The sequence below is a fragment of the Pleuronectes platessa genome, chromosome 13 (assembly GCF_947347685.1).
Source record: "Pleuronectes platessa chromosome 13, fPlePla1.1, whole genome shotgun sequence".
Taxonomy (NCBI): Eukaryota; Metazoa; Chordata; class Actinopteri; order Pleuronectiformes; family Pleuronectidae; genus Pleuronectes; species Pleuronectes platessa.
In genome coordinates, this window is record NC_070638.1 from 5,910,121 (window position 1) to 6,049,051 (window position 138,931).

Here is a 138,931-nt window from a genome sequence, read left to right on the forward strand (position 1 = left end):
AAATGAAAATTTAGAGATAGTTGATGCGAATAGCCGCAGAAAGTTAAATGGAAAAGGGAAGATAAGAGAAAGCCTTTTGTAACTGAATTTAACATACAAATAATACATATTTGACTATATTCAAAACCATGCAGGTCTTGATTTCTAGATAAGATTAATTAAAACAAGATGTCTGCTCACTGTTCTATTTTTAAATACTGGCACACGTTTGCAGAACTTACATATTTTACATTTTTGGCACCTCAGCCAAGTCATCTTCTCACGAGATGATCATTTTAAGACTCTCTAGGATTTTCAGGACACTCTGCTGTTATTACACATTTATTATTCTCACATGTGTGAAGGACGATGAGGAGGCTGGAAGTTTTGCTGAGTTGTGATTTCAACATCAGTGTTCATAAAATCTCAGGCTGATCTAAAATCCATAATCAATCCTCCAGTATTAGAAAGTTCTAGCGTCTGTTTGATATTTGAGACACGGCAGCTTTTTCACATAGCAGCTCCCCCTTGTGGAATTAAACGAGAATGGAAAAAATAGGGTGTAAGCTATAAACAAATGAACACAGATGACAAATTAAAGATGAATGATAAATAAACAGAATATATATATATATCGCACACACTGTATATGGGGTGTTTCTAGCGTCTGACTCAGATAATAGTGTGGAACCATATCTGACTATTGAGTAATGTATTTATTTACGTTACGTGAAGACTTTTTAACTCAAATCCACGTCATGCTGCTCGTGCATTCCGGGTAGTGATCGCACTTTATTTGTCCAACATTTCCATCCTGGAGGAGGAGGATGCTTCTCGTAAATTCCTCACAGCCGACAGTCGTGTGCAGTGATTCTCATTTTCCCATCCCTCTCAGGACGGACTCGATTCCTTGTAAGGAAACAAGTGACACAAATAAAGAATTCTTTATGGGATCATATAAATGTTGCTCTAGTTTTGATGGTGTTTTCTCTTTTATGTGGCCCCTGTTGTTTTCCCAGGCTGCTCGGAGAGAAGAATACTGTATAATATAGCTGTGATATATATTTTCCTCACTTCATTGTGACACAACACATCCACTCCCTCTGCTCCTTCTGAGCATCCCACATATTCTCGTACTTTCATCACAGTCTTTTATCAGCTTCTCCTTCTGAAGCTAATCCCCTCTGACATGGTCTTCTCAAAGCGTCGCCAAACCCTTTGCAACTTGACTAAAGCGGCATGACTCATTTACGGATGGGCCTATTGTAAACATGCTCCAGCTCACGGGTGATAACAGATCTTGAGAAATGTGGCATCCGCGGCTGTAATTTGAATTTCTCGCTCCCTTTTAACTCCGTGTGAGTTATAGCACTGAGCCAACTGTGCAAAGAAGAGCGATGAGTGGACGGTTAGCAGGTGGGATTCGTCCTCGGCGCAGAAGGAATTCTTAAAAGAGGCTGTTTGCGTAATGACACCAGGGATAAAGCTCTGGCCTTTTACATGTTTAACAATGTATATGAGCTGCTTCTCATTCTGACATCACGACGGGTCACGACCTGAAGTCGACTGAAATTCAGGAGCCGCTGCAGCACAGACGTATCATCTTACAACAACTTCCACCTGGTCTGAAGTCATGCATCTCCACGCTGCGTCATTTGCATTTAATGGGCAGAGATCTGAATATTCATTGGATCTAAAAACCTTACAAATGAACTCCCTGCAGGGATGAAGGAGGACGTCTCATTCAGAGCAGCATCAACATTAAATAAGAGACAAGAGCCTTTCACAGACATATCAGCAATTGTTTGTTTGCTGATTTACATCGATAGGAACACTTTTTTACAGAATCAACTAGAACTTGTGAAATCATATTTAAATGGACTAGATCCAGATTTTTAGGAGGGATCTGCACCAAATTGCACAAACCCATGAACATCAATCTACTACATATTTCTGCTTTGATATTATTCTGTGAGAAATCCACGAAAATGTGGCAAAACATCTTATCTCACAAAAAAAACATCCTAGAACAAAGCCCCTGATCCAGATCTGCTTCAAAACCTCTTTCTTCTGCCAAGCTTTGTGATAATCAGTCCAGTGGTTTTGCGTAATCCTGCAAACACACAGACACACACAGACACACACAGACACACACAGAGAAAAAAGAAACAGACAAAAACACTGGAGAACAGGAGTTTGTGTTTACTTTCCACATAAGTATATGTTCATTATCTTAGTTAAAGGTCTATATATTTTTTATTGAATTAGTGTTTTCTTCTTTTTCTATCTTTAACATTATTTATGATAAAGTTTATGATTAAGTTTATCATTGCAACGTTGACCACACTTTAAAGGTTCAGTGTGTAGAATTTAGTGACATCTAGTGGTGACATAGCATGTTGCAGCTGAACACCCCCTCACCTCACCCTCCCCTTCCAAACATGAAAGAGAACCTGAGGAAACCATCAGTGGTGATAAAAAAACTCAAAAGCTATTAAGTTTGTCCAGTTTGGGCTACTGTAAAAAAAAAAAAGGCAGCCTCCATAGTGCGTCCCTATGCAAATATACAGTATTTAAATATAAGGGCCAATCCTAGGGTCAAGAAAACAACAACTCAAACAATTTAGATGAAACACACAAGTGAAAACATCAATAGGATTATTTTATGTTAAATTTCAACTAAAATATTCCTTTAGCTGAAATCGTACACACTTTAAGTGCCTTCAGATAGAGTATTAAATTGAGCTCTGGGGGGGGGGGGGGGTTGACTGTTGTTGTGCTGTGATCTAAATGCTTACATCATCGTGCTAACATGTTCATTGTGGCAGCTCTAATACAAACACTACTTTTCTTATTGCCACATTCAGTAGCTGGGGCTGTGAGTGTTTTTAGTTCTGCAGATATTTGGTCAGTAGCAAAAGAAATGGAAAGATAACGTTATCGAGCTCTTGGCAGCACGAGGTGACAAATCAGAGGATCAGTTATTCTGAGCGTCCGTGTCGTCCAAACAGACCTTCAGCTGTACGTCCTGCAGATTCTCTCCAAACCACAACTGTGAACCTCTCGGTGAGGAAAGCTGGTGATTTAGGGAAGAAGTTTTCACCAGTGAAGTGACCTGTGTTTAGTCCCGTGGTCATGTGGTCGTATATATATATTTATGCGCGTCCACACTGAAGTCCTGACATCTGCTCCCAGGTAGCCACTGCTGCATTTTCAAGGGGTTATAAAATTGTGTTTTCATTCACTATTTATAATCCTTTCATTAGAGCTCAAGAACCACTGCTGTGCATCGTAAAGAATTCGACCATAAAACGCTGCTTATCCTTGAATATGTTTTACACAACACATGGTGATCATGCTGTTACTATGATGATTATTATCCTCACACGACCACCACGCCTAAAGCAAACAATTAAAGGGAAGGCACGATTCAGAAAAAACTGTTATGTTACCATGCAACACGCTGCTGCTGCTGAACAGGTAGGACCAGCCTTCACCATTGAATTAACTCTATATGACAAATGTACCTGTTAAACTCAGAGTGAACCCCACGTGTGACAGACATACTGGCAAACTCTGTACAATTGGGGCTTCTGAAAATATAAATGCGTGGTTTTACTTAAGATAATAAACCCTAATGGAGTCCACTGGTACATTAAGCCGGTGTGCTACCTTAATGAGGCATTAAAGGAAGAAACATTGTCTTACTGAACAACAGCAGCTTATAAAACCAGCTCGTAAAAAAAGGAGGAGTGCCCTGCTCGAGTCAATATAAATAACAGAAGTTACAATCCTCACTCCTTCCCTGCCTGAAGCCAGTGGCCCGAGCAGCAGATCTCTCAATCTACATGCATACATCCTCAGACCGCAGCGCCCCCTAGTGGAGAGCACTCCTCCGGCTCTGCACTCTGCTCTCAGTGGGCCTGTGTTTGTTTATTTTGCTGCAGAGTTCCTTGCGCAACTATTTTTTTCTTTTGAGGAGAGAATGGCCCTAATCCTCATAAATCAACAAAGGCTACGAGAGAGGAGGAGTGGAGGGTTTTTTATTACTCCACAGGCAACTCCATACCATGAATGAGGGAGAAAATGACTTTGATGCTGACATAACACAGAGGAAAACAATGGCTGAAGACTCAATACAAATTATCGTCATAGCCAGTCGCTCGTTAGGAGTGACTTTCATTTAAAAGCCTTAAAATAACAAAAGATCATACAAATGAGGGCATGGAGAGAAATAATTACAGAATAACAAAGGAACATGCTGGGAAAGAGAATTGTATCTGGCGATGATGGGGAACATAATAGCAATATAAAATAAAATAATAAATGTTTATAGCAACAAACTAAGACAAACAATATAAGATCCAGTAATAACTCTAGTGGACATATTTAGACAAATAAGCTTAATAAGCCACCAGGGACAGAACCGATGCTGGAACATATTAGTTTGACTTTTATTATTTGCAACTCTTCAAACAATTAATAAACTACTACATTCTGGTGGTCCCAGCATTTACTGCCTTGTTATTTTTCATATGATCATACATTGAACTTCTTTTAGACTGTCGGTCAGATACATTACGATATTTAGAGATATGATTGTGAATTGGAGGATGTATACGTTTCTTGGGAGTTTTGTATTTTATTTTGTGACTTTCTACAGACAAATGATTTTCAAACATTCTCCAGCAGAGTAAATTATAGTCAATCGTCATATTTTACAATGTAATAACAGTGTACACATGTACTAATGTTGTAATAACTGCTGAGCATTCATGTGATAATGTAATAATAACTACTGAATATTAATTTAGTAATAACTACTGAGTACTAAGGTAATAATGCAGCAGTAACTACTGAAGGCTAATTGAATAATGTAGTAAAGACTGAGTACTGATGTTATCATGTCGTGATAACTGCTGAGCACTCAGATAATTGAGTGGTTTGAATACTGCATACTGAATGAATACTGAGGGTTGTATATTTAATTTAGCTTTTTATATTGTCTATACGGTCCCTTTGCCCCCTTGATTTTTAAAGCACTTTGTAAATATTCTTTTAAAGATCTGCACAAAGTTCACTTGCCTTTTTCTAATGTACTTTCTAAATAAAGTGTTGATTTGAACATTAAGTTTGTGAAATTAGTCAGGTGAGGTTCTTTACCGATACTTATTTTATATATAATCGTGACCAAAGCAGTATTCTGTACTGTATGCAAGTACTTTTCAAAGACATGACATTTTGTGAAACTGAAGGAGAACACATGTGTTGGATTGTACTGCCCCAACATCTGAAGTCAGACTTTGCTTCAACATTTCCATTTCCAGGAGACACTAGAAATCTACTTTCACAGCAAGTCACTCCAGGAAGGCAGATAGGGAGGAGAGGTTTGGGGCAGCGGCAGTTGTTCCTACTTTAAAATGTACAGATTGTGTTGGACTGCTACGATAGATACATGCATCAAATATTCATAACCTTGTGCACACAGTGTTTATAAGCTAGGTTTGGTCAGATTCCTGCTCGGGGCAGTCGGGGCACTGCATTCATCAAACTGTGGGCGAGATCCAACACATACAAAACAGATGAATCACTCATTCCAAGTATTTTCCGTATGTGCAAGGTTAAAATCCGTTATCTTTGGTTTTTACTCCTCATCGAGTGTTTTGATTTACCACAGCTACCTGATGATAAGTGCATCATACTCAGTTAATGTCTCAATCATCAGGATCTCGAGATTGTAATCAAATTTAAATCAGGAAAAGAAAAGTATCACAGATGTCAGTCCAAAATGGTTTATTTTGTAAAGGGGGCAGTTGGAGGAGATGAGAAAACATGGTGCGCTACTAAATGATGATATATTCAAATGTACATGACATTCAAAGGGTATTACATTTTCACTCAATTTTCCACACATGTAGTTAAGTCTTCGTTCCAACATGTTCTCCAAGTGTAAATGGATAAAAAGTTTGTATATTTTCAAAATAAAAAATATAAACACAATAAATTCTCAGAATGTTGAAAAACAGAAGTAACAGTTACATGCAGAATGTAGACTGATGAGTTAATTTTCTTGATCGAAAAAAATCATAAGAAATAAAAAATAAACCCTCGAGGTGAATAACTTGCACATCCTGTCAATTTGGAGAAAATTTTGAGGTGAATCCTTCTTCTGCCCGTTTGTCCTCACATTTCACTCACATTAGCAGAAACCGCATTGTTTCAGTCTTGTATCACTAGAATGTAGGTCAATGGGAAATTTAAGAAACTTCTATTTATCACAACTTGAGTGGTCTTGGCTAGCCATTACAAACAGCACACGTGTTGAGATGCTTCATGAAAATGACGGCCCAAAATAAATTACATTTTCCAAAAACCTAACGCACAGACGGGTCGGGATGGGGGAGGAGGAAGGATGGGACTGGATGTAGGAACAAAAGACTGGATGACTAGTCAAATACACTGTGAATGAAGCTCCTCTGGATGTGTGGTGTCCAGGGGCACGGCTGTAGAGTGAGTAAAAAGGTCCCAAAGTAGAAACTGCAGTCTTAACATGTGCCATACTTTAAAATGTAGAGGAAAACACCCTTACGCTCATCAATATGATGAGCAGAAAAGTCCCAAACCAAAGCTTTGAAGTCTTTATTTTTGCTATAGGGGAGAGGGAAAAAAAATAAAAAAAATACTCGAAAACAAAAATAAAAACACAAAAAACAGGAGAGGGAGGGGGAAAAAAAACGGCTCCAGATATTACGCTGACTGCAGAGAAGATGAACTGCACAAGTTGGGTGAGACACTCCGGCACAGGGGGTTATTTCCTGGAGCTAGACTTCTAATATCCAAAAGTACTGGTCTGGAGGACCCATGTTGGTCAAGGGGTGTCCATGGAGATGCCTACAGCAAAAAAGCTTTAACAGCAGCATCTTGGCAGGCTGTCCACGAGTGACGCTATGTGCTTCCTGCTGCCTGGCTCTCTTCTCCCTCTGAATTACCTGCAGGAAGAGGAGTGACAGCAGGTTGGCAAATGATTTGTCAGCGAGTTGGTCTGGATATGTGTCCCTTCAGCTGGCAGTTCATTATTAGGCAGCTACAGCTAATAAACAATATATCCTTCCTTCATGATGTCCAGTTTGTATTTAAATTGTGTTAAGGCAGCATTGATTCCCCCTAATGAGCACGTTGGAGGATGTAGTTTGTGAGGAGTCTGTTATTTAGCCTTCCTGCCATAATGAATGGGATGGACCAAATAATGGAAACCCTGTCACTGTATAATGCAACATCACCACAGAACTGCAGCCTCCAAAACAGGAAGTTTAATCAGCACCTCTCGAAAACAGCTTAAACACTAAACTGAACTTTAAAACCTTCAAGAGACTTATTATAGAATAGTTGTATAACACTGCATTCGCTTATGCTAAGTGTTCCTAATAAACTGCCAACTGAGTCCATATCACAACTGCTGTGGCACAAAAAAAAGCAAAAAGGTAACAACAAAATAAACACTGAAAATCAAGACATTACATTTGATTCAAAGCAAACCAGAGAAAATCCAAACACACACTTGAACCAAGACATTAAGATCACGTACTTGTAGCAGGAGCGGAGGCTAGGGCTGAGGCCGAGGCAGAGGCATTGTCATCCTCGTCGCTGTCGTCCTCGTTGGACTGTGGTACATCGGTATCAGGGATGGTTGTTGTCGGTGTCTCAGGCTCCTGCTCCACCCTGCTCTTCAGGGCCAAGATACGGTGATGTAACGCTGCAGCCAGCTGACCTACGTCCTTAGAGCTACCCTAAAGGAGAGGGACACGGGTACAGACAAGTCAGTCTCACTGAAGAAGAAAGACGAACCAACAAGGCCAAGCAACACATCCCTCTTGCTCCTGGAAATAAAGACAATTACAGGATTTGTCCGTTTCACTGGATCTGCAATTCAATGTATTACTAAAATAAAATAAAAAGTCTGTTTGAAATAAAGCCCCCATTCAAATATGGACACGCAAACATTTCGGATAAATGCCATCAATTGTCCGAGCTTAACGATGACGGACATACCGATATTAGGAAGACCTTGACCCCCTGGTCCTCTGTGTCCATGGCAGTGATTCGCACACTCTTCTCGCTGGCTTTGTCCACCTGCATCTGGGGCCAAAGTTTAGTGTTGAGAATCAACCGGAGGCTGCCCTGGGTCCTCATCACTGGAAAAATGGAACCACAGACAGCAGCAATGAATTACAGACGCAATCGGCCACATGATTCACTGTCCTTTCAGTCCATATCATTCTATCTCACTATGACCTCAGTAGCAATAGGTATACAAATAATAGTAATAACTATAAGACTTTAGTGTGGATGTTATAAGTGACTATGTTTTTTGCCCTTTAGCATAAATACAGGAGTAAGAAATGTTACTGACAATGGACTCATAAACTGTGATATAGTAAAACATGCACTAAATAGCTCAATACTTTTTTAAATGAAGCAAAATCTCAACTTTTGTTTTGCTTACTTGATGGAATAAAATGTTTTACATATCATGGTTCATTTACAGTGTGTATAAGTTTGTTGTGATGTCTTGTCTCCACTAAAGGGCTCCCCCTTGTGTTCAATGTCTTGTAATATATATATATATATATATATATATATATATATATATATATATATATATATATATATAGCAATTGTTATGAACTATCTAATCCCAGCTCTTTCTTGCAAACAGACCCAACCAACCAGATAATACATGCATTTAAACACTGATCACCAAACTTTAGTCAAATTCAGCTGTACACAAGTTGTTAAATCCATTCTTTTTCACTTGCAGGTGTGTTTACCTAGACGGGACTGTAGCGAGCCGTCGTCCGTCGATGCCATATCATTGAGCCTCAGCAAACCCCGACCTCGCTCTATCCACGACTGAGCGGTTTTCTCAAAAACATACAACTTACACTGCATCTGTAGAACAAGTGCAGACAAACAAGGACTGTAGCACTTCCTGACACGTGTATTTAGTGCAATGTCATGGATCAAGAGAGCCCACCCTCTACCTGTAAAACATTGCTTTCTGATTCCTCTCCAGTCTTGACGTCGACTTTCTCTAAGACGCACTTCTTGGCTGTGGCTTTGGTGTACGCTGCGGCAGACTCCTCCAAAGACTCCGAGACGCTGTTCACTGCTGAGATGAAAAACGTCAGGGAGATATTAGCATCCTACTCAGAATGTTTGATCCCTTCACTTTTCATCAATTCATAGGCATGTGTGAAGTGTGCTCCTTCTTCCAGGATATTATATTGGGACACAACAACAATACTTTCTGCACAGCTGTGGACGAGACAGTGCTGTAACTGTGAAGGACACGTGGAGGCACTCTATCACTTACACCAGAGCTGCAAAGGCCGCTGCTGATCATTCACAGAAAAGAACCACTTGTCTGTTCCCACATTGACGAATGTCTGAGCAGCAGCAGCTTTGAAATGCTGGATTTCTTTTCATTGTCACTGAACAAAGTGGACAGTCGCTCTCAAGGTCCAAAACTCTATGTACAGCATCGTCTCAGCAAATCAGAGACCCCCCCCCCCCCCCCCCCCCCAAATATAACATACATGAAATATTGGCTGAAATGTATATGTTCATGACTGGTTGAATATAAAACTAAATAAAAACTTCATATTTAAAAACAAACATAAAATTGCACCCTCCATCAAACCAAATCTTGCAGGTTTCTTACATTTGTAATCTGTTATTTCTTCCCTATAAATAAGCAGGAGATATTTGAATTCACTTCACACTCACACAAATGTGACACAATTCTCTGCGGCACCTTATCCCTCTTTAGCAGTAATTTGTCTGCACTGTGAATAAACTGCGAGTCTGATGGGAAAGAAAGGGGACAGTTAAATACCCTCTTTAGTGGGAAAACGTAAATCAATTCAGTCAATGATATCAACACAGAAACCGGCATTAATGTTTAATTGTTGGGATGCATCACTGGTCGTATGCGCATCTCAGATTGAGTATTTACCACAGAAACAGGTCTTTAGGCTGAAATGATCTAACAGACAATTACTAAACTATTCAATATGATGCTGAAATCAAAAGACTTGAAGTAACATTTTTCAATGACTATTGCTGGACGGATTACAACACATGTTGGATGTCTGATAAGCTGCTTGTTTAAACAATGCAAGGTCTTTTTGTGGTTTATGATTGTGTGAAGCCAGGTGTCTAATCAAACACAGAAGCATTGTTTGAGTAATCAGTGCGGTTGTGTTTTTACCCTTCTCTGGGGTGGTTTCCTGTGATGAGGGCTCTGAAGCTGGTGTAGCCAAAACCTCTTTATATTCCTCATTTGCAGACTCACCCTTGGGAGGGCTCTGGAAATACAACAAACCGTGTCACTGGAACTCGTTCAAAGCCGAATAATAAGGCGTGATGCCGATTTTGGGAAAATGCAGAGTGACTATGCAACAGGCGGTTTGGACTCACCAGAACTCTTTCAGACATGTTCTGCCCAAAAACGAATTTTGCTGCATTGTCTGTACTGTTTGTGTCATTTTTTGAACTGGAAAAGGGAAGAAACAAAAAAACAGTAGTGAGTTTATGGAAGTTAATCATAAATGAAGATGAGTTTCTAAAAATACTCAAAGGAGGACACACTCTCATTACCTGGGGGTAGAGACATATTGTAAGAAATAATTAGTGCCCTCTGATTGAGGGTCCAGTGGCAGACCATCCTTTGACTTGCCTTCTGTACTGTTTTCCTCCACCTAGAAAAAACCCGGACATGTTAGATATGGAATCGTGCAAAATCCCAGATGAAAACTCACAAATCTGTATTCAATGCAATCCTGACTCACATGTTGCATAGTAAATCACAAACGGGTGTGAACAGTTGGAAAAAAACTTACTTTTGCTCTGTCTTTAATATTCTGACCAAACACAAAAGATGTTGCTTCATCTGTCTCCTTCATCTCTCTCCCACCTCCATCGCTGTTACCACTTGCTCCATCTTCCTCATTTTCATGTTTCTGAGACAAGAAAAACAAAGCAAAAAAAATAAATCTATTGTCCATTTTCACAGGTGTATTTTAGCACGCGACAGTTTTTCAACCAGTAGCCTCTCCTCACCATTGACTTGCTGGCCGAGTGCTCTGTGTTGTTCAGGAAGAGGGACGGGGGCCCATCTGAGGACTTTTTCACACCATTGGTTCCACAACTGGAATCTTTAACGGACAGAGAAAAAGAAGACTGATCATTTACATCACTGTTTGTTTACCATCCTTAAGGAAATTCATCCTGTGACCCACATGCAAAAAAAACCACACAAGTCATCAGTATTGACAGTTCAAGAATTATCATACTAAGAAGATTTTAATGAGGAGTAAAAGTTTTTAATCAACTAATGCGGGCAGGTGACTCCAAGCTAACTCACTGGACTCTATATGTGATTTAGAGGGTGGTGCCTGGAGAACTGCAGGGCGGAGGACACTGCGTTGTTGCTCCTTGGGTTTCTGACTTGGGACACCTGCAAAAGACAAAACTTGTCTCATACTTTTTTTTTAAAGCACAATAAGATGTTTTAAGGTCTATTAGTTCAAGTCTAGATGTACCTTTTCCACTTGTGAGAGGGGTCATATAAATGAGTGCAAGTCTGGGCTCAGGTTCATGAATTTATTTTCCATTTCAGTAAACTCTGTGTGAGACATGCTTATGAATGAAACTACCAACCTGAACTTGGGGCCTGTCCATGTATGAGAGTTGGTGGCTTTAACCGGAATCCCACCGGCTTCTCCTCTGGCGAGATAGAGCACACGAGGAGACAGACATCAAAAAACAGATTCCAAGAGTTGCACAGAAACACACAAAGGGCACATTCCCTTTGTCTTTGCACTTTCAAAACCACAACAGCAGTTACCACAACAACCCTTGTATAGCCTCAATAGTTGTCAAGCGCTCCGACTCCTGTGCCATAACATGACGGGCTCTAGGGCCTCTGATCTATTTCTACCTCTGTGTATCTCCATCTCAGCAGCTTGATTAGCCTGGCATGACCTGGACTAAACCAGGGCTTAAGTACAAAACCTAAACACTTGTAAAAAAAAAAAGCACTGCAACCCGCTCTCCCTCAACATTTATGAGCTTATCCCCATGTCGAGCAAACATTCATGTTTAATTAAATGTCATATTGTGTTTCCTCAGCCCAGACCTTATTTTCATTTCCCTAGCCAACCCGATTCATAGGACACAGAGGAGCCACACAGTTGTACAATGATTCAAAAATACCCACAACCACATAGCAATCTTCACAAGTCTGTTTTAAATTAAGAAGGCCGATTGCTTGGGAGTGAAATTTAAGAAATCATTATATCTGGTACTTTGCGTTTCTGCCTGCTTTTGGAGTAGTTGTACCAATAATCTGTGTTTCAATTTAATGTGTGCCTATACACATTGTACTTTAATTAATTCACACAATCATAAACAGTCCAACTGCCGTTAGAATTTCTGTATATCTTTCTTTTCCAAATTAATCAGTTTCATCTCGGCTCTCCTTCCTAACAGAAATCTCATCCTGTTCAGAGTAATTCCACCACGGTTGAATTAAAATAGTAATGATGGAAATGCCTCATCATATGACAGTGACTCCAGTCAAATACATGTGATGAACCATAACCAACATGGGGTCAAACAGAACATTATCAGCTGTTACGTGATAAATGTGATTGATTGAGTTTGACCCAAATCACATTCAAAGGACGGCACTGGCATGGAGCTGAGACCCAAACGCGGTCTGTACCAACATCCAATTAAAAATTCAACTGACTGCTGCTAAATTGGAGTCCTGAACCCACTGCTATATGATTTTCTTTTTTTTTATTCTTTAAAAAAAGAGACAGAAATTGAGAGATTTCCCCACCAATTTCAAATAACTTGTAGGGAAACTGTGACTATATGCTCACCAGCAAAAAACACAACTACCTTATAATCCCTGATAAGCCATTCCTCTGACATGTACAGGAGTACTATACACACACTGCAACCAAATACCAGCACATGACATGGAGGAATCTCATAACAACAAACCCTGTGCCTTGACCAATATCCAGGTAAACTTCGCCTCTTTACAATACTGGCATCATAACATGTGGCTGATAAACTCTGACCTTCCTAAACTCACTTGGCAGTTAAGACGAAGTTAATTTAGAACCGCTACAACATTATGTACGGGCATCCTCCTGAGTCACACAAGGTCGTAGTGTTCCCACAGTGAATAAGCTACTTTTTTTTAGGGATGTCCCGATCCGATATTGATATCGGAAATCAGTCCGATATCAGCCAAAAAAGTGAATATCGGATTTTATCGGACTGAATCTAAAAACTCCGATATAAGCGCTCCGATATAAGCTGTCCATTTACCGCTACAGGACTTCTATAATAGGTGACTCTGGTTTGATCACACTCAAACACAGTAGGTGGTAATGCCCCTTAATTAACGTTGGTGCCGGCCGCGGAAGAAGAGCGTCTCTGATCCAGCATGCACAGCCCACGTGATCACAACAACGACAACGTGTGTGCCTGCAGCAAGGTGTAGTGATGTCGGCTGTGTGGAAGTATTTCGCTCAATTGGATAGACCTACAACCAATCAGAGCAACGTAGTATGTGACGTATGCTAAGCAACGCATTGTGAGTTATTTACTAACCCGGGTTCACACCGGACGCTTCAGCGCAGCGCCAAGCCTTAAATAACAGCTGGCTCCCATCCACTCCCATGTTAAAACTTTGTGCCGGTCACACCGGAGGCTGAAGCACCGCGAGGCAGCCTTGGCGCAGCGCGGTGCTTCAGCCTCCGGTGTGACCGGCACAAAGCCGTGCAGCGATCTACTGGATCAACGGGTGATATTATTAGCGCTGCCCGGCGGTTCAGCGTCGCTTCAGTGTCCGTTGTGAACAGCCAAGCGCCGGGGCGATAGGGATTAGCGCGGTGCTCTGGCGTCGCCTCCACGTTCTGTGTTCCTCTTTCAAAATGAATGCGCTGTCGATGTCTTCTAAAACAGACTCAATGGCAGCATCTACACATCTCAGCTCGCCAGCGGCAGGCATGTTTGTTGAAAACGAATTCAACCCGAGGGCACTTTGGTGACGTGGTTGATTACGTCACCGTTGATCATCTGTCAATCATCGTATAAAGCCCGCCCTGACAATCTGATTGGCCCAGTCCGGCCATAATTTTTTCCCAATGGAGCGACCCCAGACCGAACTGCCCGACCAAATCTGTTGTGGGCGGGGCTAAATTCGTCTGGCATCCAGGCTATGACAAACTACCACGGGACAGCAAAAAGGCAATGGCCATAACAGAAAAGATAGCCCAGTTTATTGTGCTTGATGACCAGCCCCTGTCGGTGGTGAGTAATGTCGGGTTTAAACGCTTAATGGAGCACCTCGAACCTCGCTACATTATTCCTATAGTTTTTGTTGTTTTTGTCCCTGCCCACAGTTGTTTCCAACATATGCTGACAGTAGAAAAATAACTGAAGTGAACTTGAATTGTTTGCACTTTAAAATTTAATTTATTCTATTCAATTGTATAATGATGTTGGTAACCAGTGGTTATTTTGCACTTTAAATATAACATTTTGTTTTCATTGGATTTGTTGAGGTAATACTCTTATGTTGAAGGTTAAAATTTATGTAACCAATTGGTTAATAATACATGGGTCAGTTTTTCCTATACCTACTGTTGCTGACTATTGTTTTCTGTTATATCACTACAACATCAGTAACAGTAACATCACTTTATCAAGCCTTTTCTAACATTCCACACAACAAAATAAGGAATAAATATATGTATGATTTGTGCCTATATCGTATCGTATTGATATCGGTATCGGCCAATACTCAAGGCTACAATATCGGTATCGTATCGGAAGTGAAAAAGTTGTATCGGGACATCCCTACTTTTTTTACCAAGTTCAATTTGATCTAATACTGAAAATTAGTTTACCAGGCTAATAAGAATTGATATGATTCTCCTCTCTATGGTTGTTATATTCCACTCTCTATTTGCAACACATGACACTAACGGAGAAAGAAAGGACAGGGGACCAAATTCCTTTCAAACAACCAAATCTCAACCAGACCTTAACACAAGGAATGAGCCTAGTCGACAGATATCCAACTTGACTGTGAATTCTCTAATCTGGAACAGCAAGTTTCCTGAGATAAGAAAACGTATTCAAACTAATACATGCAAAAGGGAACAATTAAGTTAATTTTTTAACCTAACTGCGCTCACTGATCTTCAATATACATTTATTAATGTTTCCATTACCTAGAACTTATTAATACATTTCTCATGATAACATAAAAGATGTCTAATGTTGTGCTTTGACTTGAAACATCCATTTTACCAACGTGACCAATAATAAATCTGCAGGAGTACCAAAGAATTCCTCCTCTGAGGTAACATGCGAGTTAACCAGAGCTGGTTGGATTTGAAAGGGGAACATTGGCAGACAGGGAATACACAAGGGTTATTTGACATCTTATTTGAAACCACTGCCGTTACGACTTTAACCAACAAACATCTTCAAGAATGGCTTTTGGTTTATAATCCATGGACATGTGGCCTTTAACTTGCAAAGAGAAACTAGAAATGATCTAGATGTCTCACCTGGCTCAGAGTCAGAGTTCCCAGTCGGAGACTGGCAGAAACTCGAGGGCATGAATACATTGTTCTTGGGAGCTGCAAAGTAGGACAGGCATTGCACTCAGCATACAAATCATTGTGTACACCACAGGCAATCAAGAAAAAACAAAACAAATGCTCTTGGTTTGGTTGCCATTGGCCCTCACCAGAATGTGGGGGTGGAAACGAAGAGGTCCTTTCCCTTTTCACTGGGGGGCAATAGCTTCCTTCGTCTTTGTCTGAATCTGAAGGCGGTAATAAAATATTAGTTTGAATAAATTCATGAGAAACTATTAGTAAAGACAGTGGCAGTTTGGACATTAGATCATCACCTTCTCCATCCTCTGCACTTGAGCCATCTGCAGATCGCTGAAAGAAAAACGCAATAAGTCGTTTAGTTCTTGTTTGTCCCAAAAGAAGAGTCCTTATCCTTTGAAATCATTAAAAAAGTTTAGAACTCATATAAAAAATAAAAGGTTGAATCCCAACCAGTAACAATGGATAAAGGTGAGAACTTGTATTCATTTTAGCAAGATATGGATGACTGGACGTCAACATACACTTAATCCGCAGTTTACTTGGTACAGAGAGCTTAAATGCAGCCTAATACAGCAGTTATGCCATTTATCCTACGTTTATAAAGGTTAAAATGTGCAGCTTATGTACAAACTGTTGAGGTTTGCATTCAAGTTTATGATCATTTTGGAGGCTGAGTTACACAGAAAGGATTATTTTCAGCCTTTTCATACCAATGACCGGCAAATAACAACAACTCATCACTGTGTAACAAAATTACAATTTAACAGCAACAAAGAAACATATACTGCAAATTAGAATGTCACTATTCAGTAACATTCTTTTCCTGAATGAATCCAGACTTAATGCACTTGTTTAAAATGTGCTCAATCATAACATTGGTTTTCAGTCTTGATAAACACTTGACATTTAGAGAAACTTACCTTCTGTGCTTTTTCTTTTTGGAAAACAAACACAGGAGGCGCTATGGCAGGCTTGTCTGTTAAGAGAAGATGAAGGTTTGTCATCCAGGCACCAAATTGGGTGGGAAGTTATCACATTCATACTGTAGGGTTGAAAAAGTAGTTAAGGCAATCGACTTGTATGGTCTTAACCCCCCCCCCCCTTGAAAGCAGGGACCACATTGATGTTGTTCAGGCCTTTGACGATAATCAGCAATAAAGAAATGCACAGAAATTAAAACATGATGCAAAAAGTCATCCACAACATTCCACATTAGACAGATCATATGACAAGTTAAAATGTTGTTGCTTTAATTTACAGCTTATTGAAGTGTCAGGCTTGTACTGGGCCAAAAAAAGAAACGGTAAAAAGGGAAGCGTGAGAACAATGTGACGAAGGTGGCGGTGGAGATAAAAACAAAACATGACTTGACTTTCCGGAAAGTAATCCCACGCTACCATGCGGTTCTTAGAACAAGTACCAATAAGAAAGAGATCATAGTGTATAGACCTCAACTAAATCCTCCTAAAACACCAAAAACAAGGGGATGAAATGAGAAAATATGAAAGGGCGATATTGTAATAGCCACGTTTTAAAAGAACCATCCAACTTTGTCACTCCACATCGCCAGGGTGCTCTGGTAATCAAATGGGAGAATTGTGTCACACCAATGTTGTGTTGCCCGTGTTGTTGTGCTTATAGCTCCTGTCACAAGCAACAAGGACAACACACAAAACCCAGTGCAGGTGATCAGCTGAACTCACATCAGGCCACTTGATGAATCTCCCTCTCCACAGTGTAACTTCTCTAAAGAGATGTGTGTGTAATCCTGTAACGTTACCAGACAAAGGTTTCCCTCCGTCTGGACTGGGCCTGTGACACCGAGCAGGTGTAGCATCGTTCGGGAGAAATAATCCCAAATACACGACAACACGCAGGCAGCCACGGTAGCGGTGGCAAACCCCTGCCTCTCTGGCACAGCCCCTCATGGCCGAACACTGGCTGTTTGTGTAGGCTACACGTTTAAGGGGCAGAAAAACATGACAATAACGTGTGACCTACATTTCCCTGCTAATCGCCCAGCTTTGTGTTCACCTCCGCCTCTGCGTTGCTCAGCTGTCCTGTTGTAATGGTTGTTAGGAAATGCAGCATGCAACCCTGATGTTCACTTCTGGAACTCGGGCAGCGGGAGACGTTCCCGGCTTATGTTAACCAGCTAGCATCTTGCTACACATCTGAGCCGCTCCAGCAAATAGTCGGCACCGCCGGTTGCTCGCTAACGGGGCAGAGTTGTAGCTTAGCTGGCCGGCTACAGCTAGCTTGCTAATGCGCTCCATCCCGCGTGAGTCATCTCAGCCGGGCAAGGACACCGAGATGCTCACTCGATTCCGCCACACACTTAGCAAATCAACACGATAACAAGTGGAGGGGACCGGGGGAACTTAACAAATGTCCACAAAGAAGTGATCCCACTGAAGCATTAGCTCCGGCTTGACGTTTGTGTTTCTACGCGCCTAAATGAACCCAGACAAAACTAGACTGCATTAACAGACAAGGATGTGAAACTGTAAACGTTTAATAGCAGCTGCAGTTGAGATAACACATTAGCCTCGTTAGCTCCACAATGTTCCACCCGAGGGCCCCCCGTCATGCTTTGATTTAAACCCACAAAAAGATCGCGTAGCTCGCCGCAAATGGCAAAACACACCGCCTATAAATAGCCGGGTGCTAGCATCGGGGAGCTAAGCCCAGCTAGCGGCATGCGACGTTCGAGGGCGTTCCGAAGGCGCTCCAGGAATTACCCGCAGCCGGGCCAGTTAGCATCGTTAGCCCCGCTCGCTACCGCCGTGGTCTTGCAAACGCCGCAGAGCTCGTAATTCCCCGGGACTCGGCGCACAACTCGCCGCCACGCAGCCCCGCTCCGGTGACCGACCACTCGGAAGGTGTGCGGGCTCCGGTCGTAACGCCGCGGCGGCCGTATTGTTTTTCTCTCACTGCCACTCACTCACCTTCGTTTGCCAAGTCCGCCATTTTACTTCGACGCTCAACACACCCACAACCCACCGCGCAGATAACACACACGGGTCCACGCAGGGATGTGTTGTCGGCGGCGGGGCAGCAGCACGTTGGGCCCGTTTCCTGGAGATGGTCCTCGACCCCTGACCGCGTCCGAGACCCTCGACCCACCTCGCAAACACCGCCTGTCGTCGCCCTGGCCCCGCGAGAGTGTTGTTGTTGTTTTTTTATCTAAAGCTTTTTTTTAATGAATTCCAAGAAACTGATCCAAGATCCGCTGCAGCTCGCCAGGACCTCGGAGAAATGTGATGAGCTGCGGCGCGAGGATGACACAGAGTTTTAAAAATAAAGTTATTACATCACGAGGAGTCGCTTGCAACAGACTTTACTGATCTTAAGAGAATAGTTTATCAACTTAGGAGTCTTTTACTGACCCTTTGATGAACTGTTAATCACAGTCTTCCTCAGTATCATCATCATCATTGTCCTTATCTCTGACATCTTTTCTAATTTCTCCAACTCTTATCTTCAGATTGAATTCAATAGGTTCTAAACCTTTGCTTTTGAACTGTTATACAAGGCAAGTTTATTAGCATTAACAGTATCATCTATTACAGTTATGATAACAGTAACAACAACAACAGAAATACATGTGATGAATACATCTCATTTCATATATAAAATGCAGCTCCACTGATTTACAATAAAATCAAAGACATTAGATATAAGGTATAAGATAGATCGAATCAAAAAATATACACATGGTGTCACAAAAAAGGATAAAATGAATTAAAAGCAAGATCCAAGAAATAGATCTTCCGTTGTTCTTACAAGTATCAATGGAATTATAACGATAATGATTATTATGTTCAATAACAGTTATAATAACATCAATAACAACAACTACTACAATAATAATAATGATGATTTTTTTAGACAAATTGACAGGAGGATGACTTGCAGTATGAACATGACATTCTGCATAAAGTGCACAAGAAAAAAGAAACAATATGAGGAATCTCCCATTCAGCAGGAGCTCCTGAGGAATACCAGTCATGTGTGACAGGCATGAGTGGGATTCATAAGAAAAGATGAGTAAATTGTGAAAATAACAAAACACGTTCACTTTTTAATCAATTTCTTTCTTGACACACTTTCTACTGCTCCCTCTTGTTTATGTAGCTCTCCAGTTTCTCCCCTAGAGGTGTCCTTGCACAGGAGGTGAATGTGATCTAAAACAAACAAGGCATAGTTGACATTTCACTGATTCAGATCCCCCCCCCCCCCCCCCCACTCCTCCAGTAATCACCATGTCGAGGTTTCTACACGCGGTGGCGCAGTGCTGCCTCAGAGTGAGAGGGTTAGAATACAGCAGACAGAGAAAGACTCGACATGACAGGGACAAAACAGGCCTGATCGATGAGAGGAAATAGAATCCAATCAAAGAGAACCAACTCATTCTGTAGCAGGTCAGTAATGTTATCTACCAGGCCCACGATGATAAGTCTCAATCGTTGGGGTCAGTCTTAGATGATTAGTCATTTTACTGTCAGTGTCCCAGAAACATGTTGAACTCATTTCCTTCCTCATAAAATATGTACACAGAGTTTTTGGATGTTTTGAAATCTTTTTTTTTAGCACCAGCTTCTCTTTTTTGTGTTGCCTTTGTACCTTTAAACAGCTACTTTCACTTCACTGGGAATCAAACATGATAATTTGTTCCTTTAACTGTGAACACAAAGCAGCATCAAAGTGACTGGACCCTGGATTGGCTCTTGTGCAGAGATCTGGTGACTCTAGGCAGCTTTAAATCCTATTCTAAGTGAACATCTTTTCATTTTGAGCATTAATATCTGACATTTGTGTTTGATCAAACTACTTTCATTTGATTTGTGCTGGGTACAGACTGTGTTGTGCTCTTCTGCTGCTCTGCATGGGTAAATGCCCGTCGTACAGAGAATGTAGGTCAACGCACCTTCCACCAGAGGGCAAATTAACATTTAAATCATGAGATTAACTTTCAGACATCAAGATCGTTATCAGGGTGAGTAAAACATCTCACCCCAAGGTATTTTTAAAACCACTGATTTTCCTTTTACGCTCTATCAACACAACACAACATAAGATAACACTAGGGTGGCCCCTTAGCACATACCTCGACCAAGGCCAGACAGTCTGCACAAAGTTTCACACACTTATGAATATCAAATGTTCCTGATTTCCTGTGTTCACATTAAATCAAGGGGGGCATGTAAAACCGTCTTCTTTGTCCCCCAGTAACCTGAGATAAGCTTCATGAAGTTCAGCACCGGTATGTTGTAAACATCAGACTGGGTTCATAGGGACAAAAACGGTTTAATTCCAACTTTTAATTGTGACAGATGCATATCTTAATTTTTGTAATTTCCAGACCATCTAAAAGCAAAAAAAAAAAAATCTAAATTAACTTCTTATCGTTAGAAAATGGAACTGCAATCATAAGATCATCTTGTTATGACCTTGCGGTAAAGATATTGAATCAGTGATAACAATTGTAGCTTCTCTGTTGAAGAGTAAAAAACCTTTTCTCCTGCTCTGACCTTCTCCCTCAGTCTCATAATGAAACCGGGCTTGGGCAGAATTTACTGAACAAGTACAGCACACAGAAATAAACATGAACTGCCTGTTTGTTTTTTCGGTTCAAATTATGGTGAAGGAAAAGTGAAAAGAGAACATTTCTTAAGAGGCTGTATTGCTCAACAGTGACCCAAAGTTTTCAGAAAGACAATTTTTTGCTTCAGGCAGGACTCAGTTTGCAGACAAGCTGCTGCATGTGTTTCTGCTGTTTGCCACTGAAGGCCCTCATCTGTCAGAAGAGCACGGCTTGTACTTCGAGCTATAACAGTTTTCCTTTCATTTCTTTTTTTTTATGAACCCATCATCACCGTATGATACGTCCAATGTCCACTGTTTATCAGTTACTTACTTTATATCAATTGGTAGCAGGCCAAGGACGTTAATTCCTACTGAACTCTGATTATTATAAAGCTAAATGTTCATTGCACATTTTTTCATGTATAATCCAGGGGAATTTAACTGAAAGCGATATGGGGATAATTATGACGCAGACATTCTTTCTTTTAACCTCAAAACCATCTTCGGTGATATTATTAAATAAAGCTGATCTTATCTTCTGAGCAGTGTCATGTGTGAACACAGCTGCTGGATACTACGCAGAACAGCTGAGTGACGGCTAAATCTGAATGAAAAGCTAATGTATTAGTTTGAAAACTGCCCCCAGGATAGTGCAGAGTAACAGCTAGACAATTAGCAATTTAGCCACAAATAAAAAGTTCAAATTAAAAACTTTAAAACTGATTTTTTTTTGTCAAAGGTGATATGATGCAATGCCAATGTCATAATCAAACCTAACCGAAGCTAACATGATCTAAGCTAACCCAACCTATGCTAACCCAACCCAAACTAACCCAGCCCTGACATAACCTAGCCTAACCTAACCTAAACTAATCTAATCTAATCTAATCTTATCTAATCTTATTTAATCTTATCTAACCTAACCTAACCCTGAACTTAACTAACTATTCCGGTGTACACTAGTCACATCCTATCTACCTTGTGCCTTCTGACTGTATACTATGTTGTGCTCTTATGTCACTTGTTTACTTATATGTTTTCTCTACTTTTATGTTCAAACTGGGGATTAGAAAGAAACAGAATTTAAATCCCTTCTATATCCTGTGCATTTGGCAGAATTGAAAATAAAGTCGACTTTTTCTTCTCATCAATAAAGTACAAAACATTAGAAAGTTTGGAAATTGAATACTTTTGATGATTGCTTCCCTTGTTGACACATGCTGTTTACAAACGTCTGGTTCAAACAGTAGTAAATATTAAATATTCAGGCAGCTCTGTCCTCATGTACACTGGAGTTGTTTTCTACCAGGTGCAAAAGTAATGTTTCTTACACGATGATAAATGGCTTCATGGACGTCTTCCTTCACATGCACTCAAAACAACAGCAACCACAGAGAGATGAAACAACACATCATTGTATGAAAGGAATGCTGAAGGCAGCGCAGTGTATCACGGCACGGCCTCGGTACCTTAGGCAGTGGACCATCATCTCTCTCGACAGCTCAGTGCCAAATTTCACAATCACAACCAGGAACAGAGATAATCACAGCCAACTATCATTTTTTTTCTCTTGTCAAAGTCACAGGTTGCTTTGCCAAGAAACAGTCAGATCTCTTTCAAGTAGCTCGAACCCATGAGGCATAAAACACTGAGGTAATTCTGCAATAAAACACATTAAGTTAAATGTATTTGCACCGCCTTAGAGCCTGGGTGGCAAGTGAGAAGAAACAGGAAATTTGCAGATTCCTTGTATACGTCATGATGCCCAGTCGTAGGGTTCTGCAGCAGCAGTGTAGTAAACAACTGGAGCGAGCAGAAGTTTCCTGCAGGCTAAGGAAACGAGGAGGGAAGGTCCATGAAATGCTTCATTGGGCCCCAGCAGTGTGGGTGTGAGCGCTGGTGAGAGTATAAACAGTGAAGGTGCTATCCGATGACCACTCAGGCACACAGGGCTCATTAGTATCTGTCACTAAGTGTTCAACAAAGAGAGCACAGCAGTTTTATTTTCAGGAATGAAAAGGGAAAGCTGTGCAGGATACGCACCATGACAATGCTGACAAGTCGTTTTTTAAGTTTCTCAACTGACAGAACACAACACGACTCAGGGGAGGAAAGTTCAAATAGCTGCGCTTCTGAAGTTTCACACATCAGAGTTACATAACAGCATAACGGAGTCAGTCAACAAGCTTTTGTTGTTGAACTAGTTTATTTTTTCCAACAGAATGGTTCTCAGTAGAGCACAGTCAACCACCGAGGCCCCAACGGCCCATTAAAGTCAATCAAGCTGCAGATTACATTGACATAAGTTTCAAACACACGGCAATTAAGTAGATTTAAGAATATAAACTTCCTCATATCACTGATGTTGACATGTCTGACTCCGATCTTTAGTATATTTTCATTAATATGCAGTGATGATGACTTATTGACTTATCATTTCTGGTTTCCTGTCACCACCGAGGATCAGAATGGGTCTACCACACGTTCTTTTGATTTATTCTTTTATTTGGACTCACTTACTCTATACAGTCATCCTCAGCCATGCACCTTTTACAGAGTGATCCATTTATCTTAGTTTTAACATAAAGATATGTAACATATGTTTATAAGTTTGGAAAAGCTTAAATAATAATAATAATAATCCATAAAGAAATAGTAGTATGATAATAATGATGATGATAATAAATAATAATATTAATACTATTAAATAAACAAAAACGATATATGCATATTGCCATCATGCATACATACATAGTTCTTTAGTGCATCAAAAAATTGTTTAGACAAAAGAAGGATGTTTTTGCGAAATATAACTTCTCCATTTCTCCCAAGTTTCCTCAAACTAGGTTTCCTGAAGCTTCATGGAGGAAGTGATTTGTGTCATAAAACAATGATCATAGATCATATCATACCAGTCTCCATCTGATGGGGGGGGAATGCCATATGTTCAACTGCCAGGTGACCTGTGTTGCTCCTAAGAACAATAGATAAAGCTTTAGTTTATGGCCTGATACAACTTGTGGGGACTTCCACACACAATTAGAAGTAAATGTGTAACAGTGACACTTTCACCTGTAACTAGCAATCTGCTGCACACAACACAACATTGTTGACTTGAGTTGTGTCGAAGAAATAAAGACAGAGGTAGGATGTCAGCTGAGAACTCATCGAAAATTCAAAATAGAAATATTTATGTTTTTAACATTATAGAAGCTAATATCACATGTTATTGTATTACCAGTCATTATTTATCCTTTTGGTTGGATACAAACAACAACAACAACAACCCAGGAATTCACTTTTAATAATGTTGTTTTTATAGGAAATTTGTTCACTGTCTTTTCAAAAGCTTTTAGAAGTACAGTGTACAAAGCCAATGAGTTCTGCAGGATCAGATTTAACAGGTACATCTTTTCACAAAAGGAAAATTGTCTGTTATCCCATCCCCCTTTTTGTTCAAAGCTGTTTTCAGGAGCGAGGACTGGACAAGCACAACTTCTTGGATGAGGTTTGAGAACATGTTGCGTAAGACAGAGTGCACTTAACAACTTTATTCAATAGGCTTTATGTGAGGCGGAATATTCCTGTGTGAGGTTACTTTCAACCCCTGTGAGTGGTTAACAGGCCGGGCTCCAATTACAACGACCTGAGGCAACACAGGAGTTAATGTCATGGTAAAAAATGTATAATTATACAAATGTTCACTTTCATGCCCAAAAATGAATCTGTTAATGTTTGATTCATTTAATTAAATCATAAACATGTCCAGCTCTGCTTTTATGAATCCACTATTTAAACGTATAGGTATACTTGGTAAAATTGTAATATATGTATTCAGCAACACATCAAAGTCTTCAACAGTCTGTCATGAGCTCCGGGGGGGAGGGGGGGAGAAAAAGGGGAAAATGAAAAATGAGCTGAGGTGCAAAGGTGAGGTAATTTATGGAAATATGATATCCGGCTCAGAGCCACATAAGAGCGCCTCGCCTGCACAAGTTGATAGATGCAAGAGGAGAGCGCTGCAGACGACACCTGGAGCGATAGAGGTGAGTGAATGTGAAGCTATGACATGAAGCGAGAAAGAAATCTGAACTAATCAGGACGTCGCTCAACGATATTAATATTTGTAATAATTATGGAATATAGGTCTGCTAATTTTATTTTCTGTTTTATTTGTATCGAGAACTTTTGTAAAATATGTTTATTTTCTTTTGACTTCATTTATTTCTTCTGTATTTGTTTACATACTGATAAAAGCACAATTTAATGCACTTTATCACAATCTAAATATGCAACATTTGACCTTTGTTAAATCTAAAGTATTTTTTTTTAACTGAGTGACTTAAACAAATCTAAATACAGGGAACATTTGCACACAATGGACGTGAAAAATACAAATGTGTTTATGAATTGTTCAGTAAAATCCTGGCTGAAGTAGGGTTAAGAAATATTCAGAAGTGAAAGGACAGCGAGATTAAACAGATTGAAGTTGACACAAAGTTCAAGGTTCATTGTTTTAGATGTGGGCTCAAGAGGAGTGGCAGGAGCCATAAAGTAAATATTATAATTCTCTTCCTCTCAGAGCTGAAGCTACCGACGGCACCATGCGGTTCTACGTGATGATCCTCCTGCTGGGACTGTCCTGTGTCTGTCTCACGCTGGCACAAGGTAAGAGGCTGTGGACGGACAGTGGGGTCACATTGACAGGAAGCAATAGAGAGCTGTGGACAAACAGACTAATAAAATGTAGGACCAGTGAGATTTTGTTGTACCTGCGTGGGTTGATGTGCCCTCACTTCTCTTTATTGCACCTTCAGCTCTTCCTGATTGTGCAAACGGCCTTTTGATCAATCGACTCATGTACTTTATCTATGTCGTATAATACATATTATACTGTGATTACGTGGAACTGGATTGTACCAGACTCCTGACCTGGGGATTTCTGATCCCTCAGTGTCCTATGAAGACTGCTGTCTGAGGTATGTGAAAAGCATAAGCCAGAGACATGCAGTGGGTTACAGAGTGCAGGAGCAGGACGGCGGCTGCAACATCCCGGCTGTGATGTGAGTACACATGCACCTCCAAGAGTGTGCAGCTCACACAACTTTAGGACATATAGAAAAAATGTTAGGCATTCCAGAGTTTGTCTGTTACCAGCTCCATGATCTCCTGACACTTACTTTTATGACTAAGTGTGTGTGTCTGTATAGAATGTATGGGTGGATGCATGTGCGAGTATGTGTGAGCATGTTAGTTATATGAGGACGTATGAGGTGTGTAGATATTTTGCGTCCTTGATTCCGTCGCTGATTCCTATTAATCACATTTGTGTATATTCTTCTTCAAGTTCAATAAAAATATGTTTAAAAAGATTTTCCAGCCTTTTTGTGATTCTTCTTGTTTCTAATTTGACTTGTTGTGTCTGTTTCAATGATTGTGTAGCTTCATCATGAAGAGGGGGCGTGTGTTTTGCACCAACCCCAAAGATCCATGGGTCCAGACTCTGATGGATAAGATCGACCAAAGGGGAAGAAATGCTAAAAGACCCGGGAGACGGGTGAGTTTACAGTGACGATAGTTGTAGCACTCCATTAGGATCTTCTTATTTTCAGTGTGAATCTTTGTATTGAGATCTGTTTTTTAAAGTTAGATTACAGTTAGTTGCTCCACTAGAAAGTACTTTGAAATACTTTGACTGCACTGACAGATTTGTTCTCTTATTCTGAGACTTAACCTTCAAATAGAAGAAAGGGATTTGTGCAGATCGACCCCCACATGTGATATTTAATTTTAAAATGAACTTTGGATGTGTTTACCCTTCACAGCCCTATCGACTGCAGAAGAACAGAGGCTGAGGGCGTCGGCCTGCTGCCCCGCGTGTGTCCCTCCGCCCCCTCTGGCAAAATCTTAACATTGAGCAACAGTGGTGGTTTTATGGCATCTGACTGGCAGGCAGCTGAGGAGCTCTGCCAAATCCTGGAGCATCATATCTTTAGTTTCACTCTCCAGAAGGACGAGGGGCAAAAGCTTGTGTGAATAAAAAAAACTTTGTTCTCCGGGGGTTGAACGGCGGATGTGACTGAGTGGTCTCCAGATGATGCTTTCAAATACATAGATGCATTCAACAGCTGCTTCAGTGAGAGCCTGTTCTCGCCTTTTAAGACATCCGATTTTCAATAAGCTGCTTAATCACACAAATGGTGATGGAATCTAAACACTGGTAATTAATAAAATATTTCTTGTGTGACGTACCCGTGCTTCTATCAAATATGTGTGTGTATGAAAACACTAATTGCTTAAATAGTTTCTGCAAAGTGTGTCATAATAAAAGAGAAGCTCCTGTCTTCATTCCTAAATGTCTATATTTTCATATATTTTGTATTCAGGTTTTGTTGTATTTTGCAGTGTGTGTTCAAATAAAAGCATTTATTACACTAAACAAGCTCAAAGTATTTTCATGTCTTTATGTTATTTGTGTTATTTGAATTAATTTCTACACTTTATTGTACACTTTAGAATATTCAGAGTTTGGATTGTAAGTTTCCTATAATCATATTGTGTAAGAAGCTTTTAAGAAGCACCACTGAATTCACTCTGTCTTCATGGGGCCTCAAACAAAAACAGGTCGTCCGCAAACCAGAAAGTCGGTGGTTCGATGCCTTACACCTTCGCTCCACGTGCTGTTGTGTGATGGAGGAATTGCTGCACATAGCTGCACTGTATTAATGTGCATGTGAACAGAGCTTAGAGTCGTTTTCAGGACTGGAAAAGCACAAAGACAAACCATCTACCAGCTTTATTTATCTCATACATCACCTGATACTATCAAAATTGAACACTGTCATTGTTAAACGTGATTACACTGAGAGATGTGTCCAAGTGACACTTTAAATACAACACAATACAAATAACAGATATGTAAATACACTCACCTCAAGAAACCCACTGCTTTTCTGCTGATCACTGCGACATAACACAATTCTATCATTTAGAAGAAAGTGTTAAAATCACACATGCACCACTTTTCACATATCAGTACAAGTTTTCTTGGCACAGTGTCACACGTTTGAATCTCCTATTCTTGAGTTTGAGCTTCTCCAGATTCTGTGATCTCAGGAAATTATAAATGTCATACTCTGACATTGTGGTTTGCATTAGTATTTAAAATGTCTTTTGTTGTCCTGCTTGATGTCTGGTGGCATCTCGCACTGTGACCCTGGACAGAGGCAATGGATCTCAAAAATGAACGGGTGCATATTTCTCATAGTTGTTATTTGAGTGTGTGTCCCACTTTAAATCTTATCAGACGTGTGGCCATTGCAGTTGTTTTGCTTTGCAGGGGTTGTAGGCTACAGCTCATTAACTCAGTAAAATGATTCCAACCTCTGCAGAGAGACAACAGGTAGCACATGTGAAGACTTCTGGTGTGTTGATTTACAGCCAACATGAGCGTTACCCTGTCCTCTCCAAGAGCATTCAGAAGAACTGCAGGGACATGCAGCTGATACAATCTCTCTGTGAGCAACACACTGTTTGTATATGTGCACATTGATGATTTCCACCCATTGGGGCCATGCAGAGGCTTCATCTTGCAATTTGCTATCATACAATCCTGCACGTTCATGTATCGATGTCTATTTATCAGACAGGTATTAACACAACTCACCAGATCTGGACCTGCACATGAGTACGAGGTAAGAGTTTAAATTTTTTAAGTTGTGTTTTTTAAGTATTTGTTTTATGCTGCCTAGGCAAAGGCGATATATAATCATTTTACTGACATTTCTGGTATACACTTCATATACATCAAACAGTTTGACTAGTAGACTCACCACCTCCGGGAATCTGGCTGCAGCTTGGGAAAGCTATATGAGCTGAGACCCAGTTTCTTCTTGTGTTTATCAAAACAACACGTCAACGCTCGAATGCATGGAGAGAAAGAAAGAAATGGCTGATTGGCATCATAAGCAGAAATCTGGGCAGTCTTTCATAAAGAGGAGAAAAAAACGTGAAAGGAAAGTATGAGACGGGAAAACAATATATGGGAAAATCACTTTAGGCTGCAACAAATGTGATGAATTACAGGGAATGGGATGTTTGAACACGTATAAATCAGACGAAGAGAAAGTGAGGCTGTTACATGTCCCAGCAGGCTTTAAAAAGTGAAATAAAACCAATAGAAGTCACGGCACAGACTTGTTTCCTATTGTTTCATCTCTTTCACCTTAATGGCGAAAAAAAGCTTTGGAAATTAGAGTGAACATAAATCCAAAGACTGACCTGTCATCTTGACTCCTATGAGTCTAGAAAGGGCAATAAAAAAGGGAAAGCTGCCATAAATCACAGCACATCACAAAGTGAAATCACATTACGTTTATTATCATTTCTCTGTCATCATGTCATAGCTGCTACTTTAGCTCATACGCAAAGTATATATATATATATATATTCATGTAATTTTGCAGACATCTGTTAAATGCATGTACTTTTAAAGACATCTCCTGAGTTGTATAAATATACAATATTAATAAATATAAACTATTAATAATGCATATAAACATAGGTATTTACATTTAATCAAATTATAATGACTCTATATAAAATATAATAAAATACATTATTTTTTAATCACAAAGACCAAATTTGTTATGTAAACTCCACATCCCAATTTAAAGAGATTGTCAGTAAGAAAATTCTGGGACAGATTTTTTTCATGTCTTTGCTTTAAAAGAAGGAGCTAAATTAAATGTATTCTACTTAATTATTTATAAAAACGTTACAACTAGAAGAAACAAAAAAATATGTTGCCCCTGCTAATTTGTTTTTTTGTTAACTGTATCTTCTATAAATATTCATAGATGTTTAGCATTTATGAGAATTCATTAATCATTAAGAATTGCATTCACTAGTTATGGATGAGTGGAAAAAATGATCAAACCTTTTACCACGGATTCATCTACAAAGTCTGGACCAATAGTATTGAAAATGTCAGAACCCTATTCAGAAGCATTGTTGTTGATCTTTGACCTGATTGACATTTCCCTGATCCTTTATCATTTCAAAAAATGTAACAAAGAAACTTGTGGTTTTTATTTCCACATTCCTGAGAACCTGAGCCTCGAGGGCTTTGAGTTTCCTTTCATACTCGGTTGTTTCAAATGAACTCACAACTTGTTGGACGTTGACACAGAATGTGTCATCGGGCTGAACTTTCATTCACAGTGAATCAGCGTGAGAGCAGCGACACCTCCTCACAGCCAGAATCAAAAGTGAAACCATGTTCTGTCCTTTTAACTTCACCAAGAAACTGATGAAATCTGCTAAAGGATTCATTCAGTATCCAGTACGGTTGTTTTGCTCCCTGTTTCCAAGAGTAAGACTAAAAAAACCGTATCATGAACGTGTGTTAAATAAGGAGTTTGTGTATCTTTTTGTGTAACATCTACAGTGGTGTCATATCATGTGAAGGCAAGACGAGGAAGTGAAATCGACAGGTCCACCTTAAAAAATAAATGTATGTGTGCTGCTGTTCACATTTTCACCAAATCTATACAGCTGTATTTGTATATCTATATTTATATTACATTAATGATTGCCACTGTAATATATGTTTGCCTATTGCCATATAATGATTGCTCTGATAATGATGTTTGCACAGTTATCAAGTATACGATAATAAAAAACTTAAATCTATCGTCGGATACCAAGCGAGGCACTAGCAGATATAAGTTTAACCTTTGGACCAATCAGCTTGGCCTCCTGGCTCCAGCTCCACACCTCTCCTCACAAACTGTCACATCAAACTCTTTGGAAGAAGTCAAAGAAGCACGTGGTCCAAAGAGCTACATGATGACACAGACAACAGAGTGGTGTTCATTCAATGGTCCGTCCGAGTCCACTCTCCATCGGAGTCTGTTCTGAGATTCCCTCATGCACGGCTGGTTGTGTCCCACGGCCTCCACACATCTCCTCTTCTGAATGCGATGCAGTATAATCCGGTAGGTGCCGCACACGGGGCTCCTCAGGTCCACGCTGCTGTTGAGGAGGTGAGCCCTGGTGATGCCGAGATCCTCCAGCGCTGCCTTCACATGTAGTTCGTCGGGGCTGAGGATGCGGGTGGGCTCGGCCAGATGTGAGGGTGTAGAGCTATAGGAGGGAAACGCCTGGGGGTACTCCACGCCTCTCATCCAATCCCTGGACACGATCTGTGCCATCGTGAGGCGATCAACAGGCACCGGCCTCAGGAGGCCCTTGATGACCTCCTGGCAGGATTCAGGTACGTAGGAGGGGATGGCGTAAGAGCCCTGCAGGATACAAGATTTCAGTCTCCTGGTGTTTGTAGCTTTGAATGGCATGGTGGCGGTCATCATGAAGTAAAGCAAGATACCCAGCGCCCACATATCCACATAGCGACCTATATAACCCCTCCCCTTGAAGAGCTCGGGGGCGGCGTAAGGTGGAGAGCCACAGAACGTGTGGAGGACGTCGCTGGGGCAGCAGAACGCACTGAAACCAAAGTCGCCCACTTTAATGCAACAAGTGTTGGTGTAGAAAACATTCTCTGCCTTCAGGTCCCGGTGCACAATATTACTGTCGTGCTGGAAAAAGAGAAATAAAAAAGGGGGGAATGTTTGAGATTGTTAAATTCAGTTTTCTTGCAGGGGAATTGGAAAGTTGAGAAACTTTCCAGCAACGAAAGTCACATGAAACTTTATTTGACTTTTTTTTGTATGATATTGTTAATAACGGCCCCTCTGTCTTTCATTTTCATGCAAGAATACACTGATATCATTGTTCACCTAAAAGCTACTGTTCACTGACCATATGTTTGACAGCAGACAGGACCTGGGAAAACACCAGCTTGCCCTCCAGATCAGACAGGCGCCCCCTGGTGCTGATGCGTGAGAACAGCTCTCCTCCGCTGGCGTACTCCATCACCAGGTGGAGCCTCCTGAAGGTCTCCACCACCTCATACAGCCGCACTATGTTGGGGTGGGCCAGCTTCTCCATGCAGGAGATTTCAGAGGCAAAGAGCGTCTGTGAGCGCCTGTCCAGACGAACCTTATCCAGGACTTTAACTGCCACTCGCTCTGTGAGACGGAGACAGGACCGGGAACAAACACATTTCACTCTGTGGCACGTGAGCGCAGCCTTTTCATCACTTTGACAGATTTATTGTAATTGTTTTGTAATTTGCCCGAGGACACTTCTGCAGACTGGCATCGATCTAACGTCCTTCTGGTTAGAGGATGACCCACTTTCCCCCCTGAGCCACTTTGTATAGCATCTTTCGAGACACTAAAGGCCACATTTCAAAAACAAAACAAATAGTCCCCAAATAGAGACATAAGCAGTTTTAGTAAAATCCACTGATATTTGACCCTGTGACCAAAAACAATCATTTAGCCGCAGTCTCATGTTTGATCACTGGAGCTGTAGAAACCGGAGTGAAGAACATTCAGCATCTCACCTCTAGTCAGGTCATGTATTCCCAGTCTGACCTCGGAGAAGTTGCCACAGCCGATCTGCCCTCTCAGCTCGTAAAGCCCCACCCGCCGTCCAAACGTCAGGTCGTTCATCACCCTCTCCGAATGGGTCAGGTCGTAGAAGGCCTTCCCAAAAGCCGTGCGCTGCGTCGCCTGCTGCTCCTCCTCCACCTTCTCCTTTGCCTCCAGCCTGTTGTCCCCCTTCGTGGGCAACAGGGTGAGGATCCCCTCCTGAGGTGGAGGCTTCTTCAAGTGAGTCCCTGAGGTGGAGATGATGGGATGCAACAGAAACGATTTTGAAATATGTATTTACATCATTATATTGGATGGAATGAAAGTGTATGCAGAAATTATAAGATCCTACAATTTAAATGTAGGGATGCGTCTGTACTCACATGTTTTCCCTTTTAGGTTCTTCCTGCTCCTCTCTGTGTTGATGGCGTTATTCCTGTTCTGCAAATACATTATTCCTGCAGAGTCTGAGGGTTTGGAGATGTTCTAAAACCAAAAATAGGAAAACCGAAAAAACAAATGTCCATGAACCAAAAACTACAGAAAACAAACAATGTAAGATTCATAGTTTGAGTGCCAAAGCATCTGCATGCATCAGAGAACTTGCTCCAATAAAGTTGCTCTGGTTCAGAAGCTGCTCTACCACCGGTGGTCTTTTCTTTTTTTTCCACGACAGCTCTTTTCCTTGTGCTGCACCATTGTCTCCTGATGTATAATCCAGACCTACTGGCCTGTTATCCCACAGTGTCGGACTCCACCCACACACACAGACAATAGACGAGCTTTACAGAGGCTTCTTTAACCCCCAGACTGGAACATGGAGGCTGATACAGGTGCTGGAACAGGACACTGATGGGATTATATGTGCTGCTTATAAACCGTACTAGGGGTCAGTGGACTGAAGGACGGTCGTGATACCAGGCGACCTAGTTCAACTGCTTGATGTTAATGCAACGTATTGATGAAGGATGCACTGATAACATATAGAAATTCAACTATTTTGTCATTTTTCACCAAATCCAAACCAAAAAACAGCAATTCAACATTCATGAACTCAACCGGAACCGTAAAGGAGAGAACACATGTCTGAAGTCATGGCCCCTCGGACTGGAAGACACAGTAATACAGTGACCCGGACCCGGAAACTGACACCAGACAGAGACACAAGGCCAGAACGTCCAGGTACTGATGAACTACCCCCATCGCTCCTGTCCACCTCTGTCCACAGCCTGGACACAGGGATAGTGATGCAGTCATCGTGCATAAGCTTCATGCTGCAGATGAGTCATCGTAATCCAATCAGAACCACAGTGACTATCTGAGCACGTGCACTGCTGAAGGAAAGTCAAAGGAGAAAAGAGGCTGAATAGAAAAATATGCAAGATGAAAGGAGACTCATCTGGAAACAGGAAGTCAATGTGCAGTTCACTATCTGTGATGAAGACGACTAACGAATGAGGAAGAGATTACAAATGCATTTGAGAAGTCATAACATTTATACCAGGCCTGTTTTGAATTGGTGTTAAACCCCTTTGCAGGTAGAAAACACACTTTAAAATCAATACATATAGAGAAATTAGTAGATAAATCAATCAATCAAATTTTATTTGTATAGCCCGTATTCACAAATTAAAATTCATCTCATAGGGCTTTAACAGGGTGTGACATCCTCTGTCCTTAAGGCTTTACATCAACTTTAAAATCAATACACTGATGCTCATTAGTATTCAAAGTATTCAAATTGACAAGGTGGTGCCTCTGTATATTGTGAATTCCTATAGTTTCAATAAAAATCAACATTGTGGGGACTGACAGTTTATTATTGTCCTTGAACAGAACAGTTCACAAGCTCTGGTGCTTTCTGTTGGATTAAAAATGGCATTTCAAGAATTGAACTTTAAATGTCAGCGTTTAATCCAGTTTAGGCATAAGTGCTCAGAGAGTAGGGGATTTGTAAGAATCTTTAACACCATTAAACTTTATCTGCGGAGGAAGATCATGTGACACACGAAAGCTCCACACAAATGTTTTAAATATAAATACAAGCAAGGACACACAAAAATACTGAAACCTAGCTTACCAAATAAAAACAGAGAACACACATACATCTTTGGCTAAAATTAATAAAAAAAATGTGAAAAACTGTGAGAAACTTTGGTTAATCTATTCCCCATCTTGATAACCTGCGACCCCTGATGACCTCTGAATTACAACTGGATATGGACATAAAGAGTCCACAGTTTATTCTTATTATCACTTCATAACACTTGTGACCCTTTAAGGCCCCAAAACCGAGGATTTAAAATAACTACTTTTGATCAACTTTATTGAGTTTTGACTCTATTGACAACATATCATGGGATCTCCATAATTAAATCAAGTATGAGTGAATGTGGGTTTGACCAGGATTATGATGGAGTTTCAGTAAGATTTGTTGTAGCTGAGTGAAAGGACTCAACAATGGAAACCGCTGCAGGCATCTCCCTAATCAAGGTGTCTGAGTGCTGACGGCTCTCTGAACGATGATCCACTGATCCCACAGAAAATGAGGGGATCACATCAACACTTCAAAGAAGGACTAACACCTTATTAAGGCACGAGAGGAGGATCAGTAAAAGGCCGACATTATAAACATCTCTTCTGTGATTAGAGCAGAAAGTGGTTTATAATGAAAAGGAAGCAAAAGAGAGTATTTAGAGTTTATTCTTTAGATTTAAAAATGAGAAAGCACTAAGAGTTATTCTTCTCATTTTTGCCAGCATATTGTTTTCTTAGTTTCTGTTTTAGATATCATAGACTTGGAGTGGCCTACGTGTTTGGAAGCTGTTTTAATACCGGGTGATCTTGTTTTCTGTCTCTATGTTTCTCCCTGGAGGGAATGAGCAGCAGCAGAGGGTTGAAGGGCAGCTCTGAGAGGTCTGGCCATTTGGTGTCATGTTGAATAAACACAAAGGTGCTGGAGCTTTCTGAAGGGGAGGCCTCAAGGGGCCCCCACGCTGATCCTGTTTATGTGTTTTGGCCGGGTTTTGTTTTAAGTCGGAGGTGCTAAACACCTTCCCCCTGAGATAAAAGATGATTAATGCTTTGAATGAGCGACACTTTAATGGCTCGAGGCTACTTAAGCCCTTCATTAGGCTGAGCTCGGGCCCGGTTGACACACTCTGAGGTCCCGTCGCGGCAGAAACAAGAGGAGCTGTGCAGACTCCCTTTGAAGTGGCCCCTGCCTGTAAGAACACACGGCCCTTCAGCATGGAAATTTGATTAGCTCTCACTTCTCTTTTTGACTCCACACCACTCTGAGACCTGGCTTTTTGGGGTGACATTTGGGGCTGAAGCTCGATCCCACATAAATATCAGAGGCACCGCTGAGCCGAGGGACACTCAGGATCTGGCAGCCGAGGAGCAGCTTGGGACTAAAGCCATGGACGTACCCTGGTCGTTGTTTCTCCTCCTGTGCGGCCTCCACATGACCTGTAAGTACTGTTTGCTTTGCTCTACTCTGCTGCTGCTGCTGTGACTTTATCGAGGCAGCTATTCACTCACTGGATTAACACCGTGTCTGCTCAAATGTACTTGCTAATCCCTTGTTATGTGATTAAACGTGTGGAGAGGATGTGATGCTGTGGGATGTGTGTGTGTGTGTGTGTTTAGTTCACTTGGGACTACTGCACCAGGGAGGTCAAATTACCACTCTGAGACACACATGCATATAAAACACTTCAGTATTATTTCTTAACTCATACTTTCCTCATGGATAAATGAATAGAACACTTGTTTTCAACATAGTTACGCAATAATCTCTAAATACATTTTTCCTTTTGTAAGACATATTCCAATATTCAATGTTTTCCATTAACAAACAACCCTGAAGAAAGTAAATCCTGCACAGTTGCATTTTGTGTTTAACTTCATTTTAACATCGATTGCATGCATATGTGTGTGTCCCCCCCCATCATTCAACATGATACCATGTGACGTCACTGATGGTACTAATGTGTGTTTATGGTGTGTTTTCCAGTGACTGGGGTGTTGGGCAAACACATCGATCCCCGAAACCTGTTCACGCAGAGAATGTGCTGCAAGAGACAGAGCCACTTTGTGTACTTAGGACAAGGTAACGCTCCACAACCCTTCAGGGATTGTTTATTAATTTTTTACTCTTTTACACTTTCGTCTCTACTTTATATACAAATTTAAAAAATGACGTCTTCTCGTTTTTCATTTTTGTGATTGTTCAATAGCTAATAGCACAAACCTCTGCATCTATGTATCTATCTATTTTCTATCTATCTATCTATCTATGTATCTATGTATCTATGTTTCTATGTATGTATGTATCTATCTATCTATCTATCTATTTTCTATCTATCTATCTATCTATCTATCTATCTATCTATCTATCTATCTATCTATCTATCTATCTATCTATCATGTATCTATCTATCTATCTATCTATCTATCTATGTATCTATCTATCTATCTATCTATCTATCTATGTATCTATGTATCTATCTATGTATCTATGTATCTATGTTTCTATGTATGTATGTATCTATCTATCTATCTATCTATTTTCTATCTATCTATCTATCTATCTATCTATCTATCTATCTATCTATCTATCTATCTATCTATCTATCTATCTATCTATCTATCTATCTATCTATCTATGTATCTATCTATGTATCTATCTGTCTGACTGATCATTTTTCTCCATCTCTCCCATCAGATATCTCTGGGAGCCCTGTGAGTGTGGATGTGGGGCTGTGCAGGTCTCACTGTGTAGCAGCCTCGTCCAGAGACTCCTCACATGAAGCTGGGCAGCAGGATTATTCCAAATATTCCTCCATGCTGGAATTCCTCAGGAGCAAGAAAGTAAGTGGCAGTTCCCAACCTCGCCACACGGGGGCGTCACTGTGACTTGTGTGGTTGTCTGATAAGGCGGATTTGATATTAAGGAAGTCAATGTAAAACATCTAATCTTTTAAAGTTTGGATTTATATATCAACTTTATATAGAAGGAATAAATATCATTTTGCATGATCAATAAAAACATGTGAGGGGATTTGGGTGTAGATATCACATAATGGGATTTGAACCACTAAATGCTTCTGATTACTTAGACATGTTGAGACATGTGTGACCCGGAACAATTAAAACAACTTTCCCTTCACCTCCCTGAAGCTGAGGAGCCGAGGAGCCGGAGCTGCGGAGAGCTCGGAGCCGCAGACCCAGCGGCCTTCCTGCGGGGCCGAGCAGCTGTGTGCGCCCACCGGGATGCGTGTGGAGCGGCTGCTGCTGCTGGAGGGGCCCCGGGCGGTGGAGGTGGTGCAGGAGTGTCAGTGCGACATCAAGCTGAGTCAGTGCATCCGAGTCCCGGCGCTGAAGACCTACTTCTCCGAGACCCCGTACGAGACCGTCATCGACGTGGGAGGATGCTCCAGCTCCAAGGGCTTCCCAGGTGTGTGTGTGTGTGTGTGTGTGTTTGTGTGCGTGTGTCTTTGTGTGTGCACGTGTCTGTGTTTGTGCGTGTGTGTGTGTGTGTGTTTACGTGTGTGTGTTTGTGCATGTGTGTGTGTGTGTGTGTGTGTGTGTGTTTGCAACAATCACAACAGAAAGTGGTGCTGAACAAACAGCAGGTCACGTGCAGAATTGTTCATTTAGATATTTTAACTTTCAACCAAACACAGAAATAAAAGCCACGTAATGATTGATATACATGATCTCTATAAACTGATAATATGATAGTGAAGTTTCACAATATGTGTTAACTTTATGTTTCTTACACTTAAACTTGTTTTTACGTCCCTTAAATCAACTTTGAGTATATATAAATACATTTTGAGTCAAGTAATTTATTCACTGCCTTGTATTTTATTTCATATTATGACATGTTAGCATTGCAACAGGGAATAATATCAATATCTGGTTAATGCCTTCATTATGTTTGTGCTTTGAGTGAAAGATATAAAAAGGTTAAGTTGTATAAGCTACAATTTAGGCCCTAATTTAAGGCCTTTTTACTGATGTGGTGACTGAAGTAGGATTTATTGATGTTCACTGTACTGATAGAGTTCAAGCTTAAGGTATTATGTTATGGGCAAGAAACAAAAAGGAGCTACATACATGATTGAAGGATTTGGTTTAAATCTGAAAGAATAAAGATCACAGTCACTGATGTAAACAACATTTAACAGCATCAGAAAAACACACATTAAGAAACTTCTCTCTCATTGAACGTCTCGTGGCAGAGCTGCTGTGGATTTATCTGTTTGTTTGAATCTCAGATTATAAAACAGAACTTTTCTTCCTCCATATGAATCTAACATTTCCCTTAACGATCACTCACAGAGGGATTCTCCTGTGTCCCCACCAAGTTTGACTCCGCTCTGGTGGAAACCCCCAACAAAGTGGATCTCATCCAGACGGTGGTGGCCTGCGAGCTGAAGGAAAGCTGCTACCGGGTCCCGTACGTGGAGTATTACTATGAAATCGTCCTTCACGCAGATGGGGTCCAAGAAGAGAGGCTAAAAGTAAGCACCGAAACACAAACTCTCATTATTTCCATCCTCCAGAGCTCGTTTCTTCTTTGATTAGCTCGGCATACTTCACACCAGCCGGTCGATTCATTTCTGATGCTGCTTTCACACTCTTTTGTAAAAAGCTGAGAGGAAACGGGGATGGAGTCTGGTGCCAGACAGTAATGAAGTATCTTCATTCATCACACACATGTGTGGGAGACGGCACTTAATCAGGCTAATCCGCTGGCTGCTGGCTGGCACCGCACGTCACAGACTTCAGGATGTTTTGCTTATTCATGCACAACCTGCAGCAATACACAAGTCCGACTGGCAGGTCTCATTTTGAATCAGAGACAGAGGAGGAATTTCTTCCACTTCACCAACTTCCAAGGAACAAGGAGAAGAGAAAATAGACTTCATAGGCCAAATCTCCTCCAAGTGCAAATTTATTTTGAAAAAAGCACTTTTTACCTCATTAGGGTCTAAAAAACATAATAAAGAAGACGCTTGATCACATGGTAAAGAATACAAGCTCCACATTCTGTTTTCTGGGAGAAAGCTATCCTAAGGAAATTAGGATTTAGATCCATAACATCCCATTCAACAAACTCTTTAAGAAAACCACTACAAACCAGATGTGTAACATTCTTAAAGCCACAAAAGAATCTGGCCTTATTTGGGACATTTTCTGATAAATGAAGGGGTTCGATGGAGAGGATTTGAAACTGACTTCCTCCTCCCTCTCCCTGCTGTTGGTCATCTGCTGTGTTGCAGCCCCAGAGGTGCGAGCGGAGTGCAAACACAAATGGCCCCTGCAGGTGTCGAATCCAGGCAGTTAACATGATAAACAGCAGCTGGCCCCCCGGCTCAACTGGGTCAATATTTGTGACCAGCTGTGAGCTCATTGCCCTCTCTCTGTGTTGCTAATTCTCCACAGGAAATAGATGTGGGCAGATGCTTGGGAGGCTGCACTACAGGAAACCGATGCCTTCTCAGGTAAGTATGAACTCCAGCTGGTGGAGACACACACACACATACACACACAGACAAACACACACACACACAGACACACACACACACCTCCTCTGCCACTCCCATGACAATTGCCTTTGCCTCCTGTGCTCTGCATGTTGGCCTTTCTGGTGGATTCCTACAGCCGAAGCTTCTTTTAAACTTTCAGCATCGTAGATCGTGGCAGACTTCTTACAACAGCGCTGTCAGGTTAGATAAAGAGTTCCACTTTCCAGATTTACTTCATAAGTCGTGGATTTATTGGCCTGATTTGGGGAAATTTTGCACAAATGAGAACAGAAAGAATTTGAACTGTATTAATTTCTGTCTCAACACATTTCTGCTAATTCACAGAAGAGATAAAGAGAAGTCATAATATACACAACTTTGTCCGTGTGTTACGTTCTAGTAATAACACTGACTATTAGAAACTGTAGTTTAATTATTTATTAGGAATTTCCAAGGGAAAAAAAAACAATGTCATGGGACACACAGCACATACAGAGGTCGTTTAATACGGTGAACGTGATTTTAATGTATTTTTTTTTTATATTTTCCTCTCTAGGAGTCCATCTGATCCTGGGAACTGCCACCTATGGGCTGATGGACAGTCCAGCTCCTGCGTCCCTGAGAGCTATGAGAGCCACAGCTTCCTCAACCAGCATGGAGTGATCCGCACAGTCCTCTCCATCACGTCCTGCCTTTGCCAAACCTGAACACTGCGCCTCCTAGTGGGAAAAACAACAAAGACCTGCAGGGGCCTCCTGAAGTCTGACTCCCAGAGACCAAACCATATACTGAGACATTCTTTTTAGACTTTTCCACTCTAAAGTATTATTGTATTATATGTAATATATGAAAAAAATGATAATTTTGTAAATAAATTGAATACCACATCATTATAATGAATTGTCCTTGTACCACTGTGGAAAAAACATTTGATCCAAACTGCCAATGAACTAAATCACATGTTCTTAACAGGGCAGATCACATCACCAGGAAAATAGATGATATTTTACAGTAAAACAAATAGTGAGGTGGCCCAACTTTGATTTGATACACAAGATGATTAAAAGCACATACTATATAGTTATTGTTTGAGAGCAGTGAAAAAAGTTAGTCTACACTGCAATGAGATACAGGCCGAACTGAGTGTCTGAGACTTCAGTGACAAAGATCAGTGAAATCTGAAATCGATTTGAATAGGTATTGGGGTTAAATGTTTAGAATGAAGCTTTGAAGAAGAGATGAGCACACGAAACAACTTCTCAAACGTGCCTTTGAAACAACACACGTGCACGTGGCTATTGGCTCCTTATTTTGATATCAAAGTGTGAAACAACACTTTTCTGTGACGGTCACAGTCTGTTTCATCTCAAGAGACGTTTTATGGCTTGTTTGTAAGGTGCCGCGTCGGAAAAGAAAACTTTGATCTCCTAAATGTTTATTACAGTGGGGGGGAACACTTTTCTTCTCGGTCTCAATTTGTCTTCTGCTCGTGCGTCATTGTGCGTAAAGTTCAAAGGGACCAAATGGCCCAGTGCGCATTTCTCCTCGTTGGGAACTGAACTAGAATTAACCGGATAGAGTTAAACCCAGTCCAAAGAGCAGCCTCCAGAAATGTACTTTTTAAATCAGTGTTAACATATTAAACCATCTAACATGGATAAGATAGTTTTGTGTCTAAATGGATATGATGGATAAACGCTCGAGCAGATTCCAACTTTCCCGTGTGAAACCATAATCTATGGAAATATTTTGGGGGGATTTCACACAGTAAACTATATTCAGAATGAAAAATATCAATTGATGTAAATGTTATAAAGAGATTCGTCTGTTACAGGGAGAAAGGGAACACGAGTGAAGCGATTTTACGCACCACGCCAGTTTGTGCCACGGAGGAGGTCGCTCCATTTGGATTTCTTGCAAAAAAAAAGAAAAAGAAAATACAACTTAGAAATTGTGGTAATTATCCAGCTGTAAGTGAATAAGCAGTTATGTAAATCTCTCGACGTGTAGCCAGTGACACCAGGCTCTTTGTCGAAGTAATAGGTTCGACCTAAAACACTGCGCCTATTATTCTAAATTAATGGAATCATTTAGGAGCAGTTAACCTCCCACGGTGCCCGCACTTCCTCAGGAGATCAGCTCTATGTTCAGTCTCTTCATATTATTTACAGTTTAAAGTTGCATATCAGATAAATATATATATATATATATTCCACAACGACACACGCACTGGTCTCACTGGTCTGTGCCAAAGGCTGGACTTAGTTTATTTGAGCCTTTATTGCCAGACGGTGGGACAATGGGCTTGAATGGAATCTACAGTGGGGGTCACACCTTGTTAACGCTGCCATTAGTTTCCCTTTACATTCGCTGATTGGTGATTTACATTTGCGACCAAATAGCATCTTTACTGCTGTTTACCGAGGCCTCCGGGGAACTGGTGAGCGAACCCGGGCATTTGATATAAAAAGTGGAGCCTCCAAGATCCCGCAGTCACTCCAACTCCAAGTTACTGGCTGGATGTTCCAGGACACCGGTGCGCCACCGACCCACTCACGCCGCAGAGATGCTCATGTTCGCGCTCAGCTTCGCCGCCCTGGCGTGCACGGTGGCCGCACGGCCTTCACTCAGCTACCTGGAGAATCACTTCACCGCCGAGGATGAGTCCGAGGAGGTTCGTTCGGCCGCCATCAAGAGGCTCCTGGAGGTTTTTGGGATGGAGGACCCTCCCGCTATCCATGGACACAAGCAGGCACCTCAGTACATGCTCGACCTGTACAACACCGTGGCCGACGTGGACGGTGTCACCAAGGACCCTTACCTGCTGGAGGGGAATACTGTGCGCAGCTTCTTTGACAAATGTAAGATCTAACATGCCCTTTTCAACGGGCTCCTGCAGAAGATGAGACGTGATGGGAGGGTGTTTGGTTTCTAACGATGTCCTTTTCCTTTTCAGTGCGAAGTGAGCAGGTGGAGTTCAGGTTCAATTTGTCCACGGTGGCGAGCACAGAGAAGATTCTGACTGCAGAGCTGCATCTGTTCAAGCTGCGACCTCAGGCGTCAGTCACCTTCAACAGACACCACTTCTGCCAAGTATGTGACATGAAGAGATCACTAAAGAACAACCAGTGATGCTTCTCTCTCCGGGATGTGTCTAATGTTTGGCTCCTTTCATTGTGTTTCCTCCAGGTCAGTGTTTATCAGCTGCTTGACAAAAGCAACAACACACAGGGGAGGAAGCTGCTGTCCTCTCGACTCATCCCAGTCCACTCCACTGGTTGGGAGGTTTTCACCATCACACAAGCTGTAAGTATATAGCCTCTTCTGTGCAAACACTGAACCCGTGTGAAGAATATTTTGGATTTGAACTGACCGACGTGCTCTTCCTCCTGAAGGTCCGCTCCTGGATGGGGGATGAAAGCAGCAACCTGGGCCTCCATATTGTGGTCCAGACCCTGGGAGGAAGCCAGGTGGACATGAAACTGATCCGCTTCGCTTCAGGACGCAGCCACCACCAGAGCAAGCAGCCCATGCTGGTTCTGTTCACCGATGATGGACGGCGCTCCGCTACTCTTGAGAATGCAGGTGAGTTTCTTTGGTCAGTTTGGTAAAAAAAATAAACAGCTCGGGCATTTCTGTGGTCTTACTGCTGATGAGCAGGGGTGTAGAGAAGAATTTGAATCCCAGATGGAGTTCTGGCCCCCACCGCCCCCCCCCCCCCCCCCCCCCCCCTCATTCTGATCTAATCTTAATTGATCTAAGGTAATTTCTGAGTCTACATCAACAATGCAAACAAACCTTTGTGCATTTTAAACCGGACAATTACTTATTTCGGCACTAAGTCTCCTTCTTTCAAAGTTTAGAAACAATTTACTCTGTCGTATTCTTAATAAATATATATATGTTTTAGAAATTATTTTAGATTCAAATTACTTGAATACGAGCAGTATGTGTGTCATTTGGTTTATTGTAGAACTTATAACAAGTAAGCCCACTCGGATTTGTTTCAATTACGTTTCTCAAGGTTAAGTTATAACTCTGTGATATAGAGGGATGAACATCTTCCATGCGTGTGAACATTAAAAAAATTAAGCTTGACATTAAACGTACTCTTTATAACTTAACTTTGCACGTACAGAACCTAAACGTGATGTCTAACACAAAGTTTTCCTTTCCTCCACAAGATTCAAATGACACCCCAGTCACCCCCAGCCTGCCCCACGCCCCCATGACAGGCCCACCCTCCCGCAGCGCCCGCTCCCTGGACTACAGCGAGGAGGAGGGTCTGTCCACGTCCTGCAAACGCCAACCGCTCTACGTGGACTTCGAGGAGATCGGCTGGTCGGGCTGGATCGTCTCTCCCAGGGGTTACAACGCCTACCACTGCAAAGGCTCCTGCCAGTTCCCCCTGGGCCAGAACATGAGGCCAACCAACCACGCCACCGTCCAGTCCATCATCAACGCCCTGAAGCTGATGAAGGGCATCGATACGCCGTGCTGCGTGCCAGACAAGCTCTTCTCCATCAACCTGCTCTACTTCGACGATGAAGAGAACGTGGTGCTGAAACAGTACAACGACATGGTGGCGGGCAGCTGTGGCTGCCACTGACATCCACCGGTCTAACGACAGCACATGTATTCTTAGAAAACACAATGTAATTCAAGTTAGGGGACGTTGAGAACTACTGCCCTTTAAAACTCAGCTGATCCCAATGAGTGATGTGCTCTGTCCCACATGTGACTTTGTAATATATGTAAATATCCATAAATTATAATATATGGCAGTGATGGAAGTGACATCCTGTGAAAGATGTAAATGTGTATATTTTATGTTCTCTGGTGTGAATGATTCAGAATAAATGGTGCAAAGAAAAAGAATACGATGTGTATTTATTCCTCGTGACAAACCAAGCGACACAATTACTTCCTGAACACCATGGTACACTCTGTGCAGTTTGTATGATCACAAGCAATAGTTAATTTAATATACTGATATGTGTGTGTTCCATCAAACAATGAACACTAATTTGCAGCCTTTTTTTCTTTCTAAACAAGACATTTAGTCAAATTTTGTTTAAACATTTCAGATTACAGATAGCATTATTTGTGCCTAAATCAAAAAGCGTATATTTGTAGCAGGAAGAACATGAAGCGAGTTTAACCGTTGGTCAGTCAAAGGGTTTCTCTGCCTCTGCCTCTGCCTCTGCCTCTGCCAAGCACTCCTCTGCAGGAGCCTGCAGCTCATGTCTGGAGAGGTGTTGCACGACTCCCACACCGTAACAGTCGCCCAGCACGTTGGTGGTCGTCCTCAAACGATCCCTGTCCACAGTCACACAGGAAGGTTCCATGTTAGAAACTCGTTAGAGTAGGAAGACATATGTGTTTCAGTAAATGTGTAAACCCCCCGAAAAAGACTATGTAACTATATCTATAATGTATATAATACAACACTGGCCGTGTATTGTTCAGACTCAATGTGTGTAGTGAGGTTTTCACGTCATGTCCTGATCACACGTGCACAGACAGACACACACACTCACAGCATCCAGTCGACTGTGATGATATAGGAGATGCCTTCAAGGGGCAGGCCAGTTGATGACAGCACCATAGCCATAGATACTATGCCGCTCTGTGGGATTCCTGAGCCACCGATGGCTGCTACTGTCGCAATGATACTGGAATTACATGAATAAGAGCAAATATACCAATATACATGTGAATAAAACAACATGGAAGGAACATGGAGAAGTTAACACACAAATACTGAATTAATTCATATGAATTATTGAATAGTTGTTTAAATTACATTTTCATTTATAATGACAGTTTCTGTTATTTGAAGTAAAAATGTGATCATACCTGACGATGAAGATTTGACCAAGAATAAGTTTCATATTGTAAACCTGCGCTAGGAATATGACAGCGACGGCCTCATAGAGGGCTGATCCATCCATGGTCAAGATGGCCCCTATAGGCACTATGAAGCGCGTCACCCGCTTGTCCAATCTCAGATTATTCTCCAGACACTTGATGCTGATGGGTAGCGTCACAGAACTGGTGGGAAAAAATAAACAATTATATAATATACAGAACAATACAACTTTAATGGTGATCGAATCATTTTTCAAAATTCAGCAGCCTCTTATCTTGATTCAAATCAGATAAAACTAATTTTCAATCCATTTTTAGAGCACCAAATTAAACTTGGACAAACACGAGTTGTAGTTATAGCCTCTAAGACAATTGGGCTTCACTTTCAGATAGACGTCCATCTTTATCTTTATATCTTTCTCTGGTAATAACATAGAGCTGTTAATCCTGGAAGTGCATCTCACCTGGATGAAGTCCCAAAGGCGGCGGTGAGAGCCTCCATGAGACCGGCCATGAATGTGAAGGGATTTTTGCGTGTAAAAATGAAATAGATGAGCGGCAGGGTGATAAAGCTGTGGATGACCAGGCCAGTGGTCACAGTGAGAGTATACATGCCAATCTGTTGTCCAAAAACGCCGGCGTCCTTCATCTTCAAAATCTGTCCTGCAACCAGGAAGAAGATTCCTACCGGGGAATACCTGCAGAAGACCAGGTGAGATGCAGAACATCTGATGTAGTGACGAGAAATGCCTGTAGAGGGCGACTGTAGAGGCAGCTTGATAACGTATCCTCAGATTTTACTCACCAGATGAAGACACCCATCAGATGCATGATGGCTTTACTGAGGCACACGAAGAAGTCCTTCAGAGGTTTCGCCTCATCCTCCATTTTGGCCAGGACGAGGCCAATGGCGACGCAGAAGAGCCTTAAGCCCACAATGTTGACCCCCTTGATGGTGCCTGGCATCGGTGTTGTGTTATCTAAAATCAAATCAAGTAATGTTTATACACGTCATGATAATAACCACTTAAAGGAACCATCATATGCCCATTTTACTACAGTTAGGGTCTTAATGAAATGTCTATAACATAGTTTGGACAAAATACCACAAGGACAATTCAAAATAGCACCTTTTTACCCTGTCTAAAACAGCCCTCCTCAGTGACCTGTTTTGCGTATCGTTTCTGACATAGAGGAACCACAGCAAATTGCGGGAGTTGTTTTTTTCCAGAGTTTTTTTGACGGTAGACATGCCAGATACCCAAATTAACATGTAGAAGCACTACAAAAGGGGAATTTTCATTATATGTCCTCTTTAAAACAAAAGGTTTAACTTAAAAAGAAAGTAACAAAGGGAATGGTTTTTATGGATCTTACTTTTTACAGTCATGTTGACATCGAGAGTTTCCTTTTCAGAATAAATTGTTTTATACTGAATAAAAGACAAGAAAATCCTCATTAGTGACGACAAAAGAAAAAGGAGCAGGAGAAAAACCACACCAGCATCACCTCACCTTTCTGAACCAAGCCTCCACCAGATTGGGAGGAAACACATCTCTGCAAACCAGAACAAGGGTAAAAAACAACAAAGATTAACAAGGATTAGATATTAGACAAAGCTTTTTCACGCCCACCTGATCAGATCCAGAAAGGCATCCACTGTCTGCATGGTGCCCGATGTACCACCAGGGGACACTGAGTTGGGCGTGGGGTATTTCCCTGGCTGGATTAGAACCACTAGGACGAGTCCAGTGAACACAGCCAGGAAGGTGGTCGTCGTGTAATAAAAAAAAGCATAGAGCCCCATTTTCCCCAAGGACGTCTTGTCCACTGACGACATGGCTGAAACAAAAAGACAAGTAAAACAACCTTGCAACTGCAGCTAGAATTATAACAATGTGATAGTTCAATATGTAAGGTTCAAATATGTAGAAAACCATAGGAAAATAATGAGCGTATTTCTAATATTGAGAGAAAGAGAGATGCTGAACTTTTGGTCCAATGTTGGGCTCTAACCTGTGATCAGACTGGAGAGGACGAAAGGAAGCAACATCATCTGCAGCATTCTCAGCAGCAGGTCTCCAGGAAGCAGGAAGTAGTAGATTTGCAGGTCCGTCATGTTAGCCGCGCGTAGAGCATAACCCAGGCCGAGACCTTGAAGAGGGTGAAAGGAGCAGTGTTCAACATGTCAGGCTATGAAACGTCCACTTCAGTTATATACAGTGAATATAAACAAGTGATGATATCTGTTCATTCTCCCCCTGGTCTATACCTAAATGAAAATACAATATTCATTCAACACTGAGATTAAAAGAAACTTAACAAGGAGAATTATGTAGAACTTCAACTGAGAAATAATCAGCACACGGACTTACCCAGGACAATGGCAGCCACAGTGAGCAGGAGAAAAGCATTTCTCCGGACAAAACCTTTAACGTTACATTTCCAGAGAGACAGTGAAGTCAAACTCCAGGGCTCAGAGTCCTCAGGACATGTGTCCCTGTCTCGGTCAACTAGAGTGTCCTCGCTGCTCGGCTTACAGCAGAGAGGCATCTCGCTCACAGACTGAGGACCAAAAGAGAGAAAGAGGAGTCTTCACCTGCTTTTACAAAAGAATACAACAGTTATCCAGTGAGGTATACATGTTAGAAAAGGAGAACATTTACAAAATCTAATGGAAGAAGATAGTAGAAGTAGAAGGTAGTTTTCATTCGCTTAAATCCAGTAAAAGAAATCGATTCAAACCTTTGGAAGAGCTGTAAACTTCCTGATATTTCCCTCTCGCCACTTGCTTTAGTCTAAGTTTAAAACCAGTATTGTAACTATGTTCTGCTCCTCCTATCCCAGAGGCTGTTAGTCTATTTGTCTTTCCTCACAATTTTGACTCAGCGATCACTAAATGTTTCTCTGGATATTAGATATCAGAGAAAATATGAACCATCTGAAATTAATGCTCAGTGCATGATGGGAGTTCCCCCAGCTGTCTAGACCTATAGCAGCATTACTAAGGGATGGTTCAGGACTCATGCCCCCATGACAGGCCCGCCCTCCCACAGTGCCTGCTCCCTGGACTACAGCGAGGAGGAGGGTCTGTAGATAGGCTGGTCGGGCTGGATCGTCTCTCCAAGGGGTTACAACGCGTACTGGTACCCAATACTGTTGGGATTTTAAATTTTAGCTGGTCTGTGTGTCTGACTGAACTCTAAACAATAATGAAAGGAGGGTGTGGGCAGGAGCAGTTTGGGCCAGATATAAGACCTTTACACAAATGACTTTAATAACCGTTGCTGCTTGGTGTTAATCATGAATCTTTTACTTGTTCTCATTTCTGACTTTTTATATTAAAGCATAACTCCCTTAGCCTCATTCGACATCACACAGAGTTCAAGCAGATGTCCCGGGTTCTGGGGGAACGACAGAGTGACGTTGTTTTGTTTCGTTGTTTCGAATGTTTACACAAACAGAACATACAGCCGATAGAGCAGGAACACAATATTCTTTACTCTAACGAACAACAACTTCGACCTACAAAGCGTCAGCTGTGTCAAGGCTGGTCAAGAGGTGAACAGTTTGCCTAGCAACTATCAGAGGAGGAGTGGGATTGGTAGCTGCTGCTCGTCACTTCCTTATTCCAATGATGAGCGGGTGGACTACGCCTGCGCACAGAGGAAGAACCAAGGAAGACTTCCCCTCTTCATTGACCAATCCTGTTCTACCTACTGTTATAAAATATCATAGACGCCGTCTGTTTGATGCGACTTGTGACTGCTCCGGGATTGCTAGAGAGCCGGGGTAGTGTGTTGGGTGCCCATTGTTTTGCTGTAAACTTTTCATACCTTTTCATTGTTTCTTCAAAAATACCTGATTGAACCAAACCGAGACCGGATCTTCTCATATTTAGGATAAACGAATACGCAACGACAATATGCCGTGCTGTGTGCCGGACAAGTTCTTCTCGTCTCTAGGTTGAGACCTACTGCCCTTTAAAACTCAGCTGATCCCAATGAGTGATGTGCTCTGTCCCACATGTGACTTTGTAATATATGTAAATATCCATAAATTATAATATATGGTAGTGATGGAAGTGACGTCCTGTGAAAGATGTAAATGTGTATATTTTATGTTCTCTGGTGTGAATGATTCAGAATAAATGGTGCAAAGAAAAAGAATACGATGTGTATTTATTCATCTTGAAATCGTACAGTTGAAAAACATAACAAGCGACACCATTATATCGTGAACACCATGGTCCACTCTGTGCAGTTTGTATGATCAACAAAAATAGTTAAACCGAGTTTTAAACACGTATTTGATCACAAAAAAACTTCCATTTCAAATAGAATCATTTAAAAATCAAAAGGATCATAACGTCTTGAAGGGGATAAACTGATATGTGTGTGTTCCATCAGTGAGCATTATTTGTGCCTAAATCAAAAAACGTATATTTGTAGCAGGGAGAACATTAAGCGAGTTTAATTGTGGTCAGTCAAAGGGTTTCTCTGCCTCTGCCTCTGCCAAGCACTCCTCTGCAGGAGCCTGCAGCTCATGTCTGGAGAGGTGTTGCACGACTCCCACACCGAAACAGTCGCCCAGCACGTTGGTGGTCGTCCTCAAACGATCCCTGTCCACAGTCACACAGGAAGTGTCCATGTTAGAAACTCGTTAGAGTAGGAAGACATATGGGTTTCAGTAAATGTGTAAACCCCCCAAAATAAACTATGTAACTTTATCTGTAATGGACATAATACAACACTGGCAGTGTATTGTTCAGACTCTATTTGTGTTGTGAGGTTTCCAAGTCGTGCACAGACACAAACACACACACACTCACAGCATCCAGTCGACTGTGATGATATAGGAGATGCCTTCAAGGGGCAGGCCAGTTGATGACAGCACCATAGACATGGTTACCATGCCACCCTGGGGGATTCCTGAGCCACCGATGGCTGCTACTGTCGCAGTGATACTGGAATTACATGAATAAGAACAAACAATGATCAACTACACAAAAAAGAAAATACATTTGAATAAAACAACATGGAAGAAACACAAATACTGAATGAATTCATATGAATTCTTGATTATAGATCAAAAGCTCCAGTTTAATGATGAGTTAATAGAAACCTAAATATTAATAAATATATCAATTCTTCAACATTTGATCAAGTATTATTAACCTTTTTCTACAGGACGTATATATGACTACATTTTTTCAATGATAATTATCATTTCTTTTGTGTGAAGTAAAAATCTTATCATACCTGACAATGACGATTTGACCCAGATTAAGTTCCACGTTGTAAACCTGCGCTATGAATATGACAGCGACGGCCTCATAGAGGGCTGTTCCATCCATGGTCAAGACGGCACCTATAGGCACCATGAAGCGCGTCACCCGTTTGTCCAATCTCAGATTATTCTCCAGACACTTGATGCTGATGGGTAGCGTCACAGAACTGTGGGGTAAACATATATATAAACTTTAATGGTGATCACATCATTATCCACAGCCTATAATACATTTGGGCTTCACTTTTGGAGAGACGTCCATCTTTATCTTTATTTCTTTCTCTGGTAATAACATGGAGATGTTAATCCTGGAAGTGCATCTCACCTGGATGAAGTCCCAAAGGCGGCGGTGAGAGCCTCCATGAGACCGGCCATGAATGTGAAGGGATTTTTGCGTGTGAAAATGAAATAGATGAGCGGCAGGGTGATAAAGCTGTGGATGACCAGGCCAGTGGTCACAGTGAGAGTATACATTCCAATCTGTTGTCCTAAAACACCGACGTCCTTCATCTTCAAAATCTGTCCTGCAACCAGGAAGAAGATTCCTACCGGGGAATACCTGCAGAAGACCAGGTGAGATGCAGAACATCTGATGTAGTGACGAGAAATGCCTGTAGAGGGCGACTGTAGAGGCAGCTTGATAATGTATACTCATATTTTACTCACCAGATTAAGACACCCATCAGATGCATGATGGCTTTACTGAGACAGTCAAAGAAGTCCTTCAGAGGTTTCGCCTCATCCTCCATTTTGGCCAGGACGAGGCCAAAGGCGATGCAGAAAAACCCTAAGCCAAGAATGTTGAACCCGTCGATGGTGCCTGGCATCGGTGTTGGGTTATCTAAAATCAAATCAAGTAATGTTTATACACGTCATGATAATAACCACTTACAACAATAGGTTCAACTTACAAAGAAAGTACCAAAGGGAATGTTTTTTATGGAGCTTACTTTTTACAGTCATGTTGACATCGAGAGTTTCCTTTTCAGAATAAATTGTTTTATACTGAATAAAAGACAAGAAAATCCTCATTAGTGACGACAAAAGAAAAAGGAGCAGGAGAGAAAACACACCAGCATCACCTCACCTTTCTGAAACAAGCCTCCACCAGATTGGGAGGAAACACATCTCTGCAAACCAGAACAAGGGTAAAAAAACAACAAAGATTAACAAGGATTAGATATTTGACAAAACCTTTTTCACGCCCACCTGATCAGATCCAGAAAGGCATCCAATGTCTGCATGGTGCCCGATGTCCCACCAGGGGGAACTGAGATGGGCGTGGAGGATTTCCCTGGCTGGATTAGAACCACTAGGACGAGTCCAGTGAACACAGCCAGGAAGGTGGTCGTCGCGTAATAACAAAAAGCATAGAGCCCCATTTTCCCCAAGGACGTCTTGTCCACTGACGACATGGCTGAAACAAAAAGACAAGTAAAACAACCTTGCAACTGCAGCTAGAATTATAACAATGTGTAAGGTTCAAATCTGTAGAAAACCCTTTGAAAATAATGAGCGTATTTCTGATATTTAGAGACAGAGAAATGCTGAATGTTTGTCTCCAATGTTGGGCGCTAACCTGTGATCAGACTGGAGATGATGAGAGGAAGCACTATCATCTGCAGCATTCTCAGCAGCAGGTCTCCAGGAAGCAGGAAGTAGTAGATTTGCAGGTCCGTCATGTTAGCCACGCGTAGAGCATAACCCAGGCCGAGACCTTGAAGAGGGTGAAAGGAGCAGTGTTCAACATGTCAGGCTATTATGGTATATCCTATGCAGCCGAGATGTCGATGTTGTTGTTGAAGTTGATGTTGATGAAGGAATCTAAATGTTCTTGTTTGTATAAATGTTTATTACACAAGATTACAAGATTTGCAGTTCAGGACGGGCACTATGGTATACCCGGAGACAATCACAAGCCAAATACTGAAAGTCTGACTTGCCGGGGTCGAACACACAATGTATAGAAAGATTGGTTCCACTCATGAGGATTTCTGACCAGATAAGGGCATGTTCTATACCTAAAGTTGAAGACGTATCTTGAAGAAGATTCCCTCTGCACTTCATCCATTAGCAGGTCAGAGATCATTTCCCAAGTCACGGATCATTCCAAAAGGGAGAGGGCTAACGAATAACATATGGGATAGTATTTAAAGAGTCTGAGAATTTAAGAATCAAGACGCCATAGATATATAGAATATACGACAATATGAAACGGCCCTTTTAGTTATATACAGTGAATAAGAACAAGTGATGATATCTGTTCATTCTCCCCCTGGTCTATAGCTAAATGTAAATACAATATTCATTCAACACTGAGATTAAAATAAATTTAACAAGGAGAATTATGTAGAACTTCAACAGACAATAATCAGCACACGGACTTACCCAGGACAATGGCAGCCACAGTGAGCAGGAGAAAAGCATTTCTCCGGACAAAAACTTTAACGTTACATTTCCAGAGAGACAGTGAAGTCAAACTCCAGGGCTCAGAGTCCTCAGGACATGTGTCCCTGTCTCGGTCAACTAGAGTGTCCTCGCTGCTCGGCTTACAGCAGAGAGGCATCTCGCTCACAGACTGAGGACCAAAAGAGAGAAAGAGGAGTCTTCACATGCTTTTACAAAAGAATACAACAGTTATCCAGTGAGGTATACATGTTAGAAAAGGAGAACATTTACAAAATCTAATGGAAGAAGATAGTAGAAGTAGAAGGTAGTTTTCATTCGCTTAAATCAAGTAAAAGAAATCGATTCAAACCTTTGGAAGAGCTGTAAGCTTCCTGATATTTCCCTCTCGCCACTAGCTTTAGTCTAAGTTTAAAACCAGTATTGTAACTATTTTCGGCTCCTCCCATCCCAGAGGCTGTTAGTCTATTTGTCTTTCTACCCAAATTTGACTCAGCGATCACTAAATGTCTCTCTGGATATTAGATATCAGAGAAAATATGAACCATCTGAAATTAATGCTCAGTGCATGATGGGAGTTCCCCCAGCTGTCTAGACCTATAGCAGCATTACTAAGGGATGGTTCAGGACTCATGCCCCCATGACAGGCCCGCCCTCCCACAGTGCCTGCTCCCTGGACTACAGCGAGGAGGAGGGTCTGTAGATCGGCTGGTCGGGCTGGAGCGTCTCTCCCAGGGGTTACAACGCGTACTGTTACCCAATACTGTTGGGATTTTAAATTTTAGCTGGTCTGTGTGTCTGACTGAACTCTAAACAATAATGAAAGGAGGGTGTGGGCAGGAGCAGTTTGGGCCAGATATAAGACCTTCACACAAATGACTTTAATAACCGTTGCTGCTTGGTGTTAATCATGAATCTTTTACTTGTTCTCATTTCTGACTTTTTACATTAAAGCATAACTCCCTTAGCCTCATTCGACATCACACAGAGTTCAAGCAGATGTCCCGGGTTCTGGGGGAACGACAGAGTGACGCTGTTTTGTTTTGAATGTTTACACAAACAGAACATACAGCCGATAGAGCAGGAACACAATATTCTTTACTCTAATGAACAACAACTTCGACCTACAAAGCGTCAGCTGTGTCAAGGCTGGTCAAGAGGTGAACTGTTTGCCTAGCAACTATCAGAGGAGGAGTGGGATTGGTAGCTGCTGCTCGTCACTTCCTTATTCCAATGATGAGCGGGTGGACTACGCCTGAGCACCATCGAGGAAGAACCAAGGAAGACTTCCCCTCTTTGTTGACCAATCCTGTTCTACCTACTGTTATAAAATATCATAGACGCCGTCTGTTTGATGCGACTTGCGACTGCTCCGGGATTGCTAGAGAGCCGGGGTAGTGTGTTGGGTGCCCATTGTTTTGCTGTAAACTTTTCATACCTTTTCATTGTTTCTTCAAAAATACCTGATTGAACCAAACCGAGACCGGATCTTCTCATATTTAGGATAAACGAATACGCAACGACAATATGCCGTGCTGCGTGCCGGACAAGTTCTTCTCGTCTCTAGGTTGAGACCTACTGCCCTTTAAAACTCAGCTGATCCCAATGAGTAATTTGCTCTGTCCCACATGTGACTTTCTAATATATATGTAAATATCCATAAATTATAATATATGGTAGTGATGGAAGTGACGTCCTGTGAAAGATGTAAATGTGTATATTTTATGTTCTCTGGTGTGAATGATTCAGAATAAAAGGTGCAAAGAAAAAGAATACGATGTGTATTTATTCATCTTGAAATCGTACAGTTGAAAAATATAACAAGCGACACCATTATATCGTGAACACCATGGTCTACTCTGTGCAGTTTGCATGATCAATAAAAATTGTTAAACCGAGTTTTAAACACGTATTTGATGACAAAAAAACTTCCATTTCAAACAGAATCATTTAAAAATCAAAAGGATCATAACGTCTTGAAGGGGATAAACTGATATGTGTGTGTTCCATCAGTGAGCATTATTTGTGCCTAAATCAAAAAACGTATATTTGTAGCAGGGAGAATATTAAGCGAGTTTAATTGTGGTCAGTCAAAGGGTTTCTCTGCCTCTGCCTCTGCCTCTGCCAAGCACTCCTCTGCAGGAGCCTGCAGCTCATGTCTGGAGAGGTGTTGCACGACTCCCACACCGAAACAGTCGCCCAGCACGTTGGTGGTCGTCCCCAAACGATCCCTGTCCACAGTCACACAGGAAGTGTCCATGTTAGAAACTCGTTAGAGTAGGAAGACATATGTGTTTCAGTAAATGTGTAAACCCCCAAAATAACCTTGTAGGTTTATCTATAATATACATATTACAACACTGGCAGTGTATTGTTCAGACTCTATTTGTGTAGTGAGGTTTTCACGTCCTGTCCTGATCACACGTGCACAGACAGACACACACACTCACAGCATCCAGTCGACTGTGATGATATAGGAGATGCCTTCAAGGGGCAGGCCAGTTGATGACAGCACCATAGCCATAGATACTATGCCGCCCTGTGGGATTCCTGAGCCACCGATGGCTGCTACTGTCGCAGTGATACTGGAATTACATGAATAAGAGCAAATATACCAATATACATGTGAATAAAACAACATGGAAGAAACATGGAGAAGTTAACACACAAATACTGAATGAATTCTTGATTATAGATCAAATGCTCCGGTTTAATGATGAGTTAATATAAACCTAAATATTAATAAATATATAAATTCTTCAACATTTGATCAAGTATTATTAACCTTTTCTACAGGACCTACACATGACTACATTTTTTCAATGATAATTATCATTTCTTTTGTGTGAAGTAAAAATCTTATCATACCTGACAATGACGATTTGACCCAGATTAAGTTCCACGTTGTAAACCTGGGCTATGAATATGACAGCGACGGCCTCATAGAGGGTTGTTCCATCCATAGTCAAGACGGCACCTATAGGCACCATGAAGCGCGTCACCCGCTTGTCCAATCTCAGATTGTTCTCCAGACACTTGATGCTGATGGGTAGCGTCACAGAACTGTGGGGTAAACATATATATAAACTTTAATGGTGATCACATCATTATTCACAGCCTATAATACATTTGGGCTTCACTTTTGGAGAGACGTCCATCTTTATCTTTATTTCTTTCTCTGGTAATAACATAGAGCTGTTAATCCTGGAAGTGCATCTCACCTGGATGAAGTCCCAAAGGCGGCGGTGAGAGCCTCCAGGAGACCGGCCATGAATGTGAAGGGATTTTTGCGTGTGAGAATTAAATAGATGAGCGGCAGGGTGACAAAGCTGTGGATGACTTGGCCAGTGGTCACAGTGAGAGTATACATTCCAATCTGTTGTCCTAAAACACTGACGTCCTTCATCTTCAAAATCTGTCCTGCAACCAGGAAGAAGATTCCTACCGGGGAATACCTGCAGAAGACCAGGTGAGATGCAGAACATCTGATGTAGTGACGAGAAATGCCTGTAGAGGGCGACTGTAGAGGCAGCTTGATAACGTATCCTCAGATTTTACTCACCAGATTAAGACACCCATCAGATGCATGATGGCTTTACTGAGACAGTCAAAGAAGTCCTTCAGAGGTTTCGCCTCATCCTCCATTTTGGACAGGACGAGGCCAAAGGCGACGCAGAAAAACCCTAAGCCAAGAATGTTGAACCCGTCGATGGTGCCTGGCATCGGTGTTGGGTTATCTAAAATCAAATCAAGTAATGTTTATACACGTCATGATAATAACCACTTACAACAATAGGTTCAACTTACAAAGAAAGTACCAAAGGGAATGGTTTTTATGGATCTTACTTTTTACAGTCATGTTGACATCGAGAGTTTCCTTTTCAGAATAAATTGTTTTATACTGAATAAAAGACAAGAAAATCCTCATTAGGGACTAGAAAAGAAAAAGGAGCAGGAGAGAAACCACACCAGCATCACCTCACCTTTCTGAAACAAGCCTCCACCAGATTGGGAGGAAACACATCTCTGCAAACCAGAACAAGGGTAAAAAAATAAATAATCAAAGATTAACAAAGATTAGATATTTGACAAAACCTTTTTCACGCCCACCTGATCAGATCCAGAAAGGCATCCAATGTCTGCATGGTGCCCGATGTACCACCAGGGGGAACTGAGATGGGCGTGGGGGATTTCCCTGGCTGGATTAGAACCACTAGGACGAGTCCAGTGAACACAGCCAGGAAGGTGGTCGTCGCGTAATAACAAAAAGCATAGAGCCCCATTTTCCCCAAGGACGTCTTGTCCACTGACGACATGGCTGAAACAAAAAGACAAGTAAAACAACCTTGCAACTGCAGCTAGAATTATAACAATGTGTAAGGTTCAAATTTGTAGAAAACCCTTTGAAAAATAATGAGCGTATTTCTGACAGAGAAATGCTGAATGTTTGTCTCCAATGTTGGGCGCTAACCTGTGATCAGACTGGAGATGATGAGAGGAAGCACTATCATCTGCAGCATTCTCAGCAGCAGGTCTCCAGGAAGCAGGAAGTAGTAGATTTGCAGGTCCGTCATGTTAGCCGCACGTAGAGCATAACCCAGGCCGAGACCTTGAAGAGGGTGAAAGGAGCAGTGTTCAACATGTCAGGCTATTATGGTATATCCTATGCAGCCGAGATGTCGATGTTGTTGTTGAAGTTGACGTTAATGAAGGAATCTCAATGTTCTTGTTTGTATAATATGTTTATTACACAGGATTACAAGATTTGCAGGTCAGGACGGGCACTATGGTATACCCGGAGACAATCACAAGCCAAATACTGAAAGTCTGACTTGCCGGGGTCGAACACACAATATATAGAAAGATTGGTTCCGCTCATGAGGATCTCTGACCAGATAAGGGCATGTTCTATACCTAAAGTTGAAGACGTATCTTAAAGAAGATTCCCTCTGCACTTCATCCATTAGCAGGTCAGAGATCATTTGCCAAGTCACGGATCATTCCAAAAGGGAGAGGGCTAACGAATAACATATGGGATAGTATTTAAAGAGTCTGAGAATTTAAGAATCAAGACGCCATAGATACATAGAATATACGACAATATGAAACGGCCCTTTTAGTTATATACAGTGAATAAGAACAAGTGATGATATCTGTTCATTCTCACCCTGGTCTATAGCTAAATGAAAATACAATATTCATTAAACACTGAGATGAAAAGAAACTTAACAAGGAGAATTATGTAGAACTTCAACTGACAATAATCAGCACACGGACTTACCCAGGACAATGGCAGCCACAGTGAGCAGGAGAAAAGCATTTCTCCGGACAAAAAATGTAACGTTACATTTCCAGAGAGACAGTGAAGTCAAACTCCAGGGCTCAGAGTCCTCAGGACATGTGTCCCTGTCTCGGTCAACTAGAGTGTCCTCGCTGCTCGGCTTACAGCAGAGAGGCATCTCGCTCACAGACTGAGGACCAAAAGAGAGAAAGAGGAGTCTTCACATGCTTTTACAAAAGAATACAACAGTTATCCAGTGAGGTATAGATGTTAGAAAGGGAGAACACTTACAAAATCTAATGGAAGAAGATAGTAGAAGTAGAAGGTAGTTTTCATTCGCTTAAATCCAGTAAAAGAACTCGATTCAAACCTTTGGAAGAGCTGTAAGCTTCCTGATATTTCCCTCTCGCCACTTGCTTTAGTCTAAGTTTGAAACCAGTATTGTAACTTATTCAAATTAACTATGTTCTGCTCCTCCCAACCCAGAGGCTGTTAGTCTATTTGTCTTTCTACACAACATTGACTCAGCGATCACCAGGGGTGGACTGGCCATCTGGCATACCGGGCATCGTCCCGGTGGGCCGTTGACCCAATGTGGGCCGGTCTGGTCCGCTTCTTTTTTTTTTTTTCTCTTCTTCCTCTCTAAATTCCCTCCAATTGGGCCAGCCAATTGGCTACAGAGGGCTAGCAGTGTGTTGCCAGCATCGACACATATTATTGGTCTATTGTTTGTCATTGTCAATCAATCATGGGCTGACAGGCTCAGAGAGCCCTGACAGTGCTGTCAATCACAACACAAACCAGGGTGGGGCGGGACCTCATGGCATTGGCGGGGGGAGTCGCGGGACGGGCTGCTGCTGAGACAGAAACTTAAAATGGATAATAAGAGTAAAAAACGCCCGGGTGGCGCTGAGAAGCATCGGGAAAAAAAGCTGAAGTCTCTGGAGGTGGAGGCTGCTAAATGTGCCAAACTGACGGACCTGTTTGGTGCCGGGTTCACCAGCCCAGCAGCAGCAGGTGCGCCGGGAGACGAGCGAGGAGGACTCGACCATGATGAGCAGGTGGAGGCAGACGTGGTAAGTAACGCTGGCCTGGGGCTGGCTAGGCTACATTTTTGAGACATGTCCAAAACAAAGTAGAACATTTTTTGATTTTGTTTTAATATGCCGAATTGTGATATTATGGGCTATTATTGTTCAGATGATTTAGCTAAGCTAGCTAAGAGCTGCTAACATCGTTTACTGTTGCCATAGCAACAGTAAACTTTCTTAGCCTTATTGAAAACAGAATACAAGTAAACCTATATGGAATAATTAGTTTAATTTGAAAAATTTGCCAGTTATTATCACACATTGTCATTGTTAATCATTTATAATCATTATGGGTGTAGTAATTCATGATTTGTCATTTTGATAATTCTTTTCAGAAGTTTTATTGTGCTTATGTGTTTATCCTTAATGGTGTGATCATGTACACTAAATTATCAATTATTCTCCATTACAGGTTGTTGTGATATATTTGAGGAGTCGTTCTCCCTCTGTTTTATATGTGGACATTTGGGACCACTGTTAGAATTTGGTAAGTTTATCATGTATTTTTTAATGTATAAATTCATACTTCATAATTATAATAATTTTCAAAAGGTTTTAAAAGAAACACACATCCAAAAAGTTCTCAACTCTAGGTGCAGGACAGAGGAAAACATTTTCTTTATTTTTCAGGAATTATAATGTATCCATGTCCTTCTCAGGTTGACCTCTTGACATGTGAGAGCCTGAGGAGTTGTTCGCCCTCTGTCCATGTTCGAGGACTTGCTCTCTGTCTGCCTCCACTCTCTGCCTTCACTGTTCCATGTCTGTTGAGTCTCCTCTAGTCTGGTGAGTTTATAATTTTTTATGTTTTATGAAATCATACTTAATTTGTGATGATTAGAGACATTATAATGTATCCATGTCCTTCTCAGGTTGACCACTTGACATGTGAGAGCCTGAGGAGTTGTTTGCCAGACACAGGTAGAGCTAACAGGGGCGTCACCCTGGGCCTGCCCTTTTGGGCTGGGCTTCAGCTGCAGATCTAAAGGCTGCTTCCAGGGGCATGGGGCCCTCAGCCTTTGTTTTTCTTTGCTTCTGCACCTTACAACATACATCACACCTTATTTTCACACATCCAAACACTGTTAACACCACTGACGCGTAAGAGGTTTGTGTGTGGCCTCCCTTCTTGTTGCCATCTTTGAGCTAGGTGGTAACAGTAGTATGCATGAGAGAAGACGCCGCGAGATTTGTGGACTTCTATGTGGTGTCCGCTGATAATGTAGTGGGCTGGTCTGGACAGACAATGCCAGGGCTGAATTTTTGTCCCAGTCCACCCCTGGACTTAAGGTATCTTTAAATGGAGCCTAATATTCTGATTATAAAAGAGCAAGTACAATTTTAAATGCTTTAACACCTCAGTTACAATAAACAGGCCATAAAAGATTGAAACAGATCCATTAGCTGCAGAGGGAAACGTCCTTCTTCTGATTAAACACCTAAATATTCATCTGTTCCTAAAAAAATTATATTTGGGCATTTGTTCCCCCAATGAAAATTCCTTTCTGAACTGTAATTGAGATTTAACTCTACATCTATGTCTCATTTAGTGTTTGTGCATCCATAAATATTCAAATTAATCAACATTCCTCCTATTTAAAGATGAATTGGTTTCTCTGCAGAGAGTTTGTTTTTTAGTACACACTGGAACTGAAGAGTACTGGATAATAAGTACTGGATGGTAACGCCAGAAAATAGATCCGTCTTCTGGGAGCTGATCAAACACGTGACAAAGGGATGAGATACAGATGAGAGATGAGATCGCCATTAAAGAAGACGAGTGGATGACATGTTCATCACTTCTGATGGCGACATGCAGCTGCTGTTCTGATTAAATGTGTCAGCCCGTGTAAACACCAGACTGTATTAATCACCCCCCACGTAAAGAGTTGATCCTCAATCTTCAATCAGAATAGAAGAAACACTGTACTTGTAACTGTTGTTGTTTTCAGCTCAGTGTTGGTATAGTTTGTCACATTTTACATTTCATCCCAGTAAAAACATGTCACTTCAGAATTTGGTGCAGATCCAATTAAAAGTCTAAAGAATCTAAATGTGGTTTCAATGTTTTTGGAAAACCAAACATGTTCTTTAACTGTTAGGTTTGGGTTTATGGACTCTACTGGTGGCCATTCTAGTTAGGGCCCGAGCACTGATCAGAGGTCAGGTGAGACCCTATTGAAATTGTAAGGATTATTATTGTTATTATTATTCAGGCAAATGAATTGGCTTTTTGAGGGCTTTAACACGTTCAAATTCTTACCAAAATTTGAACGTGAATTTGAATTTAGGAATTCTGGAGGATTTTATAATGGGCGTTGCAAAATGTCTCAATGGTTCCCCCCGAGACCCCCGGAACGTGTTCACATTGACCCATCTTCACAAAAATCAATACACAGGTTCATCATGACCAGAAAAACTAAAAAGTCTTTAGGTGCAATTGGGAAAACGACTTAATCGTTAAATCAACAATTTGAAAATAAAATCACTAATTACAACAAATATATATGATTTAATGAAAATAAAATGTATTTATAGTTAGACCACCACATCCATACTGTAATATAATTTACATAATTAATTTACAAATTGATTATATAAATTAAATCATTTTACATTGACTTCAGTGCCATGAACACGTCTTCTGATCTGATATTGACCTCAACCATAAATTAATTGAAATAAATGTATATATATACACTAAATATATAAATGATAATGACGTGTGTGTGTGTGTTTGTGCGTACGCGTGTGTGTGCGTGTGCGTGTGCATGTGTGTGTGTGCGTGAGTGTGTGTGCGTGTCAGATGGGCGTGGTCAGTGTGATGGGTGGGCCCTCAGATGAGATAATAGTATTATTATTGTATTGTTGTCATAATTAATATATAGATTTGACCAAATGTAATAAAGTTAAGACACATTGTTTGTCTTCTGTTGCTGTGTTGTGTTTGTATGAATAGTAGCAAACTAAATGAATCACACTGATTTGTTTCACTCCAACACTGTGTTAATTGATCAATGAATCCTGTATCTATATTCAGAAAGACAGAGGCAGATGTTACTGTACTAGTCATATTTATTCAAAAAGTTCAACATATTTACAACACATCATTAGATTATTTCAAATATATAGAAAGGGGGACAGGGGAGGGGTTTGTTGTAAGAGTAGGAAAAGGGTGAGGGCGGGGGCTTCTCCACCTCTTCTCTCTCCTCCAGCTCAGCTCAGCCTCCTCCTTTCTGCAGCTCAGTCCCATAGTTGGTGTTGTCTCCTGCTGCAGTTTCGTCTCCTTTAGGCCTTGAAGCGAGCACCTTCTCGTTCTCCATCTCCTTCTTGACCTCCACCTCACTGCTCCTTGTTGTCGCAGGCTCCTGGTGCCAACTTGCTTCCATCATCTCATTCTTGGCCTGACAGACAGTCAGCTCAGCATGGCAGTCAAGATATGCCCTGAGGCGAGCACGCCGTTTCTTCACCTCCTTCTTTATGACACAGTCTTTGTCTTTCAGCTGAAGGTGCAGTTGATCAACCTGCTCCTTCAAGGCCTGGATCTCCTTCTCCTTCTCCTTCTCCTTCTCCTTCTCTTTCTCCTTCTCTTTCTCCTTCTCTTTCTCCTTCTCTTTCTCCTTCTCCTTCTCCTTCTCCTTCTCCTTCTCCTTCTCCTTCTCCTTCTCTTTCTCTTTCTCTTTCTCCTTCTCCTTCTCCTTCTCCTTCTCCTTCTCCTTCTCCTCCTGGGGTGGCTCCTGGAGCAGACTTGCTTCCATCATCTTATTCTTGGCCTGAGAGACAGTCAGCTCAGCAAGGCAGTCAAGGTAGGCCCTGAGGCGAGCACGCCGTTTCTTCACCTCCTTCTTTATGATACAATCTTTTTCTTTCAGCTGGTTTTCCTGCTGCTCCACCTTCTCCTTCAAGGCCTGGGTCTCCTTCTCCTTCTCCTTCTCCTTCTCCTTCTCCTTCTCCTTCTCCTGCTCCTTCTCTTTCTCTTTCTCCTGCTCCTTCTCCTTCTCTTTCTCTTTCTCCTGCTCCTGCTCCTTCTCCTTCTCCTTCTCCTTCTCCTTCTCCTCCTCCTCCTCCTTCTCCTTCTCCAAAACCATCTTTATGACATCACTGTTTTGAAGCTGGTTTTTCAGCTGCCACACCTCCTCCTTAAGAGCCAGAATCCTCCTGTAGGCTGTGAGGAGTTCGGCATTGAGGGCCGTCACAACGTCTGGTTTCTGCATGGTTCACCACAGAGAGTAGATCGATCTTTTGAAGAAGCTGTTTGAACAGTTGATGCACTATTTTCCTTTCTTGTCTGGAACTTGAAGTCAAAAGGCTTTATGTCTGCAGGTGACAGGATGAAATAGTGTGTAAGATTTAGGGTGAATTTGATCCATCAAACATTCAATATAAAACAAATGACACAGATAGAGAGACACAGAGAGAAGGAGAGAGAGGGAGAGAGACAGACTGGCTGGTTTAAGCGTGAGAGAGAGAGAGAGAGAGAGAGAGAGAGAGAGACACACTCCCCTCCTGCTATGTGTGTGTATCTGGTTGCCATGGAAACTCAACTGAATGCACCTGTTCTCTCCTCACTGGGATAAGAGAGAAATCTAAACTCTGAGTGCACCACTCAAACAACTATAATTCAAAAACTATAAGTCCTATCGGTGAAATAAAGACATCGTGAGAATTCCAAGACTTTGCCGGACACACCGATATATTTGAAATTTGTGAGAGTAAAAAAATGGGACCGTGGGAGCAAGTTATGCGAGGTGATGCAGAAAAGTTTTCTCTGAAATAACATTAGACCCAATGGAGAGGGATTGTTTTTTTCCTTAAAGGAGCTACACAACTCATGTAATGTGCTCCTAGCATTAACTTACGTTCCCGTCAACTTGTCCTTCAACACATTCAAACAACACAGTAACCAAAAAATAACCAGTAAATGTTTTTTTTCAAATCAATCACCATGGCACCCAGCCCCTTTGATTTGAATTTGAATCTGAATTGGATTGGCAGTGATGGCAGTTGTTGTTTTTTTTACTTTATCTTAAATACTAAAGTTAAACACCAAGGTTAATCTTCCCAATGTTACAAAAACACATCGTTTGGTAGAATAAGCTGTGAAATGTGGAAATGTCCTGGTGCTACAGGTGTTTTGTCCACAATGCCTCGCTCTGCCTGGCCTCGGCGAGCTAACGCTACTTAGCATCACGTTAACACATATCACCCATTAAGATAAGCAGCAGAAAACACAAAAGAAGCCAGCAACAATATTTTCACATTTGTCGTAAAAGCAACAGCAAACAGCACATTATCAACATGTAACAGCAGCAGCTTCATATTACACAGTGGTTTCATTTCAAACTTGAACAATGAGCCTGCATTGTATTGGTTAGCATGCTGGGTAAATACAGAGAGAGAGAGTGAGACATGACTTACCTCAGTCAAGGTCAGAGTGCAACAGCAACTGTCTTAAACTTGAACAGTATTTAAAGCAATCAACAGCCAATCAGAGGTCTCCAATCCAAATAACAACTTTGATGCTGTTCATCAAAGCATCAAAGGAGGTATTGGGAGAGTGTCCCTGTCAATCAAAATAATATTTAAAATCTTAGCATCTGGTTGTTATGGTGATAAAACAACCTACTGATGATGAAGTTTTGCGATCATTTATTTCGATAAATAAAAACAGGACGTTTCATTTCGGTGGATTTTTAATTGCGTCATTCTTGCAGCATCTGATCTTTAATTTTGTAATGGCTCCTGTCTTATCACCTTCTTGTCTTAGTATTAATATATTTATATATATATACAGGGGTGGACTGGCCATCTGGCATACCGGGCATCGTCCCGGTGGGCCGTTGACCCAATGTGGGCCGGTCTGGTCCGCTATGTTTCTTTTTTCTTTTTTTTTTTCTTCTCTTCTTCCACTCTAAATTCCCTCCAATTGGGCCGGCCAATTGGCTACAGAGGGCTAGCAGTGTGTTGCCAGCATCGACACATATTATTGGTCTATTGTTTGTCATTGTCAATCAATCATGGGATGACAGGCTCAGAGAGCCCTGACAGTGCTGTCAATCACAACACAAACCAGGGTGGGGCGGGACCTCATGGCATTGGCGGGGGGAGTCGCGGGACGGGCTGCTGCTGAGACAGAAACTTAAAATGGATAATAAGAGTAAAAAACGCCCGGGTGGCGCTGAGAAGCATCGGGAAAAAAAGCCTAAGTCTCTGGAGGTGGAGGCTGCTAAATGTGCCAAACTGACGGACCTGTTTGGTGCCGGGTTCACCATCCCAGCAGCAGCAGGTGCGCCGGGAGACGAGCGAGGAGGACTCGACCATGATGAGCGAGTGGAGGCAGACATGGTAAGGAACGTTGGCCTGGGGCTGGCTAGGCTACATTTTTGAGACATGTCCAAAACAAAGTAGAAAACGTTTTTGATTTTGTTTTAATATGCTGAATTGTGATATTATGGGTTATTATTGTTATTTACTGTTGCCATAGCAACAGTAAACTTTCTGAGCTGTAAATAGAGATGCAGAATCAAGCTAATTCTTTTCAGAAGTTTTATTGTGCTTATGTGTTGATCCTTAATGATGTGATCATGTACACTAAATGATAAATTATTCTCCATTACAGGTTGTTGTGATATATTTGAGGAGTCGTTCTCCCTCTGTTTTATATGTGGACATTTGGGACCACTGTTAGAATTTGGTAAGTATATCATGTATTTTTTAATGTATAAATTCATACTTCATAATTATAATAATTTTCAAAAGGTTTTAAAAGAAACACACATCCAAAAAGTTCTCAACTCTAGGTGCAGGACAGAGGAAACGTTTTCTTTATTTTTCAGACATTATAATGTATCCATGTCCTTCTCAGGTTGACCACTTGACATGTGAGAGCCTGAGGAGTTGTTCCCTCATTGTCCATGTTCGAGGACTTGCTCTCTGTCTGCCTCCACTCTCTGCCTTCACTGTTCCATGTCTGTTGAGTCTCCTCTAGTCTGGTGAGTTTATAATTTTTTATGTTTTATGAAATCATACTTAATTTGTGATGATTAGAGACATTATAATGTATCCATGTCCTTCTCAGGTTGACCACTTGACATGTGAGAGCCTGAGGAGTTGTTTTCCAGACACAGGTAGAGCTAACAGGGGCGTCACCCTGGGCCTGCCCTTTTGGGCTGGGCTTCAGCTGCAGATCTAAAGGCTGCTTCCAGGGGCATGGGGCCCTCAGCCTTTGTTTTTCTTTGCTTCTGCACTTTACAACATACATCACACCTTATTTTCACACATCCAAACACTGTTAACACCACTGACAGGTAACTTATTTTACACATCCCACTATGTAGTAAGAGCTATCTTGATTTGGAGTTAAATAAATTTACTTTTGGCTTGAGAGGTTTGTGTGTGGCCTCCCTTCTTGTTGCCATCTTTGAGCTAGGTGGTAACAGTAGTATGCATGAGAGAAGACGCCGCGAGATTTGTGGACTTCTATGTGGTGTCCACTGATAATGTAGTGGGCTGGTCTGGACGGACAATGCCAGAGCTGAATTTTTGTCCCAGTCCACCCCTGGCGATCACTAAATGTTGCTCTGGATATTAGATATCAGAGAAAATATGAGCCATCTGAAATGAATGCTCAGTGCATGATGGGAGTTCCCCCAGCTGTCTAGACCTATAGCAGCAAAGCTAAGAGATGGTTCAGGACTCACCTGATCCAGAACTAACTGTAGGCTTTATCAAAAAGAAAAACGTTTAAGTTTAGGAGTAATATGCTGCAGCCTTTTGGACCAACGGGAGGCTTTACCCAGACTTACTGGGACATCCTGATAACAAAGATTTACAGTAATCCAGTCTACAGGGAACAAATTCACAGATGAGTATCTCAGCATCCATCTGAAACAGGAAGTTCCTAATTATCCTTATATTGTGCAGGTGGAAGAAAGCTGTCCTATAAGCAAATAGCATGGAGGTGCATGGAGGAGTCATTGTTAATATTAACAAATAGGAATCTGTCTGATAAGTTCAACTCAAACCAGTTTAGTTCCTTCAATCCTCACATGATATTCCAGTCTCTGGGACAGGAACTCATGATCCCTGGTGTCAAATGCGCCACTAAGACTAGGTAGAGACACACGTTACCATTCCCTGGTCTTGTTTCTAATCTAATCATAAATATATATCCAAGGATTAAGTTATTTGCCATGAAACTTAACCTTATTCTCATCAAAACTATCTTTGCTCATTACAAACCCTGTCTGTGAGGAGTGTAACCTGAGCGGTGACGGGGGCGTTGACCATAGCGTGGCACTAAAGGGGGTTGACACCACTTGGCATGATGCTGAGCGGCAGCCAGCGCTCATTGTGAAAGGGGCTGCGACTCACAATGGAGAAAACAACAAAATGCTGCCACTATAATGGGGACCAAAGGGCCCGGTGGCAGCCCGACACCTGATCTCCTCTTTGGCCCGGGCTTCCTTTTGTCCTGGTATTTCATATCTGACAAATCCACAGGCCCGGAGGCAGATGATGCTGGAGCAGCAATGGAGCTGAGGCTCGACGTCTGTGGGCTCAGACATGGGGAATAAACAGACCATCTTCACAGCAGAGCAGCTGGACGCCTATCAGGTCGGTGCCCCTCATCCTCTGAATACGACTCAGTGCAAACTACTGGCATCTGTAAACAGGGCTAAACACACAGAGGAGGGTTCGAGGCGGATTGGATTATTTAGAAGCAAATAGAAAATGAATTGGAGTGATGCATCCTTCAGGGAAACTATGAACTAGGTCAAAGCGTCTCTGATGGTGTTTGTTTATTCAATATTCAATATATTCAATTTTGTTACTTAACCAGGTCTGACACAGTTAGTGAAAGATGCATTAGAGTTAATCATCAGTTGTTTAACATTTTGAATGATCTAATATTTTTGCACTTCAAGTCATTGGTGTAAAGTAACTCATTTACTCTACTAAGATACTTTACTATGCTTAAGTTCAATTTTAGTATACGTCATTTTTTTGTCTTTCTTAACTCCACATTTACATCAACTACATTTAAAACATGAGAAATATAAAATTATGTATATGATCAACTCAGAAAAATAAAGTGGTTAAAATTAACTCTTAGATTTGCTTTATGAAATAATAATAATTAATCAATAAGTCAAAGTGTGCAGTATTACTTCAGATAATGACCCCAGGTTGTATTTTGTACCAAACAAGTGTGTGTTTTAAAGTATTAATTTCACATGTATGTCTCCCATAGAGTTTTTCTACGATCTGAATATGTCTTCCTCCGCTGCATCAAGCAGATAACGAAGCACAAACAAACGAGAACGTCTACATCCTCACCTTCTTTGCCCTTTCCTCTTTGTCCTGTCTCGTTTGCATTTGCAGGACTGTACTTACTTTACCAGAAAGGAAATCCTCAGGTGAGCAGACGACTCCGGTGTTTATTCACTCGTATTCGCTCACTCATATCCACTGTAACACACCTGACTCAGCTGAAATTGGTTCTGCACAGTACTGCCCTGTAACTCTAAACTACTGTATCGGCAGGCCTGTGCTACTGTGGGGCAGGTGACCACTGAGATCACATGGGATCTCAAATCTTGCTATTGGAGAATCATGTCAGAACTTTACCTAAACCTAACTGCACCTGTAGAATACACAAGGTTTCATGTAATTCAATGTTGAAGGCACATTTCTTTAAACCCTTCCCAGACTCTTCTATCGTTATCGGGATCTGGCGCCTCAGCTCGTTCCCCTCGACTACACCAGCCAGCCAGATGTGAAGCTACCATATGAGCTGATTGGGAGCATGCCAGAGCTGAAGGTAGACCCACTGGTCCGCGCACACCCTGCAGACCCGCGCTCCCCCCCCCCCCCCCCCCCCCTGTGTGCCCGATCCATAATTAATGGCCAACTAATCGACAGAATTCTATGAGAGGTTGTATGTTACTCGACTCCTTTAAACTTGAAGAAAGCAGGTGGGTCCCCGGGGACACACTCTGCGGGAATGGGTCAATTATATGCCTCTTTACGCGCCTGAGATAAAAGGTCCAGAGGTGTGTTAACACGCGGGTCACTGACATGTGCTGAGAGAGGGAGGGGGGGGGGCTTTCCCTCACAGACTTTCCCTTTTTCCAAACTTTGTGAGTTGTGGAGACGTAATAACTTGGTGTTGTCCCTGCGTCCAGGACAACCCGTTCCGTCAGAGGATCGCCGAGGCCTTCTCTGAGGACGGAGAGGGGAACATGACGCTGGAGGACTTTCTGGACATGTTCTCAGTCCTGAGTGAGATGGCTCCACGTGACCTCAAGGCCTACTACGCCTTCAAGATTTATGGTAAAATATCGGAAAAAGGATTTAATCATAAGAAAGTCCCCATTGAAGAGGTGTAGACTGGCTTTACTTGACTTTTAACACAATATAAACTGTATTTATAAAGATGGACGACACACCCTCCCTGAAATGAAGCCAAAATATGCCAGATATGAACGCTGAGTGAATTTTCATTTTCAGTGGGAACTATCCCTTTAAGACGATTTACAAATATAAATAGGAAGACAATAAGTTATATATGGTACAAGCAATTAAAAAGTGTCCTGATGTAAAACAGGGCCGACTTGAACGCAACATAACCCCTCAATCCCTGGAACTAAAGTTAACTATGAACCACTGTTTTTCTGGGTTTAACAATATGAATCATGCATTTTAATATGGTGCAACCATATGTCAACAGAGGGTGCACGGTGAAGAGTTACCGAGCTGTAAGCATGACGGATGGTGCATGGGTTGTTATAAATGATTCACCAGCCCATTATGGAGGCAAAGCGCTTGTCAAAGCCCCCCCCCTTCCTAATTAACAAACGATGACAGATGAAGAAGTTACATTCACATTGTCGTGGTCATGGATCAAGGAAAGTTTGCATCCATTATTCAGACCCTCAGAGGAGGGAAATCAAGGAAGGTGACACACTGTGCAAGCACAGTTGCATCATGATGAAGATGCTTGAGCTCAGACGCCTGAAGCCAAATGAAGCAATGGGAAAGTATAAAGCCTAAAACAATAAGTTCACTCACGATCTTAACAGTCAAATTTGCTACCAAATATCAGCAGCAACAATAGCTCTGTAAAGAGTAATTACTTCCAGGAAGGAGTTTATGTTTGTTCCTCAGCAAGTTTATGCAAAAAACGATTGCATGGAGCAAAACTTGGTCAAAGGATGGGAGATGATCCCGGTGTGAGTGGATCAGGGGCAGATCCAGGACTTCTTCCTCATTTCCTGTAACATTGAGAGATCAGGTGCTTTTTTACATATTCAACGGTTTCCCAGAGATCAACTCCTGGATCTTGATGAAAGAAATCAGGCGTATTTATGGAACTGGTACCCATGAGGGTGTGAGATTTTAGTTTAATGAGAACTAGAGTGGCCTAATTTATTTCATCAAGAGGTAATATATGATGGATGTCTCACTGTAGCTATTTATTCTTTTCATAATAAATTATTCTGTCATATTCCTTCTTGATTAATAGCTTGGCCCAAAAATGTCAGAAACTTGTAAAAAATCGCAATATTCCAAAGCCCGAGTTGATAAAAAGGAAATTAAACAGTCGACAGAAATCTAGAAAATCTGACTGATTATCTGAGTAAGAGACTTTTTTTGTCTCTCCAGTCATTGATTCATCAACTGATCATTTCTCTGTATATATCATCTACCTTCTCCAAGACTTCAACAATGACGACTTCATCTGCAAGGCCGACCTGGAGAAGACCGTGAACAAGCTGACCCGCAGCGAGCTGACGGAGGACGAGGTGAGGATGGTGTGTGAGAAGGTGATCGACGAGTGCGACCTGGACAACGACGGACGCCTGTCGCTGGAGGACTTCCAGCACATGATCGTTAGAGCCCCGGACTTCCTCAGGTAATCCACCGTCACCCATGCACCTCGGGATTTAATGTGCATTTAGCTTTTAACTCTGTTTAAATCTGAATTCTCTCATTTCTGTCCGCAGCACCTTCCACATAAGGATTTAAGGAACTGAGGATCTTTCTTATGCATCTTGTTTTTGCTTGTTTGTGTATTTTGTACAAACATTTGACCCAAAAAAAACAACTCACAGACTTTTTACATTTCACAACCAGAGCAAGTCCTATGACTCATCTTATCTTTAATCTTATCTTCCCTGTTAACATTTGGGATTTTGTACTAAATCCACGTCTTTTATTTTTGAAGCTGCAGAAATAACACCGGTCATGGTGTGAGGGTACGACTGTCATCAGGTTGGAGCACTGGCCGATCCATCATTATTAGGCTCATGAATTATGATCAACAGTAGATTTCTTTCAAATACAACAGAGCATAAAATAAACATGTCAGAATCTTCCCCCTGGATTCACCGGACCAAGAATGAGAGTCATTTGTCAAGAGAGCCGTCGAGCTTCTACTGGCCGTGTCCATTCCTCCGAGTCAATAAAGAAAACCAAAACAAGGAGGCTGAGCTTTATAATCTTATTTTATTAAATCAAAATTACACATATATCTACAAACAGTAGATATATTTTCATATGTGTTTAGAAAGTACAGTACAATTTAAGTAGATCTCTTTTTCAATGTGATATTTACAAGGTTCCTTTCACATTTCTCTTTTCTAAAAGGTTTTGCATTACTCTCCCCGTGTACTTCACAACGCATGGAATGAAAATACGGCTGTAAAAACGGATTTGTATACGGTTATATTACGACAGGTGATGGGAGTATCGAGAAAGAGGATATGATTTAAAAACAAAAATCTAAAGAAGAAGGGAGGTATAATTTCGGCTGGAAAAAGCGACACAGCTCGAGAAAGCGCCCTATGTTTCTGTGGATGACTTAAAGCTAGGGCATCACTCAGGTGAGAAAACAGCTCTATGCCAACATTTCAACGTGCAGATTGTTCCTTCTTAACCACTCGAGGTGAATTTCTCTCGTATTGATGTCGCAACGCAGGGTTTCTACAAACAGAGTCCTGCTTTCTTTTCTTTATCTTGGCTCAGTGATTTAAAACAAAAACAAAACAAAAAAAACAGCCACACATTCATCTTTACACGTTTACGTACATGTCTGAAAATCACGTCACACACATATGCACAGGTCCAAGACTCACGATGCATAGCTCACCTACAACAGGACTGAGTAAAGGCGGTTAAGACAAGTGGTCGCGAGGTCCCAAAATTATTTTGATATTACCAAAAAAGAAAAGGGTGCAGGCAAGGAAAAGAACCCCCCCCCCCGGTGTTTGTGCATACAGGAGCTGGATTTAGACACAAGTTAGCAGGAAACACGAGGAACAACGGAAACAGACTCAATGTTAAACAGGAGCTGAGGGAACATGTTTGCATCACACAGCTCGAGTTGACTGTGGCTCGTGGTGGTTATAAAATACTGGTTTCAATTCGAGGGCGGGTGGTGTGATGCATCCTGTGCCTCTGGTGCCACCTAGCTGTTTAACTCGGGGGCCACAACAAGACAACGGCACAGAAACATGTACAATAACACTAGTGGGACCACCTTTAACTCATCACTCTTAAACTAGTTTGGCAGGACAGTAGCATAGAAAGAGAGGCTCACAGATTCTCTTATAGAAGTATATATAACTGCCGGAGGAGGATTTTTTTTCAGTGAGCTTCTACCAGGAGAGTGGATCAAACCGCAAAGGGGATAAAGTCAGTTATAAGTAGGTGCAGTTACATATTCGGACGTATCCCGATTTTTTTTTGTTACCGAGACTCCTCAGATCAAAATATATGTTTCTACTAGGTCATTGTATTGCTGTACTGCAAACTATCACTCGGCACGGACTACACACATCATACGAGTTACTGGTAAAGTGCAAGGAGGAGAGCTGCTTGGATTGAGCAGGATTGGGGGGGGGGGGGGGGGGGGTTACAGCGTGAAACCTCAAGAGTGAATATATTTGCTGATCGGAATGAGCAGAGACGTCATTTAGCTTGAGGGCGAGTTAGAGCTGCAACAAAACCTTCACACGACTCAAATGAAAGGCGAAACTTGAAGATCATTTTTTAGAGTGCAAGTAATTAGATACATTTCAAATAACTGTTCTGATGATAATGGTCTAAATCTTAATTTGCTGGTTCCACTTTCCCCAATTGTGAGGATTTGGTGCGTTTTGGGGTAAATTTTCAATCGTAAACTGAACTTTTTTGAGGGTTTCGACTGTTGTTCAGACAAAACAAGACTTTTGAAGAACTCCTCTTCTATTTTGTAACCGGACCAATCGACTGATCAAGACAGTAAGTGGTGAATTAATCAAACATTATAGTTAAGACAGGATCTTGTAAAAGAACAAAATTAAACTGTGGAGGATCAAACTATTCAGCAAGCGCCTCCAATCCAGTGTCAGCACATTTGCACTCAGATGTGTTTTAAAATCAAGTGACAGTTTATAGTCGCATCAACTGACTGTCAAGGACTGTGTGCAATAGTAAGAGCAGGAGTTATAAAGCCTTTCAAACCAAATCCTCTCTGATCCTCGACTGAAGTAGGTTTGATTCTTAACTGCTGAAATGAAAAGAAGGTTTGTGCAGCTCTGTTTCACTGGAGTTAAAGCCGATCGGTCTCCGGGTTAAATTTATCACATAAAAAAGGGGAAACCACTAATAAAAATAGATCTAAATGTCACATTTGTATTTATAATCCCTAAACCTTGACAAAATTATATGATTTTTCTTTCTCGGTTGTGCTACCAGCTGTATGAAATGTAGAAGAGGCTAATACAAGAAGTGAGAACGCGTCTTTTTTTGGTGCCGTGGAACATCTGGGCAACGCTCCAGGTCAAGTCCTCCACCAGTCGAGCGGTCTGACTCGTGAAGACAACAGATCTCCTTTTAAATGGAAGAGATGCACCACTGGAAGCTTTCAGAAGGGGAAGAGAGGAGAGGAAGTCTTCCACTCACTGGGAGTATGATGGTTTGTGTGGACTGGGAGGACAGGCCATGGTTGGGCAGAAGGGGGGAATGGGGAGAAAGTGCTATAAGCAAAGCACAGTCCATTTATGTCCAGCCAGCTGGCCGCCACTGTCGAAGGCCTCGGCCCTCAGAGGAGGCTGCAGCGGAAGAAGCTGGTTTTTTTCTGAGGCTCGGAGATCTTAACTCCGTGACTGCTCCCCTGCGGCGCATTTCCCTCCTGCAGCAGAATAACAGAGAGGTCACCGCTCTGTGTCAAGTGGAGCTGTGCATTTCAAGTGGCTGGTTCTGGATATATAATACTACAACAAATTATCAAAAAAGCTTATCTTACCAATTTTGTGTCCATCTTCGATTTGATGTCTCGGGCCAGTGTCAAAAACGCCTGAAAACCAGAACAGATATATCGTCACATTTCTGCATCTATTCAACAAACAAAAGAAAACAGAATATAACTACTTACGTTTTCCACGTTGATGTTGGCCTTCGCACTTGTCTCCATGAACTTGATTCCAAATTCTAATGCAAGCTGAAAGAAAAACGGATGAAATTTTACGATACAGTTCACTAATCTATTTTTTAAAGTAACACTAGTGTTACTATTAGATTGTAGTTACTAGTAACTACAATCTTATACAACCCTCTGATAATGTAATACTGTGACTCCTCACCTGCTCCCCCCTGTCCTTGGACACCTGCCGCTTGTCGTTGATGTCACATTTGTTGCCGAGGACCATCTTTTCCACATCAGAGGATGCATGCTTGATTAAAGAAATAAAAACATCACTTAATATGGTGCAAATCAGATATTTAGAATAGGTAAGAGGTAGATGGCCTATAAACAAGGTTATGTTGATCTAGTAAATACCTCCTCTATGTTTCTTATCCAGTTCTTGATGTTTTCAAAAGACTTCTCGTTGGTGATGTCATAGACGAGCATGATGCCCTGTAAAGAAAAGTGTCAAGATTGAAAGTGCTGGAGAAGCTGAGGCTTCCCTTTAAAAAAAGGTGGATTTGTGTTACGTTTGTGTGTCGGTCACAGAAGTTACCCACCATTGCTCCTCTGTAGTAGGCAGTTGTGATTGTTCGGAAGCGCTCCTGGCCGGCAGTATCCCTGGAAATGAACAGAATGGCAACGATAAATATGCAATACTTTAAAAAAGGTCAATGTCAGGAAAGATCCGAGGGTGTGGGGGGGGGTTCCTGTACATTTTTCTCAGCAAGCTAGCAGAGGGGAAGTTGCTCTATTCTTGGAAATATTGAGAGGGGCTGCGAAAAATGTCCGAGTCAGTTGTTGCGACATTCTCCAGAACTCTTCCTGCCAGCGCCACAACTAAAATGTCTGGGTAACAAATCTGATTGAGCCCATGTGAGAATACAATAAGAGAACCACCTCCTGCTTGGTTCCTTCATATGTGAAAGAGAAAGTGCAGAGAACGACCAGACATTTTCTGAAGTTGGTGCCTGACAGTGGCTTCACTGAGGCCATTTCTCCACAGAGTGTCATAGCAGATACTAGATATGGATTTCTGGCCAATCAGAGGTTGAATATATTTGAATCTTAGGACCATAAACCTGTGATTTGACCACTGAGGACAGAAACTACACATGCAAAGTGATAGAAGTATGAGATTGTTAATAGTGCCTTTGACTTTTAAGGCAGAAGAATCATATTTCCAGTCTTTTGAGGGCCGTCACTTTGGGAGAAGAACACTGACACAACACATTCATCTCGAACTCACCATATCTGCAGCTTTATCTTCTTCCCGTCAAGCTCTATCGTCCTGATCTTGAAATCAATGCCTGGAGGGATAAAGGAGGATCGTACATGTGATTCATACCGTTAGCTCGTTAGCATCTGGCTTCCGACACAACACAATACCACTTTAAACACTGGGAATGAGCTGAACTGGGAGCTCAGTGGGTTTGATACCGCAGTAATGTGTGTATAAAATGATACAAGTGTGTTTATAATGCTTAAATTACACAGTGACAGCGGGATACGTAACAGGCTTTCCGGTGTGTGCCAGGATGTAAACGGGGCCTAAGAGCTGACGTCAGTGTTAGCTGTTAGCTTAGAAGCACCCGGCATGAAAATATAATAAAACACACACATCGCTGCTTTTACATTAACCTCCCCCCGAAAACACAGACAACACTATACACACTATTCACCACTTTATCGTGTTCATAACATCTCATTTCACAAGAGGAAAGGCGTCGTTATCAACCGAACGACAAAGAGAAACTACAGCATCCTAGCTAGCGCTCCAGCAAGTAGACGGAGCCCCCGTCAGTGTAAACACACAGGGACACGGGCACAGTCTCACCTATGGTCGAGATGAACGTGGAGTTGAAGGCGTCCTCTGAGAACCGGAACAGGACGCAGGTCTTCCCGACACCGGAGTCACCGATTAGCAGTAATTTGAACAAATAATCGTACGTCTTCGCCATTCTTGATGTTAGTGCGGAAATCCCGCCCGGCGCGGCAGCGATGAAGTGAAACGGAAAAGACGCCCCCTGCTGGCGCGGAATTCACCTGCAGGTTATCTCTGACCAGCTGAGAGGTTCACACCCCAAATACAGTAAACTACAAAAAACTACAGTAAACTACAAAAAAACACAGTAAACCACTTTAAACTGCTCTAAACTACAAAAAAGTACTGTTAACTTCAGTAAGATACTACAAGGTACTGAAAACTACTGTCAACTATTAACTACTGTAAACTACAGCAAATTTCTGTAAACTACAAAAAAAAGTGTTGAGTACTGTAAAATACTAACTACTTTAAACTACAGCAAATTACTAACTACTGAAAATTACTATAAACTACTATAAACTATAGTTAACCACTAAATCTACAGTAAACTGCCAACTAACCACTTCCTAATGTAAACTACTAACTAACCACTAACTACTGTAAACTACTTACTAACCACTGACTACCAACCGTGGTGCGATGTTATGAGTTAGTTTTGTCCAGTAGCCTCGACGTCTTCTACTTTAACACTACTACACTTTATACAACATATTATACAGATATCGTCTTTATACACATGTTACAAAACATGATGTATTATAGCCTCAGCTACTGCAGCAATTCTGTATATGTATGAGTTTATTTGCTATTTTACGTGTTTATTAACATTTTATATTTCAAATGTACACATTTTTTCTAGATTTATTATATACACACAGGCTAAATAAGCCACTAGCCTAATAATAAGAATACATATTATAATCGTGCATCACATGTATGCTAATGCTATACTTTGTACTTTTAACTTACTTTAAACCTTTAAACCATGGAGACGTCTTCACTTAGTTACTCTACTTTCCAGACTACTTAGTTATAGTCTTGTTGTTGGGAGATAATTTGTTAATATGGTTTATTATGTCATTAATTCATGTGTGGTGCCTCTGTGTGAAGAACAAACTCAATAATACAAATTGATGATGTTGTAATCATAATAATTTAGCATTTAACTTATATACACTAATAGTTGAAGCTCACTTGTATATTTGTTATAAAATAGGCCTTCTTTAAAAGTAACTCTATAAAGTGATGTGTTATACATTTAAATGGAGAAAAGAAGCCAATCTGTTACTGTTAAGGATCTGTAGCTTTGTATGTGAGGAGCTCACTGTGTTAGCAGAGCACTCACAGAAACACTATGCATGTTCGTACATGTAAATTGAAGGATGAGCTGCCTCTCCTGTTACACTTTATGGCTGCATGTTGAAACTGCGTGAGGGACACACTCACACACACACACACACACACACACACACACAACACATACGTAGAACTACGCACAACCACACATCGTCATTGTCATCCGCTTTATTTGTGCTCAGAGTTTGGTCTAACACAATGTCCAGCACCAAGACTAATATCAGATGGACCCAAAACCGTATTTAAAAAAAGAGAAAAGACACAAAGGAAACATAAATATATAAAAAGGGGTACAAGTGTTTAAACAATCAGAAATAAGAGTAAAATGACAGGGAATGGATGGCATGTAGAAAATAGGCTTCTTTTTTTTATTGCTTGACGTCCTTGACGGCCTTTTACAAGCTGTTCAGTTCCTGCAGTGTTTGGTCCAGGACTTGTTGCATTCCTAGGTTCTCCTCTTTTGCAGATGATAGTTTCTCTGCAATAAAAAAATTATTAGCAGATATGAAATATAACGGATGTTGGTGGACAGGTCAGTTTATGTTAATAAGGCAACGCAAAAGCAAAATCATGTGTACAATATTCAAACTTAGCCATAAATACTAACTATATATTGAAAAAAACTTATATATGTGACTTTATAGCTGAGGTACAAGGTGTATAACAACCTTACGAATTAGATGTGGAAAAGATGAGTTTAATTGAAAAGGCAGAAGACAGGATAAAATAGAAACATCTTTATTGAGCTTTACTTGAATGGAAACGCAGGAAGGAACAGTGAGAACAGAGGGACAGAAGAGACAAGGTGTTTCCAATCAGGCCGAGAGATACAAAGGAAAAGTGCAAACATTGTGGCCGATGCAAAGGCCGAAAAATTACAAGGTGTTCATATCATTGAGGGCATGATCCAGCTCCTCGCTGATAGCCTTGTATTTCAGCTTCTGAGTGTACAGCTCGTCTGCAGGCGGAGGGGCAGACAGAAAGCAGGAGGAGTCAGAGGAAAGGGCAGAGTTGTGCAGACGACAGGAGGAAAAAGAGAGAAAAAGAAGAGGAAAATTAAGAACATCAAAGATATGAACAAAGGTCGAGTGAAGAGACACTGCAGCTCATTGCAGGATTGAGAGGAAGAATTGAAATGAGGTTTACCTTCTAAGTCATCTATGGTCTTCTCCAGTTTAGCTGCTGTCCTTTCTGCAAACTCTGCACGGGTTTCCGCCTTAAAGGAAAACACCATATTACCATCACACCATCCAGATAGAGATTAGCTTCTCTCTCAGGAACCGAGTCCGAGCAGACATGAACTTACCTCCTTGAGTCTGTCGCTGAGGACTTTTATCTCCTCCTCATATTTGTCTTCTTTCTCAGAGTACTACAGAGACAGAGAAATATGGGAAGGATGTCATTTAATGTTCAAAACAATACACTCCACCTTTTCACGCTCCGCATTTAGGTTGCAAACTATATAACTTGTTGTCTTTCTAAGTTTACTTTGTCTGCGTCTTCTACAAGATGGAACCTGTTTTTCACCCCGACATATGATATAATGTCAATTTTTTCTAGTTCTCCACCTGTCATGTGGGCGTGCTACTTGCTCACAGTGAATTTACTGGACATTCCATGCTGTATTCTGACATGTGCACACTCTGGACAATCTCCAGGGTGTTTATTAAAGGGCTGGCAGGAGAAACTCCGGACATTGTCCTAAGAAACTGACTAGGACATTTGTTTTCTCACCTACAGCCCCTGTGGATAATTTCAGGAGAATATCCAGAGTTCAGTGCCTGAAGTGTCCGAGAGCAGCTTTACAGTTTGAGAGTTGAGCCACAGCTGCTGAATGTTCATGTGTGATGTTGTTTGAGGGTCAAGCAGCTGATAGAGTAGAACGGGAACCTTCAAACAGGGCACTCACCTTGTCAGACTGAGCCTCTAGCGATTTGAGGTTGTTGGTGACGTTCTTGAGCTCCTCTTCCAGGTCACCACATTTCCTGCATGGACAAACAGACTTGTTTCAGTAACCGGTATTGGCCCTGAATGGGTCTTAGGTGGTTGTGTGTGTAATCTTGGTAATAACTGAATGATAGCCTCATCAATGTGTTTGTGCTTACAGTTCTGAGATCTCCGCCCTCTCCTCTGCTCTCTCCAGTTCACCTTCCAGGATGACCAGTTTACGGGCAACCTGAAATTAAGAACACACAAAATCTAAATGACTTTTGATTCATCACTCAACTGGAAGATGAATGTCGCCGAACATGTGATCTGTGTTCGTACCTCCTCGTATTTGCGGTCGGCCTCCTCAGCAATGTGCTTGGCCTCTTTGAGTTGCATCTCCTGGATCTCCATCTTCTCCTCGTCTTTCATGGCTCTGTTTTCAATCACCTTCATGCCTCTGAAGACGAGAGAGACACACGGCATTTAACTTCGACTGGACCACAAGGTTCTTGACATTACTGAATCAACATGGCTTCTAAGACTCTTAAAAATCTCACCCCGCCTTGTTTCAGCCCTAATATTGTGGAGATGCTTTGAAGCTGCCAAAACAGCTTTTTGATATTTTTCCATTTAACTGTCCATGTGGTTCTGCGCTGTCTGAGGTCACTGTTCAACATAAGTTTTGAATTTGTAACTTCTCATGGGAAAATAAATACTTTCAGAACTAACAGCTCTGCAAACGTCTGTGAGAAAAAGGTCGAACCACTTTATCGCTGGCTCTGGGTGAGAAAAGACATTTCCCTTTAGGTCTATGGACGTTTCAGCAAAGCGTCTATAAACAGGATAGACAGCACGAACACGTAACAGGAAGAGAAGCTAAAAGTGTAAATGAACTTTGACACTTAATGGACTACGTTTCCCATGATGCCCTCTGTAGTTTTTACTCCACTGACACAGCAAAATTAAGTGTTTTCAAATGAAAGATAGCATTTGCTGTAATATGACTCGTTAACTTTGAGTTGAGCAAACTTAAATTGTAACTTATATTTTTCTCGTTGGTAAATAATTTTACTTTTCAGTGCACACAGTGGGACCCTCTGAATTTAAAATGGATGCTGCAGTTTTTAAACGTTGTGTCCATGCACGCTGTTTTCCTGTGATGGTTAACATCAGCAGAGTAACAGCAATATTTCTGAACAGCAGCGCACTTTGACGAAGACAATTTATTAAAAAAAGATATCTCAAATATAATTTATAGCTTCCACAGCCATTAAACCATCATTTTCCAAAACTATTACTGAGGGCAGGCCTATCATTTTTGGTTCCGATACCACAGATAGGTAATAAAACGTTTTCATTATGATGAGTCATTGTTTCTATGTTGCTTTGAACTGGTGTGAAGCCGTCACCGGTCGTCACCTTTCGCTTTCATCTGCAGCTTTCTCTGCCTCCTCCAGCTTCTGCAGGGCTGTGGCCAGTCTCTCCTGGGCGCGGTCCAACTCCTCCTCCACCAGCTGGATCCTGCGGTTCAGAGACGCCACATCGCCCTCGGCCTACAGCAACACAGGTCAGAGGTCAAGGGTTAGCCTGGAACCGTGCTCAAGAGGAAAACCTGCTGTTAAGGGTTGGTTGGAACTGCTAATTCAAAACTGGCTCCATGATTCCAAATCATTATCCGGATGTAAAGAAACTAGATGCTAAATGCTTCGAATTGGAGGGTGAGGTGAGAGTTCAGCTGCAACATGCAACTTCACCAGCAGATGTCACTAAATCTTACACACTGTTCCTTTATGGTGCTATTAAAAATAAATGGACTTGATCCGACTTGGGTGGTACTGGCTCTCTTCTGAGTGATAGTTTTTGGTTTTGAGTCCAACAGAATGACAGTTTTAACCTAAACACAGTTACATATCCAATCTGTAAGATTTAAGAGAGAGGATCTATTGGCAGAAATATAAAATAATCTTAGTTAAAGTTTTTACAGTAGCCCACACTGGACAAACTAAACACTTTTTGAGTTTTTTTATGACAACTGGAGGCTGCCAAAAGTTCCATTTCATGTTTGGAAGGGGAGGGTGGGGTTAAGAGTGTTCAGCTGCATCATTTAACTTCACCACTAGATGTCACTAAATTCTACACGCTGAACCTTTAAATCAAGGCTCTGGACTTTTTTTTAAACGTAAACTCAGCTTTGTTAAACAGATTCTTTCTTCCCCCCCCCCCCCCCCCCCCCCCCCCCCCTGTTTCCTGTGTCACTGGTATCTCACAGATGTCTGCTCTCTTCTTCCTGTGCAGAGGAGGCGGAAGGACCTCACCTCCCTGCTCTGTGTCAAAATAGCTCAGAGGGCGAGAGCAGCAGAGACAAACAGGAAGAACCTATTTCCTATAGAGAAAAAAGCCCAAACTTATACAACTTTACCAGATGACTATCCCTTATCTATCAAACGACCATTTTGAAGTGATAGTGAGGCGCTCGCAGCTTTTCTCAGTGTTTCACTCGAAATGGGGCGTGTTGAGGTTAGATAACACACCCGAACAAAAGTATGAGAAGGAATGTGTCCGCAATGATGCCTCAACTTCCCATGAGCCTTTGAAACGACCTCGTTTAAAACAATAAAAGATAAAACACGATACTTTCACAACAGGGGTTCTTTTCAGAAAGTTCTAAATCCTTTGTGTGACCGTTTTTTTTCTTGCACATTCTTCTCAATCCACATCTGGAGGAAGTGGCCATTAGAGTGAAATAAATGAATGAGGCTCAGCTCGGGTGAAGGGCGGATTAACCTCACTTTTTCACGCTCTTTCTTCTCAGAGTCCAGCTCCCTCTGCACGTCATTGGCCCGTTCGTCCGCTTCATCGATCTGCAGCTGCAGCGTCTGGATCTTCTTCTTCACGGACAACATGATCCCGATCTGCGCTTTGTTTTTTCCTCGAGAGCGAATTCCAGGAAAAACGGGATGAAGTGAAGGAGCAGGTCCGCCGAGTGGGACTTTGGAAAAAGTTATTGATTTGCGTAAAGTACAAAAAAAGTTGCCAGATCCGACTGGAAAACGCGTTTTCCTGCTTCTCTTCTCTCTCAGGCAGGAAATCAGGGACGTGCAGGGTTGGGATGGAGGGAGGGAGGGAGGGACGGGGAGAGAGAGAGAGAGAGAGAAAGAGAGAGAGAGTGGAGTTGGGAGTTTTCAGGAAATTTATGTCGAGATCCTCCAATCCTGAGGAGTCCTGTATTCAGATGACATCACAGGATTTAGGAGAGGAAGGCACCGTTGCTCCACAAAAGAAGTGTGCGTGTGTGTGTATGTTTGTGTATGTGTAAAAGAGAGAAACAAAGAGTTTGTGTGTGAGAGAGAGACAGAAAGAGAAAGAAAGAGTGTGTCTGAGAGAGATAAAGGGTGTTTGTGTGTCTGTGTGTGTGTGTGTGAGAGAGAGAGAGAGAGTTGTGTGTGTGTGTGTGTGTGTGTTTGTCTGGCCTTTTCTATTGTGGACTTATATGGCAAATCCAAGGTGTTGCCCAGGCCGCATTTTTGTCCTCTGATTAGAGATCCGAGGGAGCGAGGCCTGAATCATCCGTCTGATTCAGATGACTATGATGAAATCATGTCCACAAGAAAATAAAAGTAAAAGTGTCTGAAATCAAAGGGTTTTAATGGTTTTCTTCCGAGGTGGAGGTATGGGGGGGGGGGGGGGGGGGGGGGGGGGGGGGTTGGGGTGGTGGGCCGCCAGCAATCCTCTTCATCAGGGGCAGTTGACCTGCACTGGCCTGGAATGTAAATTGATCTGTTTGCAGAAAAGGCCCGAGGCCTTTGGGTGGAGACACATTTCTTCAGCGCCCCCTTCTGCCTCCTCCTCCTCCTCTCCCTCCTCCTCTCCCTCCTCCTCCTCACCTTTCAGAACAAAGCCTGGGTGCCTTTTTATCTGTCTGTCCTTGTTTCACACATACAAGCCCTGTACCAGCATCCCACATCAGAAAAAGTGATGGAGCAACCTTTCGAAAAGCAGATATGCTAAGTCATCTGTTTCAGGGGCTGGGGAAGTCAAGGTGGAGTCGACGTCAGGCGTAAATGTGCGGATGGAGCTGGAGGCGGAAATCATCTGTCGTCTGACCTTTAGTCTCTGGGGTTTTATCTCACCTGCCATCACTGGTCATCCAAGAGATAAACTGTGGGGGTGCGCTCACTCGATGCTATCTGACTTGAGCGTAACCATTATAACTGGTTAATCGATTATTAGACAAATAAGTCAGGAAATTATCAACTGATCTTTTTAATAATGTCTAATAACTCCCTGTGTAATATGATAGAGGAAGGAGATGTTGTTTACATTTTGAATGTTTGGTTACACAGAAAAGTTTGATGTCACATAAGACTAAATTGTTTCCATCACACAAAAGATAAGAATTTATCTTGTTATTTAGGTAAATTAACATAAAAAATGAAGAGGAGGCTCTCTAAAGGTTATTGGTTCTTGACCATTATTCTGAGTTTTTTACTTTAAGTCCAGACGGAGGAGGGTGATATATCTCCACCCCAAAAAAGGCCCGAGTATTGATTTCATTATACACTGCAGTATGAGGTTCTCTGTTTGCTTAAGCTGCATTCCTGGGATTCCTGGTCGGCTACAGGCCGGCCAAGTTTTGTCTGTGCTTGAGAAATAGTTCAGATCCAGACCTGAGTGAGCCACTAGTGTTTCCCAACACTATCTGGGTTAGAGGACACAAACAAGTCATTTCATGATTCATTTCCTGGCTGTTGGTCGACTTCAGCAGGAGGTTCTAAGTTGTGGACACAGCTGGGTCGCAGTGTGAAAGTCGGAGTTTGCTGTGAATTGTTTCTGACATAAAGATTCTCCTGTACCAGTATGTGTTTAATACACAAAAATGTTTTTTTAAAGTCAATCTCATTTTAAATCTTTTACACAAAGGTCATTTGAAGTGAGTTCTTTCATTTGTGTGTGTTGTTGAAATCACTGAAACCTTTTAAAGGATGTGTTAGTTTCATTGATTGGAACTGAACAAAGAACTTCGTTTTTATGTTAATGTCACTGATTTAATCACTTTGCTCCGTATTGTTTCATCCCTCGAAGAACAGCCAAACTAAACCATTAACATGCAAGCAGACACAACCTTTTGTCAGATTGAACCCAGTAGGAGCCACAACCAACGTATTTGTAGCTAAATTAAATGATTCTGTTCACTAATTTTGTTGGGAAAGTACTAAACCTGAATGTTCCGCTCTCACTGATCTCCAGTCAGGGAGCAATGTTTAGTTCCGTCCATCTGAACCAGTAGATATTGATACTTCACGAGACTGAAACGTAGAAGTTGTGGTGTTCCACTCTAATGTGGATAACGTTTGTCAGATGGCATCTTTCGTGGTTAAACTCACGTCTCCGGCCTTCTTCTCCGACATTTCCAGATTCTCCTGAGCATCCTTCAGAGCCTCCGAGTACTTGTCCAGCTCGTCGTCTGTTCCCTTCAGCTTCTTCTGCATAGCCAGCAGCTCATCCTCCAACTGAGAGACAGTTCAAATGACACAGTTAGAAAGGACACAGCAGTTCTGGCAAGTATGAAGGAACATTATCACATTATTTGTTTTATCGAAGGCTGGATTTTGATTTTGCTATTATTCTTGTTTAATTCCAGATAGGTGACGATTTATTTAGGAATGCTCTTCTGCTTATAGTTTTGGATTAGATCATAACAAGTGAAGGGGATTTGGTAAAAACCCAGAAGCACGTAGGTTCCAACCTGGGTTCTCTGGCTTATTTTTACCCTTATATGGCCATACACATATGTTATACAACTGAGGTGGATGGAATTTGGTCGGGGGGTGGTAAATAATTAATGTAGGGCAATCTTATGCAACTTTTCCCCCCAGAATAGCAGCTTCACAGTTTGTTTGATGGTTCACTGACTTGGAATAGAGAGAATGGGGCCACTCTCATTCCCATTCACCCACACTCACTGTGGTGGTATGATCTCCTGGGAGAGTGTGTAACTGACCCAAAGGGCTTCAACAGCCAGAATCAGGCCCAGCAAGTTCAAGAGTATTGTTGAAATGTAGTCAGTGTTTATCACCAATAATCTGCAAGGACACTTTAAAAAAAAAAAAATTCTGAAGAGAGTTTGTTGGATTTGTTACAGCCGCAGCTCTTCTGGTTCAGGAGGCTGGAGATCATGAGGAATATCCAACTCTTGATAGGTTTTGTTTAACCACTTCATTGCTCGGACACAGAGCCCAAAATAATTAATCACCACCAACACAGGGCACTGCTGCTCAATAAAAGTAACATGCAATATGCAACTTAACCACTAGATGTCACTAGATTCTACACACTGAACCTTTAAGCCAGAGTTTACGGTCATGCTTGAGGGTATTTGACAGGACAGTATTTTGAGCCAAAGTGGTACTTCAAGCCAAATGCTAATGTCAACATGCTAATATGCTCACAATGCCAATGCTAACTTGTTTTTTTGTTAGCAGGTATAGCATGTACCATGGTCACCATCTTAAATATTGTTAGTTTGGTCAAAACCCAGAAATTGGACAAATTAAAATGTTGACACAATGAAGCAGCAAAAGTTATTACAATCATCCTCCATGGAAATCCATCCAATAGACATTGAGACATTAAAGTCTGGACCAGCCAACACTGTCATCTTAGTGTAGCTAGTGTGGCTAATACCTTTAATAATACATCATCGGGGCATTTGAAAGCGGTTCTCAAGTAAACTAAACATTGTGAGTTTTTTGGGGTTGTTGAGAAACAGTAAAAAAAAAGACACATTGCTGCTGATTTCATTGTAGATTTGGCGACACAATCCCTTAATTGCTGCTGTATTGTCTGTTCCTTCTGTTCCGTGTAATGTAGTTTGGTGTATTTTCATTTCCTCACGTCAGCCTAACTTTACTCTGTCGCACCAGGAATAGCAAAGAAAGCTTCTCCTAGTAGTGCGTGTGTCGCTGCCATCCAAACAAACTAAAGAGCTCTATATAATCTTCTAGGATTTCATGCTGTCTGCTCCTTGTTATAGAAGACATGCTGAGGGCCCATATGTGCGGTGCCAGTGACAACTGTCACTTCATCTGCTCTCTAAGGGTATGATTAGGGCATTAGCCTCCACAGAGAGGATTATTTCCTCTTGCTTTAATGTAGATCCTGGCTTTGTCCAAGCCTCTTCAGCTCCCTGCTCCCCAGCATTCCTCTCGCAGTGCCATGATGACGACACTAGCACCCACCGTCCAATAACTGCCTCTATTTGGAAACCTCAAATATCCTCTTACGTCTCCGGCTTCTACTTTGCTTGTATCAAGTGGTGCACGTATGCTTTCATTAAGTTGGCCCTCAAAATATGAAGATGCCTGAGGCTCTAGCAACGCAGTGCCAAATACGGGTGTGTAGACATTTGGAATGTATGAGGTTTTTCCTGAGATTGCACAGACTTCGATTCGAATAACGATACTGGGTAACTCGGTCTAGCCCAGTCAGAACAACAGCTGCTGATGTGTTTTATCTTCTGCAGCACCATCCCTCTGGTTCACTGATGTGTCTAGCAGTCGTCACTCTGCTATTCTGTCTGCTTTCCCCTGTGGACGTCCTCCACCTTCTCATGCCCACTTCAAGACAAGGCCCCTGGGCTCGGGATCAGCTGCTCTCTGTAATTCAGCATTTGGTGCTGTAGGAAATACTTGACATTTTCTTTCTGAGCCCCTCTACAGTCTGCTCAAGAGTTAGGCGACTTACATTTCATTTTAGAACAATATATTGTTCAAATATCAATTATGTGCTAACATTATATATATCAATAGCAACATTGGGCTGTTTTCACAAAATTAGTTACACTAAATATAGGTTTACACCTAAATTAGATTTGGAGCAACAATGTATCATAGAGGTCAATGTAACTAACTATCAAAGTATTAAGAATAAATACAAATTAGATTTAAGAATATATATACCTTTATACTTGCATATTAATACAAAACTTTAATTAATTTAACTTAACAACTAGTTTAGTTAAGTTTAATTTGTAATTTGCTTAAATCAATTCATCAATCAATTCACAATAGAATAGATATTACGGCTATAACTTAATATTAATATATTAGTAAACTGTATATTATATTAATAAATTGAATATCAGTTCCTCATTTTGTACATAGTAGGTGCATAATGTATCAAGTCCTTTTCATGTGCACTTATATTTCGCACTTTTCCATCTGTTCTTGTTTTTGCTGATGTTCAATGTCCATGTATGGTATCAATTTAATCTATATTCCCTTATGTATGAAAGTCATACTATTGATTGACTTCCCATCTAACTCCTCATTCAACATAAGTAAAGTTTCTGCTCTGTCACTCCTTCACATCCATCCTCCTGTGGTTTCCTATGAATCCCATCATTCCCACTCACCAGCTTGCATTTATCCTCTGCTGCCTTTTTGTCCGACTCGGCCTGCTCCGCCCTGTCGATGGCGTTCTCCTTGTCCAACTTCAGCATCTGCATCTTCTTCTTGATGGCCTCCATGGCGACGGTCGGGTCTCGGGCGTCTTGCAGAAAAAAACTTTTATCTCTTCTGGGTGAGAAGCCGCTGCAGATGCTGAGAGGAGAAGGCGCTCACAGGAGTCCTCACAAAGTTAACGGGGAGAGCGAGTGGCAGATGGAGAGAGGAGGAGGGAGACGGAGAGGGGAGCTCAGAGCGAGGGAGCACAGGAGAGGAGGATGCAAAGTGAGAGTGGCTATCGAGCTCTATGGGATTTAAACTTGGCTGGAGGTTTGGAGACAGCCCCGGTCCCCGGTGACAGCCCTCTCCCACCCTTTACCCCTTCTGCCACTCCCCGCCATGGTGACTCCACATCTAGCTTTGCCCCCCCCCCTCACTAAAGTTCACTTCTCAAAAGCTCAGTGTGATGTTTGTGTTTTGGAAATATGCAGCCTGTCTCCTTATTTGGCTCATGGCCTTTTCGTCCTGGGCCGAACCGGAGAGGAAAAGCAGATAAGAAGCAGGACAATCATCCAGAACTCAGACATCAAAAGGACATTGTTCACATTAGTAACTTGAGTTAGTCGAGATTATTTTGTTTTCTTCCTCTGGGCTGCATATCTATATGCCTATGTTCTTACTCAGGAATGTTCAAATTGATGTTAATACCAGAGTTGGTTAGAAAGGACATAGTTTTCATTCTACCACGGAATGAAAAGGGGCTGCATGGAAAATGATCCAGCCAAAGAAAATTTGGGGGAAAGAGCTGTCTGCGTGTGATCTACACCAGGCAGCCGGAGCGCTTCAGTCGAGCTGCACAGACGTAAACTACAGGTCTGCTGCAATTAAGATCCTCTTAACTACTACTGGTTTGACAGACCTGTATTTAGATCTGTTCTGTAATTTGTTAGTCGCACAATATGAAAAAATGTTGTCGACGACAAGGGTTAATTTACTTATTCCAGGAATATTACTTGGAATATTTGGAAAGTAGGTGATTTGTGGTATAGACTCTTTCATATTGTCTCTTGTAAGTTTAACATGTTTCCACATGAAAGTTTGAATTAGAAACCAAATGGCATGAAAAGCAAACGAGAAAGAAAAGGAAATCTATCTCTGTAATTCACAATCAATATTGGTGAGCAGTGTAAAAACTGAAATAGAATGGGATTGTGTGCATGTGCGTGTGTGTGTGTGTGTGTGTGTGTGTGCACGTGTGTACCATAATGACATCAACACTGATGGACCTGTGTGCTTTCTCTCAGCTCCACTGTGCCAGCTGCCTCAGCTAAAAATAAAGATTACAAGAAAGTCAAAGAAAGGTGAGGCGTCCAGCGGCCATTCAAGTGACATCTGAAGATAAACTCTGACAGATGCATCTCGGATTTTTCATGTTGTGTTGCGACAACCCGGTTGTTGTTATCCCTTTTGCAGACATTATCTTTCTGGTTGGTGTCTTGTGTGGCGCAGAGAACGATGTCCAGGATGAGTGAATTTAAACCTGAACCTGAATCTGTTTGCTTGCAGGTGCTTCGACTTTGAGGAGCTTGATGCTGCTGTTTCCATGAAAATCTTGATTCCTCAAAAGACCTCTTTTGTGAGATAAGAACATTTCAGAGCAAAATAAAGCATTTAAAATAAATCATTGGATTATACGAGAAATGTAAAGAGACAACCCTGAAAATGCTTTTCACTAAACTTCAGTCGACTGCAAGTGTTGTCTTTAATGAGAGATTGAAACTGAAGCCTTTTTTGGCACAACAGTGTGAAAGTGTTGGCAGTTTAATCACTGCACAAACTCAGGGTTTAACTAACGTTTATACATCATGACCTGCCATGATAAGAGCGCTGACTCTGGGCCTTATTTGGTCTGTCAGGCTGCTTGCTGCACATGTTGATATTACCTAGATATTATTCTGATAATATAAGGTAACAAATATTGATTTTGGAGGCGTCTCCTAAAAATGTGGTAATTGATTGCTTGTCCTGGTGGTGTGGTAAGTCCGAGCTGGCTGTGCAGGGAGCAGAGAGGATGGTTTGGAGCAGAGCCCGGAGAGAAGAACGAGGAGCGTAAGAGAGAGGAGGTGAGGGAGAGAAATCAGAACCCTCCCACAGGAAACCGAGCTAAACTCTTCTTCTCCTTGTATGGTAAAAACTCCCCGAAAAGCCACAGGATCGCCTTGGGAGTAGACTCAAAGTCCTGCTAAGTATAAATCACAAAGCAATGGGAATAGTGTAACAGATTAGGGTGTATATGAATGAAGAACACTGACTGGGACCCTTTTAGCAGCACTCGATGTCATGCGAGGGGTATGTAAACACGCATATTACAGTAAAGGCTGTACACGTCAACAGAAAACGTTGCATTTAGTGCAGTGATCAACCAAAGGAAATAATTATATGTACATGTTTGATTGCAAAAGTTTACTTTGGCAGCGTACGCAGCACCACCTGTGTGTTTATGATGACTCACAGTGTAGTGAGACAAGCCCAGTCGTCAACCTACGCAGACACGTCCGCCTTCTGTACCAACACGTCCATCAACTACACAACTACATCCAATGAATCCCAAACACCAAGGCTGACTATGGACGCGGCATCCTGTTATATTTGGTCGTGTAACTCAGTCCAGTTGTATCTCGGACTCCTGACAATGTCTAGGCTCCATCTTGCCAGCCAAGGGACCGGAGATCTGTTACTTTGACGAGGCACAGTTGTCTTGCCCAGGCCCCGGCGCTGAAAGGCTTTTCACACCAAGAGGAGGGGGGAGGAGCACAGGGACGGTCTCTTAATGGGGCGCCATTAAGGAGCGAATCATACATCCAACATCCATGCACAGTCAATCATTCTGTCTTTCCTCCAATTCTCACATTGACTGTTAGAATGTTTATTTGTGACTATTCAGAGGCCAATCAGATTTCAAAGAGGCCCGCCCCTTTTCACCATCTTTCAATGCTTCACATCCTCATCGCTGTGTCACAATACTCACCTGCTTGTGTTGCTGTACACGAGCATGCTAATGACCACAGGCTTAATGCTAAGCCCGTACCAACTCAATAATTACTCCGGTAGCCTTGTGTAGCATAATACACTGACACATTTATAAGAGGTATATTTTTAGATTGGAGCAGCAGACATTCTTCTACTTAAGTTTCAGGGGTCTTGTTGACTCTGATGAAGTCATTATTTGTTGCTCGGCTGGCGTTTAGGTTTTCTCACTTCAGCGGTCACAGGCGGTGAGATGATCGGCCTCGTTCTGATTGGGTGAAGAGCGATTGGAGTTCGGACCGCGACTGCAGTCATGACAGTGAAATCCCAACTTAAATAAAGATTGACACTCATTTTCACTGTTGGACAATAGTAATAGAAAAACATGAGTGAGTAGCTGATTAAAGGTAAGTGAGGATATGAAAGCCTGTTGTTAGTGGACTTTACTAAATGATCTTTACACATACCTACGTAACATTGTTGTGTGTTTTTCATCTATGTGGCTTCTTTTAAATGGTTTGAGCAAAAGTCATTACTTAGGTCTAGCTATTTGTTTTAAAGCTTTAATACAAGTATAGGGTGGACCAGTGGGTGGCACAGTGTGATGAGTAGCAGTGTTCGAGTCCTGCGGTCTTCCTTTATGCTTGTTCTCCCTGTATATGTTTAAGTTTTCTCCAGGTACTTCAGCTTCATTCCTACAGTCCGAGGACATGCAGATTCACGATTTGACTGTGTAAAAATGAGTGAGTGGTTGTTTATCTTTGTACGTTTGCCCTGTGATTCGCTGGGAACCTGTCCTGAGCTTACCCTGATTGGCTCCAACTTCCTCCTCGAAGTATAAGTGGTATGGATGCTGGGTGGATAACACATGTATGCACTAGTTTGCTGGGGCAGAATTTGACCGGCCGGCACAGAGCCCTGACTTCAAACAGTGCTGGGATGATCTGGAACACCTACCGCAGGCCAGGCTACATTGCCATAGTCCATGGGTTTGGAATAAGAAGCAAATATGGGTGTAATGACACCCTGAGGTTGTTCAGTTGAGCTTTACTCCCAGTCTGTTTGAGACATTTGATCTGGTGGAGGATGCGAGAATCGGTACGACACCCATCACAACACTGAACACTAAAAAGTCACTTAATAGGGTCACGGGAAGGAAAGATGATTTAAATAAAATGCATGGATGACAATGATTAAAATTAACTTTCTTCTTCAACTGACTAAGTTCTATCTTGATCATTTCCTGTTGCTTGTAGTCATCAGTATTATTCATCACATACTGTCATATTTAATTCTGAGCCGCTCCCTCTCACTGTTGCAGTATGGTGCCACCTTGTGGCGATCATCAGGTTGCAGGAGCAGCAGCTGCCACACGTTACTTGTCTTGTGCAGATCAGTCACTTCTCCAGTAGAAGAAGCTACAGGAACAAAAACAGAGATGGTGACACGAAAGAAGGAGACGAACATAACTCAGAAACCATGAGATAATTTCAAATTTTCTAGAAATTATTTCCTTTGCCTGAACGTTTTCGCCAGATATTTCCCATCCTCATCAAGACAATTAAGAGGTCGTGGTTATGATGCCTTTTCTCAAGCTCCTCTCTTACTGATTGCCTTAATTTATTTTTTAATTCTAAAGCACCTTGTCATTGCGTTTTGAACGGTGCTATGTGAACAAAATATTATTATTATTAGTTAAACATTAAAATCTAGGAATAAACCTTCAATAACTTTTCTCAGCCTCCTGCACTGATTCCTCCTTGTCCTAGGGGGCGCTCTGTAGAGAGAGGCACGGTCGGTGTGAGGGGGAGAAAAAAACGAGGAAGCCTCTCTTTCCTCCATCCTCCAGTATTATGAATTAAAATCTGCTTGTTTGAAATCATCCCGAAGGAACTTCTGTCTTTAAAAACGTTTGTAAATTAATCCAAGATGTCTGCGAGCGCCGTGTACGTCTTGGATTTGAAAGGAAAGGTGAGATAACTGCACCGGGCTGCTACGATGCTAATGCTAGCTGCTAGCCTAGCGGACACATTCCTCAGTGACAGATTATGATGTGGCCGATTCCGGCAGCAGAGCAGCTAACGCATTAGCACGGCTTGTTCTGCTAAGTGTCAATGTTTTAAGGTTTAATCTTGCAAGTAATAAATGTGACATAGAAGAAGGAGGTTTGTGACACATTGTGTTCGACCTGGAGAAAACATCAGGCCGCTGGCTAACCTGCAGGTGGTGTCAGCTGTTAGCTAGCAGCCAAGCTCACCTTGCAAATTCCTCCAATTCACGCGTTTTGTGCTTATAAGCAACACTTTACAAACATTTTTATTATATTCAGGCAATGTATTTTCAGCCCTGATCGTCCTCTGGTCACTTCGGCTTTAAAGTTGCTCATCAAGGTTGAATTGAAGCATCCAGTTCACCAGGAGTTAATGGTGGAGTGCACATATGTTTGACAAAATAGTGACGCTAAGTTATTATTATTCAATATTTCAAGTAATACTGCAGATGTGCAGATCTGTTTGGGTTTAGGGGGATTTAAATACCCATTTTTTTTCCATTTGCACAGTTTATATCAGGGTGACACTTATCTCATGATGTGTGGTTAAAGATTAAAGAATAGATGCATGAATGCACACATGTAAAAATGCACTTGATTTTGATTATATGATTAAGTTTACTTATTACCTTTCAATCTGCTTATTTATCAATAACAATAATCCTCAGGGGCGTGTTGCAGAGAGTGAGTTTAGTGAAATTCTCTCGATTCTGATAATCCTGGGTTGAGAGAAACATTTTCCTATTTCAGAAACAAATATCACTTTAAGTCTGTTGCAGATATTCTCTCAAACAAACCCTGATGCTTTCACTCATCCACCTAAAAGCTATTTCTGGCTGCACTGTATTAAAATGGAGGCCCTGCTCTTTATTTACTCAGCTCCAGAGTTCAGGGTTGGGTTCAACATGCTCTCTGGAACAGGCCCCTGGTTTACAGCCCTTCCCAGCTTCACCAGTACTGTTTGTTCCTCTCAGGTCCTGGTATGCCGAAATTACCGGGGAGATGTGGACATGTCGGAGATCGAGCACTTCATGACCCTTCTGATGGACAAGGAGGAGGAGGGGACGCTGTCTCCGATCCTGGCCCACGGGGGAGTCCGGTTCATGTGGATCAAACACAATAACCTCTACTGTATCCTTCCCTGTTAGCCTGCAACTTCTCAAAACCTGGTTATTCACTTTGTGTGACTGTTTTGACTTTAAACTCTTGCTCCGTTCAATTTCTTAACACACAACACATCAGTGGTGGCAACATCCAAGAAAAATGCTAGCGTTTCGCTGGTGTTTTCTTTCTTGTACAAAATAGTTCAGGTATGTTGGATCCCTTTACCTGTTTCGGTCAATACACAACTCAAACAAATACATGTGTAGTTTATAGACAGTGTTGGAGAAACAAGTTTACGACTCAACATTTGTGTTCTTCAGGTTTTTTCAGAGTATTTCAAGGAATTGGAGGAGGAGAGCATTAGAGATAACTTTGTCATCATCTATGAGCTGATGGATGAGCTGATGGACTTTGGCTATCCTCAGACCACTGACAGCAAGATCCTGCAAGAGTGAGTATCCTCTGTGAGCCACTGCCACAAACTACATGTACAGTCAATAAAGATTTGGCCAATTAATACTGTCCTTATTGATTAACTTTTAGATTATATTCAAATTTTTCTTTAGTCTATGAAATGTCCAATAAACATAACAAAGCTCATCTGTCCTTACCGGAAACCAAACTAAAGAAAACATTATTCTTTTAAAACTTTAAGGGGACAGAACATTTTATTTTGTGTATTGATATGTCTGTGACTGTAAATTTAGCTTTTTGAGAGGTGTAAAAAACTGTGTTTACAGGCTACATTGTGTTACTGCTGTTGTCCTGTAAAAAAAAACATTAAAACTCTCAGCCTTGTGGTTGCTGCAGCAAACAAACTCTGGACTCCCCCCCCTAGTGTTCTTTAACAACAGTAATACAATAACCATGACAGTCTCTGTTCTTCTTTGATGCTTTCTGGGAACTCGCCACCGCAGACAGTGGATTTCCTTTTTTTCCTCAGTTTTGCCTCATTGTTTATTTTTTCCGTCTCTTAGATACATTACCCAGGAGGGGCACAAGCTAGACACCGGCGCCCCGCGACCCCCCGCCACTGTCACCAACGCCGTCTCCTGGAGGTCAGAGGGCATCAAGTACAGGAAGAACGAGGTTTTCCTGGACGTCATTGAGTCAGTCAACCTCCTGGTAGGAACTGCCTGTTTTAGCACTGTGTTGCTTAAGGAATGCCAGTCACAGAGCTGCTGTACTTCCTCACTGTGTGTGTCACAACACACTCAGAGTGTTAAACAATCTGATCTTGTCGGGTTTTCTTTGCTACTCAGATTATAACCCCCCGGCTGAAGTTTTATAATGATTTTTTATGCTTCTCAGTGTCTCCATTATATTGTTTATAATACGATGTATGAACAGGTCCTCTGACACCAGCTGTCAATTTGACATTTTCAGGTCAGTGCCAATGGTAATGTTCTTCGCAGTGAGATCGTCGGCTCCATTAAGATGCGTGTCTTCCTGTCTGGGATGCCCGAGTTGCGGCTGGGCCTTAACGACAAGGTTCTGTTTGAAAACACTGGACGTGAGTTCCCTCTCATGACAGACTGTGGTCTGATTCTGGTAAAAGATGATTTGAGCTACAGGAAGCCTCATGATGGAATAAATGAGTTGTGATAATAATAAATAACACTTTCAAAGTTTGCAGCGAGATGGCTCTTCCTTCCTTACTCACTGGATTGTCCTGTGTCAAACTTCACATCCATGTGAAACCACATGCTGATCCCAAAATATGCAATATACCAGTTCATGTGAGGCTGGTACATTCTTCTGGTATTGTCTTTCTGAAATGATGTTTATTTTGTACCTGCAGGAGGGAAGAGTAAATCAGTAGAGCTGGAAGATGTCAAGTTCCACCAGTGTGTCCGCCTGTCTCGCTTTGAGAACGACCGCACGATCTCCTTCATCCCTCCGGATGGAGAGTTTGAGCTCATGTCCTATCGCCTCAACACTCATGTGAGTACTGTGGATTCAACCAACCCACTCCACTAATGGTCTGCAGCTAAATAAATAGTCAGATAGTTTGACAGACCAATCTAATAACCCGATTAAACAATATTCAAAATCATACTATCTATAATTTTGGCCATATCTACTCTTCTGGATATACAGTGCATCGCTTCAATACAGCAGCAATATTTACAACAGCTCCTGATGAAAGGCATAGTTAGTCAATACATTAGATAATATTGCCCTGAAAGATGAAACATAACCGGACGTAGATTCATCATCAACCAGACGACACGTAATTCAATTACCAAAAGCATTGTCATGATTCATACACGACAATCATACAATGAGTAATATGCTATAAACAAGTACATTGTGTTAAGAAGGTTTAAAATATGATGGAATGTTTTACAATGGTTTCTTATCCTGTGGGACAGGAAGTAGAACTATGGAGCAGAATTCTTTTGAGAGATTGAATTGTTGTTTGTATTCAATAAAATAGTCAGTGCTTCATAAGTGATTAAACCTTCTAATGTTATTGTTAGTGTCAGCCTCAGAAATCTAGCGTTTGTCATCTCATAAGCTGTTAAAAATATATATTGTTGGTGGATACACCAAGAAACATGTTGCTTAATTACACAACGTGTCAAGTGGCGCAATGTGTGCTTTTCCCAACATTTCCTCATCGCAACACAGACCACAACACTGGCTCCACACAATACAACCATGATTATAGGACTATTTGTTGTTTGTGTTGGTGGTTGTGGAAACAAAGCAAACTTTAGTTTTATTCTTCTACTTTCATCGTTGGTTCGAGGTGTAGTAATAGAGTCTATCCACCGGGTGGTGACTGCGTCATGTGCTATTTTAGGTGCAGCGTTTGTCAAACGTGAGAGAACCTGTTTTAAAGTGAATGTGTGAGTTAATACATGTGTGCTGTTGTGTCACAGGTGAAACCCTTGATCTGGATTGAATCGGTTATTGAGAAACACTCCCACAGTCGGATCGAGTACATGATCAAGGTTTGTTACTTCCTCAATCATACCAGGCTCCTATTGTTAATTCAGAAAACTTGGAAAAGTCTTGTGACAAATGACTGGACTAATAAAGTTCAGTGTCACTTCTGGTTTGTTCACATTCTTTGCAGAGTATACAGTGATGGTTTGTGTATCTGTTGTCATGCATGACTAATCCTGATTGAATAACCCTCATTTTACATCAATCATCATGGAACTGGCCCGATTCTCTGCTGAGGCGAAACGCGGTGCTAAACTTGACCTGCTTGTTTCTCCTCTCAGGCGAAGAGTCAGTTCAAAAGGCGTTCCACAGCCAACAACGTGGAAATCCACATTCCTGTGCCAACGGACGCCGACTCACCCAAGTTCAAGACCACAGTGGGCAGCGTGAAGTGGGTCCCTGAGAACAGTGAGATCGTCTGGTCCATCAAGTCCTTCCCTGTGAGCAGAGACTCCTCAATACCATGCACTTGGTTACAAAATCAGAAATTCAACAGTTGTTATTTACTTAGTGACGTTAAACACTTGATGTTGTATTTATTGTCTGTCTCTGAAAGCAAGTAAATCAACGTAGAACCCTCCAGTGTTTTCTTTTATCATTTCGTCCCTTTAAACATTAAAACACAATCGTTTCTTCCCATGTTTTGTACTAAATAGTTTTTGTTGTTACTTGTCACAGGGTGGAAAAGAGTATTTGATGCGAGCCCACTTCGGTCTGCCGAGCGTCGAGGCTGAAGACAAGGAGGGGAAGCCGCCAATCAGTGTCAAGTTTGAGATCCCGTACTTCACCACCTCAGGCATCCAGGTGAGTCCTCCACACACACACTCACTAAACAGTTGCTTTGTAGATCTACCTGCAGGCAGCACATGGGTAGAGATTAAATGAGCTGAAACGCAATTTTCCACTGGGAGATAAGAGAACTTGGGACTTTGGGAGTTTTAAACAGAAAATACATTGTGTTTATTTCCGGATGAATCCACCGAGTCGGTTTTAACAGGTGGTCAAACTGGTTCCTGTTCAGTAAACCACCAGAGAGAAGATTCAAACAAAAGCCTCTCACGTGCTGTTTGATTATCAGCCAGTGCACATACATACACACACACACATACACACACACACACACACACACACACACACACACACACACACACACACACACACACTCAGTCAGTCCAAATATCTTGTAGGTTTCCTTGTCGTTGTAGATTTAGAACTTCTGACGCTCCCCTGGGCCTCACACATGTCCTCTCTCTCTCAGAGCAGGAATTCAAACAATTCATGTGTGTCTCTTTGTTGGCCAGAGGGGGCAGTAAGGCAGCGCCCTGACACTGAAACTCCTTTTCTCTTTTGCTGCTCTTCAACTTGAACTTGGACCCTCGCCTCTATGTTAATGACAGTGATAGAAAATGTCATTCTCAGTTACAGATAAGTAGATTCATTGGGTTTTGATTGTGATTCCCATGAATCTGAGGGAGAAGATAATGTTTTTCCTTGGTGTTTGAATGAAAACTCTTGCTGACCACAGACTTGCACACATGTGCAGCACATACAGTATAATCACTTGTGATTATATGTGTAGCACTACAGTAACTCAAAATGAAGTTTTCCCATGCCTCGATGTGAGCACACAATGCCAACTTTACAAACTCTTATTGGAATATATCATGTGATTTCACAAAAACTGTGTTTTCCTCAGTTTTACATAATTACACATACATTTTTCAACAGCTGGACTCATTTGACACTTTGCCTTAACCTCTAAAACAAGACTTTTACAAGTTACATATTTTCAGAGATCAAGTGATGTTTGAACCAGAAGTTGTAAAATACCAGGACATTCATTCAAAACAGGAACATGGCACCAGATATAACTGACACTGCCCTACACAAGTAAGAATCCATTTCTATAAATGAATAAACTTCAAAAATGATGCTTCATGTGGCTAAATACAATAATACAACAGCAGTGATACAAATCAAAGGAAAAATAGAAAAACTCTTTTATATATTTTGTAAGCTGCTGACTGCACTAATTGCGTACATCTTTTTTCATATCAGCTTTCACATCTGTTTATGGTTAACCTCTTCACCAACTATTCCCTCAAGAGTTTCAATATTGTTATTGCGAATAGTCGGTTCCTATTATGTGGTGAACTGAGAACACAGACAAGAAAATGTGCTAAACAAGCAGCAGTATTGTTTTTTTTTAGACTTTCTACAATAAAACTCACTGAGTTCTGAATCCAAAGATGGATAATTAAATCCTATTATTCAAGCGGTGGTACAAAGTCCTTTTGGCAAAAATGCTTGTTAAAGCAATTTAAAGGAAGTGTGGGTATAAATCTGTTGAACAGCCTTGGTCACTGAGCATTAATCAATTCTTTCAACTTGTATATGTATATCAAAAACCTTCTTTAACAGTCACCAGTGTATTTTTCATAAAAAGGTCTGAATCTTTTACCAAGAAACTCCAATATACGGATTAACTTTCATCTCATTAAAAGTACCAAGAGGTCATATTTTCCAGCTTGTCCACATTTCCTGTGAAAGTCAATAAAAATCATTATTAAGTTGCGTGGCCATTATGCAGCCCACTCGGATACGAGGGGCTCAAGCCCAGTTTAATTGAAACGTAACTTACTTGTAATTAATTGTGACTCGATAAGAAATGTCATTTTTTTCTTTAAGGTAATTTGGCAGCTGAAAGAAATGATTACAATTTTGTTCTTTCCTGTAAAGTCTTTGCCAAGTCGTAGGCGCTGGTCCGACACTGGAATCAACATCTGCTCGGTTTGTCTTGTGTGTCTCCATTTGGACAACAATTGAATTGACATCTTAAGTCAATGAGGTGTCCGATGTCTCTTTAAACCTGTGATGGGGCCACATAAAAAAATTTCTTACTAAGGTCACTAAGGAAAAAACTAGTGTCAATAAATATACAGGAGAAATCTGAAATTTGAGATAAGTATTTCAATGGTTACACGATATAAATATTAAATATACATATAACAAAGTTAGTCATCAGCCCCGTGTTGAAACCTGTCTAAAAATAAAATATAATGAAACCAATGAAAATCCTCCAAACACAGGCCACCTCTCAAGAACACATTTTATTTTGTTAATTTACCTGAAATGCTCTGATTGTGAAAACCACAGAGGAACTACGTCAGGTGACGCAGGAAAGACGTACAAATGTGACCTCGTACAATTTGTTCCCAACGTTTGAGAAGACCATGATTCTCTCTCCAGGCACCAGAAGCTTCTCTCAGCAGTCACACGTTGGTGCATCACAAACACAGACTATTAAGACCCATATTCCCACCGAGCCTTATTACAGAGTGAGTGCAGGCCTGGCTTCAGACTCTTAATGCAGTCAATAACACTGCTCTGTACGTGTGAGAAGAGCCCACCAAGTTTAATTAGATGCGTGTAAATATCAAAGCATGAGAAAGTTCCTCTTAACTCCACCACTAAGTGCAGGGCAGCACACATGCGAAGTGTGTATGATGCACGTAACTGCACCTTGTAAATTTTACTAGCGATGGAGGAACCCGCCACTTTGGCCGAGTGGCAGCGAGAGCAGAGCGGTAGTTACGTTTCCAAACCTCCCGTCTTTAGGTGATGTCGAGAGGAGCCAAACATGTTGGCAGATGCTTTTCGGGGCCGGAGCTCCGACCAAAATCCTGATAAGTCCAGACCACACATGTAGTCTGTACTTACCGAACGAGATACAACAAACAGTCTCCTTTCCTCTCCTCATCCTACAAGCCATAATGATATTTTGCGGAGGACGGCTTTTGATGCCATTCTGCTGACTGTGTACCGACGGTCAGGCCGACTTCATGTTTGGCTCCAGGGTTCAGCGAGAAGTGCTGCGCCTGCAGACTCGGTGATCCCGCGTCTATGTGTTTGTCGTCATGCGTCTGGCGGCCACGGCGCTGTCTCCCTCTGACCTCACTGTGTAGTGGAAGGTAATAACAAGGCGGCGAGTACCGAGGCCTTACCAAAGGCCTTGCCCACAAATTCCTGCCCTGTCTGTCCGGCTCTGAGCTGGGAACCATCGGGATGGTGACATCTCCCAGCGAGAGGGTCGCATCGTGTCAGCATTAACGCTTCCCATCCCTCCCAATAGTGAGAGCTTGTTTTTTTAACGAGTGTAAGGGATCGTGTGAAAGTTATCTCTGCAAACATGAACGTGTATGTAGTTATTTATGATGTATAATTATTACCACCTCGAGATGAAACGACATAAAACATGTTGAGATGAGATGGGATTTCTAAATGTTGTTGTAGTGGAATTGTAACAGATGTTATAATAAATCAAGTTCTATTTCGTCATTTATAAATACTGTGAATATAAAAGCAACGAGGACATTTTGTTAAAGTTTCTTTTTATAGTTCTTTGGGCACCTGAGTGGGAAAAACAGGGCGCAATCATGTTGAGTGATGGTCGGTGTGCCAGGGTATTTTTATCACCTCTTCTCGAAATCCAGCTCTGTGGTAACAGCTCTGATGAAATGTCGGTTAATGGCTTGTGAAAGTTGTATCTTGATTATGCTGATGTGCACTTCTTTTTTCCTCCCAAGCCCTGAACAGAACAGTGATGCAAATTCACTCTGTGTGTACCTTGAAAGCTGCTCTGTAGCTGCTTCCCTCTTCTCAGTGTTACTCATACTACTGCTTCCTCATAAACACCACTACTCTTACTATCAGCTTGCCACAACTTTAAAGGGGGAATTCAGCCTTTTGGAAACTGAAGTAGTCGACACCTGTGTCTTTAGAAAAGTTAGCAGCTTGCTCCGTTGCAGCTAAAAGCAATGAGTTGGAGCAAAAACAGTATTGAGACATCATTTTTCATTGTGCATAAAACACTCAGGCTGCAGAGCAGTTGAGCAGATGATCATGGAAACAGAAGTTGTGTTTTCAGCTGCGATCAGAAACTATATCTGTCTCTGTCTCGTACAGTAAACAGCTTTTCAGTTTACATACAAGCAAACCACATACTCAACTGTTTGACCCTAAAAGTAAATGATAAAATATGCTCAGAATCATGAGAAAGTAAAGTAAATTGCAACTGTATAAAGTTGTTTTGGGGAGTTTTTACTCACTCTAGTCGAGGGTTAAGAACAGAGGAGGTCCCACCTTGTACGGGTTGTAAAGCAAATTGTGATTTGTGATTGTTGACAATATAAATACATTTTTGATTGATTGTGCAAATCTAAAGACAAATGTCACAAAAGAAATTTCACATTTGTAAATATTATAATTATTTTTCTTTGCTGAAAACTTTGAGTCCTAACCTGCAATTAAGATTTAGTGAATTCGTGGCTCTAGTGTTTGGTGTGAGGGTTTTTTTTTTGTTTTGTATGTTGTGATCAGTCTCCTGCAAACCTTGCACAGAATAAATCCTTTAAATTGTAAATTTGTTTATGATTAAGTACTTTAACAATCATTTTGCATTAGAAATAAACCGTTTTACATCCTTGCCTGCCTTGAAGAATCCAGTGTCAGATATTATATATTTAAATACCTTTCAAGCAAACTACTGTCGTTCTCCATCAGTCATTTTCATATCTTTCTTTTCTTTCTCTTCAACAGGTGCGTTACCTGAAGATCATCGAGAAGAGTGGATACCAGGCCTTGCCGTGGGTGCGCTACATCACCCAAAATGGAGGTGGGTTAAGAGTTCACTGATGCTGAGTGCTCATATGTGCATGTATTAGGCAACAGTTGGGCAATGCGGTGCAATGTGGTGGGAACCAGCTCTGTGCCGATGCAGTTCTATGAAAAGGGGATACACTATAGAACATGAAGCAATGTGGCAACGTCCTGCAGAATGTGAGAAAGTGAACCTTTTGTGTTCTTTCTTTTTTTTTTTTGTGGGCTCGATCTTCACACTGAGATATTACCGAGGTTGCGCATGTCGGTCTTTTTTCTAATGTTGCCACTAATTGCCACACACCCTCATCTCATTTCCTCTGTGTCCCATTCATTCTGGGTGGAAGGCATCAGCCGCCTCCACTGGATTTCTCTCTGATTCCCTCCTTTTCTTCGTCCATTTGATTAAGTCTCTCCGTTTCCTCCTCAGATTACCAGCTCCGGACCCAGTAGGCCGCGCTGCAGCCGGCAGGTGGAGATCCAGAGTGGGTGGAGTCGAGCCGCTAATGTGCTCCCAATGGCAGGTGTCAGTCCGAGGACTGTCGGTCTCTGCTTTCGTTTAGTTTTTATTATTTTTTGAAAGTTATATTCATTTCTGATCAATGCAAATATTAGATGGAGCCTTTGGTTAGGTAAAATGATTAATTATATTTTACTACTGTGTGGGCGAGGCCAAGAAGAGCAGGAGTAATGTTTACATCCAACTGATTCGGTGCAGAGTTGTACACAATCTATCACAGTGGGTCAAACGGCTTGAAGCAGATGTTACGATCTGGTTTTAAAGTTCCAGTATTCACCTCCTCACAGGTCAATAACACACTCATCAGTCGGTCTGATATTTTTTACATGAAGCCTCTTCGTTCTGCCACATTTCCTCTTTGTTGATTATCTGTATATATTTGTTACATATGAATGAACTTGGATTCAGTGTTATTAGTTCGATAACTGTAAATTTAAAGAGTTACAAATTCCTTCACTTTGTATTATCGTCGAAACATGTCAGAGCGATGCCTTCCTGCTTGGCTGTTGTGCTTTTTATTCCTCATTAGTTTGACTCCCCTCACATTCAGCTTTGCAAAAACAAAAACAACAAAAAACATGAAATGTTGTGAGTTAAAATAACACGGTAGAGAAAACCAGTTAAAAAAAAACACGATCTTTTCCAGCCCAGCACCTGTTTCCCTTCTCTCTCTCTCTCCCCCCCCTTGTCTGCAACCACACTATTTTAAATCATTAAATGTCTATTTAGAGAAAACTGTTCCGTGGTCTGCCTGCGTCATTTTTCACATGATGTCACTGCAGCCCTCAAGGTGAGCCGTGGGGGTGTCATCGGCAGGCACCTGTCCGGCAGAGTGGGGGGGGGGGGAACGCTGAATTGAGTGGAAATTTCTGCAGACACACAAACACAGGAGGAGTAGGAGGGGGGGGGGGGGGGCTGGTTTCCTGTATCATGGTTTTAGCTAACCCTGGACGGTTCTTTCCATCCCATCCTGGAGCTTATTCTCAAACAGTGCAGCTCTTAATACCCAGAGCCGTGATATCATCGGCAACTGAAAGCCAGCACTCTGTAAATATGCAGGAGAGCTGGGAAGGATGTGACTCAAGCTGTGGTCAGCGGTCACAGACACGTTCGAGGGAGAGACGTCCGATGGACTAACAGACTGGTTATTGTTCTTGCCAAGCCAGACTGCAGCGGTCCAGCGTGAGGTCATACCTTAAGTTGGTCTCTGAATGGTGATTCTCTTAATTCGTGTGAGTCACGTCGAAGCAGGTGCTGCAGGTTGCGACTCCGTGTCACAATGACCTGAGATGCCAGATTTGGGCTTGTGAACTTGTCTCACATTTGGACCTGATCCATTTTTTATTTTTTGGAAGCACCTGCTTTTCTGGTAACACCCACAGCGCAGGTGTGACTCGTCCTCTGCGTGCAAGGCGGTTGGATTTCTCACAGGCGGGGAATCCACTTTGGACCAACTGGCCTCCTGTGAGGGAGGAGCCACACGCAGCTGTGGGCGTGTCTTAGGGTTTACAACGGAGAGAACCTGCCAATAACCATGACACCGCTGAAAAACGTTAAGTGAAGCTGCTGCTCCGTCTTAAGCAAAAACTGGAAAGTAGTTTCTCGATGGAAAAATACATTTCTCACTCTTCTCCCTGCTGACTTTGGCAGCTGTGATTGACGGATGGTTCATCCACTCACCTGCCAAGTTTATGGTTTTTTTTCCCAGCTGCCCTTTTCCAAACAGTTTCCAATAAAGCTGTAACAAACCATCTGTTGTGTCAGGTGGGTCGCGTCTGGGAACATAGTATGAGTCATCAGTTTTCCATGTCAACATGTGTGCTACTCCATGTTCTCCTCATGATCAAGTATCTGAAATATGACATCTGTCCAAGGATCTTGACGTAATGTCCTTTTTGACATGTTTTTGTTTTTTGTTTTGATGACAGCATGGATTTATCTTTTCACCTGATCTCTGGCACCTGTGTTCAGTTTAGCATGTGAACACACGTCCTATCCAGCAGTGATCAGAATGATCGGAATGAGACTAGGAATAACATCTGCTCCGACCAGATTACATTTATCTCTTCTACATCTCTGCCTCTGCAACCGTCTGGGTTCACTAAGGCTTGTCTATTCAAATCTATGATGACTGTTAGCTCACATAAAGATTTAAGCATCTCTAAGTCCAAGTCATAAATTCACACACACACACACACACATATACACACATATACACAAATGTCAATTTAAGTGGCAGTGGGGCAAGAAAAAGAAAATGGAATATGAGGTTTGTATTTTTGTGTATTGAGCGGAAAAAAACAGCCACAAGTCTGAAGTTATTCTCAGTCAACAGCTGTTGCACTGATATGTGGTTCCTAAAATGCTTTGCACAGATAGAATCAGGCGACACACCGAGCGTGAAAACAATATATAAAATTAATAGTAATTAAAGTGCAGTACAACCTAAAACACACCTTAACTACTGTGACCTCAGTCTTAAAGGTTCAAACAATAGTCGCGTTCTGATCTTGATGTACTTTTCTAAAAACTAATACTTTGTGGCATTTTAAATGACAGGTAGGAATTTACAGCACTGTGTAATGGTATGAAATATGATTATGATAATCATTGTCTAATCTGTGAAAGAACCACAACAACTTGAAATGAATGTAAGCCAGTGATTTATGCATTAACTGCTGGGGTGACACAGCTTTGATCTGGTTTTATACTAACTTAATTAAATTCTCCTGCCAACAGCATAAATGCACTAATAGCAGGGTTCCTACGTCATGAAAAACCTGTAAAAAGACATGGAACTTTCAAATGTGTTTTTCCAGGCCTGGAAAAGTCATGGAAAAAGATAAAATCCCAAAAGTGTTGAAAAAGTCATGGAAATTTGTTATATTCATCTTTTCATGTCGTCCAATTACGCTGAGTGTTAAATAATTCATATGCTTTTAAAGAAGTACGCTAAAAATATAAGCAGGCATACTTGGGTTTGTGTCATTTGAGGTATAATGTTTGCCTTGGAATTCTCATTGTTAGTTTAAATGTCCCTTTTTCGCGTATACACCGAGATTTCACCAAATGTTCGGTCATGGAAATTTGGTTTAAAGTTATTGAAAAGTCCTGGAAATCCATTAGTCAAAATGTGCATGAACCCTGTAACAGGTGAGCAGAGCAGGAACTTTTCCCCCCTCAGGTGATTACTCTGGTTGCCATGCGGACCACGCACTGTTATACAGCAGAAGTTATTGGCAATGGAAAATAACTATGGTTACTCAACCGCATGTCGTGAAGCAACAGGTAGAGGTCGGGCCGCGTGGCAGCGGCAGGTGCGCCGAGAGGAACCCTGTGTTTATGGATGCGGAACCCCGGTGCCTAGCGACCAAGGGAAACCCTCGCGTGTCACATCGGGACTATGAAACACCGCGTGACGTCAAGACAGGTCGTTCCCCTCTCAGGCATGCACGGGGCCCCTGTGATCATCTGTGTGAAGTCCGTCACCCTCAGTTGTGAAATCCAAATAGTCAAATGAGTCACTTTAGACTCTATCCTCTCTAGTAACTGGAGGAAAGGTGCCTGAGTGGAGGTGAAGCCGGTGAACGAGACGGGGCTCCCTCCCACAGACGGGACTGAAATAGTAGCTGCACCGGTTTTGAGAACACCAGGAGCTCAGTGTGTGTGTGTGTGGTCCGGCCTTTACAGCAGGGTATTCCTCAAGTTTCCATCCTCCTGTGTAGACGTTGCAACAATATTGGTTTAAAGAGCATATAGCTGAGTGTTCAGCCCGTTTGGCCTTGAGACTCGGGTGTAATCTCTCAGTCTCCGGCCCAGACAGCGCTGACAGATAGTGGGGCTGGGGCGGCCGAGCGTCGTGCGTGACAGTGGCTCACGCTGCCCTGTCAGAAGCCTCACGTTACCTCAATGACTTCTGCTATCGCCTGGTCAAAGTGCACAACCTGGTAAACGTTTGGCAAAGTTTCTATATTTACTTCCCCCCCCCCCCCGTAAAAAAAAGATGTCATGCAACAAGTGTTTTGTTCTGTCGTGGCCTTGGAAACGGACTCATCAGCTCCGGAGTCCAAAGTCTGAGAGATCAGCGAGTACAGTAGAGGACGTGCAAGCCCTCCATAACTCATAGACCACGTTATTATGGGCTGGTGGAGCAGTGGATCCCAACCTGTGGGTATGACCCCCCCCCAGCAGAGTGGGTGGTCCCAAGATAGCAAATCCGAGAGAGAGGGAGGGAGGCCCCTTCAGATATATCGGGGGGGGGGGGGGGGTTACCAGATGATTAAAGGGAAGAGAAGAAAAAACCTGTTACATAGAATAGTTTATTTTTTCCTCTTCTCATATTTTGTTGTTTTTCTAAAGTGCTGGTTCCTTTTCCCTCCTCTGGCCTCTGAGCCCGAGAGTCCACAGCCACACAAGAGGCTCAGCGGGGCTCCGAGGCTAAACGCCCAAATATCATCATGCCAACGATGATTATGATTTGTTGATGTTTAGCAGGTTCAGTGTTTATGCTGCATTCACTTGATATCGTCCAAACCTTAATTACAATCAGCCCAGTTGGAGTAAAAAGTTCAGCCTCAAAGTCGGAGGCACTGACAGAGAGAAAGAACTAATGGAGCTGTCAACAATTTATTAAAAGTTCTTATTAACACTAACACAATCAGCTCAGATTAATGATGATAAACTTTTCCTGTTAGTATGTGACCTCACTAGATGTGTAATTCCCACATCCCTCCACCAGGTTCGGTAGAAATCGGTTCAGTTGGATTTTGCATAATCCTGTTTAGAGATAAACCAACAACCAGATGGTGTTAACGTCACATAAAGACTTCCCTTTTGCTGACATGGCATGAATGTGGGTTATTGTGTTCATTTGCATGTTATTAGAGTTTTGGAAAGCTGACATTTGCTAATCAGAACAAAAATATGCTATCGGGTGAAATTTGAAATTTACTCTATCCTCTGGGGAGCATGAATGGCTGCACAAAATTAAAAAAAAAAGCTGTTCCATCAGTGAAGGAGTGAGGCTCAGGAGGAAGAGCGTGTCGTCCACTAACTGGAAGGTCGGTGGTTCGATCCCCAACTCCTCCAGTCCGGATAAGTGAGTCCCTGAACTCTAAATGTTCCCACGCTCGCTGCCCTGTCTAGAGATAGAAGAGCCGATTATAGTCGGTTGTATGAATGTAGAACAAGTTGTGCTTTGAGCCGTCAATAAGAATAGAGTAAGAATAACATTTAAGTGGAGTGACACACCACTATTGGCTTGCAAGGCTCAAACTGTAAGAATGTAAATCTGTCCTTTGCATGTGCTTCATTCAAAGGTGCCACAAGACAAAACCGTCAGAAAACTCATATTTCATCGCGTCTGCTGTTTGCTGCTTTCATCAGACGCAGCTAAAGACGACTTTATGAATCAATTATAGATATGTTTAAAACCAGAGAGCGTAACCTCAGACAGTCTCGTATACAGCGAGCTCCACAGTTCACTGACAATAACAGGAAGTCGGCCTCGCTCTCAGCGCTGCGCCGCTTATATTCCTGGAAAAACTACCCTGGAAACTGTCATGGCATCCAAAACAAAAAAAATGCCACTCGCCGCTCTGTGTCAGCAGAGCTCTGTTTGCTTTGTCAGTTGGTTCCTCCTATTACTCTTATTCAATCTGAAAATAAAGACCAGGGAGTAATTGCTTTCTAAACATGCCCCACGGTAGTTTTCATCTGTGCTGCTGAGGAGTAGCACTGCAGCAACATGCCCGCTTTACAAAAGAAATCTTAAAAATCTCTGATGGCAATTCTGCTGTGAAGCCTGAGGCGAAATCTGCAGGGGCAGTTTGAATGCTGTTTTTCTTTCTCAACTGTCAGAGATGGAAACAACCCCCCCCCCCCCCATTAAAACAAACCTAAATGTGTTCTGCTTGTGTGAGACGGATGTCGTCCTTCATCAAATACATAAAAAGATGAAAAAGCACTTGTACAATCTGTGTGTTGTTGCAAAAGGGCGGAAGTGTGTCACTCTTTTCTGCCACTGAACAAAACCCCTTCACAATGACTGGGGCTGGAGGCAGAGTGGTAATCGAGAAGTCTTTTCTTGTGCCACAATAGAGGATCGAGTCCTGGTCTGTCCTCTGTGAGACAGCACAGGACACCTGGCTGTTAGATGTACGTTCAAAGGGCCTGTAGGAGCTTTCAGTCGCCTTATGCTCTTGTGTTTTATCCGGATAAAGGAAGACAAGTGCACCGCGAGACACAAAGACACCTTGCACTCTGGGTAGCGGCAGCAGCAGATCCTCAGCGGTGCCACAGTGGACAAACCTCACCCCCCCCCCCCCCCCCCTGTCTAGCTACACGTCGACCAAAGCTGCATCTGGATGTTATCTGGACGGCAGCAGCTGAAATAAACCCTGACTCCTTCATTAGAAACCCCCTAATTCACTATGATTGTGCACCAGAACACATTTTGGGGTTTCTCTCCCTGCTACTGAAACCATTTGTGTTCTCTCTCCTCTCGCTCCTCTGGACATTCGATAGCCCTCTGGCCGGCGTCCCACATACTTGCTGCTGTCTTAATGCCGGCCAGTTGCACCGAACGGTATTTTAGCACAAGTGCATGGCAACAGCAAAACAAAGAGGCACAAGATGAATTCTTTGGCCGACCACTTTTTGAATTACTGATCATGTAAAAACCCGCTGTGGCTCCCAGATTGCAAACATCAGTCCTTGGAGCCTGCATGCAAACCAGTCCCTCTAAATAGGCCTGTCTATTTCTGTTATGGGCTGTGGGGGGAAAACATGTGTTTGACATCAGTGTCACTCGCTGGTTGTTTAGCAGACGGGGCTTCATTGTCCCCCCCCCCCCCCCCCGACAGGCAACTCCAGTCACATTAACAGTTGACAATGGCAGAATTCAAAGAGCGGCGGTAATTACAGTGGAATCAACGAGGCTCACGTTCGAGGACACTGAGGTTAAACGGTTGTCTCATTCTAAACACTGCGTCTCATTCTAAATTGGCCCGGCTCTTTGAACAGGGATTCTGCACAGACAGCAGCAGAGTAAACACACGCAGGAAAACACAGCGTGTCCTGTGACCACAGTGAACTCTCAAAAAGACGATCAGGCCGTGTGTACGACACGCTCGGCATCGAACGTCGGCGTCACAATCAACTTTAAACCACTGAAAATACTCTGAGAGCCGATGCCCCTGGTGACAGTTTGCTGAGGAGCTCCTGATCGAAACACTCAACGGGCACATTGCTCCGGCCAGTGGAAAGAAATGCTTAGTGGCTCACAGGTGTGGAAATGTAACAGCTCATACGTGTGCTTCTGCTAATAAATAATATTAGGTCACATTAAACTTTGATTCATGAAAGGTTTTTTGAGAGGAGGGTGTTAATATTCAGTCCATGATGCTTTTCTTTTTCCAAAGGATTACACGAAGGAAACAGGGAAAAAAAGAAAACGTCCAAACAGAGGAGTGAAAGAGGATTTAGCTTCAAATCTCCCAGACTAGGACTTTTACTGCATTTTCAGTTTTCTATTTGATGTTCTACTGCTCGTGAACTTTATTCTAACCACGCGTGTACTTCACACACACTGTGCACATGGACGTTTGTTCTGCTCCCTGCTCCATCTCTGGGGAAAGAAAGATTTTTGCCATGTCCACAACAAGAAATCAGTTTTTTCTCTGAGTTAAATGAAACTACCTGATCTATACTCGAGGAGGCTGCTGTAAAGGAGCAGTTGCTACCTCATTGCTCTCTGAATCTAATGTTCACGTTCAGGTGACGCCTGAACGTGAACCCGACCCGTCACTGTTTCCTATAGTCCCACCGAGACCTTGTGTATTTACCCAATCAGCTCATGGGGAAGAGGAGGAATGAAAGGCCTGTGTGACACCAGCTCCCTCTGTCTCCCTCTATAATTTCCGTCCCCATTTTTCCACCAAGACCACTCAATCTTGCAGCCATATGGCGGTTTGCTACCATAGCCATTCACAACGGAGTAAAAATAAACCTTTGGGATGCATCCTGGGGACGGGGGGGACGGGGGGGGGGGGGGGGGGGGGGGGTTGAAGACACGCTCGGTACCACTCGTGCTCTGCCTTTGTGCTGGTTACTGGGACCTGCTGTGATTCATCCTATCAGCAGATGATTCCCCTCATATAATTTGCAATGGTCAGGATATACAATATCATTCAGTTCAAATTCAAGGGTGAGGCAGAAATAGAAAGTCGACCACATCAAGAGGGCCCGGACCAGAAATAGGTTGTTTGATGGGTATATGTTTCTGTGGCACAATGATGGGGTCTCTCCGGAGAGCTTTAAAAACTCCCCCTTATTTATGATTTGGGGTCGGGTGGTTGCACACGTGGTGAACTTGCTCTGTGCTTCTGCATAACACACCGAACAGTCAGAGAATTCAATCACACCGCAGCTCTTTAGATTGAAAAACTAACATGCAATGATGTAGATCACAAACATCTGGCTCGTTGCAGGAGAAATGCAGATGTTGCCAGCGACTCCTCTGTGATAATCTCAGACGTAAATAACGGGATTAGTTGACGCTCTTTCCTCAGCCTCTCAGCAAACACAGCGTGGCGTCACGTCTCGGCCTGATGTGGTAACTGCTGTGCATTAGGAGGTGTGGCCGCTGCTGATTAAACGCTGTGTGAGGTGTGCACACAGGGAGACAAGCCTTCACCCACCTCAGAGCAATTACTGAGATTACTGTCATTGTGGCTGATAAATGGCTTTTTAGAAATCGGGGCCAGTTAGTGTTTCACAACGAAAAGAGCTGTTGGTACATATGTTTCATTAGCTGCTTGAACAGTTTAGAGCAGACAAGCGGGGGATGTACAGACAGATTTATGTGCTGGAACTCATTCACCTCCAGTGTGAAGACACCACAGGAGTAAGTGTTCATTTTTAAAAGGGACAAAAAATACTATTTCCGCAAATGAGTCACAGTGAGAAGTCCCACAGCAGGTTTTCAGCAGAGACTCTGTAGCTGTATAAATACATGTGTAACGTTAGCCCGTCGGTTGAGTATCAAGATTTAAAAGTAAATGATTCTGATGTTTTCGACCTCACCTTCTGCTGCCATTACCTATTTGACAGCTGAAGCACAATGAATCATGGGATATGTTGGGCCCCCCCCCAAATTGAGCTTAAATAAAGTGTCCGGGCAGAAGTGATTGGGGGATGGAGCCGTGGTAGCCACCAGGAGCCAGTATCAGCTGTCAATCATGATCCACCCCCCCCCCCCCCCTTTTTATAACATCAAATTACAAACATAAAGCCAAACTCAGGAGAAAAATATCTAATCTGGATTTTTCTGCTCATCAGGTCAAATATTTCAGTTGTCCAAAATAAGGTTTAGGAACAAACACTGATAAAAAAATAAAATAATGAAGTTCTGATCAGTCTCAACAATCTGTCTGTTTACTGCTATTAGCAACTGTTAGCATAGCTCTGTTTTATCTCATTACAAAGACTTTAATCCCTACTTTGAAAAACAAGATCACCTGACAAGAAGCCCAATGAAATAAAACAGGTGGAGAAAGTCTGGAATCTGTTTGTGTTTGTTGTTGTGAAATGATCGAATCCGTAAATGTGTTAAAAATGAGACAGAAGACAGCAAAGAGAAGACGAGGCCTCATTATTTGACCTTTTGCCCTCAGGTTACTTGACTTCTTGACTCTGGCTGCGGTGTGAAACTCTCCGGCTGCCATCTGTCAGCGCTGTGATCTCTATCTCCTCATCTACACAGAGGGGCAATTTACTCCCATGCCCACAGGAGATCATCAGCCGCTGGAGCGATAAATTACACGTCTCAATCAAACACTTTGGCTCCAAGTGTGTGAACAGGAAATATTTGCACAAAAGATAAATCTCTCTTTGCTCTTCTGCCATTTCTGCATAAAGGGATTTATTCTGGTTTCCCTCGTCTGTGTCACACCAGGAAATTATTCCTTCTCACTTCCTGCTCGACTAAAAGTTTAACGGATCAAACACCAGGGATCGTTCAACCTTAACGCCTTCCTGATTGTCCTTTATACCTATATTTAAATTATTATCATTATTAAATTCTGCACATTCTTGCTGTTCAACCTAACATGACACGGTGCTGAGTAACAGGTTCGGACGACATTCTGATGTCTTCTGTCAACTCCTCATGAAATCCTACTTCCGTTTGACGACATGAGCTGTGACGTGAAATATGTGTGTGGGTGATCTCATTTGAGCAAAGGGAAGTTTAGGTGTGAATATAATGAAGGCGCTGCCATTTTAAATGTATTTATCCAGTCATTTAATACTTACTTATTATATATTTATTCTTATGTCAATCAGGTGTAGAAATCATCATCTCAGGGAAAGTTCATTGATCACAAAGGTCTCTAGCTCATTGTTTCTTTAAAGATCCGTCTTCAAGTTCTTTCTAATAATCTTTATAAAGCCCTAAGAACAATAAGAAAACATGAATGTGAAAGGCAGAATGTAAACTTTGAAAGTTCTTGCAGAGATGATTTGCTTTTGGTGAATAAACCTGAAAGATCCAATGTCGGAGCATTGTTGAATAGACCTGGAGTAGCCCTTGCTGTCAAAACTGCATCACTATGCAATAATAATATAACTTTATTCATTTGCAAGAACTTTTAACACATTGAGATGTGTGCATATGTTTATATAAGGAATAAATACATTTTATTAGGGGATGCAATGTGTTGAAAATTAGAATTTCCTCTGGGTTTGAAAATTGTTGGAAGCATTTTCAATGATGTAATTATACAAAACAAAATATAAAACATGAGTCTGAGTTGTTTTTAGACATTTGAATTAAAATTCGCTTCACATTATATCTATTAAAGTATAAATAGTAGTATAAGTAGTTTACTGACCCACAGTGTGATCATGTTACTCTGACTCAAACACGTTAAACCCTAGAACCTTGTCCTTTGTGGAACAGCCGTCACTATGAGGTTTGTGTTCACCGGGTCACAACCAGAACCACAGGTGGGTATTTTCAGGTATGTGTTTGAAAGCGGAAGTGGTGAATCTGGATCTATTAATGGCGTTTAAAGAAAAAATTCAGGGCATGCCTATAAATACCACACAGAGAATGGAGTCATTTGAAAACGGCAGCTCAGTGAATGTAGGTGGTGGATCTGGAATGGCCTGCGCGACACCTTTCATGACCCCCCCGACACCGTGTAAAAAAAGTCTGAAGGGATTCCTTTGTCCGGCCTCCTTCTCACTTTCCCTCCTGAATATCTCCACCTCGTCTCTTTCATCCCTCTCTCCCTCTCTCCCTCTCTCTTCCGGTCCGCGTGCAGCACCTGACGGGACAGGTGAGGCGAGGTGAGGGAGGCAGCGGCGTCCCTTCAGGGCTGAAGCTCCCACGCTTTGATCCTCCACGCCAGATATGATCACTGACGTCACTCCACTGCCCTGCCACCACCACTCCCTGAATTCAAGCTGTGTGTTAATCCCACTGATCTTTATCTCCTCACTTCAAAAACAAAAAAAGAAGGGACCAAAAAGAAAGAAATCCTGTTTGGGCCTCAGAGTTCAACAGAATCTCTTGACCTGGATCCTAATGAGGAGTTTCAGTGCACGGGGATGAGGCAGCTCGGCTCCTCCACCTGTTTGCATGCGCTCCCCCTGTAGGAGGCCGAGGGTGAGCCAGAGTTCTCCACTTGTGTCCGGGCCTCTAGCTTTTCACCAGATGCTCGGCCCCGCTGCAGCCAAACCAGCATCGCTTTTAGTGTTGACCCATGTGGTAATTCTATTTAGCTTCTTACAGACCCCGTTAAATTCACCCGAGTGACTTGAGCCAAATATATCAAGCAATTTGCAGTTTTATATGGAGTCGACTTTAGTGAGTCACTTTTAGTTTTACCAGCGTGCTCAGGTTGGTTTGGAGAGAAATCCTCCAGGAGATATATTTCGGAGGATGATTGAAAACTCAGGGGAGCTGCAGCTCGCCCGGCTCCCACAGGAGATGTGTTGAAAGGGTTTGAGTTATATTGTTAGACGCTCGTGTGGGAAAGTCTCCGAACATGTGTTCCTTCAGAATGAAAACAGTGTAAGCATTCTTGACTCACCCCGTCCACTCCCTGCGCATCTGACAGTGAGTGGAGTGACGGATACGTTTCAACCACGCCGGAGAATTACAGAGGAGTAGTAGGCGGGTTCCAGAGGAAGACATTTCTCAAATGTGTTGATTGTCCAAGGTCAATTTAGCAGAACGTCCACATAAACTGATCTGCAGTCTGTCCTAATCGCGTATTACCCTCCTACACGCACAACAACAACAAGAAAGCCCATTTCCCTTTTGCTGATGGTTTGGTGCAATGGTTTCATAATGGCTGAAAACCTCCTCGTCTGTTTCATAGGCAGAAGGAAAAATAATAACACAAACATTCCTGAGGGGCTGTAATTTTCTTCCGCCGGGTAAAAGTTGTCCATTATGGTCAGGGTCAAGGAACACATGCTACCCCGTCATCAGAGGCGGCGCGGTGGACCACATCAGAACGGCCCGGTCACGACCAGTGGAAAGGCCCCGGTCTGTTAGCACAACACGCAGCCAATCCCCGGCCAGAGGGCCCCAGCGCCTCGGTGCGTCTGCCCCCCCTAACCGCGCCGCGCTCTAATTTAAGAATCACATGTTCCATTGAAATTACAGCGTTCGTACCACGGGTCCCTGCAATTTACTCCAGAACTCAGGACAATGCTGATACAGTGGAAGTTGGTTTTTCTTTGTCCGCTGCAGGTGAACCAGGGACGAGCTTATCACGCTCACCGAAAACTCACCAACAGGACAAACAACCTTTGAGACACATTCAGTTATTTTAACCTTTAACATTCAAAACGTGTGCGTGTGTGTTTGATAAACGTGTAACTGCTGCTAGTAAAATACTTAATTACACTTTATTATACTTTAAAACAGGAATATGAGGCTCGATTGAATCAGGAGATATAGTTTACTGTTGTCTACGCGTCTCATTTGCTGATTGAGGTTTAAAGTTTATTGCCATTTTCAAATCCATCTTTTTAAACAGACGTTCATATAAACAGTGCCACGCAGAAGAGGAGGGGGGGGGGGGGGTGATCTGTCTTCCCTGCATGAGTCTACCTCAGTCTGCCCTCCCCTTCTCTACTCTTCTCTTCTCATCTCATCTTATTATTATATACCAACCCACTGTCAATCCCTTCACTGGCTATACTAGCCCCATGCACAGACTTTACCACTACATATTCTTATATATTTAGATATTTATATATATATATATATTTCTGCTGTTTTTATATATATACATTTTATATTTTATCATCCTATCCAATCCCTTCACTGGCTATAATAGCCCCATGCACAGACTTTACCACTACATATTCTTATATATTTATATATATATATAGTTTTCTGCTGTTTTTATATATATAAACATTTTATATGTTATTGTACTATCCAATCCAGCAGCACAAGAACACTTTCCTACTGGACACTGACACAATCACATCATTGCATTCCATTCCTGTATCTGTAAATGTGTTCTCTGTATGTGATTTATGTGTGTGTGTGTCAGTGATGTGTTAAGTGTACAAGCTACTGGATGATCTGAATTTCCCAAGGGATAAATAAAGTATCCATCTATCTATCTATCTATCTACATAATAATGCATGGTGAGTTCATTATGAAAGGAGTCCCTCACAGAGTTTACATTCTACTCAAATTAGCACTGTGATAACTTTCATTGTGTTGGTTTGACAGAGTCAGCAGCTGGAGGGTTGTGTAACGCTACATGTTTGCTGGATGAGCGATTAGGCGACTGATTGCAAAAAGAATATTCACCCACGACGGTGTTTACATTTTTGAAATGTTTCATCGCGTTGTTGTATTTGTGTTTCCACAGTCAAGTCTCTGAGAAACTCTGTGGCCATGCAGGATTAAAAAGAACACTTGAACAGTGTGATGACAGGGAAAGGAGTCTGCTGCCAGACAAGCTGTCTGAGCTGTTCACGCACCAACAAACACGTGTCAGAATCAATCCGTGTTTTTACTAATTTCTCCTTCGATATAAATGACAGAACATTGAAAACACATCCAGGTCTGAGCGGCCGCCGGTGGAGCTGTCAATCAGGAGAGAGAGGTCGGATCACGGCGGGCGATGGTCGTGCAAGAGTTCACTTCTCTTATCTGGAGTGCGTGTCGGCTCGTGTGTGGGGAGCGTTCCACTGCATCGTCCCCGGTGGAGTTCTACAGGTGCTCTGGGAATGTGCAGCTCTTCTGAACAGAACAACTTCTTCTTCCCACCGACACGGCCTCAAACTTTTATAGTTGTTGTTGGACCCGAAGTTCCTCTGCATATCTTCCTCTGAGGCATTGACAGCGAAACACCGTCAGGATCTCACCAGGGCCTGTGTGTGTGTGTGTGTGTGTGTGTGTGTGTAGAACAGCTGGAATGAAAGATGTGACAGACAATAAAACACACACACCTCACCTGGGAATGCTTCACAAAACACACACACACACACCGCCGCGGTGCACGGGCTATCCTGAGATGTGGCGATGGGGATGAGTCACTGTGGCTGGCTGGGAACCTGCAGGCTGAAATGTGTTGTTGTGTCTTGGTCTATCAGATCAGATTATCAGATCCAGACATGGTCCAGGGCGTCTGACTGAGATGTGTGTGTATGTGTGTGTTTGTTGTGCTTTTTAATTTGTTTTCAAGAGTTAAGTATAATTGTGAGATATGTGATGTTTGCCACAGTGGTCTCCGAGCAGTTTTCACACACAAACACACACACACACACACACTGACACACACACACACACGTATATAAAGTCGTCCAATCCAATTATGTCACGTTGGCACAAAGCGACTAAAAACATAAAGAAATAATGATTTTTCCAATAATTGGCTTCAAGTCAAGTCTGGTTTGTATACGTGTGGGAAACATCTGTCACAATGTGGGGGTGATGGAGGGGAACCTACAGCTCTATTGGCTGTGGGGCACGTCAGCTGATCATAATACTTCATGACGCAATGATTTACACCCCCGATCTAATGTCTCTATTGATTTTTGAAATGATTTAAACGTGTCAAACGAGTTCCCTGTGTATGTGGACGCCAGGTTGACAGTTCACCGGGGCTGCGGTTCACTCATTGACTCAGGTGCGTTGCCGGCACCACAATGCCAACGCTATCGCACAGTAAGTGCTCTTGAATGGGAAGTTGTTCATTGTCACTACAAGACGGAGCGCCGAGGGGGCCCCCGGCATTTGAAAAGCCCATATTTGAGGGCCTCCTCTGCGAGTGTTTACCTTCAGGGACAAATGGAGCTATTGAGCCCCCGCGCGCTGTGAATGAGCTCCTTCTGCACACACTGGCTTTTTGAATGCACATCAAAACAACCTCAGCAAACCCAGGGACACATTCCTCAGGTGTTTAATGTGAGGGCAAATAGGCAACCACTTCAATAAAATACCTCGCTGGATGGAATTGCATAAGTCGGGGAAAAAGCGAAGCGCCTGACCAGGGGCCGAGGTGAAACTCCGGGAACACCGACGCTGGGAGGTTTTTTTTTACCTGGGGACTGTTTGAAAGGCTCGGGATTTATTGTGCCGACAGGTTTTATGGCAACTCGGGTACAAGAAGCCCGATTGAAGGAATGCTGAGGCGGACGTTTCACCAAATATCAGGTTGTTGATCGGTGTCACCGCCGCGCAGGCCGCAGTCATTCATCACAATCTTTGTGAAATACACCCGGAGAGGAGAAGAAGAAAAAACCCTCGGCCACATGTCTATTTTTACAAAAGACAATAACAAGCTGAGCCCTGCGAAGGCCATCCTATTTTAATTATATTGTACCAAAGCTCCCCCGCCCCATCTCCCTCCCCCCCCCCTCTCCCCGCAACCCCTTCCCTTCACAAACACACAAAAAGGCATCGCGTTACACACTCACATCCCCGCACCATGTAATTATACAATCGGCAGAAAACATTTATTTTTAGGGTCCGTAAATGTTTGACTTCTGCTTGTGTGTACAGGGCTGGGAGAACAGTCAGGGGGTATTTCACTATAAATTTTTTAACAACCTTCATTGTCCAGTTTGGAGAATTTTATGATCTGGAGGCGGGTTTTTATTTTTTCTTTCTTTCTCTTTTGCGTCGAGTTGAAAGCGTTTTTTTCCAGTTCCACCGAGAAAATCCAAGAAAAGCCTTGGAGGACACAGTGTTCTCACAGAGCAGGTGTCTCTGGTTAAAGTGAATTCAGTGACGGCACAGTGACGCTGCATTAACCCTGAATCTGTGTGTTAATTCTGGATTAAACACAACCTGAGTGGATCTGATGAGGCCTTTCAGACACATACAGTACAAGAGGTCTCACGTTACATTGGCCTGTAACTCAAGTCAGATTCTCACAAAAGGAAAAACGCAACACGAAGCCAAGTCAGATTCTTTTTTAAACTTTTCCTGCTCTTTCGGGTCAGAACTGTGCTACATCAGTTTGCTCACACGATGGACGATTGGGTCACGAAATAATAATAAAAGGACCCTGGACGTATCTGCTCTCATTTTTCATTTCATTAAATTTTTTAAAAGGCAATTTCTCGACATGTTTATTGTGGGGGGGAGAACATTTTTCTTCCATTTTTTAATGGGGTATTGGCCACAAAGTGAGTTTTGAGAGCCAGCGCTCCGAGGCTGGTGAATTAATCTCTGAGTTAATGGGATGAAGTTGACAACTTGATCAAAGTTTTTAAAGATATAATGTATTATGGACGTTTTGTGCTTTTGGCAAAAATCAAATCTTCGTCATCCCGATCCTCCGTAGGAGTAACTCGCACATTTTTCCGACATGAGTGTTGTGAGTCTAATAACAACAGTTTGGTTTGTCCCTCCTATAATAAACACTGTAGCTGTGAAGGAGGGCCGGGGCTTTGTTATTCTAGAGCAGCAGAACATCCACATGACTCAAATCAAAACACAAGCGGTTGCTTCTTTCTCACTGTCAGAATTCTCAAGGTTTTTCAAACTTCAAAACTCAACTTTGATTGCTGCATTAAAATCATGAGTAAACTGCAAGATACGTGTTTCACCTAAGTTGTTTAATGATCGTTTACTGTTGGAACTTCATACTCTGAATTAAAACAATTACATTATCCATGAAAACTGAGCTTTCTCTGATCAAACTAACTTCTCCATCATTTCAATTCATATTTAACTTTTGTAAGATATCCAACGATGTTCATATCAATTTGCTTTTCAGCAATTGAACTTAGGTTTTCTAATGAAATCGTCTATCTTGACTTATAATATCAAGGTTCCCAGTTTCCTTCCACATCACATTTAATAAGCTTGTAACTCATACGTTCAAAATTGTAGCCTACTTGTTCATATGCATTGATTTACATTTCTGTCTGCAGATTACGATTCAGATTCTAAACATCCTGCAGGTTTGCACTGAACGTGAGCAACCGTGAGAGCTGCAGTCACTCAGATCCTCGGTATCGCTAACCAGCCAGAAGAACAAGACTGCACACGGCTCATCCTATTATTTATTACTCATCCTGAATTCAGCTGAGAGGTACTTTTAATGGGGGAACACTAGAAAGAATAAGAAGAGATAATTGCTGCTGCAGCGGCGATGCGCTGGGACTTGTCTCTCCAACGTTTCACTGTCCATCACCGCCGAGGGCAGACGTGTTCTTACCGCTCCTCTGACTTCCCGGCTCATTGTTTCAACGTGGGCTGGTGCAAGCAGCCGGAGCCGCCGGGCCGGTGTCAGAGCAGTCGGCACGTTTCATGTGTGAGGCTCAGGGCTGCAGCCGGTCCGCACCTCGCTTGCGGTTTCTCCAATCTGCACGATGACCCAGAGAGAACTGTTTGCAAGGAGCGAAGGCCTTATCTCGGCCTCGGGATAAACAGAGCGCTTGCTATAGGAGTTATTGAATCTGGGGAAGTGCCAGCGTTTAATCTAATCTACAGCGGGAGGAGTGTGAATTTGAGCCAAGTCGTTGTTATAACACATAAATGATCTGTGGGCCTCCTTATAAGGTTTATCTTATCTAATGGTGCCCATGCAACTCAAAGAAATTGGCTGGAATAGATTCAAGTTACGTTTTCATCCAAGTTTTACCTCCACAGAGTTAAATCTTAGTATGTGCAGTTCACAAATTATCTAGCAAATAAAAAAAACGCTGGAAACATTTTTATTCCCTATAAAAAATATGTGCAGATTTCTGCTGGTAATGATTTACGGTCTGTTTCATTGTAGAGGGAGAACTCCAGAGCGCTGTTGCTTCATCTTCCTGCAGCGAGAGTTACAGAAACAAATGAATATTGTTCTCTTGGCCGGGGACACAACTGAAATATTGACACAAACACAGAATGGAACTCGGGCTCGATGCGTTGGACAGATCCCCCTTCACGTACGCCAGAGTCCCGTCTTTGCCAAAATTCTGTTATCTCGGCTGAATGTGGTTTAATTGGGGACAATAGGCGGCGCACCCAGGCTTGTGGTTACGGTGACTCACACTCAGAAACCAAGCTGCTGGCAACACAATACAAGGTTTTCACACTTGTTTCTTCTCACACGATAAATTATGCACAAGCATCCAGAGTATTCCACAGAAACGACTTGCTGCATCATGTTAATTCAAATTCACCTTTAATGTTACAAAGAGAGGCAGAGATCCTGAAGTGCTGCAGAACATCAACTGAGCAAATTCACCGTTACCAAAACATAACAGTATATTTTTTTCAATTCTACCTTTTACTTGTATTTATATGTTTTAGTTTTACTTTGCCAAGATTTTCTCCTGAAGAATTAAAACCTCTTAACCTTTACTCGTATAAAAAATTTAATATTTAATATTTCTGGGCCCTCCAGGACATCATGAATAATAATAAAACTTGTTTATGAACGTTGGTGTTTACCTGAGACTCACGTCCATCCTCTCCAACCTCTGCCGCCCAACCTGCCTCGCCCGGCCAGTCCCCGCCTCACCAGTCCATATACAAACCTCGAGATCCTTTACCCACAATGCCCGGCAAGTTCCCGCCTCACCAGTCCATATACAAACCTCAAGATCCTCTACCCACAATGCCCGGCCTCATCCACCGCTCCCGGCTCTTTCACCCGTCCCGCCCCCCGTCCCACTCCTTAACTTTGAACCCGTCAATATGTCTTCCTTCTTCTGTTGAATGTTGAACTTGAATTTTAAATGATTTCCCAGTAACTTGATACCGCCTGTGTTTCTTTTTTCTCAAACTACTTTTGAAATGCGATATCCACTTAATTAAATCATTTACAAACCTTTTTCTTTTTTCTTACAGTTACGTGCAGGAGCTCACAGCACTTCCCTTTCCCCTCAGGCAACGATCGTCTTCTTGGATAAATGTGACGCACATTGAACTTTTTTTCACACAAACATTGTTTTCGTTTTATCCTAATCACACGCAAGAATCAGGACGCCAAACCGCAAATCAAGTGATCTGCCGTGTTTCCAACACGAAACCAAAACTGGAAATCAGGCCTAACATCCCTTGGCTACTGGTTTAATATTTGATTGGCAGGTTTGATTGATTACTGTCGTGTCCCTGCTGCTTCATTTGAGTTTTTCCTTCCGGCCTGTTGATTCCTTCATGCAACCAAAGATCCTCCGGCACAGTTACCCCGACTTTCCCCCCTTTCAAGGTCAGAGATCGAAGGTGATCCGCCTCCTGGCTCTGGAGGGACCTGCCCAAGGAATTCCACCTGGACGAGTTAACCCCCCAGTTCTGCTCGTACGCCTCATTCAGACGTTAACTCTGGGTCCGGACATTCTCTTGTCTTTACCTGTCACGTATGAAGAGTGCAGCAGGAGGTTGATCTGAGTCCGACACGTTCACGACGACAGGAGCATGTTGGGAGCGTTGAGGCGAGGGGGGGGAGGTGTCTGTGTAGAGCATCGTCCAGAGCTCTGGAATCTCGTTGTCTTTCCCAGTTGACATATCGTCACAAGACTGTGTAATCTTTTGTTTTTTTTCCTTCAATCGAGTGTTAGAAACGTCACTCGCAATGAATTCTGTGGACATTATCTCGTATTCTTGCAGCTCCCTCAGATTAAGATTAAGATTAAGATGCATTTATTTGTCCCAAACACATGCACAGACATGCACAGGCACACTCATGCAATTGTAGGGACATTTAACCTCTGCTTTTAACCCATCTGGTGCAGGACACACAGAGCAGTGAGCGACCATGTACGGCGCCCAAGGAGCAGATGTTGGGGGAGTAAGGTGCCTTGCTCAGGGGCACTACACAGGGTAGGGAGAATCCTCTTGGATTTTTGGACAGATCAATCCAGGTTTGTCCTTTTGTTTTTTCTCCGTGGATTCGAACCAGAGACGAACCAGAGACCTTTTCTGCCAATAGTCCACCGCCTCTAGTCCACTGCCTCTCAGACAGTTTTTACCAAAAGACTCCAGAGACATTCCACAACAACTGACTCAGTAATTAGCGTTGTCACAAACGTCCCCTCTGGATAATTTCAGGAGAATCTCCAGAGCTCGGTGCAACAATCCAGAGTTTCGATGTCTGGAAGCAGCTACACACGGCCTCATAAACTCTAACCCTCTTCTTCATGGCCTGTTTTATTGTTGTACATCTAGTTGAGGAATGCAGGTTGAGTACAGTGAAGCAGTCAGAGTGTTAATCACAGCTAATCAAAGGGAGCCGCTGCTGGCAGAGTGGAGTCAACGCGAGCTCTTCCTCATTTACGGTTTGTTAATCAGTGTGAGACAAGAAATCCATCCTGCGTGCCAGTAGATCCTCCTCCGGAAAAAAACCCTTTGGTCCAGTAGAAGCTGTTATGTACAGTCAACACCAGTGTATCCACTGATCCCAGCATCTGTTTTTTTCTCCTGGTGTTTGTGAAACCTTCAGCTCTGTATCAGTCTGCCCCTAATGTGTGTTTTTTTTTCTAACACAACAAATGAGATCTGCTTCTATTGTCATTCTTGATTAGTGTGGAGACAGAGGGACCTCAGGGCTACGGCTTCATTACCTGCTCCCTGTGTTTGGTGTTGTGAGAAGGGCGGGGGGGGGGGGGGCTACTTTGGCCAAGATGCTATCAGATGACGGACTATTTACCTCCATTGGTGTTTTCTGTAATTAAAGAGTTTGCTTTACTAAAAGCTGCGACCACTAATCACCTCTGCAACTGTTGTCCTCCGGTGGCCTTTCATGGTCTCGTGGCCTCCATGTCTTCTTCAGCTCAGACCCTCACTCAGATGTGAGACTCGGATTTTATACGATTTCTCCGCCGATAATCACGAGAGGAATCAGCCGTCCGGCTCTGATGCGTTTGGAATATCGAAGCGTCCTTTGAAATATGAAACCGCCGAGTGAAATCCGCAGCCTACGGGAACACGGGGCCCGAAGAGGAGCCACCGAGGAGCCTGGACTGCCGAGCTTATCTGCAGCCCATCTCCAGGGCTGCTTAAAAAAGTCTGCAATTATGGGATGTCACAAAGAAAGAGATGAGTTAAGCTGCGACAGCACAGGCTCCTTTTAGAGGTTCCAATTTACGTGGGAGCCCTTCACCCCTTTAAAAGTCATTAGGGATCTTTTCTTGTTCTGTTTTTTTCTCTGTAAGGTTTGCAGGACGATTTAAAGAAGGGATAATCTCTCCGTCTTCTAAATGTTGTGAACACAAAACAATAATCATGACAAATAAGTGTCAGTATAAGTTTTAATGAGAATCTGAATGATTTTACACAGGAATAAATGATTATTGGACCATTATCATTCCTTTAAATCTAAAAACATGGTGTTTACAGATTGTATAAACTAGGGCTGGGCAATAAAACAATACTACAATTATTGCAATATAATTTTCATTAATAGCCACATAACAAAAGTGCAATATATCAATATAATCCTTATCGGTGTGCCCAGTGAGGAGGTATAACACATTGTTGATCTTCCTCAGATTTGTAAAGTGTTTGGTTTTGTGTTAAGCTGCTCTCAAAGAAGAGTTTAAAAACACAACCTTAACTCTGGAGCATAAATTAATCTTTAAAATGTAATAATGTGAGATTTATCCCCCTGAAAAGTGTCTTGACATCATTTTTGGCTGATATCGCATCAACAACTGCATTTCTATCAACTCAAGTTACTTTCCTAACCCTCCAACCTTCCAAGTTTAATTGAAACATGAGTCGGCATCATTATGTTGAACTACTTTTTCCATTGTCGTCTTGGATTAGCAGCATGAAAAATGTCAAAGGAGCTTTTCATCGAGACGCTCCAGAAACACGAGCTCCATCGCGCTGCGGGGACAATCACATGTGCGTAAGAGACGGATTCTGTGTTTTGGTCATGTGATATCACACAGCTCCACAAAATACAAGAGTCAGCCGTGTGACGTCATTTCCTCTGGGGAAGAGCCGTGGAAGATTAAAGGTGTTTCTCATGTGCTTCCTCTGAAGAAGCTCCCGTGCTCGCCTTCTAATTTAACCCTCCTCTCATTTGCTTTGTGCACAGATTGGAGTCTTTGAAGTGAACGGAGAAGCTCTACCTGTGATGTAGTGTGTGTTAGTTTGTGTGTGTCTGTGTGTGTGTGTGTTTGTGTGCTGGTTTTGTGCATGCAAATGTCTCCTGCACTGGTGTGATACTACAAAATATAAGAGTTCAACAAAGGGAAGGTTTCCTGTCGTCCTCATTCCCATGTAACACAATGCGAGCGCACAATAGACGCAGCATCGTCCACCGTCATTATCCACCGAGATTCTCTGTGAGTTTCAGTTACATGAGCCCGGCACACATCCCTCCAGTGACTCCACCGAGGAGCTCACCTTGGTTTTATCTGCTCGACCGTCAGGATAAGGTTGCATATGAAGGCTTGTGTTTCTGAATGCTGCTGAATATATATATATATATGTATGTATATGTTTTTATTCCAGGGTTTGGGAAAACTATTTTTGCACAAAAACATAGAGACATCATTTTAAAACCAGTCTTTCACTCCCTGAGTGTCTCTCTTTTGTCTTAAGTGGCTTTTGGAGAAATTCGACATGTTTTGACAGAATAAAGAGAAACTTCTGATGAATACAAGTTAAATTAGGTCGTTCAAATTGTGAATCTCACTCATGATTGAAAACTTCAGTTTCCTCTCCTCTTTCTTGAAGTAACGCTTTTACTTTAATCTGCTGTCGGGCGTTTAAACCGTTCACTGATCTGAAAGCAGCTGTGACCTGCTGAGTAAAACAGAGGTTTGGAGATGAGTGTGAGAGAGGAGTTAAAGACACGGAGCCACAGAGGGTGAAAGAGGCAGATGCTGATATTCAGGTTTGATAAGAGCGTCCTGCAGGAACAACATGAAGACAGACACTCTGCCTTCTTTTGTCTTCAATGTGGATTTACTGTTTCTGCAGGTTTCAGGTCGGTGTGTTAACACGTGTGTTCTTCACGACTTCCTGTGTGTTGAGTTCTTTCCAGTTTTGCACGTGTTTGTGAAACGTCTTCCTCTCGCCCGCGGTACATTTTGTGTGTTCTAACATGGGTTCACTTGGACATTTCACCAGGAGGCTGTTGGGATAAGTTCTGGAAAAAACTTCGGGTTCTCACAGCCCCTCTGAAACTTTTCATTTATTATTCATTTTCAACAGCAAACACCTTTTGATATTTTTTCCAACCTGTGAAGTAAAAATCTGTTCCAAAACCCACATCTGAATGTTTGTCTTCCTGCTTCTCCTGCAGCGACTGATCTTATTCTCTCTGGTGTCACATGCTTCACTCTATGATGCCTGACGTCTCTCTCAATATCTATTTTGGATTCTCGATTGTTGTCAAAGTGTCTCTGACGTTCGGTCACAGCTTGTTAATCCACATTCTTCTGTCCGGTCCGGGGTGGGGGGGGCTCTGTGGCCCAGTGGACTCTCACTCCACAGGTCAACGGGACCTCACAGGAGCTGCTGGCCCACCGGTGCCCACGCAGCCGATTCTCCAGCACTCAGCACGTCAATAACACCAGAGGCCCCCCTCACAATGCAGGACTCCCACTAACAATGAGGAGAGTGGGAGGAGGGGGGGTGGGGGGGGGAGTACTAAAGCAGCAATCAGTGCAGGAGTCCCAATGAGGCAGAGCAGCGCTGTGCAGACGTCTGGGCTGGGGATTTAACCAGAGGCCTCGGGGCCATCACACCTGACTGCAGGCAACCTGAGACGCTCGGGGGGGACGGGGACGGGGGGGGGGGAGGGGACACTGGGATGGTTGAAAGGTAAATTATTCAAGAAAAAACTTTAAAAAAAAGAGGTATTGTTGATTCACCAAACGTAATTAGCTGTTTGCGGAGCGCTCGCGTATCCTTCGCCACGTGTGGAGTGTGTTCCTCGAGTTAGTTTCAAACTGGAAGGGGGGAGGTGGGGGGGGTGTTCTGCAGTGACACTGAAAGGAATCGTGTCAGTGCTCATTCCACAAATATACATGCTGACAATGTGTCACACCGCCGATGGCCCGGAGGGATTAGCGAGCAGACCGACCAGGCATGGCTCGGGGGGCCCTAAGATTTGAGGGGGGGCCCCACCTAAGCCAGAGCCTCTTAGTTTGAAATGACTGTTATTAACATTTCACGTTTACGGGTCGAAGTCAAAGTGAAGGAGGTCGTCTCTTGTGTTCCCGATGGAAACCTGATGGTCCTTTAGCGTGTCACCCACCACATGGCAGTGAGCGCTTCAGGTGCATTCACATGCTGCAGCTGCTCAGTTCAGCCTGGCACTTTGTCATAAGCTGCAGAAAGTCTATAAAAACATTCCGTGGCTGCTCTATTCACGACTGAAGGGATTATTCATCACATTAAGCCTTCTGTCAGTGCTGTGGTGATACGAGGAATCTAGGATCTGTTTTTTTTCTTGAGAGGGTAGAAAAAGAAAAGACTGTGGTTTTCTCTCGGCGTGAGCGGAGAGTGACGGAGAGAAAATCCAGAGCGGTCGTGATCACAGACGTCTTCTGGGGAGAAGAGGAATCGTGGCCAACAAGAGAAAAACAACCCAAACAGACATTTTGTATTTTAAAAGACGAACACAAGAAGCTGCACTTGTTTATTTTTTCCACTACTATCAATCTGTCAATGCATTCACCAGGGAACTAAAACATCTGTGTTTATTTCTTATTTAGTTTTTTATTTTGATTATTTAAATTTGGGGCAGATCCGGATTTCTTTTTCATTTTCATAAACGTTCTTATCTCATATCGTTTGTTTTCCTGTCATTTTTTCATAGAGAATAATTCATGGAGTAAACCACAACATTCAACATGACACAGCAGAAAATATTCAGGTTTCAACTGACCCAGGAACATGATTAAATGATACAGAGTTACTTTTAGTCTTCGCGCTTACAATGACACGCACTGCAATAGTTGTGATTTATCTTGCACTCATCTGCAAAGTTTCAAAACAAAGTGTTGCAAAAGTATTGTTTTGACATCCAGCTCTCAGCTGTGACCCACCGGACCTGGAGAAGCAGCTTCGTATTCACATGTGCAATCATTAGTCAGTTCTCAGTCATTGTGCATGTGAAAACACCGACCTGGGCAACAGAGCTTTTCACTTTTACATCCTTAAATAAGATGTAATAATAGGATATAAGATCTTCAGAATCACCAGTGAAACTTTTAAAACTCAAAAAAAGGATGTCCGATGAAGTGGGAGGGTTGAAGTGTGTGCAGTGTGTGCAGTGTGTGTATGGGTGTGTGTGTGTGTGTGTGTGGGGGGGGTGAGTGTGTGTGTGTGCGTGCATAAATATTTACGGTCTCTCTGCAAACGTGTGCCCTGATGTGGATCTGAAAGCCAACATTACGGAGGGTGTAATAATGAGCTTGTGGTTTCAGGAGCTGCAGGGAAACACGCTCGGACAAATAGAGAGAGAGCCTTTGTGGAGCTCGGTGATACTTCTCGCGCTGCACAAACAGAAAGGAGGTGTCGACGGACGATTAAGAAAACAAATGTCAAGTTCTTTCACTCTGCTATCAGCTCTTTCCAGGAAAAAGCCCTGCACAGGTGCACAGCCGTGTGTGTGTGTGTTTATGTGAGCGTTGCTGAAGGCACTCCCAGCTCAGCCAGCAGTGTGTTGACTTGATCTAACCTTCCTCTATCGGATCTCACTCCTTTTACTGCATCTAAAGACAAACTTGACTATTGGCGTTGCGTTGGAGCCTCTGGTCTCACAGCAGGGATGTTCTGCCAGATTGAAAGTCCCCCCCCCCCCCCCCCCCCCCCAGAATCAAGTTGTTAAACATGTTAACAGGACCCCTTGTGCCTTTTATACGATAAAAACAAAACAAATGAACAAATAAGCAGTCAACACCCAGGCTCAGTATTTCCACCTTAAGGGTACAGGCACACAGACACGAATATGTCAAGGACAAACTTTTAACCAGCAATATTTGCTTTGCATCTTCGTGTTTTTGACCTAACACCGCCAGTCGCAAAGAACTGATTTTGTGATGTCACAAACCCAACAGGCCAATCCTGTCAACTTGTGGGTGGGGCCCAGGAGCTGGAAAGGGCTCCACCACCTCCAGTGTGGTTCAGGCCAACATGTTTGGTCTGAACAGGTATTCTGTGTTTTGTGTTTGAGCCCCACATACTTATAGCACTTTGTAGTTTTGCTTTATTTAGAAGAAATTGTACTTTCTTGATTATTGTTGTCCTGGGTCTGTACCCTCGGGGTTGAATGCACTTATTGTAAGTCGCTTTGGATAAAAGAAATGTAATGTAATGTAATGCAACCCCACCTCGAGCCCAGTGCTTACGTGCAGCGTAAAAATATCAAGTATGTCGCAAGATCTCGATGGCTAGCAGGGGGCGGGGCCATGTTAGCATAACCATAGATCCAACTCCCGAAGTGCAGAAGAAAGGTGTAGATTTACAGTTTAAGGCCCGAGGGGACATTTTTCATGACAAATCTTCTGAATATGTCATTTTGAGGAACAAATACGACTTTTCGAGGTCGTAACAAGCGGCTGCTTTGGGACTTTAAGACCCAGGGAGCTCACGTTCAGAGAGTCGGGAGATGAAATGGTTGCTGTGGATGAGTTAGAACAAATTGTGAATTAGTATAACACACCAACAAACAGCTCCATCAGGTCGAGTCAGAATTCGCATGGACTGTTTCATGTGAGAGGAGTCGGAGCCCTGAAGTGACCTCACCTGCCTGACTCCGTGCTCCTCGTAAAAAGGTAAATCATCATTCAAATTAATAGACACTTGCAGAACGAAAAGAAAACAAAGCCACAGCTCTTTTCTTTCTCTGTCAACAGAAGTGCATATTCCGTTTTATGATGTTCCCATTAACATACCTGCAGAGCTTCAGGTAACATTTAGGTGTGTGTGTGTGTGTGTGTGTGTGGGGGGGGGGGTTATGGGGTTACATGCAGGCCCCTCTTCAGATCGTTTTATTACACTTCTATTGCACGTAGATGTAAATAAAGCAGGGAAACACGCAGCTCCTCACATTGTCTGCAGGAGTTTTCCCACTTTGCAACTTTGCACAACAGTCTTCATTGTTGTGCGCTGATTATAAAGAGAAAACAACATTATGACGTGTTTCACTTCTAAAGTTAACTATAAATTTACATTTTCTTAAGGCAACGTCAAGCAGTGAACAAGTGAATGTTGCGGACAGATTTCAAAGACGCCGATGCCGCTCAGTAATTCAGTCCAATGAGTCCTCGGCTGGTGCTATAAAAACATTTTGAGGGTGTGGCTGAAGATGAGACCTGAGCGGACAGGTAAACACACACGTGGAATGTAGTAATAGTTTTATTGCCCCGTTCAACACAAAACACTCCTTCACCCTTTGTTACACGACGACAAAAACATGCCCACAGTTGATTTATAGGTGTCGCCAGGCCTGAGACCTCGTCCAACACATATATATACACAACTTATGGCTTTAACATTAGTCACGGCGAAGAATCAAAACTCCAGCGCTCCTGCGTGCAGCACCCTCGACACTGATGAATCAGCTTCGCCTTATCAATAGGAATAAAGATAAGTTATAAATGGAAAAAAACGAATTGTTGCAAAACTATTGCCAACGCCCGGTGCTTTGCAAACAGCTCTCCTGACATCTTTGAACTCTGCATTCACAAGAGAACGATAGCAGGGATTTTTATCAGCTACAAGACGTTTCCATGAAAAACACGAGGGCGAGAGAGAAAACAGAGGGTTGATGAATCATTTTCTGTTTCCCTTTTGCTCTTTGCTCTCCAGTAGAAGCTTGTTCTGTCGGTCGGACTTTTAAAAGCAAAATCAAAACAAAACTTTGTCAGGGTTTTTATGAAAATAGCAAATCGTACACTTCCTTCTCAGGAACCCCCCCCCCCCCCCCCCCCTGAGCTGAGCCGGCCTTTGCATGAAGACACACACAAGAGCAAGAAAAGACACACAACAGCCTCGTTGACCAATATCTGGAGAGATGCCACGTTTCAGTCAGCGTGTAGATGAGACGTGTTTTGTAATTACATCAAGTGAGATCAATATCAAACAATAACCTCCCTTTCATATCGATTCACACAGAGCACACTGAAATATGGTTCCAGCATCTTTTGGCTGCCCTGGTTATGGGTTTGAGGAATAGAACATTTCACTCCAGACTGGTCTGAGTCGATTCTCTGTCTGATTGAATCTGTGGTTGTGTGTTTACAGATATAATCCTGATTCCTGATCCTGACGCCCGGATTTCTAAGTTTGATGTTTATAACTTGAAATCCTGTGGTGTCACAGGTATTAAGTTCCGACCACCTGAGGACAGCGGCCCGCCTCCATGTTATCACCACTTTGGAATCACTGATATAAAAACTGAGTGTGTGTGTGGTCCTGTGTATCGACTGAATCACCTACTTTTTTTCAAGATTCATAAAATGTACTGAGAAAATGTAAAAAGAAAAAACCTCCTGTCTCACAATCTTTAAGAAAGTGACGTAGAAATGAAATGTGCTCAACAGAACCTCAGGTGATTCTAAAAACTTTATTTTTACGTGCAAACCCGTCACATGACACGAGGAAGTGAAACATTAATTGTTTGTACGTTGATAATTTTTTAATCCACCACTTTTAACTCTGAACTGAGACTTTTGCAAGAAGACGGTGAATTTACAGAACTGACCAGATGAAAAAAGACATGTTGAAGTTGCAAATTACATGAAGCAACCGCTAAGCTTTCTTAATTACATGTAACTTCCTGTGTTACCTTGTGTTATTGTGTTGTCACCCAATGTTAAAACCTTTTTCTGTGGCAGACAGCCATGTCTTGAGATAAATCCCAGCAGTTTACAACTGAGAGGATCTTATCTTTATGGCTTCTAGTGATTCTCCTTTAACTATATCCCGTATCTCCCTCAGTCTCTGTGTCTCTGTGTCTCTCTCCCTCTCTCTCCCACAGTACAGTCATCACGTCGGCTCTGTCGTCACCTCCGGGGTCAGACCCGGGGCAGCGCCTTGTCTCCAGGTGAGAGGAGAATCTCCTCTGCTGCCGTTTATCACCGCAGCGATGAGGAGCTGCTGAGTGAGCTCGGTGTAAACTGGGATTAACCCGTCCCACCAGGGGGTCAGCCGCCTCTCACTCACTCAACTCCCTTGTTTTGACTTCTTTTGTCCGGCTGGAGCATTTGAAATATTTCAATCATTTAAAGAGCTCGTCTGCGCTGAGAGGTCAGCCGGGCGTTCTTGATGCTGATTGGTTCAGTCAGCCAGGAGCAGGTGAAACAGGATATGGATGGAAACTCCGGGGATTCATTCCTGAAACGTCAGAGGATTGAATTACCTGCTGTTGTTTGTTGTTTTTTAATGGCCACAATTTGAGCAAAATTGCTCTGGTCCAGGTAGAGGTGCCCCCCCCCCCCCCCCCCCCCCCCCTTCAGTGCCCACAGCTCCTCTCTGCACTGACGACCCTCCTGCATAACTTTTCTAATCACTAGATGGAGCATGAACACTTAATTCATGTGGAAGACACTTTTGTCTGCAGCTGCACCTTTCTCCTCAAGAACCGTAATCCATACATATTTGTCAGTGTTGGCATCCCGTCCTTCTTCCTGTTGCTGCTTCTCTAATTTTCAGGATTTGTTTGGTCTATAAATCTAACATCAGCTGACATCACAGACACAAGGTTCTGCTGCTGCTGCTTCAACCAGCTGCTACACTCGTTTTGGAAGAGGAGACGTTTCAGGGTTCTTGGAGGATGTGATTAATCAGGACAGACGAGTAATGAGGGGATTCCGCAGATCAGATATGATTTTGCATTAAAACAGTGATTTGCAAAAACTGGCTTTTACTTCAAAAGGCTCATCGGCTCCTGCTCCGTTCAGCTGTGATGGACAAAAACACCACGGTGGACACAAACTGTCTTTTAATGTGCAATACCACGATTTGCATGAAGGCAACGGGTCCTTCTGCAACGCATCTGTCATCAAACTCCATATATATTAAGAGATGCAAAGAAGATGCTTCGTGCTTCTCCTCTCTACTGAAGCCATTTCCAGATGTAAATTCTGGAAAATGTCTGGAAAATTTGGTGAATGAAGACACGTTCACAACAGGAAAATGTCGGGAAACCATGTGCCCGCAAATCTTACATTTTACTCAGAAGCTGGCATGAAATGATGCGCAAAAATATCTGGAGCGACCGACTCAGACGTTCTCACAAACATCCCCTTGGAAGAACTCCAGCTGAATGTTCAGTGCACGTCTGAGAGAAGCTGTTTTCCAGCATGTTTGTGACATCGAACGTCTTCTGGCACCGAGCGAGGAGTCCATGTTAAAATCATATATCATTAGATTTAATTTAAAAGAAAGCTGCAGGTATGTGCTGCCTCTGGTGGAACAAGGTCACACGAGTCACCCTGAACTTGGTGTGAGGACCGTGCACAGCTCCCTGCAGCCACTCTGACCTCCCAGACAGTGTTTGTTCTGCAGCGTGGAGCGAACATGTTTTCACTGTGGATCCTGGGCTCGTAAAAACGCTCTAATTAGAGGGCATCCTTCAGCCGAGTGCAGCTATCAGTCAGTCATTTTATGTTTATGGCCATTTTTTTTCTTCTCTTTGCTATAAAGCTCTTCTGCTGAAGTGGAGTATATGTGACTTACGGATCCCGGGACGGAGATAAGACACCTGTAATGTCTCTGTATCAGCAGGGAAGTTAGTGCTGTCTCCACCGGGCTGTAACCCTTGGCCGGACACCGATGCATTTGCACAGTCGCCCACGCACTTCCGCAAAAGCCAAGACCTGTGTGTGCACTCAAGTCGTAGTACGTGTGTTGTGTCGAAACGTCTTTTCTCCAACATGTGCTTTGACAACACAAACAGACGCGTCTTGAGTGACATGTGAGCGGCAGATTTGCAGAGAACAGAAAGACAAGAGGCCTTCAGTGTTTGAGCTGGATGAGCTGGATCTCGAAAGCCCAATTCAAACAGACACCGTACTTAAGGCATGAGAAAAGATCGACAGTCTGGGTCCCATCCAGCAAGAAAGCGATGAGTCACCGCAGCCAGGGCAAACAACGGCGTCTGGGCTGACTCATCGTTCCCTGACACACGGGCACCGAGAACACGTGGACGGGCACTGCAGCGGGCAAGTCCGGGCAAAGGTCCGCATCCAGCCTGACAGCCCGGTTAACTCCTCTGTTCTCTCTCACACCAGACCATCCTCTGTCCACGTGAACATGTGTGTGTGTGCATGTGTGTGCATGTGTGTGTTGATCCCAAGTTTTGGTTTCATTTGCCTTTTTCCTTTGTTACACCCGAGTGAGGGCTGGTCCGTGTCCGTCCACCTGCAGCCGGATCCTGCTCCTCCACCCGCTCACATATGCTCTTGTGATTAAAAGCCCAGTGCAAAAAAAAACATCAGAGCCGTGAGTCACTGAGTCAACAGGCGAGTTGTCTTCTCGTCTCTCTGGCTCTTCACCGTTCCCACAACATTGTCCAAGTCGCTCTTTGCCAAGCAGGGATGGGAGAAGCTATTCATGCATGCATTCTATGAAGGATATGCAAACACGCAACTTGCTAAAGCAAACAGATACATTTTCTTGACTTACAACCTAAGGTTGAAATTGCACACACACACACACACAAACACACACACACACACACACACACACACACACACACACACACACACACACACACACACACACACACACACACACACACACACACACACACACACACACACACACACACACACACACACAGACACACAGACATGCATAACTTTGCATATCCTGTTGTCCTTTACAAACAGGATTTAGAGATTATTCCTTCCCAGTGAACATCTTGTCTTGTCTAAGTTGAAATAAGGTGATCTGATGTAATGCACCAGCCTTGTGTAATAATTCTGTGATTCTCCAAGAAACAGGAGAATTTACAGCCAAGAACCCGGTTCACACCAGTTCAGGTATTTCTCAGGTTGATATAAGGCCGGTGTCGGTCACTGGGTCGGTCACTGGGTCGGATCACGGTTCTCCCACAGCGTGAAACCAGGGCCAGCTCCCTTCAACTGACATCACACGGGACGCACGTGCCGAACAATGAATGGAGTCGAGAACATTCAGTTCCTCTATAAAGCTCTTAATTGAATAATGTGTGCACGTACTGCTGCGTGTTCATTTTGTGGAATGTGACAATTCCTGCTGATGCCTTCAGGGACAGTCAAAGAAAGGGCCGGACCGATTGTCCACGTTTTATAGAGACTGTATCGCCCGAATACCTGGAGTCATAAAGTCAGATTTCTAAACCAAACATGAGTGTAAATCTTCTTTCTTCCGGGCGTTTGATTCCCGAGCAGCTCGAGGTTCCCCTGGATTCACTCCGTGTGAAACTGAATGAGCGTTTGGCTTGTGCATCGCTTTTGATGTGCACATAAATCATCTCTGTGTTCTCTGGGTATCACGCGCCCCGGGCAGCGCTTCAGTAGTAATTAAGCTGTAACGTGCGAACATCCTCCCAGGTTCAGATTTTTGATTTATAAATCTGGTGTATGCGGTATAATCCTTTTCAGTTTGTTCACGTTGTCATGTTCGGCGTTTTAAGAACACGCTCAACGACACTTCTGAAAAACACCAGGAGCGCCAAACACAACAAGAGGATGAGCAGGGGCGTGGAACCCGTGGCCTTGTGGCATGAGGAAGACGCGTCATCTGAGGGTTTTGTGTTTCTGTCCCGATTAAACAAACATCCTCAGATATTATTCTTCTGAGCTTGCAGGTGGATTTGGTTACCTTCAGTTATTTTCTTTTGTTTCTGGTCTTTTTATCGACATTAGAATAACTGACAGACATTCACTGAACTCCACACGTTTTCCTGAAATGACCTCGAGGGGCTGAGTGTGAGAAACGCAAATGTCCAAGTCAGTTTCTCCGGATGTTTTCAAGAACTTTTCCTGCCATAACCACCGAGTAAAGTATCCGGAGCATGTCCGAGTGAGAGTACGGCGGGAAAGTTCACATTGGGTGTGTGGAGGACATTTCACAGCCTTATGAGACAAACTGGGATTTTTCGGATTGGAGCTATATTGAAATAAAAATATTCCACAAAATGTTTGGACCCATTTTCCAGAGTTCAGGTCCGACAAAGGTTATACAGACATTTCCCATGTAGAGACCAAATAAACCTAATAATTTGACATATTTACCCTGCCTGATTTTATGGATCCACCCTTACATTAAATATGAACCTTCAACCCGTGTATAATTCTTACAGACATGTCCTGAAACGTATTTGTGATTTTTGGAAACGTTACTATCTCCGCTGTGGAATTAAAACACTGTTTATCTGCACAGCATGAGTTTATAATGACTGACCCGGCGGCAGGTCGGGGACAAAGCTGTTTATCAAACCTTTCACGTCTTTATCTAATATAAAATGTTATGTGAGAGGAAAGATTTCAGATAAATCATAGATTTGTGAATTCCGTATTGATCCTTTTTAATGGGTTCCACCACGCTGCAGGTTTTTCTGCTTTGGAAAAATAACATTTAGAGACTCGCTGCTGGATCAAACATGGTGAGACGAGGATAATTTGCAGGGTAAAGTTTCAAGGGGGAAAAGGACTTGTCGACTTGTGGATTTTACGCAGGCCACAGTCAAAGCATGCAAGTGCAGCAAACTCCAGAAAAGTACCGGCGTCTCCGCGCTGGCTCCACAGCTGCTCCGTGTCAAAGCTTAACAGGAAATAAAATATCTGCAGTGTGGTGCCAAGGAGCTGTTGTAGTTAAGATATGAAATTTACGAGACTGATAAAAAGGAAATCCTAATCAAGAACACGTGTTGTTATAGAAACAAACCGAGAAAAACACCTGACGCT

The 138,931-nt window shown here is 42.4% G+C and overlaps 13 protein-coding genes and 1 long non-coding RNA gene across 23 annotated transcripts; 6 read left to right on the forward strand and 8 right to left on the reverse strand.

Annotated features, from left to right (window-relative positions):
* Positions 1–5,755: 5,755 nt before the first annotated feature.
* ranbp3b (RAN binding protein 3b) lies at positions 5,756–18,741 on the reverse strand. 6 transcript variants are annotated; one of them, XM_053437536.1, is made up of 18 exons: positions 18,644–18,738; positions 16,616–16,671; positions 15,989–16,025; positions 15,824–15,901; positions 15,642–15,713; positions 11,701–11,766; positions 11,405–11,497; positions 11,101–11,195; positions 10,881–11,000; positions 10,639–10,739; positions 10,459–10,534; positions 10,250–10,346; positions 9,766–9,843; positions 9,021–9,145; positions 8,808–8,928; positions 8,029–8,171; positions 7,565–7,766; positions 5,756–6,968 (listed from the first exon to the last, which is right to left on the reverse strand). In XM_053437536.1, exons 1-18 carry the CDS (start codon positions 18,663–18,665, stop codon positions 6,925–6,927), a joined length of 1,626 nt encoding a protein of 541 aa, XP_053293511.1. In that variant the 5' UTR covers positions 18,666–18,738; the 3' UTR covers positions 5,756–6,924. The 6 variants fall into 6 exon arrangements, with proteins under 6 accessions (XP_053293511.1, XP_053293510.1, XP_053293516.1 ...); XM_053437535.1 differs by having other exon boundaries at positions 9,021–9,148; XM_053437541.1 differs by lacking the exon at positions 11,405–11,497 and having other exon boundaries at positions 9,021–9,148; positions 18,644–18,741.
* A 6,513-nt stretch (positions 18,742–25,254) lies between these two features.
* ccl25a (chemokine (C-C motif) ligand 25a) lies at positions 25,255–27,726 on the forward strand. Its single transcript, XM_053437542.1, has 5 exons — positions 25,255–25,330; positions 25,867–25,952; positions 26,239–26,347; positions 26,727–26,841; positions 27,110–27,726. The coding sequence occupies exons 2-5, from the start codon at positions 25,889–25,891 to the stop codon at positions 27,137–27,139; spliced, it is 318 nt and encodes a 105-aa protein (XP_053293517.1). The 5' UTR covers positions 25,255–25,330; positions 25,867–25,888; the 3' UTR covers positions 27,140–27,726.
* Positions 27,727–31,092: 3,366 nt separating this feature from the next.
* On the reverse strand, positions 31,093–34,055 carry LOC128454510 (serine/threonine-protein kinase NIM1-like). Its single transcript, XM_053437923.1, has 5 exons — positions 33,933–34,055; positions 33,166–33,268; positions 32,755–33,030; positions 32,106–32,374; positions 31,093–31,882 (listed from the first exon to the last, which is right to left on the reverse strand). The coding sequence occupies exons 1-5, from the start codon at positions 34,053–34,055 to the stop codon at positions 31,127–31,129; spliced, it is 1,527 nt and encodes a 508-aa protein (XP_053293898.1). The 3' UTR covers positions 31,093–31,126.
* Positions 34,056–36,051: 1,996 nt separating this feature from the next.
* On the forward strand, positions 36,052–41,203 carry pnhd (pinhead). The gene is made up of 7 exons (XM_053438425.1): positions 36,052–36,255; positions 36,801–36,896; positions 37,512–37,657; positions 37,967–38,243; positions 39,134–39,315; positions 40,241–40,299; positions 40,880–41,203. Exons 1-7 carry the CDS (start codon positions 36,204–36,206, stop codon positions 41,028–41,030), a joined length of 963 nt encoding a protein of 320 aa, XP_053294400.1. The 5' UTR covers positions 36,052–36,203; the 3' UTR covers positions 41,031–41,203.
* Positions 41,204–42,889: 1,686 nt separating this feature from the next.
* admp (anti-dorsalizing morphogenic protein) lies at positions 42,890–44,932 on the forward strand. Its single transcript, XM_053438192.1, has 5 exons — positions 42,890–43,184; positions 43,280–43,416; positions 43,513–43,629; positions 43,719–43,908; positions 44,508–44,932. The coding sequence occupies exons 1-5, from the start codon at positions 42,890–42,892 to the stop codon at positions 44,930–44,932; spliced, it is 1,164 nt and encodes a 387-aa protein (XP_053294167.1).
* Positions 44,933–45,491: 559 nt separating this feature from the next.
* Positions 45,492–49,106, reverse strand: LOC128454709 (excitatory amino acid transporter 1). The gene is made up of 11 exons (XM_053438191.1): positions 48,940–49,106; positions 48,570–48,759; positions 48,211–48,348; positions 47,829–48,036; positions 47,709–47,751; positions 47,572–47,626; positions 47,000–47,174; positions 46,659–46,892; positions 46,183–46,377; positions 45,864–45,998; positions 45,492–45,642 (listed from the first exon to the last, which is right to left on the reverse strand). Exons 2-11 carry the CDS (start codon positions 48,745–48,747, stop codon positions 45,492–45,494), a joined length of 1,512 nt encoding a protein of 503 aa, XP_053294166.1. The 5' UTR covers positions 48,748–48,759; positions 48,940–49,106.
* A 1,252-nt stretch (positions 49,107–50,358) lies between these two features.
* LOC128454632 (excitatory amino acid transporter 1) lies at positions 50,359–54,465 on the reverse strand. Its single transcript, XM_053438074.1, has 11 exons — positions 54,242–54,465; positions 53,872–54,061; positions 53,063–53,200; positions 52,693–52,900; positions 52,571–52,613; positions 52,434–52,488; positions 52,150–52,324; positions 51,809–52,042; positions 51,456–51,650; positions 51,026–51,160; positions 50,359–50,815 (listed from the first exon to the last, which is right to left on the reverse strand). Exons 2-11 carry the CDS (start codon positions 54,047–54,049, stop codon positions 50,677–50,679), a joined length of 1,500 nt encoding a protein of 499 aa, XP_053294049.1. The 5' UTR covers positions 54,050–54,061; positions 54,242–54,465; the 3' UTR covers positions 50,359–50,676.
* Positions 54,466–55,747: 1,282 nt separating this feature from the next.
* Positions 55,748–59,647, reverse strand: LOC128454725 (excitatory amino acid transporter 1). The gene is made up of 11 exons (XM_053438224.1): positions 59,541–59,647; positions 59,171–59,360; positions 58,361–58,498; positions 58,000–58,207; positions 57,873–57,915; positions 57,736–57,790; positions 57,452–57,626; positions 57,111–57,344; positions 56,758–56,952; positions 56,340–56,474; positions 55,748–56,120 (listed from the first exon to the last, which is right to left on the reverse strand). Exons 2-11 carry the CDS (start codon positions 59,346–59,348, stop codon positions 55,976–55,978), a joined length of 1,506 nt encoding a protein of 501 aa, XP_053294199.1. The 5' UTR covers positions 59,349–59,360; positions 59,541–59,647; the 3' UTR covers positions 55,748–55,975.
* A 3,801-nt stretch (positions 59,648–63,448) lies between these two features.
* LOC128455007 (histone-lysine N-methyltransferase, H3 lysine-79 specific-like) lies at positions 63,449–65,819 on the reverse strand. Its single transcript, XM_053438629.1, has 2 exons — positions 65,680–65,819; positions 63,449–64,578 (listed from the first exon to the last, which is right to left on the reverse strand). The coding sequence occupies exon 2, from the start codon at positions 64,473–64,475 to the stop codon at positions 63,483–63,485; it is 993 nt and encodes a 330-aa protein (XP_053294604.1). The 5' UTR covers positions 64,476–64,578; positions 65,680–65,819; the 3' UTR covers positions 63,449–63,482.
* A 3,007-nt stretch (positions 65,820–68,826) lies between these two features.
* cib3 (calcium and integrin binding family member 3) lies at positions 68,827–72,291 on the forward strand. 2 transcript variants are annotated; one of them, XM_053438603.1, is made up of 6 exons: positions 68,827–68,877; positions 69,646–69,680; positions 69,973–70,084; positions 70,449–70,596; positions 71,983–72,178; positions 72,270–72,291. In XM_053438603.1, exons 1-6 carry the CDS (start codon positions 68,827–68,829, stop codon positions 72,289–72,291), a joined length of 564 nt encoding a protein of 187 aa, XP_053294578.1. The 2 variants fall into 2 exon arrangements, with proteins under 2 accessions (XP_053294578.1, XP_053294579.1); XM_053438604.1 differs by lacking the exons at positions 69,646–69,680; positions 69,973–70,084.
* A 461-nt stretch (positions 72,292–72,752) lies between these two features.
* LOC128454401 (ras-related protein Rab-8A) lies at positions 72,753–77,736 on the reverse strand. Its single transcript, XM_053437802.1, has 8 exons — positions 77,550–77,736; positions 76,962–77,022; positions 76,273–76,333; positions 76,088–76,165; positions 75,891–75,980; positions 75,683–75,748; positions 75,554–75,604; positions 72,753–75,439 (listed from the first exon to the last, which is right to left on the reverse strand). Exons 1-8 carry the CDS (start codon positions 77,671–77,673, stop codon positions 75,350–75,352), a joined length of 621 nt encoding a protein of 206 aa, XP_053293777.1. The 5' UTR covers positions 77,674–77,736; the 3' UTR covers positions 72,753–75,349.
* A 1,313-nt stretch (positions 77,737–79,049) lies between these two features.
* Positions 79,050–89,613, reverse strand: LOC128454736 (tropomyosin alpha-1 chain). Of its 4 annotated transcripts, none has more exons than XM_053438248.1 (9): positions 89,239–89,601; positions 86,210–86,335; positions 82,245–82,378; positions 81,165–81,282; positions 81,002–81,072; positions 80,806–80,881; positions 80,203–80,265; positions 80,043–80,112; positions 79,050–79,374 (listed from the first exon to the last, which is right to left on the reverse strand). In XM_053438248.1, the coding sequence occupies exons 1-9, from the start codon at positions 89,350–89,352 to the stop codon at positions 79,292–79,294; spliced, it is 855 nt and encodes a 284-aa protein (XP_053294223.1). In that variant the 5' UTR covers positions 89,353–89,601; the 3' UTR covers positions 79,050–79,291. The 4 variants fall into 4 exon arrangements, with proteins under 4 accessions (XP_053294223.1, XP_053294224.1, XP_053294225.1 ...); XM_053438251.1 differs by lacking the exon at positions 79,050–79,374 and adding an exon at positions 79,417–79,854 and having other exon boundaries at positions 89,239–89,613; XM_053438249.1 differs by lacking the exons at positions 86,210–86,335; positions 89,239–89,601 and adding an exon at positions 83,615–83,978.
* Positions 89,614–89,811: 198 nt separating this feature from the next.
* Positions 89,812–90,903, forward strand: LOC128454737 (uncharacterized). Its single transcript, XR_008341642.1, has 3 exons — positions 89,812–90,142; positions 90,574–90,630; positions 90,836–90,903. It is a non-coding gene; the product is annotated as an uncharacterized LOC128454737 (long non-coding RNA).
* Positions 90,904–94,088: 3,185 nt separating this feature from the next.
* Positions 94,089–105,321, forward strand: ap1m1 (adaptor related protein complex 1 subunit mu 1). Its single transcript, XM_053438664.1, has 12 exons — positions 94,089–94,267; positions 95,321–95,477; positions 95,589–95,656; positions 95,771–95,901; positions 96,428–96,575; positions 96,837–96,963; positions 97,252–97,394; positions 98,339–98,410; positions 98,687–98,845; positions 99,084–99,209; positions 104,004–104,079; positions 104,494–105,321. Exons 1-12 carry the CDS (start codon positions 94,226–94,228, stop codon positions 104,514–104,516), a joined length of 1,272 nt encoding a protein of 423 aa, XP_053294639.1. The 5' UTR covers positions 94,089–94,225; the 3' UTR covers positions 104,517–105,321.
* The last annotated feature ends 33,610 nt before the right edge of the window (positions 105,322–138,931 follow it).

Bases quoted from the DNA above. Each gene is read 5' to 3' on its own strand.
- pnhd (XM_053438425.1), top strand. From the start codon at position 36,204: ATGGACGTACCCTGGTCGTTGTTTCTCCTCCTGTGCGGCCTCCACATG. The intron at 36,256-36,800 runs GTAAGTACTGTT...TGTGTTTTCCAG, and splicing joins GTGCGGCCTCCACATGACCT to TGACTGGGGTGTTGGGCAAA. The intron at 38,244-39,133 runs GTGTGTGTGTGT...GATCACTCACAG, and splicing joins CAGCTCCAAGGGCTTCCCAG to AGGGATTCTCCTGTGTCCCC.
- ccl25a (XM_053437542.1), top strand. From the start codon at position 25,889: ATGCGGTTCTACGTGATGATCCTCCTGCTGGGACTGTCCTGTGTCTGT. The intron at 25,953-26,238 runs GTAAGAGGCTGT...CTGATCCCTCAG, and splicing joins CTGTCTCACGCTGGCACAAG to TGTCCTATGAAGACTGCTGT. The intron at 26,348-26,726 runs GTGAGTACACAT...ATGATTGTGTAG, and splicing joins TGCAACATCCCGGCTGTGAT to CTTCATCATGAAGAGGGGGC.
- LOC128454632 (XM_053438074.1), bottom strand. From the start codon at position 54,049: ATGCCTCTCTGCTGTAAGCCGAGCAGCGAGGACACTCTAGTTGACCGA. The intron at 53,201-53,871 runs GTAAGTCCGTGT...ACCCTCTTCAAG, and splicing joins TGTGGCTGCCATTGTCCTGG to GTCTCGGCCTGGGTTATGCT. The intron at 51,161-51,455 runs GTATGATAAGAT...ATGTAATTCCAG, and splicing joins GGTCAAATCGTCATTGTCAG to TATCACTGCGACAGTAGCAG.
- LOC128454401 (XM_053437802.1), bottom strand. From the start codon at position 77,673: ATGGCGAAGACGTACGATTATTTGTTCAAATTACTGCTAATCGGTGAC. The intron at 77,023-77,549 runs GTGAGACTGTGC...TTATCCCTCCAG, and splicing joins CACGTTCATCTCGACCATAG to GCATTGATTTCAAGATCAGG. The intron at 75,981-76,087 runs GTATTTACTAGA...TCTTTAATCAAG, and splicing joins GGATAAGAAACATAGAGGAG to CATGCATCCTCTGATGTGGA.
- ap1m1 (XM_053438664.1), top strand. From the start codon at position 94,226: ATGTCTGCGAGCGCCGTGTACGTCTTGGATTTGAAAGGAAAG. The intron at 94,268-95,320 runs GTGAGATAACTG...TGTTCCTCTCAG, and splicing joins TCTTGGATTTGAAAGGAAAG to GTCCTGGTATGCCGAAATTA. The intron at 96,576-96,836 runs GTAGGAACTGCC...TGACATTTTCAG, and splicing joins TTGAGTCAGTCAACCTCCTG to GTCAGTGCCAATGGTAATGT.
- cib3 (XM_053438603.1), top strand. From the start codon at position 68,827: ATGGGGAATAAACAGACCATCTTCACAGCAGAGCAGCTGGACGCCTAT. The intron at 68,878-69,645 runs GTCGGTGCCCCT...TTGCATTTGCAG, and splicing joins AGCAGCTGGACGCCTATCAG to GACTGTACTTACTTTACCAG. The intron at 72,179-72,269 runs GTAATCCACCGT...TTCTGTCCGCAG, and splicing joins AGAGCCCCGGACTTCCTCAG to CACCTTCCACATAAGGATTT.
- LOC128455007 (XM_053438629.1), bottom strand. From the start codon at position 64,475: ATGCAGAAACCAGACGTTGTGACGGCCCTCAATGCCGAACTCCTCACA.
- LOC128454709 (XM_053438191.1), bottom strand. From the start codon at position 48,747: ATGCCTCTCTGCTGTAAGCCGAGCAGCGAGGACACTCTAGTTGACCGA. The intron at 48,037-48,210 runs GTTAGAGCCCAA...TTTTTGTTTCAG, and splicing joins CCTCTCCAGTCTGATCACAG to CCATGTCGTCAGTGGACAAG. The intron at 47,627-47,708 runs GTGAGGTGATGC...TCTTTTATTCAG, and splicing joins TGGAGGCTTGGTTCAGAAAG to TATAAAACAATTTATTCTGA.
- admp (XM_053438192.1), top strand. From the start codon at position 42,890: ATGCTCATGTTCGCGCTCAGCTTCGCCGCCCTGGCGTGCACGGTGGCC. The intron at 43,417-43,512 runs GTATGTGACATG...TGTTTCCTCCAG, and splicing joins ACAGACACCACTTCTGCCAA to GTCAGTGTTTATCAGCTGCT. The intron at 43,630-43,718 runs GTAAGTATATAG...TTCCTCCTGAAG, and splicing joins TTTTCACCATCACACAAGCT to GTCCGCTCCTGGATGGGGGA.
- LOC128454510 (XM_053437923.1), bottom strand. From the start codon at position 34,055: ATGAAGCTTATGCACGATGACTGCATCACTATCCCTGTGTCCAGGCTG. The intron at 33,269-33,932 runs GTCAGTTTCCGG...TTTTGGTTTTAG, and splicing joins GCCTTGTGTCTCTGTCTGGT to AACATCTCCAAACCCTCAGA. The intron at 32,375-32,754 runs GTGAGATGCTGA...TCCGTCTCACAG, and splicing joins AATACATGACCTGACTAGAG to AGCGAGTGGCAGTTAAAGTC.
- ranbp3b (XM_053437535.1), bottom strand. From the start codon at position 18,665: ATGGCGGACTTGGCAAACGAAG. The intron at 11,498-11,700 runs GTTGGTAGTTTC...TGTCTTTTGCAG, and splicing joins TGGACAGGCCCCAAGTTCAG to GTGTCCCAAGTCAGAAACCC. The intron at 10,347-10,458 runs GTGAGTCCAAAC...TTGTATTTCCAG, and splicing joins ACATGTCTGAAAGAGTTCTG to AGCCCTCCCAAGGGTGAGTC.
- LOC128454736 (XM_053438248.1), bottom strand. From the start codon at position 89,352: ATGGAGGCCATCAAGAAGAAGATGCAGATGCTGAAGTTGGACAAGGAG. The intron at 81,283-82,244 runs GTGACGACCGGT...TCTCGTCTTCAG, and splicing joins GCTGCAGATGAAAGCGAAAG to AGGCATGAAGGTGATTGAAA. The intron at 79,375-80,042 runs GTAAACCTCATT...TTTTTATTGCAG, and splicing joins GACCATAGATGACTTAGAAG to AGAAACTATCATCTGCAAAA.
- LOC128454725 (XM_053438224.1), bottom strand. From the start codon at position 59,348: ATGCCTCTCTGCTGTAAGCCGAGCAGCGAGGACACTCTAGTTGACCGA. The intron at 57,791-57,872 runs GTGAGGTGATGC...TCTTTTATTCAG, and splicing joins TGGAGGCTTGTTTCAGAAAG to TATAAAACAATTTATTCTGA. The intron at 57,345-57,451 runs GTGAGTAAAATC...GGTCTTCTGCAG, and splicing joins CTGATGGGTGTCTTAATCTG to GTATTCCCCGGTAGGAATCT.